The sequence below is a fragment of the Indicator indicator genome, chromosome Z (genome assembly GCF_027791375.1).
Source record: "Indicator indicator isolate 239-I01 chromosome Z, UM_Iind_1.1, whole genome shotgun sequence".
In the NCBI taxonomy this organism is placed as follows: Eukaryota; Metazoa; Chordata; class Aves; order Piciformes; family Indicatoridae; genus Indicator; species Indicator indicator.
In genome coordinates, this window is record NC_072053.1 from 10,389,190 (window position 1) to 10,533,368 (window position 144,179).

The 144,179-nt window shown below is 42.8% G+C and overlaps 2 protein-coding genes across 2 annotated transcripts; one reads left to right on the forward strand and one right to left on the reverse strand.

The window, feature by feature from the left end:
- Window positions 1-12,561: 12,561 nt before the first annotated feature.
- Window positions 12,562-93,363, forward strand: GRIN3A (glutamate ionotropic receptor NMDA type subunit 3A). The gene is made up of 9 exons (XM_054397858.1): window positions 12,562-13,239; window positions 45,121-45,725; window positions 51,815-52,862; window positions 70,642-70,787; window positions 72,136-72,251; window positions 74,606-74,757; window positions 88,258-88,422; window positions 89,153-89,226; window positions 93,027-93,363. Exons 1-9 carry the CDS (start codon window positions 12,625-12,627, stop codon window positions 93,361-93,363), a joined length of 3,258 nt encoding a protein of 1,085 aa, XP_054253833.1. The 5' UTR covers window positions 12,562-12,624.
- A 7,010-nt stretch (window positions 93,364-100,373) lies between these two features.
- Window positions 100,374-113,437, reverse strand: RNF20 (ring finger protein 20). Its single transcript, XM_054397234.1, has 19 exons — window positions 113,260-113,437; window positions 112,962-113,129; window positions 112,699-112,846; window positions 112,363-112,545; window positions 111,394-111,512; window positions 110,459-110,605; window positions 110,197-110,274; window positions 109,873-109,992; window positions 108,852-109,031; window positions 108,533-108,668; window positions 107,767-107,888; window positions 107,046-107,443; window positions 106,302-106,419; window positions 105,322-105,471; window positions 104,246-104,458; window positions 102,637-102,762; window positions 101,611-101,751; window positions 101,163-101,264; window positions 100,374-100,944 (listed from the first exon to the last, which is right to left on the reverse strand). Exons 1-19 carry the CDS (start codon window positions 113,386-113,388, stop codon window positions 100,768-100,770), a joined length of 2,955 nt encoding a protein of 984 aa, XP_054253209.1. The 5' UTR covers window positions 113,389-113,437; the 3' UTR covers window positions 100,374-100,767.
- Between the last annotated feature and the right edge of the window lie 30,742 nt (window positions 113,438-144,179).

Below are 144,179 nucleotides of genomic sequence, written 5' to 3' on the forward strand. Positions count from 1 at the left end.
GGGACATTTAAGTAATCACAGAATCAGCCACGTGGGAAAAGACCTCAGAGATCATCGAGTCCAACCTGTTACCTAATACCTAACACCTCCTGACAACTAAACCATGAATCCAAGTGCCACATCCAATCTTTTCTTGAGCACCTTCAGGGATGGTGACTCCACCACCTTCCTGGGCAGCCCATTCCACTGGCCAATTACTCTTTCTATAAAGAACTTTCTCCTCACCTTGAGCCTAAACTTCCCCTGGTGCAGCCTGAGACTGTGTCCTCTTGTTCTGCTACTGGTTGCCTGGGAGAAGAGACCAAACCCCACCGGTCTACAACCTCCTTTCAGGTAGTTGTAGAGAGCAGTAAGATCTCCCTTGAGCCTCCTATTCTCCACGCTAAACACCCCCAGCTCCCTCAGCCTCTCCTCATAGGGGTCATGCTCGAGACCTCTCACCATCCTCATTGCCCTTCTTTGGATACATTCAAGTATTTCAAAGTCCTTCTTAAATTGAGGAGCCCAGAACTGGACATAGGACTCAAGGTGTGGCCTAACCAGTGCTGAGTACAGGGGCAGAATGAATTCCCTGCTCCTGCTGGCCACACTATTTCTGATGCAGGCCAGGATGCCATTGGCTCTCTTGGCCACCTGGGTACACGGCTGGCTCATGTTCAGCCAGCTGTCAACCAGTACCCCCAGGTCCCTTTCTGCCTGGCTGCTCTCCAGCCACTTTGTCCCAGCCTATAGTGCTGCATGGGGTTGTCGTGGCCGGCAGAAGCCAGCACTTGGACTTGTTAAACACCATCGTGTTGGACTCTGCCCATCTGTCCAGCCTGTCAAGGTCCCTCTGCAGAGCCCTCCTATCCTCCAGTAGATTGACACCTGCTCTCAGCTTGGTGTCATCTGCAAACTTACCAATGGTAGACTCTATCTCCTCATCCAGATCATCAGTAAAGGTATTAAACAGGATTGGGCTCAACACTGATCCCTGGGGAACACCACAAGTCACTGGTTGCCAGTATGTATGGGCCTAAGCTATAATTCTGCTTTCCCCCCTATGTATTTATTCATGTTAGGTTCACAAACCTTTTCCTTTTTATGCAAATAATTCTGTTTTCTATTGAAGATTACCCCTCCATGGCAAAAATTACTGTAAGACCCTAGAATGTCTTTCCCTTTTACACTGAAATTCATCAGCAAAAATACTATCTCCCCAAGTCATGTTCTCAAGGATTTTCCTGATGTCTGCAGAAAAAGTCTGGGGTAGAAGACAATGACCACTTTAAATCTGATCTGCGTTCCAAAAAGCCTTCAATATATTCATTTTTCATCAGCCTTTGTTGTCCATAAAAATACTTCTGCCATTAAGGCTAGGAGCAGCCAATGCCCAGATTGCCAGCTATTAATATCACTGACATACTATCAAAAATCTCTTGTCTTCTCTCATTGCATAGTGCCTAACCCTACCAGTACTGCCACTAAGGTCAATTTGCTTGGGACAAGCAGTGCAGAGATTCAGCAGTCTGGCCTTTAATGCTGGGTCTGATTTTTATTCCAAACAGAACACAATTTTGCTTCTTGAGAATCACCTAATCTCAGGGTGCTCTGTAATTACACTCTAATTTCTTCTGTATTCTTTCTACACCAGATCTCTCTTTCACTGAACAAATAACCACGACAAGACAACTGGAGAAGGACCTGGGAGTCCTGGTAGACAACAAATTATCCATGGGACAGCAATGTGCCCCTGTGGCCAAGAAGGCCAATGGGATCCTGGGGTGCATTAAGAGTGTGTCCAGCAGATTGAAGGAGATTCTCCTCCCCCTCTACTCTGCCGTAGTGAGACCTCACCTGTAATATTGCATCCAGTTTTGGGCTCCCCAATTCAGGAGGGACAGGGATCTACTTGGGAGGGTCCAATGGAGGGCTACAGGGATGATTAAAGGACTGGAGCATGTGCCCTGTGAGGAGAGGCTGAGAGACCTGGGGCTGTTTAGTCTGGAGAAGAGAAGACTGAGAGGGGATCTAATCAATATCTATAAATACCTGAGGGCTGGGTGTCAAGAAGGAAGGGACAACCTCTTCTCACTTATGCCCTGTGATAGGACTAGGGACAATGGATGTAAACCACAGCACAGGAAGTTCCATCTCAACATGAAGAAGAACTTCTTTACTGTAAGGGTCATGCAGCACTGGAACAGGCACCCCAGAGAGGCTGTGGAGTCTCCTTCTCTGGAGACTTTCAAGACCCATCTGGATGTGTCCCTGTGTGACCCGCTCTAGATTCTATGGTCCTGCTCTGTCAGGACAGTTGGACTTGATCTCCAGAAGTGCCTTCCAATCCCTAACATCCTGTGATGGTGTGAAATGCTTTCTTCTGGAGGCCTCCCACCTGAACTGTCATTGGTCATATTAACCCAAACAATTTCTTACATAAAAATCCTTTTAAAATACAAAAATACAAAAGACAAGCTATCTGGGACTGAGATCCCTGGGGGCTATTTAGACTTGAGAAGAGAAGGAGATCTGATCAATGTCTATAAATATCTAAGGGGTGGGTGTCAAGTGGAGGGGGCCAGTCTCTTTTCAGTGGTTCACAGTGATAAGACAAGGAGCAATGGGTTCAAGCTGGAACATAGAAGGTTTCACCTCAACATGAGGAGAAACTTCTTTACTGTGAGGGTGATGGAGCACTGAACAAGCTGCCCAGGGGGGTTGTGGAGTCTAGTTCTCTGGAGACTTTCAAAACCCATCTGGATGCATTCCTATGCAGACTACCCTAGGTGATCCTGCTTTGGCAGGGGGGTTGGACTTGGGCTCTGGAGGTCCTTTCCAACCTTTAACATTCTGTGGTTCTGTGATCTGTAGATCCTTATTTGATAATTTACCTTCCAAATTCCTCAGGCTTCTTTGTCTTTTCAGTTCTGATAAAAAGCAAAACCAGAACTTTTTTCCCCATAGCTCTTTGACAAGGGGTAGGAATGCACAAGGGTTCAGTAAGATGTGAAGAAATACCTAAGTCATGCTCAACATGTTGGAATTATGTCTCCATTTTTGTTGCTTTGCAGTTATTTCTGGAGGCTTAGAGAACACTGGTTAGCCACACCATCTGTAAGAGTTACAGCTGTTATTTGCTCATTCTCTAGGTTTGTAAACAAGAAAGAAAAACTTTGACTTTCTTCCTTCTCATCACAGAGCTCATAGATGTTTAAAGCAGCTTATCAAAAAGATGCTTCAAGAATCTCTGATGCAAAAGTGGTGCTCTGTTTTCCGAGAGATGTTTTCTTCTCAGCAACACCATTCCATCTCCATGTGACAGGCTAGAGCAATGCTGGAGTCTGTATATGACAGCAAGAAATTGAAACTCTGTAAGGACTCTTCAAGTGTAGAACAGAGTTGGAAAGCACACCATAATTTCAAAGCCCAGGATTACATCATAAACCCTGAGCTATCTTTACTCTTCCTTTACTTAGGATATACTTTATCCAGTGCTATCCAGCACCATGTTAAAAATACTTGAGCTTGCTCCAAGGCAGCCCATTTGCACAATAGAAATAATTTAGCATTAGTGCTTGGGAATTTCAGGAGTGTTAAATGGAATTTGTGTTTTTAAAAAAAGCCCTTATAAAGAGCAGATTATGATTTTACTAATCAGATGTGTCAATTTTTCAGTTCTTAGGTTGCTTCTGGAGTTTTTGTTGAACGCACATGTCTGATTTAATTGTCGTTTCTTCTGTACTGCCTTACCAGGAGAGCATCCAGCATCACATTCTTTAAAGGTTCCTGGAACAAACGCCAAAAATTCCAGTTCATCTATTTCCTTCTAAAACCACAACCTTGGGTGAATGCTATTCTCACTTGTACTTTATCTCACGTGTCAGCATTTTACAGACATTTCCCTTCTACCAACGCAATCTTGTATGTGAGCCTAATCTTGCCAAATTTCATCATTATTTAGCCTTATAAGATATTTGCCTGTACCACAGATTTTTTTCTGAAATCATGGTAAAGGCTACTTAGCTGTAATTTAGAATATATTGCAGTTTATACCCCTGTTGAGTAGCCTATTGAGTTCAGATGCACAGACACAAACAGCTGAGTATGTCCTTGACACAGAAGAGTCTTACTTCCATTCATGCACGTGCCCTTATCAGAGTATTTGACTCAGAAAGTGGATAGCACAGCTGACACTGAGGACAGACGTTACTGTAGCAGAGTGAACGAGGTGTGTGATTTCTCCCATGGCTTCCAGGTAACTCAGCACTACGCCTAGGCACAACAGAGTGGTTTTGATTTGTTTTGGTTGGTTGGTTTGTTTGTTTTTATCATTATGTCATCTCTTAAGGGAAATGTCAGCAAGAAGCATCTTTAAAGGAATCTGTTATTTGTTACACGTGCACAGCACACACACACACCTGCCAGTGAGCTAATACTGTGTAGAGAAAGCAAGTTATTGGAGAGATCAGCAGCCTGCTGATCAATCGTACAACCACAGATGGTTCCATAACAGCTGTGGCTACCATGCCTGCCTGGGGGCTAGAAAGGATGCTGCGCAAATACAGACCCCAATGTGTTGTTTCCTTCTGATGAAAGGTAGAAAGGAAGCTCTGCATGAGGTCTGGATCCTCAGAGACACTCACATCTTTTACAAGGAGGCATCCTTGACAAGTTGCACCTTCCAGTGTGCATCTTCAGACAGTGCCCAAAGGTACAAGCAAGCCCATGGACCTTCAGGAATGCAGCTGTTGTGACTGCCACTAGCAAGCCAACTCCTACCCAACTCAATTTTACTTGTACCAGAAGTCAAGTATTAAAGTCAATAATTTAAGTAATTATTAAAAAAAAAAAAAACTCAGCTACTTTGAGTGAGGGTTTGGATTATCAGCTCTTTAAACAGCAAACAGAAGGGTTAAACCCACACTGCCTCTGTGCTTCTTGGAGATAAGACAGTTTGCCAATTTTGCAGCCCTCAGTAAGCTTGACAGAATTGTTTAGCTGGACAAATTTAGTGAATTATCTCTTACACAGATATTGTTGTGGCCTTTCCTTAGTTTGCTTATTCAGACTTTTCTGTTTTTCACACCATCCTTATAATTTAACTTTGATAAGCACCTAAGGTTTGTCACTCTACTTCCTCGCCTTTTACCTCCACCTCTAAGTCAGAGGGAGCAGAAGAGGGAACAAACAGCAAAAAGCATGTCATCTTGCCAGGGTGATGGGGTGTGGGGGTATCCCCTAAACTTGTGGAAATTGAAGACTATGCCTGAAAATTAAAACGTTCTTTATTCATCTTTATTGAGCATTTACTGCAAGAGGTCTTTCGAAGCCAATCAAAACAGTGCAAAGGCTGCACAGACCTTATAGTAATTTTATATTTGCTGCAGCAGCACAGGGGAAATGATATAATGCAGAAGGCCACCACAGTGCCAGCAAAGCAGCAGTGATATTTTTTTTCAAAATGATGGGTTTTGTCTGTGCTTGTCCTACGTCACTACTGAAATGGTGTTTATGTTGGTAACAGTTTTGACTTTTTTTTTTTCTCTTTATTTTCTTCTTTCTTCTCATAAATTGCACAAGTGCTCAACTGTCATCCTGGAAGAAAGAAGCAAAAATATACAGGGGAAAATGCATTAAATCCAGCTTGGTCCTACAAAATGGAATGCCACCCTGTTTTCATGGGAGATGTCCTCAGCAGGGCCACGATAAAGGACATGCTCAGATAGATGCAGCCACAGTAGAGTATTGTACCTTGGAGAAAAACTGGAGAAGGAAGTTCTTGCCTACCTGCTGAAAACAACAACAACAACAAAAACAAAAAGAATCAATGTGCACACAGTAATGACATACAAACACATGCAAACATCACACTGGGAGCCAGCTCCACACTCCCTGCTCAGGACTGACCAGCTCAGGGAAACCTGTCTGCAGCCCAGACCACTTTTCTTCCCCAGCAGGTCCCTGTGCTACTGCAATAACACATTTCTGGCATGTAGCTGATGGGGGGTTTCACCACAGATTAAAGGCCCCTGTGGCCAGACCTCTCCTGTATCTTCAGGTTTTGCATAACCACACAGCTTTTTTCTGTGCAGTTGCCTCCACTAGAATTTGACTCCAAACTCAAGAGGGAGACTTTACGCTCAAACAACCCCTGGATTCCCCAGATAACTATCTGACTAGTCTGAAGGTCTTCTAAAGGCTCTCTAAGCCACCCATTATGATGCTGTGATCAGCACTGGGATCACTCCTATCTACTGGAGTTGTTTTTATCACCATCATATTAAATGGGAAGGAACAACGTGGGAGGAGTGACAACAGAATGGAAAAGATTGTAAAATAATAATAACTACAGGTAGTAGCAGAAACTTCACATAGTTATAGACAGAGGCTTAGTACTCAGCCAAGTCATGGTACTTTTCTACAAGTTGTAGGTCTGTGAAGGATTAATATATCTCAAAAGTGAGAACAATGGGGATCCTTGTAAAAAAACAGCAATGAGATAAACATGACTAAGTGTCAAACTCAAAATACATGGCATGAACAAAATATGTGACAGGTGGGGATCTTATAAAGTTTTATAGCTACTTGTTTTGGAAGACAGAACCACCTAAGACAAGGAGCAATAAAAACAGTTGATCAGATTGGTCACATTAACAGAGAGAACAGTGTTTTCACTTGGAACTAAACTCTTCCTTTTTCATGCTGGCAGTGGAAACAGGTCTCACAGTGAGAGTATATTCATGCCTGCTTCAGGCACCATGGTACAGTTCCAGTGATGGAAAGAAGCTGTGATGAAATACAAATCTCTTTTTCATTTATAGGTTCTTGGAATGTCTTAAGATGTTCCCATGGTAGCATTAGTTTCACAGGGCAGTCTACCAGCTGAACTGCGTGGCACTGGCTGGCAATGTTACAAGATGCCCTGCCTGCCCTACTACCCAAAGGAGACCAAAGATATAAAGTGGTTCACTGCATATTTTTGTCACAGACTCTTTCAGTATCCTTTGACAGTATCAGAGTTTCTTTGGGTTTACATTGCCAGAAGAAACAAAATGGAAGTTTTATTTAGGGAGAAAGAACTTTCTCAGCCTCTTTTCTGAGGCAGTAAAGTAACACATAGCCCACATTGGTGCAAATCAACTTCAAAGTGGCTATTTGGATTCAACAGCAGGCCTGCCTACAGGAGGATATTTGCAGGCATAGGCCTAGAGTAGCCACTGCACTGTCGATTCACACCAGATGAGCACTACAGTGATGTGAAATTTCTCAAACATAATACCCTATTTAACATTCTTAACGCTGTTTTAGATATCTGAAAGTACTTTCAAATGTCTTCTGGCTGGAAAAAATGTATAAGACAGAAAGAAAGGAACACCCAGGTAATTTATAATTTATTTTCAAAAATGACAATTCAAATGAAAAACACAATTTTGAAACGTTTGAGACTGCATTAAGATAAACTGAAGTATCTAGACAGTCTATTCCTAGGAAAAATAGTTTATTCCTAGTGAATGAAAAAACATAATTTTACCTGAATGGTTTTTTTCCCAAATTCTCATTTTCAATGATGATTATGAAAGGAAAAAAATTAATTCTTTCCAGGCTGACCCAAGCTAACTGCCTCACCTTCACTCCCCCACTCTCCAAGGATAAAGAGATAGTATGTGGTACCCTGCGTCTCAGCTAGTGAATCAGGCATTTCGAGAAATGTGAGCACCTGAAAAAAAGGACAGATCAATGTGAGTTTAAGCAATCTTGCTATCACGGTCTGGCAAACCCAAGGAGCTTCTCCCTCAGAGCAAAGGGGGCAAAGAAACACAGACATGAACAGGAGCACAGCAATAACCTACTCACAAATAAGCCAAGTCGCTCAGAGGAAAAAGCCTTGCAGAAGGTTGTAGGGGAAGGTCACTGTGATACACACAAGAAAATTGTTCTGCAATCCAGAAAGCAAACAAACCAACCCTGCTTCAAAGAAATAACAATAAGCCAAGCACTTTTCATTGCTGACAGATTTCCACTGGCTTTAACTGTGATGCTCATCCACTGATCAAGGATGAATAGTTTCCGTGGTCACCATTTCCCAGTAGTCAATGCCACCAGCATTGCTGTACTACTGGTTACCCAAGGTGATAACTGATTCAGAGGGGGTACAACCACTTGCACCTATCTGCCTGGTCTTATTTCAGCTGAATATTTAACAGAAATAAGAGCAGAGAGGACATCCCTACTGCAGCAGCCAGCATGAGAAAAAGGGGAAAGTAAGGAGAAGTGTAGAAGGCAGCTAGTCATTTGGTTAAAGATTAAAAAAGTCAAGAATCTGTCAAAAAGTTGATGCTACCAGCAGCCTTGAAAGAGCGACTGCAGGGTTGCTAAAAAGCAGGATGCATTCTCCAATTCCATTATTAGACTAAAGCAGCTGTGCTCTTTTCTACATGCATATTTATGCAAATAAAGCAGAAAAATTAATGACACAACTTTCCAAATGTTACACGTATGCATTTTAGTGTAGTTTATTTCCTTTTTGAGATTGACTTTCTGAAAATATTCCAGCATCTTAGGGATTTAAATGTCCTCTATTAAAAAAGCCTTTAAAGTGTTTAAGCACTTGGCTATATCAGGGGTATTGTAGAAAACTTCATTAACAGGAATATTTGAACAAACAGCAAAAATAAATACAAACTGCAAAGAACGCTAACTCATAATGTTTTGTTATATATAATTATGCTGAAAAGAGCTAAAGTCATTCAAGTCAAAATTATTACATTACCTGGCGAGTCTGCCTACTCTGTACTCTTCAGGTTTCTGACTGTGACCACTCACTATGACTTGCTGAAAAAACAGCTCCAGGCAAGAATGGTTTACAGCAGTAGTCCCACAACTGGCACTGCATGACCACCAAAGAAAAAGCAGAGATTTCAGTCTGGTCATACATGAACCACAAATTGAAAAAACAGAAGATGGAGGAACTGAATTGTTTCCCTATGTTTATTGATTAGCTTAAGTTGTGCCAGGGGAGGTTTAGATTGGATATTAGGAAAGTTTTCTTTACTGAAAGAGTGATGAGGCACTGGAACAAGCTAACCAGGAAGGTGATGGAGTTGCCATCCCAGGAGGTGTTCAAGAAGTGTGTAGATGTGGTGCTACAGGATGTAGTTTAATGGTCATTGAAGTTGGGTTACAATTAGGCTCAATGATCTTAAAGGTCTTTTCCAACCTTAGTGATTCTGCGGTTTCTTATCTAATTTTCAGAGCTGTTTGAATGGTCTCAGAATCACTGAATTGTCAGGGTTGGAAGGGACATCAAGGATCTAGTTCCAACTCCCCTGCCATGGGCAGAGACATTTTCCAATAGATCAGGTTGCCCAGAGCCACATCCAGTCTGGCCTTAAAAATTTCCAGGATGGGGCTTCCACCACCTCTTTGGGCAACCCATTCCAGCATGTCACTACCCTTATGGGGAAGAACTTCTTCCTGATGTCTAATTTAAATCTACCTTCCTGTAGCTTGGATCCATTCCCCCTAGTCCTATCACTACCTGACACCCTAAAAAGTCCCTCACCAGCTTTTTTGTAGGCCCCCTTCAGATACTGGAAGGCCACAATAAGGTTTCCTTAGAGCATTCTCTTCTCCAAACTGAACAACCTCAACTCTCTCAGCCTGTCCTCACAGGAGAGGTGCTCCAGCCCTCTGGTCATCCTCATGGCCCTTCTCTGCATGAATTTCAGCATGTCCATATCTTTCTTATAATAGGATCTCCAGAACCGGACACACTACTCCAGGTAGCATCTCATAAGAGCGGCATAGAGACTCCTCTGCAGACTTTTTCCTGTGCTACCTGATCTAGGCACACCTGTTTTGCAGGGGGTGGACTAAAGGATCTCCAGAGGTTCCTTCCAACCCCTAGCATTCTATGATTCTATGACAAGTTTGAACAAATTTTCTGAAACACTTGCTTTTTAAAATTAGTGTCATCTCTGCTCTAAAGCCAGTGAAAGACCTGCTTTTATAATAAAGCTTCAAATGAATGACAATTAAGGTCTGTCAAAATATAGAAAAGCATCTGTTTCTTATAGATTCCCCCACAAAAACTAATAATTGCTGAGCTGCACAGCAGAGAGGTTATGTGCTTTCCATTTTTTTTTCAAATCTGACAGAAAGGATGCAAATAGATACAATGCCTGTGGAGTTGTACAGATCTCAAGTGAGCTCATTCTCACAGCCTCAAAGCTAACTCCTGTGGTTCTGAGAAGAAAAAAAATATTGTTTTTTTCCTCTGCACTGTGTGAAATTTATCATATTCTAAGCCAAATCACCCAACCAATAATTCCTTAGTACTGACAAAGCAGACTTTGAATACCTGTTTAAATGTGATCTATTCCTGAAAAAAAAACACCCAAAACATACTGCAAGAGACATGAGGAATTTGGGTTGGTGACAGAAGAAGATACCAAGAAATAAAAATAAAAGACTAGAAGAAAAAGAAAGAAGAAAAGGGGAAACAGTAAACTTATTAACTCCTAAATGCAGCTCAACTTTACACAAAGCAGCTGGCATAGTCAGTCTTCACCACCATTCTGCCATTTGTAGTTTTTCACCTAGGAATCAATTTTGGAATCACATACCAATTCAGAGAGAGTAATATGAAAATATAAGGGAAATACTATCTTTGCAGGTCATTTGGATGATGGTACCAGCAGGCAAGTATGATGAGGTGCTAACATGATGGACATAAAGATCTGAGTAAAAGAAATAACAGTACAGCTGCACAAGACCTTGGTAAGACTTCACTTTGAAGACTGTTCACACCTCTGGTGACCTCCCCTCGAAAAAAAAAATAGAAAATATACAGTTCAGACCTGATGAAGGGTTCGGACCACCTCTTTGATGCAGCATGAGGAAAAGCATATCCTTCTACACAGATTTGGTGCATACCCAATGAAGAAAAAGAAGCTTGAATATATGATGTTTCTTCACAAATAGCTCTGAAGATAAAGAAAAGGGGAAGAAGGTTAACGTTCAGAGGAGAGGAGCTCTTTAAGCTAAAGAATAAGGATAGAACTAGGACAGGGTAATCTGCTTGTGAAGAAGCTACCAAAAGATTTCTAACCACTCCAGGAGTGAAGGTCTCGAGCTGTATTTTCACGTGGGACACCAAACAGCAGGACATAACGCTGCATTCAAACAAGGCTGAATCAGCCAAGGAGAGATGACAGGACTCCCACGGTCAGAAAACACGTTCACGTCTGCGGGCATTTCCTGTGTCAGTAGGCATCCTGCAACTCGCGTGAGCTTTTTCCTCTCTAATGGACACCGTGTCTGTGGGAAAAAGCTCCCTCTGAGCTCCTGAGGAGCGTTCAGCGGCGCTGATGGTGCCGCTGCCCCGATGGGAGTATTGAAACCTGAGAGAGTTAAGAGCGGCTCCCGAATACCCATGATGAAACCCAGTGACCGGCACCGAGGCAAGGAAGGGACATTCAACAGCCCATCAGAGACATATGAACGTCCACCTATGCTCTGACCCGATTTCTCACAGGATACGGGTGTTCCATCATTAAAGCAATTTCAGAGAACCCATGGCTTGCCGAAGAGGGATTTGGGGCCCACGTGTCGAAAAATGATTTGGTTTGAAGTAGCAGCGCCTGAGGAAGGCACCAAACGCGGCCAGCTCTTGTCTTGCCGACAAGCACGCTGCGACGGCGAGGGACACTGCTCCCGGCAGCCGAGGAGAACAGGGGAGACCCCGGCCCGCAGCCCCTCAGAAAACGGAGCAATAAGGGCGGTCTCCCCAGCACCGCTTCTCCGCCGCCGTCAGGCGCGGACAGCCCCGCTACAAGACCCAGGCAGAGGTTCCCATCGGGGCCGTCCCGGGACGCTTCCCCGCGAGAACAAGCAAGACAGCACGGAGAGAGCGGGCGACCCCCCGAGAACCCTCCTTCCCCCTCGGGGCGGTCCGCGGGGGCGGGGGCGGCGACTACAAGTCCCGGCTGCCCGGGGAGGAGCTGGCGCGGGGCCGCTGCTCGCCGTACCTCCCGGTGGGAGCGCAGCGCAGCCCAGCGACCGCCCGCAGCCCCGCCGCGAGCGCCCGCCTCCGCCGCCCGGCAACTTTTCTCGCCTCCGGAGCCGGGGAAAGAGCAGCGCACCGAGGGCAGCGGAGGGGAGCCGGGCTGAAAAAGGGAGCCTCTCACGGGAGCCGGGCCAGGGGCTGCGAAGGGGAGCCTTGTGAGGGAGCTGGGGACGGGAGCGCGGTACAGCAGGCGCTGCGGCGGAAAGCCGGGCACGGCACTCCGGCAGGACACCCCCTCGCTCCGCGTAGGGCAGACGGGCACAGCGAGTGCCCGGTCGGAGGGCTCAGGGGAACCTCGCCGGCGGCTGCGGGGGGCGGCGCAAAGTGCCGCCCCAGGGCCGGGCTTCTCCAGCCCCGGAGGGTCCGTGGGGGGCGGGCCGGGGGCCGAGCCTCCCCCACCCACCCTCCATCCCCGGGGCGTGGGAGCGGTACCGGCGGCCCGATGGGCGGCGAAGGGGGCGGCTCTGCGCGGGGGTCGCCCGCCGCGGCTGAAGCCGCTGCCGGCCGCCCGCGGGGCGGCTGAGGCGGGTGGCGGGGCCGGGGGAGGTGGTGGCGGCGGCGGGCGGCTCCCGGCCATGTGTCGGCTGGGGGTGCGCGGGCTCCTGGGCCGGGCGTGCCTGCTGCTGCTGCCGCCCTGCGCCCTGGTGCTGGCGGCGGTGCCCGGCTCCGCGTCCCACCCGCAGCCCTGCCAGATCCTGCGGCGCATCGGGCACACCGTCAGGGTGGGGGCCACCCACCTGCAGCCCCGCGCCGCCGCTTGGCCCGGGGAGCTTGCGGGCGGCCGGCAGGCGGGCGGCAGCCTCGAGGGGGGCAGCGTGGCAGGGGCCGGCGTGGAGAGGCAGCCGCCCCCCTCGCCCTCGCCGCGGGACGCGCTGCTGCTGGCCGTGGCGAACCTCAACAGCATGGTTGGGCTGCTGCCCTACAACCTGTCCCTGGAGGTGGTGATGGCGATCGAGGCGGGGCTGGGCGACCTGCCCCTCTTCCCCTTCTCTTCCCCCAGCTCCTCCTGGAGCAACGACCCCGTCTCCTTTCTGCAGAGCCTCTGCCACACCGTGGTGGTTCAGGGGGTCTCCGCCATCCTCGCCTTCCCGCAGAGCCGCGGGGAGATGCTGGAGCTGGACTTCATCTCGGCGGCGCTGCGCATCCCCGTGGTCAGCATCGTCCTGGGCGAGTTCCCCCGGCGGAGCCCGGTAAGGCGCCGGCGGGGCTGTTGGGGTGGGAGGCGAGGGACAGTGCCGCCAACGTCAGCGGCACCGGCCTCGCAACCCTCGGGTATCGTGCGGGGAAGGGTCGGGTTCCGGCAGGCTGCCGGCTGGGCACGGCCGTGGGAGTCGAGCGGAGGTCGAAGTAGGGAGACACCCTGCCCAAGTCCTGCCTGGGGATAAGCACTCCGTCGCGGAGGGCAGCCGAAATTCGTATTTCTGGTCTTTTCCTTACTCTTGCCGTCCTCTCCCGTATTCTTATCAGCGCAGGGGTGGAGAGCGATGAGCATGGTCTCTGTGGAAAGGCAGAGCTCGGTGGGAAAGCTAAGTTATGAGCCTGGAGTCATACGGCGCGTTAAGTTTGTAGAGAGTTGAGAGGAGAAAAGGGGGTCCTCACGCTGGTGAGAACCTGAGCTTCGGGAGGTCCTTAGCTTGGCTTTTGGATAAATACTGCTTCACAGACTAAAAGAAGGTTGTTATAAAAAAAAAAAAAAAAAAAAAAAAAAAAAAAAAAAAAAAAAAAAAAAGAGCAAACCGCAACCAAACAAAAAGTTTTTATTTATTAGTGATCCAAATGCTGTGCTGTGTGTGGGCACAGTAGCTGTTCACCAGATGACGTTTTTGCGGGAGGTTGTTCACTCTAATTTGACTTTTCATTTAGCTATCTAAAGCATTAGAATTTCTCTGCTCATAGTTCACGCATCATTGCAGGACCAGAATTTTGCTACATCTAGTTGCCTAGCTAAAGTACTGGAAACACAACCCTTGTGTTTGTTTGCCTAAAATAGTAGAAACTAAATTCAGTGTGCTTGACTGTTGTAGGCACAAATAACAGTAGTATCCAAGGGGGAGCTGAACTTTCTGGCATACAGAGATGGCAAATTAGTGTTTCAGGCTCTGGGGGCAGGGGAAGAAGTGATAGTTCAGTGTTTTGCAAATGTGTGTTTGATGCTAATAATCAGCATCAAGCAAAAGAGGTGGAAAAAAATACTGTATTCTGTGTGGCCCCTACAAGAGAAGTCATGAGTAAAATGGCAGAAGCTGCCATTTAATCAGAAGTAGTTGGTTTATATAAATGGAGCTCAACTTTGTGCTGATAATGTAATCAGAAAAAAAAATATTACTGACAGAATTTGCTATGCAAAAGTAAATAAAAACCCCAGCCTTGATCACTGTTAGATTTCTATGCTAGTTTTTGAGGGTTTTTTGTTAGAAATGGTAGGAAAATAAAGTCTGTGCCAGGCAGCTCCTAGTCTGTAATGGAAGGTGTGAGTGCTTTATGCCAGACTGAACTCAGCTACTTTTCTGTACCTCAGCAAAACCCACACAGCTCAAGTTTCCGTAGACTGATGCAGAATCTCAAGGGTAATTGGTGTCACTGAACACTGTTATTGATACATATTTGGTAGCATCCAAGTTTGCTCTTACGTCTACCAGCCTTTTAGCTACACTTGCTGTTATACTGAAGTCAGCAGCTAAAGCTCCTTGAAGACCAGATCCTGAACCCACTATCACCTTGCTCTGTGTATTAAAATCAGATTTATTTTCTCTTCCATACAAGATGGGTCTAGTTTATCCAGAGCTGCCTGGGGACACAAGATGTGTTAAATGCATATAGCAGAGACTTAGAGTCATTGCTCCTTTCCACGGGCTTCTGCTTAGTTTTCACACTATTCCCAACCAGACCCAACTGGACCAATCTGTGCAAATCCGGACTTTGTTCTAAAGCAGGTATTTAACTGCCATTGTCTTCAGTAACACCAATGCCTGACATTGAACCTATGCTGAATAGGATCTTCTTTTTCATCTGAGCTAAAAACAATCAGTTTTCAAGGCTCTGTGTATTTAAAAACAATTTTGGCCTTTCTCAAAGGCCAGCAGTTAATACAAGCATATCTGCCTCTCAAGCTTGGCGTGAATGTTTCTGAACATTCTTTTTTTTGTACTTTCACACTAGGCCATTTTAAGGCTAACTCTGGAGGCAGTGCTCCAGTAGCCTTTCCTCACACACATCCCAGAGTTACAGGATTTCCAATATCATCTTCGATCTGAGGAATCTCTGAGATCTTTGCCCCAGCAGCCTCCAGTGTCTTACCACTTGCTGCAGGCAGGAATTTTGTGTCACTTGGTGCAGTGCCAGCACTGGCATGAAATGGACATACTATGGACCTCCCACTTTCCTGGCCTAATGGCCCTGGAGCTACAGACTAGGTGTTTCTACTGACTGGCAATTTTAGAGGAGGCAAGTGTAAATGACAACTTTGTAGGTGAGACAGATTTTTCTGATAGGCTCAGCATGAAGTTTTTCCAAGCAGAAAACTCAGGAAAACTGAGATCTAACCCCACTTCTGAAATGTGAAGTAACAGCCTCCTTGGGGTCACCCTTCCCACTGATGCTTTGGCAGACCAATCCTTCCTCCCTTCAACACACCACAACACACCTTGGGGGCAGCTGCCTGCAGTCAGCTTTCTGGCTTTAGCAGGAACAGAAGAAGCAAGCTCAAAACTTTTTTGCCCTTGAAGATTATTTCCTGCTGTCTGCTGTCTGAGGAGCAGTGGGAAGCATGCTAACAAACTCAATGTTTACTAGATGCTGCCTCAAGCTTCTTCTCAGCATTCAGATTTTTTGTTACAATGATTTTAAAGTAGCAATGTCTAACAAGGTCTCTTTTTCTACGTTATGCCAGAGCAGGAATGTACATGTACAATGTTTCTTCTGTTGCTTAACATTAACATTGTTACTGCATATAGAAGTTTATAATGATAGTGATTGTGATCGAAAAACACTATGATCTTTGAATAAAACTTTCCTGGCAGAAAAACTAACATGGCAAAAAGCAATACTTAAAATGAAAAAGGAAAACAGAGATCCAGAATTGAAATATGTTTCAATAATGCCAGCTGTTGCTCCAGTGACATTTCATAATACACTTCAAACATGTAACATGGAGAGGAAATCTAGTGTCACAGCTGGGCAGCTGTAGTCAGACAGCTTCCTAGAATGTCGTAGAAAGTGTGGTTGTTTATCTTTGTAAGTCTGTTTCTCATTAAACTGTACTCTTACAATACAAATACAAACCCAAAAATAAATAAATAAAAGAGCAGTCTTTCCCCCATGGCATTAACTATCACAAGACAACAGCCATGACAAAAGTGTGGTACAGCGTTCATTTTCTCACAATTAATAGCTTTTGCTGGAGTTTCAGCATTGTGTGTGACAAAATGTAGACGTGTTAAAGGTGTGTGTACTCCTTTAACTTTCATTTATATATGTGATTTAATGACTGACATAAGCTGGTAGTAAATCTAGATGCTGTTGTGACTTGAAATACTTTTCCTAGTTTACTGTTTCTCCAGTAAATTTTCACACTCTGGGTAAGCAAAAGTAGCAATTTAACACTATCATTCAGAAAGCCAAAAAACCCCACTGGATTTCATTACTCCTAACACAAATGCACTGAAGCTTTGACAGTTCATTATTTTGGAGACAGCAGCTCACAAGCACTGATGCTACTGAGGCAAGGCTTGTCACATTATCTATGTTTATATGAAGAAACACACCTTAATTTTCATTCCAAGACTGCCAACATCATTAACAATTTTTGCAGGGGTGGAACAGGGAAAAGATACAGGAAATGCGAACCATGAATACAGTGATATCACTTCTATTGCCACAGGTCACAGCCAGGAGTGTGGGAAGAACAGTCTGTAATATCCATTTTTTAAGTGACACTATCAGAAACATCATGTTTGCAGCAGCATTCTCTGAACTTCAGAACTTAGGGAGCATTTTCAGTGTGTTTCAGATAAATCAGTAGCTTTGATATCTTTTAATGTGAAAAGGAATCTTCTCAGAGCAACAAAACAGCATAAAGTAAATCTGAATCATCACTCCTTGCATAGCCAGTCCGTGCTTTATCTGGTTTCCTGAGGAACTGGAATTGCAGCACTGCTGATTATCACTGTGACTTCCGAGAGGGTCATAAGAATAGATGAATCAAGACGGAGTTTTAAGTTAACCAGTGAATTTCGTGGTAAAGTAGCATGCTCAGCCTTGGAACAGATGCTATAAAAAGAAACTGACTAATAACATTTTTTGTTTGTTAGTTTGTTTTTAAAGGAATTCATCTGTCTTTTGAAAACAGCTTTGTAGTTCAAATATACCAAACCACCCTCGATGGGGAATTTCCCTTTCCACTGTGTGTTTAGTATCCTCACAAGTCACATTGACCTGCAAGATGTTGGCTATGCTGAGCACCAATGAGAACAGCCAGAAATTGCAGCAAGGAAATGGAGATGTGAAAAGCTTCTGTCCAACTAAATGCACAAAGACACTTTTTTCCTCCTCTGAGACAGAACTGCATGTTTGCAGAGAAGTAGTTTTGATCAGAAAAAAAACTTTTTTTTTTTTTAAATCTCATTTTCCAAGAGAGGCTGCAAAAAGCATCCTTAGCTGTAGGTTCTGGTAATGCAGACTGTCATTGCTAATCTCATTTAGTCAAAATGTTGAAGTTTGTACTAGTTACTGTGTATATCAGGAATATGTATTCACTCTTTCCTTGAGATCTCCAACCCTCCTCACCTCTCTCTGCATAAATAGGATGGCACATACCTTTTGTACACTTCTAGAGGATTTAGGAGAGTTGCCTTCAGAGAAAGAAGGATGGAAATTGAGAGGATGTGCAAACAAATATTCAGCTGCTTCTCTTTCAGCTAAAGGTCTCTGTGCACTTTTGGTTGGAGTAAGCTTTTGAAAATTGCGCAATTTAGAACACTGATATGCTGTAAAGTGAGAGTCCTTTCAGAGTGACAGCTAATGTAAGAAAGCTTTGGGTAACTAACAGTTTTGCTCTATAGCCTGGCATCCTGTGGAGTCATTAATTGTTCTAAACACAGATTTCAGAGGCATAAATGACATTTTCCTGGCAGCTCTGTGGTCTTAGAGTCATGCAAGAGGTCTCCTCATTGTGAGTCCTCTTAAAAACCAATTATGCTGTACTTGCTGACTCGGCCTATCTCCTGCTCTTGTGTGCTTTCCCCCAGTATTATACATGGTCTTCAGTTTGTTACTTTGAGAACGTTTTTCACTTGTGCTTCTGCTCTGCACTGATCATTGCCAGCTCTGAGAGTATCATAGTTGTCATAGGTCACTTTTGTTGTCTGCTGAGGCCAGTTTACCTCACCTTCAAATTGATAAATGATGTGTGTTGAAGGAAAAGGAGTCCTTGTTTATATTCTTGTCTCTGATCAGAAAGCCTTGAAGTTTTGTGAAAGAGATGTTGGCTTAACATATGGGAGTTGTATTTGCACCTTCTGTATTGTGTGATTTTTCAGCATGTTTAATGCTCAGGGTCTGCCTTCTCTGTGTGTTGCATGCTTGATAATACAAGAAGTCATCCTTGTCCCCTAAACTGTCAGAGTCATTACTATTTAAAACACCACTGAAGGCATCCAGTCATGTAAACCAGAACATTGCAGCCTACCTACCCATGGGGACTTCTTTAAGGATAGTTCTTCTATCAACAAGCTTCATATACTCAGAAGCATGGTGCAATGAAAAGGAAAAAAAATACCCTTCTCTCTTTATGCACAATACAGTGGAAGAATTCAGGTCATCATGGGAAAAAAAAAAAAGGAGAAGAAATCCTTTTTCAGAACGAAGGAAAATGGTAACAGTATTTTTGCTTTCACTTCTCTCCTCTAAATCTAGATCTCCACTAGATCCTAGTTCATCATAAAAATTAAATAATAAAGAAAAAATCCTTTTTGAGAATGAAGGGAAGTGGTGACAGTATTTTTGCTTTCACTTCTCTCCTCTAGATCCATTAAGACAGAAGAAGCCAAAACTCCTCTGGGGTGAATTTCCCTCATGTTTAAGGGAAACCTCCTGTGTTCTAGCTTGTACCCATTGCCCCTTGTCCTATCATTGGGCACCACTGAAAAGTGCCCAGCCCCATCCTCATGACATCCACCCTTTAGATATTAATAAGCATTTATAAGATTCCCCCTAAGTCTTCTCTTTTCCAGGCTAAAGAGCCCCAGATCTCTCTGCCTCAGCTTTCAGTAGTATCTCCAGCCTCCTTTGGAAGAAAGCCCCTCAGAAACACACTGAATTTGCTGTCTTGCTACTGGGCTTCTGAAATTAAGGGATCTTGCAGTTTAGACTATTTTATAATGATATGTAGTAAATGTATATGGCATTTTGAGATATGAAAATTTGTATTGTACCAGGTGTTGTCTTTGCTTATGAAGGAGCACATTTTTGAGGTGAAAAAGTGCTTTCAAGCATACTAATTCAAGACTTGGAAATTGTCTGTAATACCAGAAAGTTATCCAGCATTTCTTACCACCCAGGTCTCAGTGAAATCTTACAGCAGGCTTCTTTTTTCAACACCTCTAAGTTTCTTCAACACTTAGCTTAGACAGCAAGTGTCAACTTAGACAGAAGTGTTCTTACTTTATAATTTTTATAATGTGAATTATGAGGCTTGGTTTGCACAACAGCCATTTACAGGTTTATTCATCATGCACAGTTTTCTGTACATTTTTCTCTTCCTGGCAGTTATTTCAGGGAAATGTTGGACATGCCACAGGTCGAATGTTTGCTTATTTCAAAGTTTGAAATTGGATAGTGCAGCATCATTTGAAATAACATAGACCAGAAATTCTTTGAGTGGCTTCAAGTCAAGAGTGAGCAATCTATCTCAAATAGAGCAAGGAATTGCTGCCCAGATTTAGAATGTGCACTGAGCTTATAATTATTTAAGGTATCTGACTCTGGGAATCCTTAGATAACATTATGCCAATGATCACTTTGTTCTTGAAGTACATCCAGTTCTGTCAAATTTTGTTGTGTTTTCAGTTACATCAATTCCATTTGAAAAGTATGGTGAAGAGTTAATGTTTGGGAAAAGAGTAGAGGTAAAGTGATTCTTGTGATTAAATACTGTACCTGTAGACATTTCCTACATAAACAGAAAACAAGTGCCTATATTGAATTTATATGAAAACTCAAAAGCAGAGATATATGCTTTGTAATTCGATGTGCATTTGTGTGTTAGTTTCCTTTCCTTGCTGTACTTATGATACTGTACTAGACTAGTGACAAGATTTTCCTATTCCTCATCCCTTGCTGCTTAACTGGTGCAGAAAAATCTTAGTTAACATTGATTTCAATACCATATGTGATGTTTTCTTTTGTGTTTTCTTGCTGTTGTGGGTGTTCACAAAACATTGTCTTCCTCGCTGCATAACACAGAAGAAGTCTTTCATAATTCACTGCAAAACTCGTGTTGATAACGAGTCATTAAACTATGGCAGGGTTAAATTGTTGGTTATTACTTTACTGAATGACATGCGTTATCAGAAGAACCCCAAAGAACACTTAGCTTTATTCAGTAAGTAACAACTAAAATTTGGCTAGAGAAGACAATTTGATAGCACCAGACAGATCATTACCAAAGAAAACACTCTTTAGAAATACCTGTTGGGGTGTTAAGTTTAACTCTGATCAAAAATTTGTCCACAAAAGTCAAAAAAAGCAACCCATCTTTCCACTAAAATGGAAGCAGAGCTGTGGAAATTATAAAGCAGACAAGGATCTTGTCATGCCGGGCATTACTCAGGTCAATGATCACAACTTAATTCAAAGGCTCCTTATAGATGTTCTCATCTAAGGTATATTTAATGAGTTACTTACTACTTAAACCCATGAAATATTGAAAATGTAAAGTATTGGAACTTGAGGCTATGCTGGATTTAGTTACAGTTTTAAGCTATCAAATAAAATGTTTATCTCGTGTTCTATTTGTGGCTGAGGGAACTGCGCTTGTTCAGCCTGGAGAAAAGGAGGCTCAAGGGAGACCTTACTGCTCTTCTACAGCTACTTAAAAGGAGTTGTAGTGAGGTGGGAGCTGGTCTCTTCTCCCAAGTAACAAGCAATAGGACAAGAGGAAGTTGTGCCAGGAGAGGCTTAAATTGGACATTATGGAAGATTCATTTCCCAAAAGGGTTGTCAAGCCCTGAAACAGGCTACTCAGGGAAGTAATGGTGTCACCATCACTGGGGATGTGGTTCTTAGAGACATGGTTTAGTGGTGGAATTGGCAGTGTTAAATTAATGGTTGGACTTGATGATCTTAAAGGTCTTTCATCTTAAACAACTCTGTTTTTTGTTTTTTTTTTCAATGTGAAAGAAATCCAGGCATAGCACATAGAATTTGTATGTTTACTGTAATTAGCAGAAATCTGGAAAAAACAGAGTTTCTTTTTTTAAAATTTAAATTTGTCTTTCAAAAAAAAGAATCAGGCTGCAAATCCATGTCTCTGTAGATCTTACTGAGGGGCTTTTAAAGAAGGTAAGGATCATCTTTCACTGTGATTGAACAAGAGAGTACACCGAATCTCACTGCAGTACCAATAGTTATGCATTGCAGAGTTTATTCTGAATAGCTGCAACAGGGCAGAGAAAGAGAGGGAAGAAAATGAAACAAAGAAGCAAGAAAATTACAACCTAAATGTCAGTAACACAGGGAGAGGGAAGAAGAAAATAAACTGAAATGAGAAAGAAGGGAAGAGGTGCCCTTCTTTTGTTTGACTTCTTGTGATTCCAGAAGCATAACAAACAAGGGAACTGAATTCTGTGTGAAAGCACTGTACAAAGAGATAGGGTCACCAAGGACAGGTTTGCCCAAGTCAGGATTGTCTTGATCAATGCTTCCCAGAAGATTAGTGCAGAGTAGAGATTAATCAAAGGTAGATAGCACTTTATTGCTGCTGCTGGCGGGGCTGGTTGCAAAGCGTATGAAGTCTTGGTGTGGGTGTATGGAGTGCAAGCCCTTTTTGCTCCTTGGTGCTGAGAATTACAGGAAGATAGATGCACTTGGAAGTCTCAGGACACAGTCTTACCTGATGCTTGTGCACCTGGTGTCAGACATCTTCTTCTCAGCATTTCAGAGCGCCAAGAGACAGACCAAGGTCATTTGGATACACCCATCATCATACCAATAGGTACCTAAAAGGGATTTTCTTATAAATGGGAGCAAGTTCATGCACAGTGGCTTTGGGATTGCAGCTTTGGGCATCAGCAACTGTTCTTTACTTCTGGTCTGGCATTGAAGGCCTCCAAATTTTGCCCAAACACATTGTCAGTCAGCAAAATTCCTTCTCACCATCATGGGGAGAGGATGTGTAGATGGTGGAAGTAGCAGCAGAACTGAGAGAAAGATTTAAGCTTGAGTAGGCAGCAGTGATAGATGATTCACTTATTAAGCAAGTCACACTCAAGCAAAGCCATTTGTGCAAGGAACTCCTCGTCACTGTGACTAAGTTCACAATCTGGCCCCGAGTGCTTCACAGCTGTCACATCAAGCCACTAACATTGCTTTTGGTAAAATTACAGACAACTGCTGAGAAAGGGACTTGACAGCGTGGCTGAACACAAACCACAGTAATTGTTACATGCCACCTTTGTGGGTCAATGCAATGAAATGTTTATGTGCAGCTAGCCTTGGGACTTGATTTTAGCTGTAGACAGGGTTTCAAAACATATCTCTCTTCAGGCTTGATGTTCACCACTCAGTCTTAAGCTTACACTGTAACTTCCCCACAACATAATATAATACAGCCCATTCATTAGCTGCTTATGTCCCTGTAGCATACATATGTATTTATACCCTGATGGTATAAGCAGAAAGCCCCTGTGTACTGCTATCATGCTAAGCAAACATTGCTGTCTCTGCAAGGAATGCAAGTGCATTGTCAGCAGGTTGAGAGATGTTGATGAACCTCTTGTACGCACCCTGCTGCACAGAGTCTCCTTTGCAATGGATTGTATGCACCCTTGCAGGAGTGGTGAGTTGGAAAAGCCCTCAGGAGCTGACTGGAAGGCTTCCACTTGGCAGCGGTTTGAAAAGCTCTGGTGCGCAGCGTGCTGGCTAATTAACTTTTTTTTCTGAAACGTTTCAGTCACCTGAATCTTCATGGCTGCAGGCAGCAGATGGGGAGGTGAAGAAGGAGGGGGAGAGGAGTGAACGTGAACACAAGTGCACCCTCAGCTGCCACTGAAGCACAGTAAACAAGGAAATTACTGTGATTGTTTGATTATTATTATATTGGAGAAACCAAATGTTAGGGAATTCAGAAGCAGGTACCATTTTTTCCTTTTCTTGCTCTGGTATTTTTATTACTTTTTCTTCACCAGCTTTCATCTGCCGTGATAGTTCCTGTTTTGCAATGTGGAAAGTATTTTAAATGCTTTATGAAAATCCATGAATATGCTGTACAGGCATATTATAAACTCTTAGTATTTCCCTAAAGGCAAGCTATTCCACTTGCAGCTTTTTTTCTTTCTTTTAAGGCTGTGAAGGAAATGGTTGCCCATGCTGTTCATAAGACATTTTACAAGCTGCCTCACTTAAGACACAATTAAAAGACAAGATGGATCTCCAGGCATAAACTGAGATTTTAAAAGTTAAGTTTTGCATTTGTTGCAAGGAAATAACTATTAGGCACAGCAATTAATAACTAGAACAAGCAGCTGTATTATGCAGCAGGCTCTCTCAGTGATGCTACTGATAAAGCAGTTACATTGCACTCATCTTAATAGTGTACTCAGGCCAGCTAAATAGAACATTTTTTTCTTTTTCAAATCAGAAGACAAGTCATCATTATGACTTCAGAGTTTGATAATTTTCCAGTGCTATTTTAGATGAAAACATAATTATTTGTCATGTTCTCAGTGGGTAGGGGGCTCGCTTATATATATCTGTTAAACAGCTCTCTGTTGGAGAACAGTTGTTTTTGAGATTATACTGTACTCAATGTATGCATCAAAACAGGGGAAAATAGATCTAAACTTTATTTGGAGCTGATAGCTGCCCTCTTTCTAGGGTGCACTGGAACTGTGTTAGCTGTGATTTAGATTTTCTTAGTATGCTAATATCACAGAGTTGATTTTATTCCTGCATTGAAAGGGCAACAATATTGAAGAGTTATGTGTCTGGTTTTTCTCTGTTTATATTGTATGTGATGGGTGATAAACTATAGAGCTCTGGCGGGACAAATAACAGCCTTGAGGCAAACATAGGTAAATACTTAGAGCAAAAAACATTGATTATTTTTTAAGCTTTGGAACATGAAAACTTCAGACATCATTGCACCATGCCGCACTTGCCAGACAGGAGTTTCCAGGTGTTTATTCTTATTTCACAGAATCACAGAATTGTTGAGGCTGGAATAAACCTCTGAGATCAAATCCAGCCTGTGACCTAACACAACCACATCGACTAGACTCTGTCACTAAGTGCCACATCCAATCTTTCCTAGAGTACAAAATCAAGCAGTATTATGAAGGAGTGCTCTGCCCATCTGCTGTATCTTCCCCCAGTTATCCAACAAGCACACAGCCTGCACCCATAACATTTAGTGGTGTTTCCTTGCTCCAGGATTGCAGAAAGAGGTGGTGTGCTGCTGTATGATCCCCACATCCCCACTTTGTTGCCAGCGGCACTGATTGGTGCAGCAGGTAAACAATCTGCTGCAGTTACCAGCTGCCTTCCGACTGACTGCACAGAGGGACAATTCATGCCAGACTCCCACTGGCTTCTATAAAATTGTCTACTGCAGAGCTAATGGGGACGAAATGATCAAACAGGCATCAGTGTTTGTTCCTCAGAGATTTGAGGGAGAAAAAAAGCATCTGTTAATCACCTCTTTAAAAGTTGATATCACAATGTATCGGTATAGAAACAGGCTGGTACAGTTAACGATACTCTTGTGGCCTCTGATGAGGAATCTTACATCAGCAGTCAACACAGGGAAGACAAAATGATGATTATTCAGTCACCCTTATGATCACCTTTCCATACACATACATTATTTACATAATACAGGGTACTTACACACTTGTTAATTAAAACTTGGGTTTGTTTTGCACTCAGTTATACTCCTAAGATCTCTAGAGCATGTAATCCTTTTAACAGCATTTATTTCAGTTTCATTATTCCATATTTTCTTTAATGCTATCTTTCATTGTGTAAATAGGAAATCCTCCACTGCAGAATACTTGTGGGAATGGATTCCTTTGCATTGAGAATTTGTTTTGAAAGGAAGAGATGGGTTATCAGTCTGTTTGAAATATTGATGCCCAAAATCCAAGGAATCCTCAACATTTTTTTCATCTGTACTAATTTTTACATACTCTTTCCATTTTAAGTGTGTCATGCTCATTACAGCTTTTCTAAATCTTGTCCTTTGGCCTTTGTTCTGAAGTCCTGTCTTCAACTGTAGGGTAACATAGATACAAAATTAACAGAATCTTGACTCCAGAAAAAGACCTCAAAGCTCTATTGTGATACAAATCATCAGCAACATAAATTACTCATCACTCACTGTTCATCACATTCTCTGAAGAGCACCAAAAATAAGGCACTTATTTATAAATAGCTCAGCCTGCTAGATACCAGTGAAACTCAAATTTTGTATCTTCCCACCATTTTGACAGTGCATATAAATATGTAACATGTAGTTGTGTGGAAGTTAGCAGCACTTGGATGTCCTCCTCGGGTACACCACAACCCTTACCCGCTTTGCAGCAAAAGAACAAATTGCAAATTGAGATGTGGTGGAATGCAGCATACCACATGATTAGCATAAGAAAGAGAGTTTGCTTGATAGAGAATGGGAGCTTGTTGCCCACCTCATACTGCTCTTGTATTCCTCCCCAGAAGTGTACTATAAGAGGAAAAGGGAGTGAGAATTCACGGTGAATAATACATCTGGTAATCGCAGACATATTTTCCTGTCTGAAAACCACCAAACGTTTCTGGAACAAGCACCAACAATATAAGTATTAGGAATAGCTCCATCCCAGAATCTTCCAAAAAATGTATGAAAGTGGTTTCCTTTTTACTTCACTGGCTTTGAACAGGGACCAGCTTAAAAAATACAGTTTTGGTTGTTTGATTAATCCCTGTGATTACTTTTTTTTGTTTCCCATCTGATAAACACAGGAATTGCAGATATACATAGAATCTGGAACTTGCAAATACTGCAAGTGTTCAGTTTTTCTATTCATTTCTGTAAGCATTTATCTTAGTGTAAGTTGATCACTGGAACATTCATGAAAAGCAAATGTTGAGGAGAACATGAACAGCTGAAGCATATAATTTTATTCATGTGAGTATCTGTGTGCTGTTTTTGATGCAATTGCCAATATTTAAAAATATATATATATTCAGATTTCCTGTTCATTTAAGTGTGGTATGGCTTTGCTTAGGATGAGGAACTAGCCCTGCAGGCTCTGCGGCACGTTGTTGCAATATTAAAGCTGTATTTGTAAGTGAACTTAACACTTCCATCAGCTTTAACCTTTAATTTTACCTGACTTTTACGTGTTTTCACTGGAGAGTTCCCTTTAATTAAAAATCTATAGAAAGCCATACACTGGCAAAGATGAAGGATAGCTCAGACAATTCATCCTTTCATGGATCTGTATTATGCCAGCATTATGATAGCAAATGCTTGTCTTCTGAGAGTCATACAAAATTATTAAAATCTTATTAGAGAATAATAAGCAGCAGAATAGCTTATTGTTGTCAGTAAGAGAGAAAGAAATGAGTATGAGTCAGACCATTGAACTGGGGACTCAAATAGGAAATTCAGTCTTATCCAACTTGGTTAAAACCTATGGGAAAATACACTGGGCTGGGTACTGGTGTAGTTACTGGTCTACCATCATGGAGAATTCCAACTGAATTTTCTTTCCTTGTCAGAAATTCCCTCCAGAAACTCAAAAGGTGTCCAAGGCTGTCAAAAACAGCAGCAGTCCATCATCTGTCTATAAGCAGAATGCTGAGGCACATGCACGTGCACTGCTCAATGTAAAGACAATGTGGTTGCCCTTGGAGCTGTTGTGTGGTGCTGCAGCATCCATCCATTTTCTAACAGCACTAGTGGTGAGAGGAAGAAAGGGCCAACCCAGAAAGCAAGTTCCTGGCTATTCACAAAATCTTTTTTTTTTTTTTTCAGAGGGTTTTGTCTGATCTGAGTGGTGTTTCTAGCTGCATGACATGGGCCAGGAGGCCAACGCTGCCCTCTTGGTGGGGTAATTCCCCTTTCCCTCACCGTGATCTTAGAGGCTGTTGTTCCCAGCAGCCTGGTGTGTCCCAGTTTAAGAGTCTACATGTGCGTCAATCAATAAGCTCAAGCATGCATAAAATCTTGCATCATTTTATTGGTGGTCTACGAGTGCTGCTTACCTTTCAGAATAGAAAAGCAAACATTCCACAGATCCTGCTTGCTGCCAGTGTCGCTCTTTCTCTTCTATTAGCACAGCCAGATGGCTGTTTCACTACAATTTATTAATAATACATCCTGGTGTTCTGTGTGGTACCCGGCAATGGATTTTAAGAAGGGCATTTTACAGACTACTTCAGTTCCCTTGCCCAGATAGTGCAGTGCAGCCTCCATATCAATGCAAGATGCCAATGCACTATAGCAACAAAATTCAGAGCTTAGGGATTTTTACTTTCCTTAGATCCATCCCACTGAAATGTATAAAAGTATAATCTTGGAAAACTGACCAAGATTTGCACTCAAGTGCTAACATCATGTAAGGAAACTGAAATGGGGAAAGACAAAAGCCACACACATTTCTATTTCCTCAAGGAATACTCTTTTTCTTGTGTGTGTGATTTTTTTAATTACAAGTCCTTTCTCCCTGAAGCAATACATTTCCTGTAGAGAGCAGCTTTGATTGCATGTTCTTGCCAAACTCATAGGAGTGGTGTGGTCTGTCATCCCTTCCTTTCAGGTTGTCTGGAGGAATCAGATACTCCCCTGCAACACTTCCTCTTATCCAGAGAGTTAAAAAGAATTCACGGCACCAAAAATAGTTGATGTGAATTCCTCATCCCTAGGCTTGTTTCATGAGACTCTGCAGAGTCATCGTGGATTATTTGCATGGAGATGGATAGATGCAAACAGCTTGCTGAGATCACTAAGACATGATGCTTTCATGTTTTATCACAAGCACTTATCCATGTTGAACTCCCAGGGCATGCTTCATTTTCCTTAGTTCTTACCCTTTCTTTCAGGAGGATACAATCGCCCACTCAAGGAGCAGAAATAGTGCATGACTAACTATGTCACAGAACAAATGATTAACACTAAGTAGTTGGTGCTAGCTGTTTGCAAACAATCCACGTGCCAACAATTATGCTGAAGCAATTTTGTGAGTACCTAACTCAATGTATTTTGCATAACTCAAGACTAGCTTCTGCATCATTAAATTCACAACTTCTGTCTTGTTTGTTAAATTCATAAATGTAATTTCTTCTAGTACATAGAACTGGCAGTTGAGTGCTAGACTCAACTGTCTATTAGCATGTAAGGCTGGACTGGCAAAGGCTGTAGGGAGGATGGTGGCTCTGATGAACGAGGTGTGATTCAATACAAGTTACGGATGCTGTGCTTTGAGTTTATAAGCCATGAAGTGCAGAGGAGGGCAGCTGCACTCAGGCAGGTCCATTAATACATCTCATGCCTTTGAGTTTGCTGCTGTGCAAATAAAAATGCTCTTTGCCCCATCTGCATACAGCCTATCCACAGATAGCTTGGTCTGGCTGGCCAAGTGCATCAAAATGCTTGTAAAGTTCATTATCAGGAGCTGAGGGCCTCTTCGTCAGCTGTGGTCTCTTATCAGGTCTTTGCTGGCAGCAGGGTTGAAGAGCTGACCTAAAGAAAGCATAGCCTACCTACATGTCATTACGCAGGCTCAGGTAGGAAGAGCTGAGCTGTGAGGAAGAAAATGTATGTCAGTAGGAAGCTCAAGCACAGACAAAAGTAATGGTCAATGACTTGATGTCCAGATAGAAATAGTGTCCCTCAAGGGTCTATTGAGACCACTGCAGTTCCCTATCTTCATCAATAATATAGAAAGTGAGAGTGAGTGCACCCTCAGGGAGTTTGCTGATGATACCACACTGAGTGGTGTGGTTTATAAGACTGAAGGACAGGACACCATCCAGAGGGACCTGAACAGTGTGGAGAAGGGGGCTGAATTGAATCTCATAACGTTCAGTAAGGAAAAAATCAAGGTCCTGCCCCTAAGTCTGGGCAATCCTTGTTATCAATATGTGCTGGGGGGGGATGAAATTGAGAGCAGACCTGCAGAAAAGGAATTGGAAGTGCTGGTGAATGCGAAGCTGGACATGAGCCAACAATGTGCACTTGCAACCCAGAAGGCAAATTGCAGCCTGGCTGGCATCAAAAGAAGCGTGGCCAGCAGATAGTGATGATTCTGCTGCTTTTCTCTGCTCTGGTGAGACATCACCTGCAGTGCTGTGTCTATCTATGGTACTCCCAACACGAGGCACATAGAGCTGCTGGAGCAGCTCCAGAGGAAGGCTGTGAAGATGGATCAGAGGGCTGGAGCACCCCTCCTATGAAGACACGCTGAAAGAATTTGGACTGTTCAGCCTGGAGAAGAGAAGGCTGCAGGGAGACCTTGTAACTACATTTCAATATCTGAAGGGTACCTGCAGGAAAGCTGGGGAAGGACTGTTTAGAAAGGTTTGTAGTGATAGAATGAGGGAGCAATGGTTTGAAACTGGAGCAGGGTAGATTTAGGTTGGACATAAGGAGGAAGTTCTTTACAATGAGAGTAGTGAAACACTGGAACAGGTTGCCCTGGGATGTGGTGAAGGCCCTGTCCCTGGAGACATTAAAGATCAGATCTGGTGTGGCCCTGGGCAGCCTGGTCTAGTTGGAGATGTCCCTGCTGGCTTCAACAGGATTCAACAAGATGACCCCTGAGGGTCCCTTCCAACCTGATACAGTCTGTGAATTTATGAAGAGTTAATGCTTTCATTTGGTTCAGAGTATTTGAGAGCCTTTCAGACCACAGAAATGTGAAGCCCCAGCAGATCCTAAAACACAAAGCCCTTAAAAAACAAATTAAATACCCAGTGTACTTGGGTTATTGGTGTTTTGCAATCAGTGTAGTTTGTTGCAAACCCTACATAACTTTAAGCAGGAGATATATATTTTATGAGAGGGGGATACGGAGAAAGTAGAAATTTAAAGGAAGAAACAGAGAATGTAGAGCCAGTGTCTGAAAGAAAACTATATTAGTAAAGGCCTTTCCCCTCATTTCCATGCTGCAGATCATTCTCCCCATCAGTAACATCCAGCCTGTTAAATTGTTGCTGTTATTTTCATTACTTTCTCATAAATGAAGCCAACCCCTGTTAACCTGCCACAACAGTTTTTTTCCCTTTCTCCCTCCAGAAACAAAAGGTAGCAGTATGAGTAAGTTTTTGCATAAACAGGTAGAATAAAGAACTTTATACACAGTGACATAAATTTGATGTTTAGTTCCATCACAGTAGTTTGTCCAGCTACTCCTAACTAGTTTTATCTACAAGGGTAAAAAGTATATTAAAACAGCCCCCACCCAAGTGCTTTGCTAGTATGAGCAGTATGCTGTTTTGTCTGTCTATGTAACAGAATCATAGAATCCCAGGTTGGAAGGACCTCAAGGATCATCTGGCCCAGCCTTTCTAGGTGGTAGTGTAGTTTAAATGAGCTGTCCCAGCACCGTGTCAAGCTGAGTCTCAAAATTGTCCAATGAGGAATATGCTCCTTCCATTTGGAGATTATTCCAAAATCTAGCTGTTCTCATGGTGAAAATTTTTCTTCTGGAGTCCAATTGTAATCTCCCCAGGAGTAACTTTTACCCATTACCCCTTGTCTTTTCCATGTGATTCCTTCTGAAAAGGGACTCTCCATCTTCTTGGTAGCCATCCTTGATGTAGTGGTACATGGTAACAAGGTCTCCCCTAAACCTTCTCTTTTCAAGACTGAACAAAACCAGTTCTCTCAATCTTTCCTCATATGGCATGTCTTCCAGTTCTCTGATCATTCTCATGGTCCTTCTCTGGACACTTTCCAGTCTGACCACGTCTTTTTGTTATAGCAGGAACCAAAACTGCATGCTGTGCTCCAGGTGTGGTCTGACAAGCGCTACTGAGTAGAGTGGGAATGCTATTGAGTTTCTCATTAACAAGACCTTGTATTACTTGGGTGCAGTATGGATTTTCAATTTTTTTTCAGCAGTCCATGCAGGTCTCCAGCCTGACCAATGGTGCGGTGCCATCCCCTGCTGCAGAGCTGGCCTCTGGGCTGTGCAGCAAGCACCAGCAGCACAATTAAAAAAAAAAAAAAAGAGAGAAGGCTGTGAGCCACAAAGATCTCATTTTATAGTACAGCTGCTGTACCTGGCCGGTTGTGGAGGTCCCTTGCCACCAGCTAGAGGTTTGTCCATAATGGTGCTTTTATGCAGTTGCATCAGGAAAGGGATCTACAGGGTATGGCTGATGAGTTTCTCCTAACTGTGATAGTGGGATGATCTGCATGTGCCACAAGCAGAGCTGAAGGAAAAGAGAATTGTATTTATTTGTCCAGGGCCAGTGTTGTTTGATTAAGCCTAGCTCCTGGTGGGTGATGGTGTCAGGCAGTGATACAAACCTTCCATACAGCCAGATGGGCCTGTTCAGCATGACATGCTGCTTTTCCCAGCGTGCATGGTCACATACTTACATTCAGTCTGTGCCCAGTATCACATATTACATACATATGGATGGACACATTGCTTAAAGCCTGTGAAGTACCAGTTACTACTGGTCCAATGAGTCCAGGGTCAGCACAAAGGAGAGATTGGTAAATTTCATTTGTATTTGATAGTGATTTGCAAGCTCTGTGCAGTCACTTTATTGCTGGCCCAAATGTCCATGCAAGGTGCAGAGAGAGTAAGAGCAAACCTGGTAGCAGTAATCTATGCAAATGTTTGTGCATAGTAGAGAGGTGATGGCATTGTGGTTTTCTGTCAAGCCTTTAGGTGAAAGCAGGAGACTGGGTTGCAACTAGGAGCTGGAGATGTTCATCTTGCACATTGTACATCAAAGGGTGAAACAGGCATTGTTAGTGACATCCTCCCAGCTCTCACCACAATATTTGCTGTAAACCACTTTCTGCTCTGGGAAATACCTACTACAACAAGCCCTCATTTCAGCACTGTGTAGCCAGAACTCTTTTGGAATACAATGGATAATTAATAAGTTGCTTATGCACTTCAGACTAATGAGGAAATCACAGTATGCTTGCAGACATGTGGTACTGATGCAACATCAGTAGGATAGGTAACACTAGCCTGGGAACTAGATGGGAAATGCTATCATCCACACACTGGGAAGGCAGACCAGTGTACTGTGAGTAGTGTAGGGATACAAATGCCCAAATTATTTATCAATGGCCCATAGAATAAATGGCTGTTTGTTACTTTCCACTTTAATTTAGCTATTGAGGCAGCTCTGTCTAGCACAGGAAGGAACAGGAGATTCGAGCCCTAGATTCTGCTAGCACAATCTTGGTATATTCTCCAAGATATGTGACTTAACATCTCTTTTTTTTTTTTTTTTGGTCACTTTTTACCTTCTGTTCACTCCCTGTGTAAAGAGACTGGAATATTTATTTTGCTATAAGCCTTAAGCTGGACAGAGAGTTGTTTCACAAAGGGGCAAGAAGCCTGGCCACTGGTGGTGATCTGTACCCCCTGGGACACCATTTTTACAGAGCAAGGTTTGCCCCCAAAAGGAGCACAAGAGGAGGCAGAGATTTCAAACTGAATCACTTGGTTTCTATATTTGACAGCCAGCCAAGGCCCCTTCCTCCTCCTCCTCCTCCTGTCCCTGTGTGCCTTGGTAACAGGCTCTGTGCAGTCACACACTTTTGTGGGTAGCTGATACATGCTTTAATGGAAACTCAAATGTTTCTGTCATTAGGGATGGGGAGTGGGCACCCCCTGATTACAGGATCGTGCCTTATTTTGTGTTTTGAATGTCCAGAAAAGCAATTGCAAATACTGTTAAAAAGACTTCTCACCTTTGCAATTGTCTTTTGGGGGTTTTGTTTGGTTGGGTTTTTTTTTAACAACAGTGTATTCACTCAAGATTGGGAAGGAAAAACAGGGAGCAGCAAATAAAGAATTTATAGTGGGTATTAGTCACTAGGCTTTGATGCATTTTCAAAATCAGATTCTTCTGTTAAAAAACAGGAGCTCTGCAGGTGATGGGCTAACAAACATCAGACCTCCTATTTTATTGTTTTTTTCTTCCTGAAGCAACAGTTGATGCTGAGTGGCACTTACTCTTGACCTGCTCCTTTTGCAAACAAACTTCCACCCCCTGAGGAGAGTAGCTCCACTACCTGTGGTTAGTGAAAGGTTTGTAGTGAGGCAAGGATATCCATACAGGGTGAAACCTTCCTGCCCCAGCTGTGCAGGAGGAGACCCTTCTACTCTAGCCATGCAGAACAAGACCCCGCTACCCAAGCTGTGCAGTATGAGACCCTCCTACTTTAGCTGTTGGAGCAGCATTGTCGACTTTGGGCAGGCAGCGAGTGGCATTTTGTGACCATTCAGCACGGTGTGTCCTGATGGCTGGTTGCCTCTGTCAGCTCCCTCCCCCCCCTGCATGCAGAGTGTGTTTGTTTTCAGAAAAGGTGTTTGATTTTTCAATCTTATTTTCCCCTGCTTGCCCCCTGCTCTGTGAGCCAATTATAACTCTTCTTTCTAATTTCCCATCTTTCTAATTAAATCCTTGGTGTATTAAATAGGAAAACTCAAGCGGGGATGTTTAAATTCACTTTCTGATTTTAAGTCAAGCAAGTGCACACAAAAATTTACTTCAGAGCCATGATTTAAACATCTAGCCTCAGAAATGTGAACTACTAACTTAATCTATCCTAGTGTCATTTAGTAGAGTTAAAAGATTAGTCTTTGCAAGCTTAATTTTCAGCTTGCTTTCACATAAAAAATCAATATAAATCAAAATGCACCTGTAGGTAAAATTAAGCCTGTGGAATATGCCCAGAGCAAGGCCCAATAGAAGATAATGGTGCAAAAGCCAGGTGGTTCTGGCTTTTTGAAGACTGAGACATGGTTCAGCATTAATTTGTCCCACTGTGTGTTGCCATATATAGCTATCATTTTAGTGACCTCTCCCTGAATAACTTCTTTCAGCACAACCTGTATTTCTCTGACAGGCAGGGACCCACAGAGATGAGGAAGCTGGCTTGATCACTGGTCATTGTCCTTGAGGAGCAGCAGCCAGTGCCCTGAAAGGAGTGTGGTAAGACCCACAGCATCCAAGGCTGTCCTGTGCCTGGAGGTGCTGTCTTCAGAAGGGCAGCCCTGCACTCCACATGTGAATGTTGGTTTACAGCATTGGCAAAGGATGGACGAGGAAGGTGCCTCTGTTGAATTGCCACCTCCTTCCCTGTTTGTCTCCAAGACCACAGGATCACAGGATCAGGATCACACAGGATCTTAGGGGTTGGAAGGGACCTCTGAAGATCATCAAGTCAAACCCCACTGCCAGAGCAGGACCATAGAATCTAGCACAGCTTGCACAGGAACACATCCAGATGGGTCTGGAAAATCTCCAAAGAAGGAGACTCCACAACCCCTCTGGGGAGCCTGTTCCAGTGCTCTGTGACTCTCACAGTGAAGAAGTTTCTCCTCATGTTGAGCTGAAATCTTCTATTGTGCCCATTGTTCCTTGTCTCAGTATTGTGCACCACCAAAAAGAGCCTGGCCTCCTCCACTTGACTCCCGCCCCTCACATATTTATACACTCTGATCAGATCCCCTCTCAGTCTTCCCTTCTCCAGACTAATTAGCCCCAGGGATCTCAGTCTCTCTTCATAGGGGAGATGCTCAAGTCCCCTCATCATCCTCGTGGCTCTCCCTTGGATTCTCTCCGGCAGGTCTCTGTCTCTCTTGAACTGGGGAGCCCAAAACTGGACACAGTATTCCAGCAGTGGTCTCACCAGGGTGGAGTAGAGGGGGAGAAGAACCTCTCTAGACCTGATGAACACACTTTTCTTTGATATACACCAGGATACCATTGGCTGTCTTGGCCACAAAGGCACATTGCTGTCCCATGGAGAATGTTCTGTCCACCAGCACTCCAAGGTCTTTCTCTGTGGAGCTGCTTTCCAGCAGGGCAGCTCCTAACCCGTACTGGTACCTGTTGCTATTCCTCCCAAGGTGCAGGACCCTGCACTTGTCCTTATTGAATTTCATGAGGTTTGCCTTCAGCCTGCTCTCCAGGCTGTCCAGAAAGGACAATAGCTGCCTTTGTAAAATGGGATCCAACTTCTTTTACCTCCATAACATGAATGATTCTTCTCCATAGCCTCCTCTTCTTATATTCTACATTTTCTTTCCAGAATTAATTTCTTTTTCTTCAGCCAGAACTTTGCTCATGCCTAAAAACCTAGGTAACATAGAAAGTGTACTCATAGCTTTTGAAAAAATAAAAAAGAGGCATTTTCTAATGATGTACAGCAACATGTTCATCCTGCTGATGGGAAAACGGAAGCTGCTGTAACAGAGCAAGGATGTGAATGCTGTCACAAAAGCCCTTTGCACTGAGGAGCTTGGCAAGAGTGACATGCTAAGGGGCCTGGTGTGGAGTATGCTTGGCAGTTTGCATTGTAATTACAAGCTTGGCTGCCAAATCCTCTATCAACTCTTGCACTGTGTTAAGAGTAGTCCTCAAGAGCAAGGCATCAGAGCAAACACCACATGCAGTTAATCTCAGCTTTACAAACCCTTTCTATGTGTAAAGCCAAGAATTTATTGTTAGTCTAATTAAGGTCCTAGCAGTCTTGTCAAAGTAGTGTTACTGGTCTTAGTGATGCTAATGCAGTCATATTATCCAAATACTACAGCTCATTTTTTCATGTGGTTCAAATTCTCACATCTCTTTTCTCAAATGTTGGGCTTACTGTTCTGTGCACATCTGGGCCCCAAGGTCTGCATCACACATCTTCTGTACTAGACAAATAACATGTGTGCGTGTTTCCAAGGGGTAGAGATTGTTAGTGGCAAGTCATCTGTGTCCCAAGATCACTAAAGGGAGGAGTATTATGTTGATGGTGGGAGTTTCTTCTTCCTGGGTTTGCTTTTCAACAGGTTTTTATGTTTAGTAATTCTGTGTGTATCTCTTCTGTACTTATGTGCCCATTCCTCATTTATCTGCAGTTCCACATTATGTCTCTGTTTGTGGTATCTGATACATATTACATATTGGATACCTTTTCTTTGCTCTCCCTAAACCAAATTTTACTCAGCTCCCAAGGTTGCAGTCTCCTAGTGACCACTGTTAAGCTGTGAGTTTTAGCCCTGGCACCTCTGCTGCCATTCTTTGCTTGCAGTCCTAAGGCTTCTTCTGTCATCTTGTGATAGCGCTTCTGGGGATCCTGTGTGGTTCTTGTTACAACCCTGTGTAGCCAGAGAACACCTATATCCTTAATCTAGGGTAGTTAGCAATCACTGTAAAAAGACTATTAAGAGTTCTTGCATTTGCAGTCAAACATATAGAATGCTCTGGTAGCTACTATAACAATTTTAATCATGTTACTAACACTGGTGTGTTACCATAATTTCTTTACAACAACAGGGTATTCCTGGATCACATCTCAGAAGTTACCAGGACCAAGGAGATAGATCTCAGCAAGCCCAAAGTGCATGTCCTGTTCCCAGTTGCTGTCACAGTTTTGGCTCTGCTGTTGTCAAAAGCTGAACTGTTACTTGCCCTCATTAACTAAAAACTGGGAGGAAATAGTCCTTACCTGTGAATTGTCAAAATAACACAGGTGGGTAAACTCACGCTGACTATTTTGGAGTTGCTTTGAAATACAGCTCTTCTCACTGGTGGCCAGGATGTGAAAAGCACTGATGTTGTGAGGTGCTTCTCAACAGAAGAGCACACAGACAGTCTGCTGAAGAGATTGGAGTTAATTGAATGCCATGTCTTCTTAAGGGAGGAAATAGATTCAGCTAAAGGCTGTTTTCCAACGATTCAGGCTTATAGTGACATTACAAAGAATCCCAGAATGTTATACCTTTGTGGAATAGCATCTTCTACAAGTGTGGGAAGACTTGTAATGGCATAGCTGCAGCACGAATGCCAAATGAGAAATCCTGCTCACAAACATGACAGTCTTGATGAGGCCAGCTGTAAGGAAATATGTTACTGGGAAATGGCATTAGAGAGAAAGCCTGGGGTAGAGCTAGCCGGGATCTCCTTGCTCTTGCTGGCAAGTGTTCACTTCCTTGTGACAACCTGATTCCATAACAGTGTTCAGCTTCTAGAAAATAATACCATGCAGTGACAAACTGTCTATCATGGCTAATGTCCACACTCAGTATCTCCTGGCATCTTTTACCCAAACGTTTGCCAGGGCTTTGCAGACATTGATTACAGTGCTGTAGCACTGGGAAGCAACAGTCACAGACATGGACCTGGACACCTCTTATTCCCACTGGAGCAGAGGTGGTTCTCCAGAGTTTTGCATTGCTGTTTTAATGATGGAGAAAAGGCTGTGGTGGAGAATTAATGCAGCTCTCCCTGAACTGTTTTGATTAGCAACCATCTGTCTTTTTGTTTTTAACTGTAATGATAAATTTTAGGGATGGAAAAACTACTTTGGCTCTTAGCATCTGTGTGAATTAGTCTTTGTCAAACTTTAAATGCTGGAATTTTTTTTCCTCTTGAAGCAAAGAACACCTTGACATTTTTGAGGCAGTATTACTTATGATAATTTATAAGTGACTATGAACATAAATAATGGATCTCACTTTCCAAAATCAGCTGAAAATTCCTATTTTACATTGCTTCTTTGACCTCGTAGAGAACTGTGCATATTCAGAAAAGTTTGGAGTATTTGTATGTAGACAGTAGAGGTGCTAAGCAACCTCAAGTTGTGACAGTCTGAACTAAGACAAGACTTAATCTAACCCCTGTGGTTTTGTGGTTCTTAAAATCAACGTTCAGTGCCTTTTTAGATTCTGCTTATAAGCACTGCCTGGACAGATGCCAGGCTTCTTTTGCTGCAGGAATCAGAACTAAGTCTAAGCTAATTTTTTTCTCTCAGAAGCTTTTAAACCACCTGCAAAAAACAGCCTTTAGCCTAAGGTTTTACATTACAGTCTTGTTCTAACAGGTGTGTATGTGAAGGCTGATAGGCAAGACAAGAAAAATATAAATCAGTTAAAAAAATATAAATTTATAAAAAAAAAAATTATAAAAAATATAAATATAAAAAACATAAATCAGCTTCTCATCTTGGGCCAGAGCAAGTCTGGGATTTTCTTCTCCAGAGAACCAAACGACTAAATACATAAAAACCTACTGCTGGTAGTTTTAATCATACTGATGATACCGTTTAAACAGATGCTTAAGTGTTTTTCTGGATGAAGTTCTAGGAGCCAAATCTAATGCTTACCAACATCCATAGCAAGGCTCTGCGGTTTTAACTGGGACCAGGAGAGAGCCCCAAAGCAGCACAACATCTGGGCTCAGCTGCTGGCACTCTTCACTGGGGAAGGGAGGGATTTGTGCCTGCCTTGCACACTGTCTGTATCTCTGCAGAAGCCATAGAATGAGTCTAAGAAAACCTGGATGTTTCCCCCTCTCCTTTGGGAAGCTATGGGTATGTAGTCTTTTGGCCACAGTTTTCTCTGCAGGCAGAGTAAGTTTCTCACTGTAACCAGGAGGTGGATGTGCTGGAGCACACCTTCCTTCTGCTGCTGCTGGGCACACCACTCAGCAGCTGGGATGCAGTATTTTGGGCAGCTCAGCAGCAGGTTGGCAGAGTGGCAGAACCTTTTCCTCCAAAGTTCTTCCATGGTCTGTCAGCTGCCAACCCAAAATCATCCTTGAAGCATTTCCGTTTCAGCAGTAAGGCAGGTATTACAAATGTGGAGTAACATTTCATTGCATCTTCTTTCACCACATGAAAGAAAGAAGCAATAGCTGTGCTTGTAGATTTAGGGAACTGGGGGTTTGAGCCTAATTTTAGTTATTTCAACCATAGAAGAGCTTCCCAGTTTCTGAAGTTGTGGCATCAGCTTGCTCACAGCTGCCATATTGCTGTGTTCGTAAAGCTGTGAGTCTCCACGGTCACACTGTAAGCCAAAAGGCTTTTTTTTTTCCCCTTCAGTGGAGCTCTCACTGGTATAATTATATAGCCTGATTCTCTTCTGTGTTTCTTACCCTAAATATATGTGTAAGCACTGGCTTTGTCCTCAAGAGTCAGAGAGCAATAGCATTTTCTGTGTACTATTTACTTTTACATAGTTAGCAAAAGAATTCACATATATGCTTTTGAATCTGCTAATGAAGTTATCATAATGTCACATAAAATATCACTTGGACCATGCCTAATTAGCATTACAAATTTGGCTGAAGAGATAAATGGCCAAATCCTTCAGGATATAAGTCAGTCCAGCTCTAGGCATTTGTTCTCGCAAGATTTACAGGGATTGTGGATGGGTCTACAGAATGATGAAATGGAGGCTTGCAAAACACTGCGTTAACGAAATGCAGATCATGTTTCAGTTGTTAAATGAAGCTGCTTCATTCAGGTGTCTCAGGTAATGAAACCACAAAACCGTTCTGGTTGGGATACAAAAAGCAAATAAGTCGTTACAGTCTCTGCTGATGTGCGAGCGTGAAACACATCAGACCATGTAAAGCCTAATATTCCATGAATGGCTTGGTCCAAAGCCCACTGAAAGTCAGTGGAAAGACTGCTAGTATATGATGCAAAGGTGATTAGTCAGAAATTACGGATTCTAGGCTTGTTCTTTACCCAGTAAATACAGAAATCAATTGATCATGGCTGGTTTATAAAACAGGAGCTAGTGACATGCAATAAAACTTTAAGCTCTCATAGGCATGGAAAATGTTTGCGCTATAGTGACACTATGTAAATTCAAACAGACTATTAAAAATAGTTCACAATTAACATTCAAATGACATTTAATTCTCTGTTTGTGTAATTTAAAAAAGAGAAACAAAAACAACTTGATGCAAGTCATACCTTCCTTAATGACAGTTTAAACAAAGCAACAAAATTTCCATATGAAATTTAATTGACAGTTTAGCTGAAATAGTCAACCTTTACTAATTTCCAGAGTCAGGTAATGAACGAGTTTGCATAAGAGCTTTAATAAGGATGGATGGGCACAGTTCAGCACATTGATGCTATCTCATAAATCTTCTGTTCCATGATAAGTAGAAAGCTATGCACATCTAGACTGTAAGTTGGCTGAAGCCTTTGCTGTGAAATTGCACTGTCTCAGTGACTGCTGCTGAATGACTGAATATGAAGTTTGGGGAAGTTCCTCATTTAAAAGCACAAATTGTCTCTTTAGAAAAAAGAAGATAAATCAATAGAAATATGTAAAAGCATTAAGAATGCTGTAATATCAATGACTGCAGTCAAACTTACACGTAACTTCTGTCTAATTTTGGGAGTGGCTGTATGTTGAACTGCATGGAAATCTTAGAGTTGTTCAGGTTCAAGAGGACTTTTAAAATCAGGCCCAACCATTTACCCAGCACTGCAAAGTCCACCACTAAACATGTCACTGAATGCCTCTTTGACGCATCTTTTATATATCTCCAGGGATGGTGACTCCACTACTTCCATGGAAAGCCTGTTCCAGTTCTTGACAATGCTTTTGGTGAAGAATTTTTTCTTAATATTCAACCTGAACCTCTCCTAGCACAAGCAGAGGCTATGTCTTCTTGTTCTATCATCCTGCACGTAGCAAACCTTTCAAAATACAGAAAAAACTTATTAAAACCAAACATCTCCACATCCTTTCCTAAAAGAATCATCTTCTGCATATAAAACTGGTGAAGTCATCAAGCTGTTCACTAGATGAGGCCAGAGGGAGTTCCTGGTTGAAACGTGGAACAACATGGCCCATCAAGCATCCCCTTCCCTGAATCCCAGTACAAAGCAGACATTAATTGCTTTTCCTCCCTAATGTCTACAGCAATGTTTGCACAGAGGGCTGAGAATCACTTGAAAATAAAGCAGAAGACAAATGGCTAGCGACTAAACTTTACGTGTATTACTATATGAAAAAAATTCGGAAGACCAGCTCCAGTGCACTTAATAAAAGAAGAGGCTGTGATTGCTGCTGTTTCAGGGCAGAACATTTACCTTTCAAGCACATTAATTTAACAGCTAATAAACACAGTGGTGATAAGTGCTCACACAGATGCACCTGTGGGTTTTTGAAAACGACAGCTGAAGCAGAGATGGTTGCACAACAAAAAGCACTTTTAAATGCTGGTTCATTGCCAGATCATCCCAAATCCTTCTCTATTCAGTGAGGAGCAGCATCTCAGTACCAGAACAGTCTGCTGGCCCATATTGACACAACCAAATATGTTGCACATAAGATAGGACCAAAGCTAGAACTGCTGAGGACTAAGCCTGTAGCTGCAGTGCTATAGGAGGGTCCAGCCCTGCACCTGAGAATACCACATCAGATGTCAACTGCTTTCACCTGAGTAAAATTATGTCAAATTTTCGAGCCCTGAGGCCTGATTCACTTTCTGCAGACTGTATGTGCTTGGTGCTATGTTTGCTCTGAGCCCACTGTAGTGCACAGTGACCCTAAGATGTAACTTCTACCTTTTGTGTATCATTATCACTTCGGAGCCTTCTAATACTGGAAGAACTGTGCAGCAGACAAGCAAAAGCTGTCTTGCATATGTGAAACTGTGCATATGCCCTGGGTTAGCATGATGACACAGAAGTCTTCAAAGGTCTAAACCTGCTGGGTAAGATGGAGAGCCAGTTTACATGCATTCTAACCCATACTGCCTACTGGGAGTGATCCCCGAAATGTGCTAGGACCTAAACTGCCAGTGCATGGTATAAGAAAACTAGAGTGGCATGTGCCAAAACCAGACCAGAGACAAACTAAGCAGTACAAATGCTCCAGTTTGTGTCTTGGGGTTGTTTTATTCAAGAATATGGACAAAACTGCTATCTGCTCTCATTCATCAGCAGATGTTTGTTTCACTGCATCCAAATGATTTTGTTTTATCCCTGAACCTTATCTGTAATAGTTATGGTACTGTGCTTGATGTATTATGCTTCTGAATATACTGAAGATGTTTGGTCTTCCTCATATGGGTATGCTCATGTTGCATGCTATCATTTACACATGCAAAATGTTCTGTGTATAGTGAATAACTCATTTCTTCTCTAATACCGAAATTGTCCAAGCCAGTAAACTTGCAGTGTTTTGCTGATTGTAGGTAGAACATTGTGTAAAAAGTGTTCATAGTTTTATTTGATCTTGTCCAGAGAGGATACAAGGAAAATTCATTCTACTCTGTTTGCAGTGAGAGCCAAACTAGAGTTAATTTACCTGATCTTCTCATAACCTCAGAAAAAAAGTTTGTTGCGATTCAGATGACAGACTAATTTATTCAAATCAGCTTCCAAACCCCAGATATTGTGAATAATGTCGTGGTTGTTTGTTTTATCTTTTCTGAATTAATCATGTATTTTAATTAGTTGGCAGTATTTCCCAGCATAAAACTCACAGAATCTGCATAGCTTAGCTTGTGCATTCAGTAACTTGTGCTTTATTGAAGAATCGGTGCTTTTACATCTTATTGGCAGTACATGGTGTCATTGATTGTGGACAGTGATGTATTTTATTAGCTTATTCATGTGTCTGTTTGAAAAAAGACCCCAGGTACCAAACTAAGAGATAACAGAAAGAGCTGAGAGCATCCTCAGTAACGGTATTCTCTATATCAAACTCTGAATTTAAATCATCTGCTCTGGAAAACAGATGGAGAGTTCATTTAACTGCAAGTTAACACAATGAAAGCTTGCTGCTTATAAGTGGTGTTTAGCTCTCCAGTTGTCTGGTTTTTTTTTCTCATTCTACCCCTTTCATATCTGATAGAGAGCCCAGGGTTTTGTTTCAGTAAAACTACTGTAAATCAACTTATTATCAAGTTATTCCCAATTCAGAATGACATTTCTAAGATCCATACATAATGAACAGTAAAATACTACTAAAATCAAATTGATAGCACATTATACCAATGTTAAACACAGTAAAGGGTCAACCTTTCTTATGAAAGAGACCCCACCTGGAGTACTGCATCCAGTTCTGGAGCCCCTGTTACAAGAGGGATCTGGACATGCTGGAAGGTGTCCAGAGAAGGGCCACCAGGATGATCAGAGGGCTGGAGCACCTCTCCTATGAGGATAGACTTAAAGAGTTGGGGCTGTTCAGTCTGGGGGAAGAGAAGGCTCCGAGGTGACCTTATTGTGGCCTTCCAGTATCTGAAGGGGGCCTACAAGAAAGCTGGGGAGGGACTTTTTAGGCTATTAGGTAGTGATAGGACTAGGGGGAATGGAATAAAGCTGGGAGTGGGGAGATTCAGACTGGACGTGAGGAAGAAGTTCTTCCCCATGAGAGTGGTGAGAGCCTGGAATGGGTTGTGCAGGGAGGTGGTTGAGGTCCCATCCCTGGAGGTGTTTGCAGCCAGGCTGGATGAGGCTCTGGCCAGCCTGCTGTAGTGTGAGGTGTCCCTGCCCATGGCAGGGGGGTTAGAACTAGATGATCCTTGTGGTCCCTTCCAACCCTGACTGATTCTATGATCCTATGATTCTATGATATCTGATACATATTAACTACTACAAATATAAGACAGTAAAGAATGGATCCTAGGTGTGTAGTAAGGTAATCGATAGATAAAATTCAGGTTCCTGTGTAGGATAAGATAATTTGAGGGGGGCATGAGTATAGACAAAAGGTCGTAACAAAGATCTCACAATCCAAAAGATGCACTGAAACAGGCATCATAATTCGCATGTTTTTTAACAGTCTTGTGGCTGAAATCAAGTATCAGTGTAAAGTAAAATAATTTTTTTTTTTAGCAAAACTATGCTAAAGACTGTCAATTTCTCAGCTGGAAAAAGTGAGAACAGTACATGATGTGCTAGCTGAAGATATGATAGAAATATTTAGGTAGAGCAAAGAATAATGTTATGGAAAAATGCCAGAAATTGCTTGTCTTTGGTTTTGGTTTTTGGGGTGTGCTTGTTTGTTTGTTGGGTTTTTCTCTTCTTCCTTACTAAGTCTGGGACCACAGAATGGAGAAGGTACAAGAGAGAGGGAAAACTGTTTATGAATCAAATAATACGAAAAGAAGTACTTACCAAGGGCAGTGCTGTTGGTAAACATAGTAAATTCTATCACCAATGGTGTAGAAAAAAATGTTATGGAATGCTTATTTATCAAATATTTTCCAGCTAAGAAATCACACTCTGCATATCCTAGACTCTTGTGTATTCAGTGACTTGCACTTTGCCAAAGAAGGAATCTTTTCATGGGTTATTGGCAGCCCACGATGTGCATCGATTGCAGACTGTGATCTATTTAATTAGGTTACTCATGCGTCTGTCTAAAAAAAGCTCCCAACTAGAAAAACAAACAAACATAAATAAATAAATAGAAACAAACAAATTAAAGAACTGAGAGCTCTTCTTTATTTTTCTTATTGTTTACCAAAGAACTTGTCAGTATCCATTGAATTTGAACACTAACACCAGGGCTGAATGAGGGCCTGACCAATGAGGGCATATATTCTCATACCTCTGTTAGAAGAGCAGGGAAATCTTTGTTTGAGAATACCAAGAAATACAAAAGTACAAATGGACTGAAAGAAATACAAAGACTTGGAAACAGCCTCATTAGTGACTACTGAAGTTAACTCAAATGCTAGATGAGGAAGCTCATAAATGAATGTTCATTTAAACTGTGTGAGTGTAAGCTTCCCTGTTTCGCACACAGTTCTCTTAGTTGACAGGTGATTACTTTGAAATGAGTGAATAAAAATCAAGCAAAATCATTATCTTTGGGTGTAGGATTTTTCTGATCAGTTGTCTTTCACGTTTTTACCTGCAGAATCCCCTTCACCTGCAGATGAGTTTAGAAAACTCACTGAGTTCTGATGCTGACGTCACTTTCTCAATTCTTGCAATGAACAACTGGTATAATTTCAGCCTGATGCTATGCCAGGAGGAGTGGAACATCACAGATTTTCTCTTCCTCACACAACAGAGCTCCAAGTTTCACCTGGGATCCATTATAAACATTACAGCTAACCTCACTTCAGCCAGTGACCTTCTGAACTACTTACAGTTTCACCTGGATAGCATCAAAGACACAACATCTACCATGGTCATGTTTGGATGTGACATGGAAAAAACACGGAGGATTTTTGAAATAACCACCCAGTTTGGTGTGATGCCTCCAGAACTTCACTGGATTATTGGGGATTCACAGAATGTGGAAGAACTGAGGACAGAAGGTTTGCCACTTGGTCTCATTGCTCATGGCAAGACAACACAGTCAGTCTTTGAGCATTATGTACAAGATGCAATGGAGCTGGTAGCAAGAGCTGTAGCAGCAGCCACAATGATTCAACCTGAACTAGCTCTTATTCCAAGTACAATGAATTGCATGGACACAGATGAAAGGAATATCACTTCAGGGCAGTATTTGTCAAAGTAAGTTTTTCTCTTATTTTTGTTCTTTTTTTTTTCCTCTAGGTAATATTCATGATAAACAAGAAAAATACTTTGTCTTCCCTTTCCTTCCGTTCTCAGTGGTTTACCTATCACACTGTTAATCCTTTGTAATACATGTTTGTTTCAGTATTTCCTTCTGCTTTGCTACTTCTGGGCAAATAATGAAACTTAAGCTTGGTTACAGAAGGAGATTAAAAATTGTAGAAGACATAGTTCCATGGAAGTAGAGTTCATATAGTAAATGTAGGCTACATTGGTTGCAAACTGTGTGCTTAAAGTATCTTGTATTTATGCACTAAGGAGTGAAGTGACAGGACTGTGTCAAATTCTCTGAGGTTTTGAGATACATTAGTGAACATAAAACAAGGTAAGAATACTTGCATCACCAAAGCAGCAAGAGAGCATAAAAGCAAATGTCTAACCCTTGCTAGAATGCTTCCATGGAAAAGAAGCAAAATAGTTGCACCTTGACCACCTGAGAGGCTTCTGCTGCCAATGGGAGCACTCAGAAATACAAGGTACTCTCTCTGTTGCTTGGTGTGGGAGGCTTCTGTTTCAGCTTCTCCTAAAACTATTCCTGTAGACTACTGCAGATCCCTGTTGTGAAGTTATTCCCAAAACTGCTTGGGGATTCACATCTAGAAATCATCTAGTTTTAAATATATGAGAGGAAAATTTGCATGGTTCTTTTTGAAAACAAACAAAAAAGTCTTTGCCAAGTCATGGTTTAAGCCCAGCCAGCCAACAAAAACACACCACTTGCTCACACCTACACACCGTGGTGGGATGTGGAGAAGAAAACAGAACAAAAGTTTCAAGGGTTGAGAAGAACGACAGAGAGGTCTCACTCACCAATTGTTTGCATGGGCAAAAGGCAGACTCAAGTTGGAGAAACAAAATAATTTAAGATAAACAAAACTACCACTTGAGTCACAGTAGAATAGTGATAAATACAACTGCATCTGAAAAACAGCTTCTCACCACTTTATTCTTCTTGGGCCTGGTTCTGCTATCTCTTCCCTTCCAGCAGCACGAGGGTGCAAGGAATGGGCGCTGCGGTCAGTCCCTGTCTGTCTGCTGTTGTTCCTGCCGCTTCTTCCCCCTCAGGCGGAAAAATCCTGAGAGTCTTCCCCTGTGGCAGTGTGGCACAGGAGAAATTCCTTCATGAATTTCTCCCACCAGTGTGGGTCCCTTCCACAAGCTGCGATCCTCCCAGTAACAAACCACTCCAGCATGGGTTCCCCTCAGAGTCACAGACCTCCTTGGGATTAGTGCCCTGCTCCAATGTGGGATCCTCCACAGGCTGCAGACAGGATTTTTCTCCACCTTTGATCTCTAAGGACTGCAAACCCTCAGCCTGCTATCTCACCACTGACCAAAGGGGAGTGGCTGCTCCAGTGTGCCCCTCACATTCTTTCTCACTGACTTTAATGTTCACATAGTTGTTTCTCTCCTGTCCTCCTCCCCTTTTAAACAAAAGAGCTCCCAAAATAAAAAAAAAAACAGCCTAACATCTTCTTCTCCACTCTTAATTGTGTTATCTCAGAGGCAGTGATTGCTCAGCCTTATCCAGAGGTTGGTTCAACTCTGGAAACTGATAAAGCTTCTTAGAGGAGCTGCTCCAGAAGCCCTCTTCCCCAGGATGAAAACCCAGCCAGACACAACCCCAAGACACCAAGGGTGTGAATTCATCAGCTAGTTTTCCCAAAACTTTGCCTGTTTTCAGCCTACATATTTTGTTGAATGAAGTTAGGATAAAAGTTCTTGAAGCTTTTTGTATGCTTGCAGATTTTTTAGAATTATTTCTGAGACGTGCCTTAACAACACCGCTCAAAACACAACTATTTGAGACAGTAACAGTTTGTTAGTCTTCCATAACTTAGGGGCAAAACCCTCTTGTTTCCAAAGGGTGAAGCAGGGCTCCAGAATAAACATTGCACTGGGTTGTAGTATCCACACTGACATGTGATTTTAATTTCATGTTATGGGCATTTTACTAGATCGTATCTAAGTCCCTGAAAAGTAAAACTCAGCAAGAGGCTTTTTGAAATAACAAATATTTGAGGGCAGTAGTTTTATGAGCAGAGTTTTTGAGTGTTAAGGAGGGGACAAATTAAAAGGGAAACAAAATTACAGCCCTTGAAAGGATTCCTGAAAAATACGCCTACATCATTGCTTTCTACAGAAAACTATGAATTCTCTCCTGAACTGCTGTAATTTCTACTGTGGAAGACAATCTACAGTCTCACATCTTTGAAATTTCTTGTCCCTTTATGTCAGTAAAGGTTTTGTGGAAAAGAAAAAAATACCACATAATTAACAATTTTATCCCTGGTCATCTGCTTATAGACAAAACAACATGTTAGATAAACCCTTGTCCTGAATCACTGCAGCTATTTTTGCAGTGTGTGAGACAGACACCTGATGGCCAGTACTGATTAATTTTGAGTTAACAGCATAACTGTTGAGTCTGAACGATACCAGTAATTTCTGAGGCATGAAGCGCTGATGAGTCGCTTAACTTTGAACAACCTTGTGGATTACATGAATGCTTTAGGAAAGTGGTGCACCTCCAAATAGGAAACTTTTATTGGATGATGCCTAGTGTTGATTAATGTGAGCATTTTTCTGTCTGAATGAACCCATCTGTCTTGATAGCTAGCTTCAGAGATATGGTGGGTGGGGATGAAGAAGGCACTGTGGCACAGACCTTTGCCTCCCTTAACTGCAGCGTGTAGTTAAAGAGCAGTCTCACAAGCTGGCACAGCTGACACCTGAGCTTTCATTGCCAACACTGAAAACATTTAAATACCTCCCAGGTGCAGAATAATGATTGTGAGCTAGACCAAGATCTGGTCCATGACAACCTGAAGAATATACAGTTGTAAGTCTCCATCCTTCATTCCTCTTAGGATGAGAGCAATTCCCTGATCTCTTCCTGTCTGCCTATGGAAGCACCTTGTTGATGGAGGAAGCCATTAAAATCCCACAGCCTCATCTTGTCCTAAAGCTTTCGCTAGTCTTGCAGATTTAACTCTGCTTCTTAGGTAATTTCAGCAGCATGCTGTTTTGCTTGCCCATTCTGTTTCTTGCTTCCAGTAAATTTTCCATGAAAGATGTGAAACGACCAAGTCATCTAGCTTGAAAGAAATGGAAATCCTTTAATTAAATCATTCTTAAAGGTACTACAAAGACATGACTGCTGGAGTGTGCTACTAAAAAGACATGACTGCTAGAGTATGGTAGTACTGCTAAAGCTCTAATGACCAGTCCTTACAACAAATCACATGAGAAACAAAGTTGAAATGAGCAAATTACACACTTTGGACTCATCAGTTAAATGGAAGTGACACTAGTAAAGCTTTGATACCCCTATTGAAACCTATTGTTATGATCATCAGCTCCCATGTATTGACATAGCATCAAGAAAATTCATTCAGTCAGTTCCTTTTGTCTCTTTCCTGAAGTTGGAGTAAAAGTGTTTTAGGTGAAGTCCCTGGCACGAGTTTCACTAGTGCTGCGTATAGCATTTACAAATGATTAACAGCCATAGCCACTTGCATATAAAACAAAGTGCTGTTAAAATGTATCTCCCACATGGTTCCCCTCATTTATTTTGATTAATGTTCTGTCACAACTGAAAATATAGAACATGCAAATCAGTTGCAAAACTAAGCCACTAACTTCATAAGTTAGTGAAGTCATACATTTAAATGCTACAAAATCTCTCAGGTAACTGCTTCTAACACAATTCAACCACAGAACAGGTACAGAGGGCTTGATCCACCTTCATGGGCATAGTTATTTCTACAGTGAAAGTTAGAGAACTGCATTAAATTCCACTGTTCTCATTTTCCCAGCAGAAAACAGATCCAATGCATTCATAGCTTCATTTGAATGTTGCTGGTCTGTTTCACCTGAATGCTGTTGATCTGCAGCATTTTGATATCCAGGTCCTGCTGTAGTAGCAATGTGAGGCCAACATCATTAGAACTTTGGTAGCTTATTCCATCTTAGGACTTGTAGCCATGAATTCTGGCATTTTATGAACTGTTAACCCTATTTTCTGTACTTAAATAATCCTTTCAAAAGTTTACATACAGCCCCATCTATACATGCAATGGTTTCACTGTTAGTGTCATAGTGATGGCTTCAGCATATAAACCTGGCATGGCTTGTAAGGAAGAAGTTGCATGATTTTTCACAAAGACTGAGGAGGAGACCAGGTAAGTTTGTGGGCACATAAACTTTTCTTTAAATGTTTAAGATTGCCTTCCCCTACAATCTTTGTCTTGATAGTATTTACATACACAAAGATCCAAGTACACCATCAAATATGAAACACAAAGTAGGAGGAAAGGATTAGTCAAACAGTGGTTGACAACACTGATTAGCAAAGTAATGGTATCTTTAGCTAAAACTAGACTAAGTGTAAAGTATTTTAAAAATGAGAACCACATTTCTATGTCTGTCCCATTTATAAACACCTGTGTATGGTTTTAGGCATTGTTTTTAGGACCAAGTTAACAGATGTATAGATAAACTGCATTTGTCAGTGTTGGCTGTATCAGCCTCCTCCAGATACAACCTGCTCAAAATAGACTGCATAAGAAGAATTTTGAAGCCATCTCAGAGAAGGTTGTCACACACACAACCACACTCAAAACCATATTATTTGTTTTTGTTAATTTACCCTTTGCTGAGGACAAAAAGTGGTGGATCTTGAGACATGCATAGTGAAGAGTTTTAACTGCTGACACTCTATCAAGAAGTATCAGAAGTCATCAAAACAGAGGGTACAGACTGGGCAGAGGTATGCATGCACACACATTTTCTGTGGATTCATCCTTTTCAAATCAATTAAGGTTATTTTTTATCTACCCTAACTATTGATAAACAAGGAGCACTACTTGAGGCTTGTGTCTTGCTTATCGAGGCTGGAATGATAACAATAGCCTTTATACTTCTTTCAGTACTTGTTTTCATCCATTTCCCAGGGCTAATATAAGGCATTACATTCTACTATGATAGTGAAATAGTTTGTATTCTGAATGCCTGATGCTGAAAAATACATGCCTGACATACCTCACACCATATTAGCACCAATTTAAATGAGTTGTTTGCAATAGAATCACTATACTAACACTTGGAAATTCTTGTAAGTTGCCTTCTACAGTCTCTGCAAAATACATAGCAGCTTGATTATTAACAGAGAGCAGTGCAGCTGGTCATGATATTTACACTAAAGAGGATTTTATCCTTAGATAACACTTGCTTGCTGCTCAATTTCTTGCTCCTTTATCCATGTCATTTTAGCCTCCTTGTTAATGATTTACCAGAAGCTGAATTTAACATATCAGGGAGAAGACAACTACCAGCAAACACTGCCACCCAATACACGGGAAATACTTTGTTGTGAATATCTGGAATAGCAAAAGCCCAGAAATTTATTTATTTTTTTCCTTTTAAAAGAATTTAAATTGATGGAGCACTTGCAAAATCTAGTACCTAGGGCAAGCATCTTTCACTGAGTTCCTTTCTTCATGCAGAAGTGGCTAATGGTGATTTACTAATGCAAAATTTGCATTTTTCAAATCCAGATTGGTTCACTTCAAAATGCTTGAAAGCTGTTGACAGCACTTCAGTAGCCTCTCTTACATAAGCTAGATCTTACTGAAATTGCAGGATTTTTCTTGGAAGGACATTTCATACATAAATTCCATTCTTCCCCTTTCATATATTTTTTTGCCTAGGACACTGACTGTGGATTTTATGAGGTAGATGTAGCTGAAAATTTAGTGTTCTCTCACTCATTTTTTTTTCCAGTAAACATAAAGAAGTCTCTGCAGGAGTTTTCATTTACATAAGATATGCAGGAGAGCATTCCCAAGTACTTTAGTCATAAATTAAGTGGCGTGTTCATCGTGCTGTAGGAAAGCTATTAATGATCCAGATGTTCAAAATCCCAAATCTATTCTCTTAAACTTAAACTCATGGTGTTTACATAAGCTTTAGCGTGATGACTTCAGTTATCTGCCTCTGATTACCCTGCTTTCTCCCTGCAACAGGTTTTTAGCCAACACAACCTTTGACGGTCTGAGTGGCCACATCAAGGTGAAAGGTTCTTCCATTATCAGCTCAGAAAACAACTTCTTCATCTGGAATCTGCAACATGACCCTGTTGGGAACCCAATGTGGACTCGTCTTGGAAGCTGGCAAGAAGGAAAGGTAATCATGGACTATGGGATATGGCCAGAACAGGCCCAGAGACATAAAAATCACATGCAACACCCCACCCGGCTGCACCTCAGAGTGGTAACTCTCATTGAGCATCCATTCGTCTTTACAAGAGATGTAGATGATGAAGGTCTTTGCCCAGCAGGGCAGCTCTGTCTGGATCCTTTGACCAATGATTCAGCCATGCTAGATAACCTGTTTGAAACCCTTCAAGGAGGGAATGACACTGTTCCCATTGAGCTGAAGAAGTGCTGCTATGGCTACTGCATTGACCTGCTGGAGAAACTAGCCGAGGATATGAATTTTGATTTTGACTTGTACATTGTTGGCGATGGAAAATATGGAGCCTGGAAGAATGGCCACTGGACAGGGCTGGTGGGAGATCTTCTTGCTGGCACGGCTCACATGGCAGTAACATCATTTAGCATTAACACTGCCCGCAGCCAAGTGATTGATTTCACTAGCCCTTTCTTTTCAACCAGCTTGGGCATCCTGGTGAGGACCAAAGACACAGCAGCTCCTATTGGAGCCTTTATGTGGCCACTTCACTGGACTATGTGGCTGGGGATATTTGTTGCTCTACACATCACAGCTATATTCCTCACCTTATATGAGTGGAAAAGTCCTTTTGGGATGACCCCCAAGGGAAGGAATAGGAACAAAGTCTTCTCTTTCTCCTCTGCCCTGAATGTCTGCTATGCGATCTTGTTTGGAAGAACAGCTGCTATCAAACCTCCCAAGTGCTGGACTGGAAGGTTTTTAATGAATCTCTGGGCTATTTTCTGTCTGTTTTGTTTGTCGACATACACAGCCAATCTAGCTGCTGTCATGGTAGGAGAGAAGATCTATGAAGAGCTTTCTGGAATACATGACCCAAAGGTAAAGCCTGTCTGCTGCTATTAACTCAGCTTTTTTCTACTTCCCAGTCAAAACTCACTGCTGCATAATTTAAGGTTTCCTAAAAAAAAAAAAAAAAATAATCAGAAAGCAACCTGTGCACAAAACAATTGCAGTACAATTCATTACCGTACCTGACAGTACTTTAGTACAAAAGTTCAGGGAGAGAGGATCTTCAAACATCCATAGAAGTCTAGAGGGGATTTCAAAGACCGAAGGTGAGAAGGAAGGTGAAGGATTTTAGTGTACCCCACTGGAGGGAAGAAAAGTGGCTTCTACATGCAGATTAAAGGTTTGATTTCAGTTCAGCTGTAGCTGTTTTGATCAGTTGGAGTGTTTGCATCATCCTGAGATCTACTCAAACAAACTAACCACACAGCACAATGAGAAAAACATTGATGTTCTGTGTAGGATTCTGGAAGTGTTTCACAGGCCATAATGGTGCTTACAAAGTCACTGCTGACAAAATGATAAATCAAATGGAGCAGAACTGAAATACTGAGAAAGATCTTAGTTTCTGCATCAAAACAGTGGAATTCACTTTGCAAGTAGTCAGTTTCTGCTGGGGAACTGCCATGGGAGAAGATGAATTATGTTGTAGACAACCCATCTTCAAGTAGCTCAGACTTCCTGGTAATTTTGGCAAGGCAAGGTAAAAGGTAGAAGCAGGAATGCCTCCAGCCACTGTCTCCCCTACTCCCAAGATGGGGGCAAGGGGATTCAGTTGAAATTTTGAGTCATTTTATAAGGCTATTCTGTTTGCTGCTAAATAACAATCAGAAAAATGTGTGTGCACAATAGTTTTACATGGCTTCAGGTGAAACAAAAGCAGGAGTCCTCAGCACCTGACAGTTGCTCTAGAGGTCAGGGTGCCACAAGCAAATGTCCTGTGTTTGGAACTTTGACCAGTGAAGGTGTGATTGTAGTGTCCACAGCTTTTCACTCAAGACCTAACTGCTGATAACTAGCTCTGAAATCATCCACCATTAATTTGTCTCAGATTAACTGAGAATTGATGCAACATTTTGGCTCTGGAAAAAGTAATTTTAATAATTCAAGAAATGAGTGTTTATTTTGGCTTTCACAAATTGTGTAAATAAAGTTTACATGTGTCCCTCCAGACAGCAGAGGCCAGGCTCCATCTGTTACATTAACAAAACCTTGCATTGACATAATGACCATACAGTTTTGGCTTGGTGAGTGTGACTTCTGACTCACTTCCACCAATGTTACCTCAATTGTTTCTACCAAGATAATTTAAACAAAGAACAATACTTTTTATCATGCCCTGAGGGCACTCTACATTGATTCATGGCTTAAAGCTAACTGCAAATAATACTACTACTACTAATACTAATAATACTAATACTAATACTATTACTAATAATAATAATAATAATATGCCCTTCCCCTCCCAGAAAAAAATGCCATAAACACTACATCAGTAGCTTCATCAATTTAAACTGTAGAAGTCCAGGAATCATGTATTTTGTTTTATTCTAAGCATTTTGAATAAGCAAATGGGAGCTTTCAGCTGAATTCCCCAGCTCCAGGCATAGCTCTGGCACAGTCATTGTTTATAAGAGCCTTAACCCTGGCTTGAAAATGAGGTTAGTCCTCCACTCTTTGCATGGGTATCACTTAATCCATCAAATCAAATCACACCAGATTAGATTCTGGTTTTCTGCGTCATTATTGTGACCACACATATGGAGATCATAAGACAAACACTGAAACAATTTTGCAATTGCAAGAAAATGATATTATTCTAAAGATGCACTATAAATCTTGGCTGTTGGGTTACAAAATTGAGCACAGAGTACTGAAGCGTATAGGTGCTGCAAACACAAGTCTTCGTCTTGGACAGAAACATCGAAGACTGATGGTTAGTACCCTCATTGATGCCATTAAATCAGTGTCATTACAAGCCTTTCCTAGACCAGGCTCTTCTCTGCTTCCTAGACTAGATCTAAGCTTCTGAGTAGTTAGTAGTTTTCAATGTGGTAATAAGACAAGGTGGATTTTATGGAAGAAGATTGCCTGCCATTTCATGAATGACAAAATAGTTTAATGTTTTTCATTCATGAATTTGTCTCCAAAATCTTCGTCTGTAGGAGTATAACAGAAAGCACACTTATTTAACCTTTTCTCACACAAAGCCTGAACTGCACCCATTCGAAGCTCTCTCTAAAACTTAAACTAATTTTAGGAGGTGTTTGTGCCACAACAGTTGCAGAGGTAAATGCAACACTTTTTAGTTAGTTGTTTAAAGCATTTTTTTGCTTGATTTGAACATTTTATGTTTGTTTGCCTTTTTTGTCCCCCCAGATCTGCTTACCTCTTTTTTTTTTATTTTTTAGTGGTGGAGACTCATTTCAAAAAGAAAACAGCAGGATGCACATATAATCTTTTTCATTTTAATGTACTTTTAAAACATTCTTCTGATGCTTCAAGGATACATAATCCTTTGCACTATGCTTTTGGAATGCATTTAAAACACAGAGTCCAAAGCAGAGGGCCAACCTTCTTGAGGTGGCGTAAGATGTAACTTCTTCAGGCTGTGAGCCACAATCAGTAAATCCAATCTGAGACTGAAAGCAGACAGGAAGGAAGATGAGTTGGGAAATCAAAAGGGTTTTTTCAAGATTAGAAACCTGGAGTCTAAAGTTAGTATTGCCAGGAATAACTATGCTCTCTCTTCTGGTTAAAAAAAGACGAGGTTAAATATTGCCTGAATAAATAGCATCTGCCTTTCTACAAAAATTCATGTTGCAACAGTGATTTTAATTGGCTGAGCAACACAGTGTTTTAGCAGTTGTTCCTTCAAGCTTAGCAAAGGAAACGTGATCCTCCCATGCTGCTGAAATCTCAAAGGTACAGAGAAATATATATATATATTTATATATTTATATTTTTTCTCTATATCAGAAATATATACTGTCAGTAATACATTAATATTATATGCATCAGAAACACAAATAAAATTAGTTGCATTACAACCACTAATCACAAGACAAAGTGGAATACAGGATTGGAGATAGTTCAAGTGAGCCTTTAAATGCATTAATGATATAGAAGTAGAAGTAAGCAAATATAAAAATATCAAGCTGCTGAAAGAAGGAGTGGCCAGTGAGGCAAGGCAGACCAGAGCAGAAGGCAAACCGTGGGAGGCAGGAGAATTAAGTTCCTGGAATATGTCTTGAAACTGGAGCACTTAATATGTATTTTCCATGTAAGAATCCTAACAAGGACAAGTCACTAAAGCCAAGCTTCTCAGTGTGTCAGAGTTTGCTGCTACTTTTACTAGGTGACTTTCAGGTGACTTTTTACAGTATGAACTACAACACAGCCAGTAAATTACACCAATACTAAAGCAATGTCCTGCTACCTTAAAGTCATGCTCTTCTAAGAGAATGGGAAATTTTGGACCACAGCTGCCCCCTCTCTCCCTATTTTTCTAATCTTACACATTTCAGGGCATCATCTCTTGGTAGTGGGAACTAGCAAATACAGTTTTTGGAGAAGTAACTCACCTGAAAATGTTCAGTCTGCAGTTTGAGCACAAGAGGGTAGCTGCAGAATGAATACACTGGTTGCTAGGGTTGCAGCACTGTCCTCATTCCCTCTTAGGAAGCTCCCTACAATACAAAGGAAAGATACAAAGGAAAAACATTGTATTTGGATCATTTTATACTGCTTTTATCCCTTCCATCATCTGAACTGTAGAGGTTCATTTCAGTTTTTCCCTTAATGTCATGTCTTCAGATGCACAAAACATTACAATGTTCTCCCTTGTCAGAGTTCCTGGCAAACCAGCTATGCTGTTGTATGAACTGACTTCTCTACAAGGTCATTTATTCAGCCTACAGGTATGCAAACCGGCAGCTGGTCTGCTTGTTTGTCCTACAGCCCTGTAATGGCTGTTGGCATTATTCCTGGTATCTGCCAAACCTGCTTATCATCTTGTTTCCTGTATGCTCCTTAGCACCTGGGTGGTGGCATTATACTTAATAACAGAACCACATCCCAGGGTTTAGTTTCCTTTGCTGGGGCAAATGTACATTTTCACAGTAGCAAGAAAAGGTTGCAATAGGTAACTCCTTAAACCAGAGATGGTACTAAAGGAGCATATCAGGACACAAATGGGGACACAGAAGTCCAGTACAGCTGGCCCCTATTTCCTGATTGAAGAAGGCCTACAGGATACATGAAGAGGGACCTTTTACAAAGAAATGTAGTGATAGGAAGAGGGATAGTAGGTTCAAACTGAAGAAGCTAGGTTTGGGTTGGAGATTAGGAAGAAACTCTTCACCATGAGGGTGGTGAGGCAGTGGAGCAGGTTGCCTAGAAAAGCTGCGGATGCCCCATCCCTGTAACTGTTTAAATCCAAGCTGGATGGGACTTTGAGCAACTTGGTCTAATAGAAGGTGTCCTTTCTCATGGTGGGGAACTTGGAACTAGATGATCTTTAAGATTCCTTCCAACCCAAACATTCAACGATTCTGTGATTGACTGGTGGTAGCTGCATTACAGATCTACAGAAGCCTCAGTGTGTGCAGCCTCACAGGCATGGATTAGGTAGAGAAGGGGCACATTGCAAAGCATGGGAGTCTGGGTACAAAAAAGAACATTTGCTACTGTTCTGTATCAGAAGCATGTATCTTTATGGCTGATGTGCCTTTTAGCCAGTCTTCTGACAAATCCAGGTATTTTATACTTCAGTTTCCGTTCTGATTTCCATAAAGCAGTGCTATCTGCTGTCTAATCTAGGTCTCAGTGACACAGACAGGGAGGAGAAGAAAAATTATCTGTAAGCACATAGCAGTTTCATTGACTGCCTTTGCCCAGCAGGCCTGAAACTAATGCCCAAATCCAGTAAAACTCATCATTACTAAATAAATAATTTTTAAAAAAAAGGGTTCTTATATTACAAGACCTCATCAGGGAGTGGTGGGTTTTATGGGCAAGAAGCTTGAAACAGGGACTTTGCTTTCAGGCTTCCAATGCTAGAAACCATGTTGGACATTCCTGTGTTCCTGTGTAATCTAGTATAGGTGATCCTGCTCTGCAGGAGGGTTGGCCTAGGTGATCTTTCGAGATCCCTTCCGACCCCTAATATTCTGCGATTCTATGATTCACCACAGTCTAAAGCATGTTGTGTAGATCAGATTATCTGAGACAAAATAATTGTGGAAGCCCAGAGGACAGAAAAAAACATTTCAAACATGCCAACTAGAAGGCATACAACAGCAGAGGATGAAGAGCTAGGCAAATTTTCCTTAAGGTGGTCCAATGCTTGGACTTTCTTTCTGTTAAAAGTGGTGTTATTTCAACAATATAATGAGCTTTTCAGATGCTTTCCAACCACTGTCACTGCTGTGGCAGCTGTCAGCTGCTCTTTGCCATCTTTAGGATGCACTTGAGTAGCTATACTTGTGAATTTACTACAGTTATATTTTGACATCTGTGCATCAATTTCCCTTCAAAATAACCTTTGACAATGGTGAAGTTCCTTTCCACGTTGTAATTTGACAGGAAATATCAAACCCATTGACAATCATTTAACAAAGAGGGCTACACCTGTGAGTCCTACTTTCAGCAATTTCATTGTGTTATCTCACCACACTTTACATGTCTGCAGTGGAGACATTACACAAGATTTGCTCAGTCTAATATGCTTTTACAGATATCTGGGAGAGGTAGGCACAATGGGCTGCTGTTGCAGACACTTCAGGATGAGATTACCCAAGCCATTCCCTGAAAGCATCTACTTCTCTCCATTGTGCATGGTGGTATACTAGCATGGCCAGTACTGATGTCTCACAAAAAATGTAGGTGCCCCAAGGAATACACTTGCACACACCTGCAATCACTCTGACAAGCCCCATCCAGCAAGGCATTTCAACAGCCTTGTTGTGCTTTGGCATTAGCCCTCAGAAGTCTCTGCTTCTTTTCCAGTCTGTTGTCTGAACAGTTGCTTTTAAGAGGTGTCCATCTTTTATTTACAAAACTAAAAATCTTCAAGTAATCGAAGCAATGCCAAATTTCAGGCATTTTGTTACTCAGGAAGTCAATGTGATTTTTGTTTCAGTTATGGCCTCAGTATAAGGATTGCTGAACCTGAGGGAAAATATCATTAAATGCAGGTTTTGTGAGGTTGCAAGATCTCATTTCTGATTTATGAAAATCTCAGTTAATTTAGAGGCCTTGTGGCCCTCATTATATTTGCTAAAAGCTTCCTGATATGTGTATTAAAGTAGTGAAGAAATACTAACTGGTAAGTAACTGCAGATGAGCTTTAGGAATGCCAAACCACAACAAAGGAAAGGTCCAGCCTCTTCATAGGCCTTTTTCATCATTAAGAGGTGTGATTCAGATAGCCCTGCATTTAATGACATTTTCCCTCAAGTTCAGCAAGCTTTAGGCTGAGGCCATAACTGCTCTGTGTTTATTGATAAATTTTCTTTCTGAAAAAATAAAGTCTTGTAAAAATCACACTGAAGAAAATGCTCTTAAAGGCCACCATGGTCTTTCACTGCAGCAACGTAAGATGAATCATTATAAGAAGTGCTACTTGCAGTGCTAAGTATTAAATAAATAATGAAATAGCTTGTATTTAAATATGCATTAAATGCATTAAATTGCATAGCAAAAAACCAAGCAACAAACTCAGTGGAGTTAACAGAAATCTTATTGCTCCCATGGGATTTAGTCTCTGTGCTGGACTGCAGGGTTCTTTTCTTTTACAACTAAAAAAGTTGGCTGCAAAAATCTATAGAGCATGCATTTCTGTGTAGGAAGTCGTTGGACACAGGAAGGTCATGACTTACAGCGTCACAGCCTGCTAATTAGTACATAGTGCTTTTCTGAGTATTAATGACTCAGTGAATGACCTGAACTCAAGAGGACTTTACGTGTCACGAAGACCAGAGTGAAAAAATCACAAAGGAGAAATTAAGCATCAGACTCCAGTCAGAATGAAGAACAGGTGTTGCAGGGCAATCTCATACAGGAATGAAAGACACCTGAAATTAATTGAGGTGAGATCTTGGCTTCTTCAGCTTCCCCGTGCAATTTATGGTGCCTAGCACATCACTTGTTTGGCTTCCTCTTCACCTTCTTAGAACTTTCTTGTGAAGTTACAGCTTTGGCTATCTAGGCTGTCTACTTTGGATTTTTATCATTCTGATACCTAGTTTATTAGAAAACACACTGCAGTCTTCTCCAAATCAAGTTTCCTTTCCCACTGAGACCAGCCCTTCTTTATGCCTTCTTGTCAACAATTATCTTTTTGGTATCTTTGCATTTTAATAACTTCTGCTCCATTTTTTCAACAATGTAGAATGCCTGGTCCTGTAACCTACTGTCTTGGCCACTCTTGTACCTCACCAGATGAATTATTTGATCCAAAGAATGCAGGGGTATGGGTGGAAGTGGGGAGGTATTGCTGTCATCATTGCACATGGTTCAGGTCATGAAGGTTGTTCTTTCAACATCAGAATGAATTAATGTTATGTAGCATTGTCCCAGCTATATCCACATCAGTTTCTTACTCTCAAGCTGCAGTATACCTATGAGCCATGTCATTTTTAAAAGAGAAAAAAAAAGCAAGCCCACAACCAGAAATAAAAACTGCATCATAGATGGAGCTCAGACTCTTGGAAGAAATAATCCAAGCCAAGAAATATGAAGAGGTGTTACTGAAATAATTGTCAGAGAGAAGCAGAGAAACAGTGAAGATATATAAGGTTAATCTTACTATGTGATGGTGGTAGATCATCGTACAATTGACTTAGCAGCAGTGAGGATTTTTTTTTTTTAATTATTATTATCATGATCTTTATCATCATTATCATTATTACCATCATCATTATGGTCTATAAAGAGAGATCTGGCTAGCCTTGCTTATCTTCCTAGTGACAAAAGTCCTCAGTCAGCTCCCACACTGAAACCCTGGATTTCAAGGATGCCAAGGGCTCAAGCATTCTAGAAAAAAAAAAAAAAAAAAAACCACAACCAATCCTGATTTACCTTCATTTGATGCTTTTGAACCAAAAGCCAGTAGCAAGTAATGTATTTAAGAAATTAGAGCTGTGCTGGTAGACACTTCCATGACATCCTGGCCCATTTGCAACACAATGCCATTGTTCCTTTTCTGAAAACCACAGAGCACTAACCTTACCTTACAAGTTCAGACTGTGTCACCACAGACGACCACCTTCAGCCCTGGTACCTGGGGGACAACTGGCACATGGAAAGGCGCAGGAGGACTTACAGTGTTGCTCTGATCAACCAACAACAGCTGAAGCAGTCATAATTTGTAGGGAAAAGGATTTGAAAGATGGTTGTTTTGAAGTCAAGAAAGCTACCTACGCTTTACATTACTGTCACAATAGATTTCACCCTTCAGCCCCCACTTATTGTAGAGAATTATGATGGCTTTTCATCGACAGACTTGAGATGTGGGATAGAAGGAGAAGAGGGATTACTTAGCCAGAAATCTCCCATGTGTGTTGGGTAATTTGAGCATGTATTCAGCTCTCCTTCTTTCGCTTCTTATTTGAAAAAAGACTTCACCTGCCTTACAGCACAGGAACATGGTCAATGAATTGGCTCACCCTGGAGCATTTTTACAGCTGTTTTGTGCTGCTGAAGCATAGCTGGAAACAGAGATCTGTTGCCTCTTGTGAATTAGATCCTGTTCTCCTTCAGTCTATCCATTTTTCCTACAATAATTTACACTTACTGCCTTACAGTTCTCAGCTCTCCTGGAATAAATCCCAGCTCAAAGATCCCTCTGTCCAGAAAACTCCTTAAGTGCTATTAATAAACAGGGATAAACACACCAAAGTTCTTTCCTTATGGAGCTTTTTGCACTAAAACACTGCCCAGAAATTCAATCAGTGTGGCACACTTCAGAAATTAAACTACCTACCACAGACTTAGAGTCCCCAGTCTCAACCCTTAGATGTACAGCTTCTGCAGCACAGAAAGGAGCAGAGCAAATCTTATAATTATTTTTTAGCATTCACACAGGGAGGGTCAATACAGAGGCTCTGCATCTTTAAACAGTGACCTAAATCACAATTTTTTCTGTGTATGCTCTTGTTGCGGTGCAGAAGAATAAACTGTCAGCACCAGACTGAGCATTTGTTCCTAGATTGAAACTGCTTATTGACTTCAATGCAGCTGTAAAGATTTATGCCAGCTAATGACTTGGCTGAGTTGGATTCAAGCTGACAGGATTTTAACTAAATTTGACATTATCCTGGCAAGCAAAAACCAGCACCACTAACACTTTTTGCAACAGGGAAGGGAAAGTGAGCTTTCAAATGTATTCTGCATACACCACCTCCTGGAGGCCCTAGGAACATCTCCACTTCCCAAGCCTGAACTCAGGGGATAGTTCATGAGCAAAACCTGCACTTCCATAAGTTCACATGTGAATTCTCATCTGCTAGAATTTGAAATTCATATGCTTCACAATGAATAATTTTATTTCATCTCCCTCTGCACCCCATAAATATTCACTAGTTAGTTTTCAAAAACTCAAAAGCCCATTAACCAAGTTATGCATTGTTTTGATATTTTCAATTCTGTTTGTTTTGTTCTGTTTTCCACTGAAACTTTGCTTAGCACTACCAATTGCATTTCTTTTATTAGTGGGTCATGAAAAATCTGTTGGCAGCTAGAAGACCACTTATATGTATTGGTTACATAAGGGAAAATAAAATTCTGTATACTGATATGCAAAAGACAGAGGACTGCACAACAGCAGATCTCTAAAAGCATGTCAGTTCTTCACAGCAGAGCAGGCCTACTCCTCTCCAGAGATTAGCAACTGAAACTCAACAGTTTTTCAAGATTCTGCAGCAGTTCCCTGGCAGAGACTGTGCTGACACTAACAGCCATTCTGCTGATATACAAGTTGTCCATTAAACACCTCACTTGGTGTTATACCAAGTAACCAGCACTATTGTGGGGCTGAGCTACTGAAACCTGCTCATTTTCCTTCAGAAGTTGATGTAAAAGCTAGGAAAATATTTTCAGCTGTGTTTGCCCTATCTATACTCTATTAAAATTAAAAAGCAGTAGTACTACAAGTGGTGGTAAAAGCTGAATCCATGTTAAATCTGCATCTGTCACTGCAGGGTGCAGTTGCTGGCAGTGCACTCCACTCTACAGTGGGTTGCCCTTTTTGCATTTCCTTCAAAGAATAATTCATGGAGTTGAATTTTGGAGAGGAAAGGCTAACTGAATGCATGGTGAAATCATTTTGATGATCTGAGATGCCAATTAGAAATTGAGTTCCTGAAGCATTTTTCCCCCAGCCAGCTATCAAGATCCACAGAACAGTTCTGAATCGGATTCAGTGAGGCTGTTAGTGCCAGTCAAGTACTGGGAGAGCACTTCTGTGCCAGTTCAGGCTGGGAGCCTCCTGTTACTGCCATATAACTACACCTCCAGTGTCCCAAGTGTCCAACTCAATAAGGTGGACACAGGAAGCAGCATATTTCTACCCATAAATCCTGCACCCTATAAATTCACCTGCAAAGTCATTCTCTTCCTCTTTCTTCCCTCTCTGCTCCCTTGGGAGATGCTCCCTTTTGGGTAATGGTGGGGGAGTATCTCAAGGCCTCTCAGGCCTCTGTAAGCCTAATGCCAGGAGGAAAAGTCCGGGGGCGAGAGGGTGGGGGGGGGCAGTCTCAGACCTGGCCAGCCTGAGACTAGCCTAGCAGTGGAAAGAAAGAGTTCTGAGGGTTTTGGGTAGACCCTTACATGGAGAGAAGGGAAGAGTTGGGACTGTTGGGGATCTTTGGGTGCTGTAGAAGGGACTCTGTATGCTTTGGGATATCTTTGCCACTATGATTTGTAGTTTCTGTAAAACACTTAATTGTTTTTCCATTTAACTTTCTGTCACTCTCCAGTCCATTTGTGTGAGTGTCATTCTTTTGCCCCTCTCAAGGCAATAGAGGATCTGTCCAGCTCTAAACCAGGACAATTTCCTAGATTTAAGTCACGTCATTGCTTATAGAAAATAGCCATAATTTCACTTCTCAACAGTTGTTCTGTTTAGACCTTCCTTGTTTCTTCACAGCTCCTGGCAAGCTCAGACTCCATGGGATCAGAAGGCAATATCTTATTGCCTGCTTTTTTTGGAGCAGAGACCATCTTTTCACTATATTTATATTCTGAACACCTGGGATTCTTACTGCAGAAGTACATAACAACCAAGTGTGATGCAAACCTCAAAATGATAGTAGACATAACAATCAGGCAAAAAGTCTTGGAGGAAGATCTTCTAGCTGTGCAGCCGAGAAAGATCATACAGAATCCACAACCCGCTAGAAAGATCTCAAAATCCAACAGCACTGTTTTGAGTATGTCAAGATTAACCGCTGGCAGCACCTCATACATTTTCAGTTTTAAATTCCAACTTGCATAAGATATTTCTGAGTGTTTTCAAGTCTGAGTCTAGGTGTTCTCAGCCTAACTGATGGCACTGAATGCAGTAGTACTGTATTATATAAACTGGAATGTGCCAAATAATGCAAAACCCCTGATGTTCAAGATTGTACTTTCCTGTTTCTGCTCCTGTGGTTTTATCACATCGATATTTTCATGCATAATTGACACCCCAAGCCATAGATGTATGCAGATGCTCAATTCTTGTCGACATCTTCCCAAATAAAACAAGTTCTTCACTTCCCACTCAGCAGATGTTTTAACAACAGAAGTCAGAAATCAAGAAGTTCTAGAAGGTGCCAAGGCAAGGGAAGTGATAGCTGCAGTATTTGCTTTTGGCAGTAAGCAGCACTAACATCACTTGCCTAGGAGCACAATGCTCTACAAGGAATAGAAGAGTAGCAGTCGTAAAGCTTTTCCTGGTGCTGTCAGAAAAGCTGGATGAATATTCTGTGGAGTTCTTGATTTTCCTTAAACACTTACATGACCTTCCTGTCTCAGTGACCCAACATCCATTTCATCTCCTCAGCACTGGGAGGCATTCACATAACCCCTTGTTTTCTTACATAGTGTGATGAAACGTTACCTCTTGTTTGTTTTCTTAAACAGTGAGACTTGGAAATACTGACACTTGAATCCCACAGAAGGTATTATCCTTAGAGGTCTCAGGGACAGCATTAGTACCCCAATTCTAGAAAGGATACTCCTTTTAAAAGCTCTTTAGCCTTTCTCATGCAACTTCATCCTTCACTTCCTAGCTACGTTTCCTAGTCCTCCTTCCAAAGATCTTAGAGGTCTTTTCCAACCAAAACAATCCTGTGATTGCACAATTTTTTGAAGGGGGGTCATCTTCCCAAACCATCTGTCCCTGACATTTGCATCAAGATCCTCTGTTCTTGGCATTCCACGGCCCTGAACCTCATTCCACACTCATCTGAACCTCTTAAGTCAGAGTACTGATTCCAGAGTCAGAGTACTGATTCCAGATGAGTGGTGCTTAGCCTCCTCTGGCACTACATCCCTCTCCTGCAAGGGATCTCATAACCACCTCTTGAACTTGTCCCAGGTACTGACACAGATCCAAACAGTAGGAGGCCATGTGTCTTACAACTTGATGTGCAACAGATTTTTCACTGCAGACTGGGGAGATGGTTCTAAAAATTGGTGTCGTGCCTAAATAGTATGACCGTTCATGGTATACAACATTGTTTCACACAAAACTGAGTTTACTAGTATGATACCCTGAGTCTCCAGTACTTGAACTGCAAAAATTATGTTGTTAGCTGCTAGAGCCTTCACCTTTCTTGGAGAGCCACTAACAAGCAATGCTAAGTAATTTCAACCCCTGAAAAGCACTGATATATCCATAGTTACACTGCTCAGACCCTTGGCATTGCCCTGCTTCTCCCACTTGCAGCTTGACTGGCACAGTTTGCAGTTTTTTGTGGTAGCGTTGCTAGCTAGCATTCAAGGAGCTAGTTGCAGGCTAAACATCAGTAAGTCCCACATGCAACAGCAGTGCTTAGCTTCCATGCCCTGTATGGTAGAGGAAGCCTGGGAGTACAGAGGTACTGGCTGAGGAGCAAGTATAATCAGAAACAATGACCCTTTTGAAAAAGCAAGTGATTTCCTTCAAAAAGGAGGTCTGGCATCTAAACAGAAGAAGAATGAGGGGTATATCATCTGTACCCATAACTATCCTTACATCTTGTTCAATGAATTGTCAAGCTGGGACTTCACTGTCTCTAGCTCAAAACAAACCTGTTCTTTTGACTACTTACAGCCTTAGATATTTGACTTCGGAGGGACCTTGTCAGCCTCACACCTTGAGTGCAAAGAAAACTCTTGCCTGGAGATGGATCAGCAGCTATTGCATTCATTTATTTTTAATCATACTTGCATCACCAGCAAATCTCCAGGTACTCTACAGATACAAAAAATATCTACACTTCCTAGTGCCCATTACCTGCTTTGTGATGGTTATTTGGCTTTGACACTGATTGAGCTTTGAATGAAAAAGCCACAGTATACACAGAAGTGTAGTTCCCACATACCAGAAATGCCTTTCATTTGTATAGCTCTTTCTTCTCAATAAGATACCTATATATATTTGTGTGATGAATATGGTTAATAATTTATGATTTATGAAAATATAAAATAAGAAAAACAGTATTTAGTAATAATAAAAATTATTAATAGCCTTTTATCAATATTTATATGCATATTTTAGTGCATGGTCATTAAATATATCCCACAAAATGGTACAGTATAACAATTTTGAACCCAATTAGAAAAATACAAAACAGTTATTCAAGAACTGAGGTTGCAATTCCACAGCTTGTCCACCAGATGGCCACTCAACAAGATACTTGCTACTGCTAAACAGCTAGAAGAGACAGAATGTCAGGGCATACAATCATAGGAACCTTTCAGAGACTTAAATCCATTTATGATCACAAATTGTGGCTCCAGGCTTAGCTGGGGAGGGCTGCTTATGAATCACAAATTACAATACCATCCTGGCTAGCGTGAGGATTTTAAACAGAACTGCAACTGGTGTTAAACACGTGAACACTGGAAAGGTACAGTTTCCCTTGTTGCTAAGTTACTGCTGGCTGCCCAGGCTTGCAGGGACGCCTGGGGACTGTGTCTACTGTGGCTGGCTCCCAGGGGCAGTCGCTTCTGGACACAGTGGAGGCGAGCCTTCTCCCACGGCTGTGGGGGTGCAGCGTAAACTTCTACCGACAGCCAAGTTCACCTAGACGGGCTCTCAAGTGGCTCCCTCAGTGCTGCAGTCCTGCAGAGTTGGCAGGGCGCGGTGGGGGAGCAGTTCCCTTTCTGAGGCTGCTGGAGAGTGCGGTGGAGGTGGCACAGCTTTTCCCCAGCTCGGGTCAGAAATGACCAAACATCCAGGACACTCACAGGCAGTTCCGGCAAAGCATAGGCAGTGCTCTGAGTCACCCTAGGTCAGCTTTGACTTACAGGCCTGTGGAGCAGTAGGAGGCAGCTACCTCTCTCTTGCAGCTGAGCCCAGCACACAGGGGCTCCTAGACATTGTCCTTACTTTGCAAGCAGACACACAAAGGCTTTGGCTCGCAGGTCTGCGGCTTGTGCACGTGGCAGACACTGTTAGATCTGCCAAAAGGTTCAGGCTAGTTGTCCCCCCAACTGGGTAAGCTTACCAACAGGGTCTCAGTCCCTTTAAGACACAGTGTCTGCTTCTTCCTACCAGCAGGACTGGAGATACTTTGCAAGACTGTCTCTAGTTGCAGTGCAGCTTGCAAATGACTCTACAGGCTCAGGTAAACTGAGGCATGACAGCACTTCCTGGGTAGCAGGTTTCTCTCTGGACTGGAAACAAAGAGCGTGCACGAGGGCAGAGCACATGCAATGGAGCAGAACAGCACAAAAGAGCTTAGTAGCAAAAGAGCAAAGAGCAACTTGTTTAAAATTTGGGGTAATATTTATAATATGCTCAAGGCTTGGATTTAGCCAGTGGTCGATCTTGGTAAACACCTTCAGCCAATGACAAAGCATATGGTTGGAATTATGCCCAAATTTGGAAGAAGCACACACATCCCAGAAGCATCCCATAAGGTGGATGCATGATCTTGTTTACCCCAAAGAAGGCAGGTTGGGTTATTTACTCTGGCTTGGTGATGCCTGTCCCTTTGTTTCCTCAGCTCCAGGCGGAGTGCCCCTCCAAAAGGAGGGGGAAGGGGGAATTTGAGCAAAACAGGTTGGGATAAGTTTTGACAGTATTTGGGCCATAATTCTGGGCATAGGCACATTTACCACAATATGATATTACAGATTTTTAAAAGCAAGTTACTGTCTCCCACAAATCATCAGTTTAAAAAAAAATAATAAAAATAATTCATTCTTGATTCTTAAAAATTATTCTTCAAATTCTAATTCTCCACAGTTGATGATTTTTCAGAAGCCCCTAGGCGCTAGGATTCCATTACAGATTTAAAGAAAACAAATATTCTTTTAATATAGGACTTTTTAAATATAAGAAAACTCACATGAAATAGAGCATGAGAAATAGAAAATCTATTTGAAAAAAATAAGGCAGGATTCACAGGAAGACTGTGATATTTACCTGTTCTGTAAGGACACAGATAGCTGTGTTTCCATCTTTTCACAGAATCCTTCCAGGAGAGAACTACAGAAAGTGAGAAAGCAACAGTCACAACTGATGAGTCTTGTTGCCATCCTGAAGTTTTTAACCCTTACCAGTCTTAGTAGATTGACAGTGAAGGTAGTGAAGCTAGTCCATTATCTGCTTTTGGTAACATTTTGTGTTGTTAATTCACAGTTCACAGAACTGGAAGCAAACCTTTTCCTCATAAATAAGCAGCAGTAAGGAGGAAATAGAAGTCCCACAAGATATAGAGGTTTGAAACTCTATAAAGATTTGTCCTTTGTAAAAGGAGTCAAGAGTCATCAAATGCAAAGCTGCAGATATAATTATGCTTAAGAAAAAGCATAATTACCAGAAGCAGGTAGAGCATAGGATGGAAAGGATCACTTCCTTACATATATTTCCCAAGGCTTCCCACCAGACATATGGTCTTGCTAGAGACAGGATATTAAGCCAGATGGACTTTTAATCTAATGCACATTCCAGTGTTGTCATCCTTTGTGGGAAATTTGACAATGTACCAAACACAATGTAAAGAATGAGCAGTCCTCAGTAAAGGATTTGGGACAGAAAATTGCAGGAAGGTGCAGATTACCCTCTCTCTTTTGTACCAGCCTATCTCATAGAGGCTAAAATATTTGTATAGATGTAGATGTTGGTGGCAGTTTGAGTGAGGGATACTTTCCAGTGTAGTCAAGCATCTGCAGACTTGGATGTTGCACTGCAATTGGCAGCACTAAGTGGGCCACAAATATCACAACAAACACCTAACTTGCCTTGGAAACTGGCTGTGTGGTTCAGTGAGTTTTTCAGACTTCACTGAAACTGCCAAGAAATAAACCCTAAAAAAAATAATACTGTGACACAGAGGGACATAAAGTGCAGGGACCCCATTCCAAACTCATCCTTTTTAAGCAGGGCGTCTTCAATGTCTTGACACTAGACCCAGGTTTGAGTTGACAGCATTGTGCTGGAAATCTCCATGATGTATTGTCGTAGCACAAATCTGTTATTTATGTCTTCTGGCACTTGAATGCTGCTTCCATACTTCCAAGCAAGAACATTTCCCTCTACACCCACAGTTCTTATGGCACAGCATGCACTATGACCAGCTCCTTATGGAGGCACTACATTGCTTGTCCCAGTTGTCATTCAGGCCAGAACACCTCAAAAAAGTATGCAAAGACTCCCACCATGCCCACATTCTTGTATTTACCTGCATGGCTCATTTCCAGGGTTGCAATACAGGGATCAGATCAGCAGAGGACATTGTTAAAGCACCTGCCCACCTTCCAGATAAAAATTACCAAAATACAGTGTATTCAAACCTTTCAGGACATCAAAATACCATCCAAAATACCTTTTTCCATTCTGTTTCAGACTAGATGACTCTGTGTTGACATCATACCTGTGTTATTCCTGAAGAAGCTAGGACTGATATTTTGTCTGTAAGATCATTGATGAGAAGAGAGGGAAGGGTCTTCTGTATGGCTTTGTGTTGCCTTACATTCTGTTCTACACAGATGATAATGCTGTGAGCCAGATGGACCAGCAGAATGCCTCTTTTCTTTGTCTTTGCAAATCAGAGCACGGCCATGAAGTGAGATCATCATTCAAGCTGCTGTTCGTGGTGTGCACAACACTACAATCTTTAGTTTCTCTGTGGACAGTGGCAGGAAAGACAGCAGTGGTCTGCGGTATGCTGTCTAGACATCTAGAAATTAAATAGTGGTGCTACCTTTCTGCAGAATCCAAATCTCATCCTTAAAGAGTCAGTGAAAGACATTCTACCAAAACAAATCCGGACTGCGGGGTCATTCACTGACTTCCTGAAGCCCCAGAAAGTAGTTAGGAAACCTAAACAACACAATAAATAACCCAACTAAACACCTAGATTTGGAGGTTCAGGATGTCTCAAGGGAAGTGTTTGTCACATTGAAGAAAATCCTGATGGTACACAAACAGGCTAATCAGTCTCCTGGCAAATCTTTTCGAGCTTTTTCTGTATATGGGAAAGCTGACTGCAGGAAAACATCAGAGGGAGGTCTCTGAATGCTGAGCATGTTGGACAAACTGTTCATACAAGACCAAGGTACCAAATGTGAAGGAGGCAAATGATTCTGCTAACCTGCAATTTCATCTCCTCAGCTCCACCACCCATCCCAAGGGTTTCGGTTTGGAACCGTGCGAGAAAGCAGCGCAGAAGACTATGTGAGGCAAAGCTTCCCAGAGATGCATGAGTACATGAGACGCTACAATGTCCCTGCAACCCCGGACGGAGTGGCGTATCTAAAGTGAGCCTCTGCACACAGCAGCACAGCTGATTCCCCAACCAGAATGCACAGCAATGAGATGGTGATGGGTTTCCCACTTTCGTTGTCACTTATCCCACAAAACATTAACTGAAGGGAGTGTGGCAGACAGAGAAGAAAACACATAAACACCTGGAGGGAGTGATACTTTGAGAACAAGCTAGTATAGTACCCATTGGAGTGTTTTCAGGGGAAGCAGAGTGTCACAGTGACTGTTGGGGTGTCACCAACTGTGGGCAACATATAAATCCTGGCAGGTTTCTGTGCTTAGGAGCACTTCATTGAGCAATGGAATGCATTCATTAAAAAACATCTCAGGCTAATCAAAAGTTGCAAGTGAGGCTCCTCAGCATCTTCAGCATGCTGGGAGGAGAGAAGGTTCTCAGAGAGAAACTTCAAAGCATTTATCATTAAAATTAATAAAAGAAACATTGTACTGGCAAAAAGTAATGGACATCAGGCTTTCTTGTTTTAGGGAATCATGGTATCACTGCATTTCAGAAAAAATTGTGCCAAATATCTAGGGTCACACAGTTGATTCACTCTGCCAGGAAACAGGAGAGGTGATAATAAGCCTGAAATAAGTCATTCATTTTACACATAGAAGTTGTATAACAGATGGCCTGAGAATTTTTCAGCAGAAGTTGCTTCCCATTTATGTATTTTTCCTGGACCCATTCTAATCATAATTAAGATGCATGGCAGTTTCTTTGGGTTAAACTGGAATCAATCCATTGAAATCCATGAAGTAACGGAACCATATCTGGAGGACACCTGGATCTTTGAGGTTAAAAGAGTAGAAGGGACAGTCCCTGGATCAGGTGAGATTAGGCACTGCAGCTGTCCTTCTATATGATCATTTTATGCAAGTATGCTATTCATAAACTGTTACTGAAATTCAGTCCTCTGTTCAGGTCATGAAGACTGAACAGAGACAAAAGCTGCATTTTTGCTCTAAATGACTAACATAAAAACAAACAAACAAGACAGCACTAACATTTTAGCACTTTTATGTGTTCCAATGAAGTTTTCTACCTTCAATTGAGTCAAAGTCTAATAAGTTGTAGTCTATTCCATCTTTCAGATCAGTAGTGTTTTGTGGGAGCAAAGTAAGTCCTACACCTGCTGTCCTGCTCTAGATGTACAAAGTTTGTATTTCATGCATAATTCTCTTCTTCAAAATATAAATCAGTTTTATATTTAAAATAGCAGTCCTCAGTAATCTGTTTTCAGTCGTTTTCCAGGGAGCTGCATATATAAATGTTCAGTGAGCATCACTGAGTCTTAGACTGTGATGAGATTCTGTTTGTGACTTTGATGTTAAACACAGGCATGATCCAGAGAAACTTGATGCCTTCATCATGGATAAAGCACTCTTAGATTATGAAGTGTCAATAGATGCTGACTGCAAGCTTCTAACTGTGGGAAAACCCTTTGCCATTGAAGGTAATGCTCAGTTTTATAACATAGTGCTCTGTTTTCCATGTGTTACATTTTCTTTCTTGTGATTTGGTATTCTCAGTGGTAAAATTCTCAGTGACTAAGCAAAACAAAAGCTTCACCCCTTTTTGCAGTTTTTGAGCTTTTAGATCCCTTGTATCATTTGTTGCCATGCTCTGTATAGGAGCTATTCAAAATGGTCAGACAGTCCCTCTCTAAATAAGTAGAAGGCACAGTTCATTTCACTGCTTGCAGTGAAGTGAGGTAGCATTTAAAAAGAGTCGTGCTTGTTGTAGGCTCACTTTCATTACATGTGTTCAAGACTCAGTAAAATAATGTTCGAAATGGTGTTCTACAGTTTCATTCTCATCTGAAGCAGATAAACATTGTTCCCATTTAGAAGGTCAGCTTAAGTTTCTCACTGACTCTGTAGTTAATTGAAGATAAGGGAGCCTGCCTTGGTATGTGGCCTCCTTCAGCCCTAGTGTATTGGCAAGGACAGATTGGAAGGCAGCATGGAAGCGAGGCTTATCTGAAGCTGCCTCTAGCATGGGAGAGGACATCACCAGCTATTAGACTTCAGGAATGACTTTAGTGATAGATGGCCAATGAAAATGATTGAAGCTCTCTCTTTCTTTCCCTCCAAGGGCAATCACTCTGGATGCTCCCTTCACATATTAAAACTGCCTTCTTCAGAAATGTTCAAACCTAATTGAGGAAGGCAATATCCTAAATGAAGGCCAGAGGAAGCTGGGCAGTTTAATCATTTCAGCTACAAGTCACCAGCACTAGGCATTTTGTAGAACACTCCTTTTTGTTATACCTCATCAGTGTCTCCCATTTGAATTCACACCAGCGACCTGAAAGCAATCTATTTTCTTCTTTTCCTTTTGTTGTGGGGGAGGATAGATGCTCAGAGGACTGATCAGGCTGTAGCAGGGTTTCTGTGTGTGCAGACGCATATTATTTCACCATGTGTATGCAACTTGATAAACCTCCCATTTCAGAAAGGTCAGCTCAGCTGAAGCTTCCACGACTTTGAATCAAGTAAAGCAAATTGCAATACAGAAAAAACAACACAAACTGTATGTTTTTGCACAACTGGACTTCATGTCACTTAATTTTGAAGCACCCAAATACATGTGCAGTACTCATGAACCCTAGCTATGCTGTCTGTGAAACCATTCCTTCAATGTTAGCAAATATTATATTAGCAAATATGTTAGCAAATATACATTTCAGGGGGAAATACAGGCACAACCTACAAAAATCATCAGCAAGGGGGACTATTGTGTTGTAGGTATGTGTATCACCACATCACTCTGCATCATTGCAACGCAAGACACTGTATTGGCAAATTTACCACTTGTACGTGTACAGGGTTGGTTGGTTTGTTTGTTTGCTTTCTTCCTGTGTTTTAGTGTTGTGCTTTTTTTTGCCTTTTTCTTTTTCTTTTTTTTTTTTTTTTTAAAGGAGACAGTCTGAAATTCTGAGTTCTGAGCTGATAAAAACCCAAAAATTGACAGTGGACTAGAAAGCAATTTCTGCATAACAGTTGGCAGGCATCTCTGCATGCAAGTGCATGTCTTTCAGGCATGAATTGTATTTGGCTTTTTAAAGTCAAAACCTGGATTCTGTAAATGAAAGACCATATTTGCAATTACTGAATCTGTTTCCATTTATGCTAAATTCTTTACCAGCATTTTAATGTGGTAAAAGACAACACAGTGGCTAAAATACATATTTATTACTATCCGATAGTCCATGTCACTGCCAGAGCAGAACTACAGAAATGGAAGGTATACCCTGGGCTTTAAATTGCTGTGTGAAAACAATACAGGCTGCTCCCATATACATTTACATGCACACAGCTCATCATCAGAAAATATATGGGAAGAAAATGTCACATCTGACACCACAGTCACATCCACTGACCTAAATGTGTAAAGAGATCAGAATGGCTTACTTGACATTAAAGCCATTTTGTTGTTAAAACAAAGGCAAAAAGAAGAACTCCTAGCAAGGGTATGCAACATGCTGTGTTTCTAGGGTTAGGACAGATTTATTCATCTGTACCAACATCTTAAGTAAAATATGTCCCAGTTTTACCTATTTCTTTTGTGGCATTAATAATTTTAAATTTGCATATCCTGTTTCATTTGTGTTCTTTATTTTCCACATCAAAAAGTCTCATCTCAACATTCTCAGGCCTCAGTAAGCCAGCATCAGGGTTTTAACTGCCTTGCTGAAACAGAATGCCAACTTGATCTGCCACTCTGGCAGCTGGTAGTTGAAATTAACATATTTTAACAAAAAGTAAACAAGTCAAAGAGAGATGATTGTGTTGTTTTTCCTTCTAGGATACGGTATTGGTCTTCCCCCCAACTCTCCGCTCACCTCAAACATCTCTGAACTGATAAGCCAGTACAAGTCACACGGTTTCATGGATGTTCTGCATGACAAATGGTACAAGGTTGTTCCATGTGGGAAAAGAAGCTTTGCTGTCACAGAGGTAAGCAATGACCTTGGGTCACATGAATGAGGATTTGCTCAAGTTGTCAGTTACAATGTGCAGTAGACATGCACATATGACAGAAATGGGCTGCAGCTGAAGGAAAACATTACTCTTCAAAAGGAAGAGATGCTAATCCCAGCAGCTCTCAGATCAGAGTACAAGGAGAACATCAGCAAGGCTGTGCTGCTAAGTTAGCCATGCAGTGCACACATCAGAGAGCACTTCTGGAAACAAACAGGCATGTAACCTAGCAGTAAAAAAGTGATCTGGCACACTGCACAACAAATCTATCCAATTCCACTCAGTTATGTGTATCACCATCTACAGGATCTGTCAGTGATTCTGGACCATCTCACATGGGAGTGATAGCTGAAATAGTTATCAGAGAGAACAGAAGAGCAACAGAAGAGAGTGGGAATTCGATACATGCCAAATGTCTAATATAACCCTGATTCCGTTCTAGCATGGTGGCAGCTGCTTGTAACAAAGGCAGGACTTCAGCCTAGGACAGGACTTCATCCATGTTAAGTACAGAAGAGAAGCAGGTCTTAGGTCTTAAGTAGATCCTCAGGAAATGGAAATAAATCTGATACCGAATCAGTGGAGTTATGCTAGGTCATGGCAGCTGAATATGTAGGCCATTATTTATGAGAAAAAGACCCTTATCAGAATAGCAGTCTTTCATCAAGTTCCCTAGGCTGTCAAGTTAAAAAAGATAAAGTACTGAGGAATCAAAAGATCCAGCATTCCTGAAGCTTAAAGCTGAACATGAGCCAGCAGAGTGCCCAGGCAGCCAGGAGAGCCAATGGCATCCTGGCCTGTATCAGGAATAGAGTGGCCAGCAGGACAAGGGAGGTTATTCTGCCCCTGTACACAGCACTGGTCAGGCCACACCTTGAGTACTGTGTCCACTTCTGGGCTCTTCAATTCAAGAGAGATGTTGAGGTACTGGAATGTGTCCAGAGAAGGGCAACGAAGCTGGTGAGGTGCCTGGAACACAAACCCTATGAGGAAAGGCTGAGGGAGCTGGGGGTGTTTAGCCTGGAGAAGAGGAGGCTCAGGGGTGACCTCATTGCTGTCTACAACTACCTGAAGGGAGGTTATAGCCAGGTGGGGGTTGGTCTCTTCTCCCAGGCAACCAGCACCAGAACAAGAGGACACAGTCTCAAGTTGTGCCAGGGGAGGTTTAGGCTGAATATTCGGAGGAAGTTCTTCACAGAGAGAGTAATTGCCCATTGGAATGGGCTGCCCAGGGAGGTGGTGGAGTTGCCATTACTGGAGACGTTCAAGAGAAGACTGGATGAGGCACTTAGTGCCATGGTCTAGTTGATTGGATAGGGCTGGGTGATCAGTTGGACTAGATGATCTTGGAGGTCTCTTCCAACATGGATGATTCCATGATTCTGTGATTCTATATTTAGCTCAAGATCTTCAAAAATACATATTATATTCTCACTAGTACAGAACACATAGCTGGAGGTATGATATCTCCTCCTCAGAGATTTCAGCCAAATATCAAATCAGTTCTCCAAGGAAGTAGTAGCATGGCCATTTTCCCTGGAAAAGCAGCACAGTTTCTTAGGGCTCTGACTCACATTCCTCAATGATCACCTTAGCATCTTGCCTACAAACTGTAGACTGACTAAATCACTAGAAAACCAACAGCTTTTACAGATAAAACAAAGAAAGTGTCTGGTTTTTTTCATATGTAGATTGTTGGGGCATTTCTACCTCTCTTACTAAATTTTAATATGTCATTGTTTTGATTGGGATTTAATTAACGAGGTGGGAATTATAAAAATATACTTACCTTTATTTTTTCAAAAACCCTGCCCCAAAATTATGAACAAAACTGATTAAGTTTATTTACAGGTTCTATTCGGTCAGGAATTCTACCAGGATGCTTATGGGCAACTTTAACAAAATTTAGAGAATTCAGGAAATGGAAAAGACTAAGCTACAAAATAGCTTCCCCCCACTTATAAATCAGAGGCAAGCCATGACTCTTAGGGAAAGCCAAGAATGCTGGTTTTACTCACAAGGATGGAGCAGGAATTTGGAGGTGGTCCCTAGGTCTCTCTTCAGTCGCAGGCTCCAGAACTGCAAGTTTTATAATCCGATTTGTGGGTAACGGAGCACGAATCCAAAGGAAAAGGGACCCACCAAAATCAAAGTGTCCCTAGACACTGCTGCCATGAGGAAAAACTCGTGCAGCAGCACTGTCTGAGCACTGCAAGACAAGCCGCACTGCCGGCGTGTTCCAGTGAACGGACGCAGTTTAGGGCAGGCAGGGTCACTCCAGCACGGGGCAGGGAGCAGAGAGCAGGACTGCAGGGCAGTCTCCTTCTGAGGAGAAGCCAGGTCCAAGTGCTGATTTCTCCAATTTCACCACAAATCCAGAGCGAGAGCAGAGCAAGTCCAAAGTGGGTGCCAAAATGAGAGAGCCCAGTCTGCTTCCTCTAACTCTATTTTAATACCTTCCTAGATAATGTGTCCAGGGCCAATATATACTGGGTGCAAAGAACCAAGCTAATCACAGTTCCAAATCCCAGCACGGGCTTCCCCCACAAGTGAATACATGTGAGGGACCTCAGCTCCCAGCAGGAAGAATGGGCACCTTTTTACCTGTCCCCTGGTGGGGGGGAAGGCAATTTCGTGCCTTTTCCTTCCCCCATTCAAACCTCCACTGATGGAGGTGGAGGAAGTAGGGGTTTGGAGCACCACCTGACAGCCGTAAATGAAATAAATATTTTTGTATCAGTCATAGAAGAAAATACAATTTGTTTCTATTCAGCGTACTCTATTTTTCCTGTTATTTAGCTCCATGCAGTCAGTCACACTAACATTGAGCAGATTCACTGAAGCATAGACAATGTTCAGCACAGAAGCAGATAATTCATTTTCAGAACAGTCTCAGCCTCTAAGTGGGTATTCATTCACATTGATTGCATACAAAACTAGGACCCAGCAATTGCCTTTGGATAGCTAGAGTAAGGCTTTGTACTTTTCCAGTCTTTTTGATAAATTTGATCTGTGACACAGCATTCCTGTTGACCAAGAGTAATGACCCCAAAGTGGGAATATATGTAGGTGAAATATTGATCAGGGTAGCCTCTAAATGGCAGAAATATCTATCTGCCTTTTTTCTCATTACCTCTTTAGGTGGCACCTGATTCTTATGCACCTACCACTCCTGCCCATTAATTTTTCTGTAAATTTGTTTTGAGATTCATCTTCTTACTCACCAATTTTTTTTTCTAGTCTTACTCTGGGAAATTGTATTTCCTGTGGCAGACCTCACTGCTAGCCCTTTCCATCTCTCTCAACAGCACTTCACTCATTCTAAATTGTGTTTGAAAACAAAGTTGTCTTGGAAAGGTATGTCTTGGTAAGGTTGAGAGACTGAGATCCCTGGGGCTGTTCAGTCTGGAGAAGAGAACACTGAGAGGGGATCTAACCGATGTGTATAAATATCTGAGCAGCAGGTGTCAAGTGGAGGGGCCCAGGCTCTTTTCAGTGGTTCACAGTGATAAGACAAGGAGCAATGGGTTCAAACTTGAACATAGGAGATTTCACCTCAACATGAGGAGAAACTTCTTGACAGTGAGGATAACAGAGCACTGGAACAGGCTACCCAGGGGGATTGTGGAGTCTACTTCTCTGGAGAGTTTCAAAACCCACCTGGATGCATTGCTGTGCAGACTACCCTAAGTGATCCTGCTCTGGCAGGAGGGTTGGACCTGATGATCTCTTGAGGTCCCTTTCAACCTCTGTGATACTGTGATACTGTGATACTGTATGATCCAGACTAGGGCTGGAAATTTTGCAGTGACTTGTCAAGCTGAGAAACCAAATAAAGATGAGTTTGAAAAGTACAGAGGTCAATAGGGCTTGACTCCACTGTTTTATATGAACCTCTTCAGCAAAAGCAGTTGGCCAAGGCATCTTACTCGGGCCAGCATTCATTCAGTCATTCATGAAGGATGCAGCCAATTCAAACTTGGAATGAATTGCTGCAGTGAATTGCTGCAGGGAATTGTATCTTAGCCTCTCCACCATAAGTAATTGCTGGTAGCAGTAGTTGTTTCTGCTGATTGCTAGTCTCTAGCAATATCACTTGAGTACTCTTGATTTAGAATTGTCATAGTCTGGTCTCAAAGGAACATCTTCAATGTAAATTTGCTAAGTCCCTACTTAGGGCAGAGCATAGTACAGGAGGGAAGTGGAGTTGGCAAGGTTATATTTGCACATATAAAGTCTGGACGTATAACATCTGTGCATAATCAATTTCATTTGTTTTCAGTTTGCGTACAATACACTTGGCCCTTACTCTACCCTATTGTTATTCTCGTTAATTCCACTTCAGCAGGAGCCAGGTTCCTAGGACTTCTCAGGACTTTTAGGTCCCCCCAAGCTTGGGAGAGTCTCAAAATTCTTTCTGCTGAATTTTTGGGAATCAAAACACAGGGAACTGGCAGCTTTTCAACTTCCTGCTCATGGTGATGCAACAGGTACAACATTGAGCCACTAAGACAGCAAGCAGGTTGGATGGCTTGAACAGGCAAGTTGCCTGTCACTTTGCAGTGGTTTTGACTTTTCAGACCAGGCAGTTTCATTTAAACATAAGGAAGAACTTTCCTTTGAGGGTGACAGAGTATAGAACAGGCTGCCTGGAGAGGCTTTGGAGTCTTCTTTTTTGGAGGCTTTCCAAACCCTTCTGGATGCATTCCTGTGCAACCTGATCTAGGCATACCTCCTTTAGCAGTGAGCTTGGACTAGATATCTCCAGAGATCCCTTCCAACCTACCATTCTGTGATGATCAGGACAGGTTGTAGAGGAGATGAGCTGGCACACTGGTTTCTCAAGACAGTATGAAAAATAAGGGCCACTCCTCTTCCAGGGAGCAGTCAGGCTTTGCAAAAGGGTAACTGCGTATAGAGTGCATCATAGCTTTTGATCTACACTTTAAAAAATGCTATTGTTGAAACGGGATCTCGTATTTCACTTGAGAGCTTTATATATTCTCCACTCACAACTGTCACAAGACAAGAGAAGCTCTAGAACTTTAAGACTGATTTGCACATATTTGGGCCATTCAGTCAGTTAACAACCAATAGATGGAATAAAAAAAAATTACGTATTGTTATATCACAATATCCCAACTATTAATATCAAGAACTTATTGATACTTCACAACAACAGTATCCAGCCTGACATCTGCAACAACAATATTTGCAAACACACAAACAACACCAGCCCAAAATTACTCTTACTGCAGACTTTCTGTACTTTCTACCACAGCTGGTGACACTAGAGAAGGCACAGTGCGATGCACCACCTGACAGAGCCTAATCAAGAGATCCATGTTGCTAGTGATGGGGATTGATCATTGACCACATGCTTCCATCTGATCCAGATCTGACACACAACAAAGACAAAGTCCTTTTTTATGCAGTTATCATCTAGCAAGTTGCGCCTTTCTGCTCTGAGTATTTCCTAGCCTCCTTAAAGGTCAAAAGTTAGTTTCTTCTTTTGTTATTATAATCACCTGACCACACAAAAGTCAGATTTTTAGCCATTACCTTGAAGCTCTGATTTATATGCTTCTCTCTGGGGCACTGCAGGTGTCAAGGGAAGGCCACTCCACACAGGGAAGAAATGGCCCTGTGCTTTATAAATAAAGACTGCCCATCAGTCACCTTTTATTGTACCTTGTTACCAGTACATGAAAAACAAACACAAAGAACAAGAAAAAAGATTTTGCTGCCAAGACAATTTGCTAAGCCTGTATGTATGCTGCTTGAGAAGACCTGGTCCTTGCTTACTGGAGGACTGGGAGCGTTATGAAGGGTATTACAGAATGACAGACATTGCCTTCTAAAGGAGTTGTCTCTATGTTGAAAGAGACAGTGGCATCTGGGTTTGTTTTAGGGAAAAAATTACTTCCCATGATGGCCCTGAAGAAAAGACTGTGTGAAATTTGAGTCTGACAACAGAGTCAGTAGAAGCATGTCTTGAGTCTCCTGGAAATGAGTAACAGGTTTAGATTGACCTGTCGAAACTGGAATTAAAAAAACAACAGTTCACTGTCTGAGGAGACAAAGTTGTTATTCCCACTTCACCAGCCTGGAATATCACAGAAGCAAACATCTTCTCAGTACCTAATTCAGGCAATACATGTGTTGTTTTTCTGCCCACTACAGACAAAGGCTTGGAAGATGGATGAGTTTAAAGAAAAAGATTTATTACAAAAGGGAGGATTTTTCACACCTGTGCAGAAAACTTCACAACAAGAAGGGAAAGAACTTGTCATGCTAATATAAGACAATGATTTACAGTATCTTAAAGTTCAGTACTTGAAACCCTAAAACCATGTTCACCAGTCTTTGCTAAGGATAATCTCCCTAAAGACATTAAATATGTATTACTTCAATGCTGCTGCTTCCTTGAGAACACAGAAAGCCATGGGAACAAATAATAAATAAATAGAATAAATAAGCAAAGTAAATAAATAACAGTTTCTGCAGCAAGAACAAGTGCCACAGTCTGGAGACAGGGACAGGTTTTAATACTCCTTAGTTAACCAAATAGAATCATTCATCATCAGTTGCACTTTGCAAACCTACTGAGATGCCCAAATGAGTTTAGAAAGCTGCCTTTCATATCCATTTATCCCTAGTAAAGCTGGAAATAAGTCTTCTTCAGAGAGGTAGTACAAAATTTAAATTCTTGATCTCAACAAAGCTTTTTAAAATCCTCACAGGAGGAATTCTATCAAAAAGTCTCAATTACTATTAGAGCTAATACACACATGATATTCCTGTTTAATGCTTGGGTTCAGCAGTGTGTAACTAATAACTGTGCTGGGCTTGCCCGCCTACAAAGTATCCACAAAAATCTTTAGCAGCTTCTAATTAGTCAAAGCTGGACCACAGGTGTGTTTGATGGCTTATTCATTACTCTCAGTACAAAGAGGGAGAGTAATAGTTTTACAGTCACAGTATCACAGTATATCAGAGGTTAGAAGGGACCTCAAGAGATCATCAGGTCCAACCTCCCTGCCAAAGCAGGATCGCTTAGGCTAGTCCGCACAGGAACGCATCCAGGTGGGTTTTGAAACTCTCCAGAGAAGGAGGCTCCACAATCCCCCTGGGCAGCCTGTTCCAGTGCTCTGTCACCCTCACTGTAAAGAAGTGAAGTGAAATCTTCTATGTTCAAGTTTGAACCCATTATTCCTTCTCTTATCACTGTGAACTATCAGAAAGAGCCTGGCCCCCTCCACTTGACACCCACACCCAGTGATGCATTCCTGTACAAACTACCCTAAGTGATCCTGCTCTGGCAGGGGGGTTGGACCTTATGATCTCTCGAGGTCCCTTCCAACCTCTGATATACTGTGATACTGTAAAGAAGTTTCTCCTCATGTTGTGAAGTGAAATCTTCTATGTTCAAGTTTGAACCCATTGTTCCTTGTCTTATCACTGTGAACCACCAAAAAGAGCCTAGCCCCCTCCACTTGACACCCACTCCTCAGATACTTATACACATTTATGAGATCCTCTCTCAGTCGTCTCTTCTCCAGACTAAACAGCCCCAGGGATCTCAGTCTCTCTTCATAGGGGATATGCTCAAGTTCCCTCATCATCCTCGTGGCTCTCTCTCAGTCTGTTGTAGTAGGGAGTAAAGCAGGAAGTTTGTCCATGAAATCCAGTAATGAAATCACTAAATGCTGGGGTTTGTTTCTGCTCCCTCATTCAAAGAGAACACAAGTATCAAATTCTCTTCTCTGCTTTCCCTTCCTTCAATTCAGGGTCCAAGCAAGATGCCTCTTACTGCAAAGGAGACAGCAGGAAATGTTTAGATAGCAGATATGGGTTGTTAAATCAGAAAAGTCTCTCCAAGGATATATAAAAAAAGTAGATACCTCCACCTCTATTCTTCTATTTGTTGCTTTTCAAAACCTGCAAATTTCCCAATTTGCAAATGGCAGATAACTCAGACACTGTTGCCAATGTAGTACTTAGCACCCCGTACCTGTAACTGTCACAGGACTGACTGGTTGCTTATTGATTCAGACTCACTACATGGGCATAATTGAGTTCCTTCTCTTAAAATGCAGGGAGCTGCCTCTTGAATCTATGATTTCAAAGTGGGATCAAAGTCTGTGCTTTTATCCTGGGTTAAGAGAGAATACACCACTTTTTGAGGGAAAGGGAAAAGTGGAAAGGGAAAACTGAATGGGTGTAATGGTTAATGTACCCCTGCATAACCTGCCTGCTCCCCCAATGCAGAAGTGAGGGAAAGTAACACACAAAACTCATAGTTGAGATAAAGAGATAAGAGTTTAATATAACATAAGATATCATGACCACAATGCACAATTACTGTAGCTTAGCCTACTTGCAGGGGGGGAAAAAAGGCAGTGAAATCCAGGAAAGCAAAAAACCAGCATAGAACAGAAACCCAAAACCAGTCAGCTACCCAACTCCCACCTATCTCACCACCATGCCTACAGAAGGAGACACCTGTTGTGAAGAACAGGTTATTAATTTATGAATTATGAAATATTATGAAAGTATTGTTTATTAATTTTAAAAATTACTAATAACCAATTAACCACTTTTATATATTGATTCTAATGCATGGTTGTGAAAACATATTCCATAAATGGTTTAGTATATACAATTTGACCCAATTAGAATATTTACACAGAATTAACTCCTAAGGGAATGAAGGGTGCAGTTCCACTTCTTGTCCACCAGATGGTGACTCGACAAGACGCTTGGCAGCTGCAACTATGTACACAGAAATTTACAATGCTATCAAGAGGAAATTCAATCTGGAATATCACACGGCTAGACACGGGTGCTTTGAACTGAAAATTACTGGGTGTTGCACACGTGAAAAGATACGCTGTGTCTTTCTTTGTAGCAAAGCAAGTCACTGGATCACTCTGGCCACTCACTGGCTTACTGTCTGCCCGGGGCTGGTCCGTTCCAGGGGGTGACTTTCAGTCGCCCCTCCCGCAGCCGTGGGAGAGGCAATTTTCCTTGGCAGAGTGGTGCGTCTCCCTGAACAGAGTCAGCCCGCAGGGCTGGTCCAGGGGAGTGGTCCTACGCGGTGGGGCCAGGTCCTTCGGGGTCAGCCCTTGTGATTGAGGTGACGGTTCCCAGTAGGCGGCGGTGGCCATCTCCGATCCCAGAGACGGGCTTCAGGGAAGGGGTGCAGCACTTCCCCTCGGCTCCAAGTAGAGCTGACAATGCCAAATCTCTCGGCGACTGCATCCCATTAAGGTGACAATGCAGTCCTTGGCTTGATCTCAAAGAGGAGGATGTGTCTCTCTCTCGGGAAATCCCAGGTTACTTTACCCTGATGGCACAGAGCTGTGGAACGGTAACAGTACCTCTGCTTATCTCCTGCGAACAGCGGGGGTCACGCAAGGCGTGTTGCTGCTTGGTCAGCTGCTTATGGCTCCAGCAGATGTGCTGGACTGCCAGGCTTGGGCTAGTCCCTGCCTCTCTGGGGTAAAGCTTACCCTCTGGGTTCCAGTCCTTGTTGAGACGTGACTGGGCTTACGACGCTGGCTTTCGTAGCTTCAGCAAAGGGATCTCCTTTGAGGGCTGGCTTCTTTCCGTATTGCAAAGGCCTCTGGTATGCTTGTATGTGGGAGTGAGAAGACTTACAGGCGCTGCGAGCTTACCTAGCTCGAGCAAACCTAGACAAAGCAAAAGGAGAGAGAGCAAACTAGTAAACAACAAGGGGTGATACTTACAGATTTCTTGAGGCCGGATCTGGCCAATGGGCACTCTTGCCAATAACCTGCTTTAGCCTATAGAAAGGGTGAAGCTAGAATTATGCCCTTAGATGGAAAGAGCATGAGCATGCCATGCGATGGGTGCATGTAGTTGTTTGTCCCTTAGGAGACAGGTTGGTGCCTCGGCCTTTGTCCCCCTCTCCTGAAAGGAGGGTGGAAGTGGGGACTTAGCAAAACATGTTGGGACAAGTTTGCTGGTGTTTGGGGGCATAATTCTGGGCACAGGGTGCCTTCACCACAACACCCAAGGACCCAGAAGCAGCAACCAGAACAGGAAGCCTCTCATGTTGCAGTCCGAACCTTCAGCCCCATAATACTTAGTTAGCACTTTCATTTTTGAAGCTGGCATGACTGAAGGATGATATGAATGACAGCTTCAGATTCAACTCAGCCCATGACAAAAGGGAAAACAAAAAGGGGGAAAAAAGTAGATAAAAGCTATCAGTTGGTTCTTCCTTGCCATCGAAGATCTGATGCACTCACCAGACCCCTACCACTTCAGCAGAAAGGAAAACAGTGATACAGAGAGTCCAGTTTATCACTGCTTTTTCGAAATATATGTATGTACCTACAAATACATATATAAACTACAAAATCAGCAGTAGGACTTGCTGCTCTAATACTAATTTGCATGAAGCTGTGAAAATGAGATGTGCCTCTGTTAGTTTCTTTTGTTATTTCACGTGTATGTCTACAGTAACAACGAACAGTTGATAAACTGCCTTTTTATAATAGTATGTAAATGTGCTGATAGTGCTATAAATAATCACTCTACACACTGTAAGAAACACTCTGCTAATTATTTCTCCCCTACCTCATTTCCCCACTTAAGGTAGTCTCAAAAATTTCCCTCTACTGTGCAGCCTTTATCAGGCAGCTATTTCAATGCATTATCTTCTTTATTACTAGATGAAATATTATTAATGCTTTGTTTTGGCATTTCCTTTCTTAGGAAAAGGTGTCTTGTTTGGGACAGTTTCAAAAGCTATCCATTACAAGTGAAAAACACATCTGAGATGCCAGTGCTGGAATTTCTTTCACCTGGTTCCAGGGTAGAAAACTATTCTGCAGAGCTGACATGACAGTGAGTCAGACCCTCATCAGCATAAATCAGAGCAACTTTACTGAAGACAAGGGAGTTATTTTCCTTGTACGGGGCTGGCCAGGTGTTCTCTCTGCAGCAGTTCTGGAGTGGCACCAAACACCCTCCTGCTGCAGGCTGCAGTAGATATCTCATGCACGCATGCAGGAATCCCCACTGCAATTGCCACTGCCTCTTTTTTAATTATTATTTTGAATGTGTAGAATTTTATCAATTCATTAAATCTAATTCCTATTCTCAGAGCAATGCAAATATTCCCTACATACAGCAATCTAGCGCTGGTGGATTGTGTCTCCTTACTGATCTCCACTTCCCTTCTGCTTTACTTCTCAAGTAGCTAAGCAAAATTCATCTAAGCTGATTCACTGGTTCCTTCCACTAAGGCAGTTTATGGCAATGCCTACTCAGGGGCTGTTATTCTGTTTGGCACCAAACAGCAGTTGCAGCATATATATTTACAGATGTGTTCTTCACAGAATCACAGAATCATTCAGATTAGAAAAGGCCCTGGGATCACCAAGTCCAACCATTAACACTACTCTACAAATTTCACCCATAAACCATATCCCCAAGCCTCTAAACAACTTTTACACACATCCAGGTGTGGCAGTTTAGGCTGGGTGCCTCCTGTTACTGCTACATAAGTTACACCTCCGGTGTGCCGAGTGTCCAACCCAACAAGGTGGACACAGGAATCAGTGTATTTCTACCCATAAATCCTGTGCCCTATAAATCCATCAGCAAAGTCATTCTCTGCCTCTTTCTTTCTTCTCTGCTCCTGTGGGAGATGCTTCTCTATCGATTAATGGTGGGGAGTATCTCAAGGCCTCTTAGGTCTGTCTAGGCCTAATGCCAGGAGGAGAAGTTAGGGGGGAAGAAAGAGCCCTGGGGGTTTTGGGCATACCCTCAGGTGGGGAGAAATGAAGAGTTAGGAGGTCTTTGGGTGTTGTGTAAGGGACTCTGTACGCTTTGGGATATTCTTTACCACTATGCTTGTATGCTTTTTTTGTAGTTTCACCAATGGCTTTTCCATTTAAACTTTCCATCACTCTCCAATCCGTTTGTGTGAGTGTCATTCTTTTGTCCCTCCTGGGGCAAGAGAGGATCTTCTGGCCTCAAACCAGCACACCAGGGTTGGTGACTCAACCATCTCCCTGGGCAGCTCATTCCAAGGCCTGACCATTCCTTCTGTGAAAAAATGTTTCCTAATGCCCAGTCTAAACCTACCCAGTCACAGCTTGAGGCCATTCCCTCTTGTTCTATCACTAATTACTTGTGAGAAGAGACCAGCACCAGCTTCTCCACAACATCTTTTCAGGTAGTTGAAGGGTGTGATGAGATCTCTCCTTAGCCTCCTCGTTCTCAAACTAAACAGCCCCTGCTCCTCAGTCACTCTCCAGGCACTTCACCAGCTTCAGGTGACTGAGAAAATCTGTTCAATGCATTCTTGTATTTACTGTTTACATCTCAAAGGAAGTTGCTTCCTACTTGCCCTTGAACATTCTTTTTGGGAAGCACATGATGTGCATTAGTGCATCTTGCAGAATTGCCAAAAGCCCCTTTTAACCAGTATGTCCACCTAGTACAGCTAGCAGTCTTTTTGCTTCTTACAAATTCTTAATGTATGCTGAATTCAGAGATGGGCCATACTGAGGTCTTGGCTCTAAAGACCTCTGAGAAAAAAAGTCAGACAGGTCAGTTATCCAGGGTGAAAGAATCTCAGGTATCATCTCCTGATACACAGCTGTACTCAAGCAATTTTTTTTTTTCCTGACATGGAATAGCATTCTTTAATAGAAAGGCAAAAACAGAACTTGTATTCTTGGAAATATTTCCAAAGTAGTCTGTGGATAGTAATTATTGTTAGCAAGACATTTTAGTTCTTGATAAACTCACGAGTTTTGGATGTATGAAGAATAAAGGTACTAAGATTATACACAACATGCAAATCTAACCCATCCACATTGAAGGGTTCGTAGTAGAGATTGCTGTTGTTTGTGGTTTCATTAGTCTTCAGACATGGTTAATGCCAATAAGAGACTGAAAGGCTTTCTACCCTACATGAAAAGGTGATTTGGCAGAACAAGGTGAGAGTATTCCCGTTGTGGACAGGTGCCATCTTTTTTGCTACAGATTTTCTCTATGAACTTTCATCAAGAATAGAGCACAAAACTAGGTAATGATAGTTCCCAGAAAATATGAGCTATCTGTCTTAGCTCACTGATGGTGAGGGACTTGCTCTAAAGTTCATTGATGATATTCTGTCAAGCAGTATTTGCTTTTACAAATGCGAAGACACCACAAATACTGGATTCTCATACATATTCAACACTTACTCTCATTAGAGACACAGCACAAGAGAAAAAAATTCCCTGGTCTTTGGCTGATTCTCATTCCCATGACCGATTGAACACCAAGCTTTCCGCAGCACAGAAGGGCTTTGTTGTGAACAGTATCCAGAGTGCTCTGCAGTGTTTCGCTACTCAGAGCACATTTCCAAATGACAAAACAGAAGTATCAGTTAAAATACACTAACAGCTTGCTTACTTCATTAACTTGCTCTTTCCATTTTATTCACAGACACTGCAAATGGGCATCAAGCATTTTTCTGGGCTCTTTGTGATGTTGTGCATTGGCTTTGGCTTGTCCATTCTCACTACCATTGGGGAACACATTGTGTACAGACTGGTCCTACCACGAATCAAGAAGAAGTCCAAGATGAAGTACTGGCTCCATACAAGTCAGGTAAGTATTCAGGAGGAACCCCATGAAAGTCATGTGGCTGATTCATAAGAAAGTCTGAACAAGAAAAAAGGTGTAAAAGGCTGTAGGAGCATGGATGGTTGGTATTTTTAGTGTGACACCAGCTCCTGGAATTTCAAAAGGCTTACTTAATGATGAAATGAGAAGCACAGAGGAAACAGTTCAAATACTCACAAGCACATAGCCTACAGAAGAGACCTTCCTGTTTGCACTTGTAACTTTTGTTACAAGAGTTGTTGTCCAACTCTTTTGGACAACAGTGTTACTACTCTGCATGAGCCAAAACACTTTATCTCACTGCTAGAGTTTCTTCATTATTCTAGCAGAAATAATGGAAAAAATTACTCTAGGTGCTCATTCTAAAGGAAAAGGTTACTTGGCAGCAAAAGGCACAAAAAGGAAGATTTTCTGCATGGTGAAAGAGATGTTTTAGAAAACAATGAAGTTTGCCAAGATGCACTTTTTTTCCTGAGCTAATTCTAGCACCTGGCATTGCCTGCAAGCTATTCATCAACCTTTCAGACTGCCCTTCCTTGGGAAACTAAGGGAAAATAAATCTGTTGTAATGACAAAGCACAGACATTGCTTATATCCTTGAATGTGCAGAATAATTTATGCTCAGGTCCATCACGCAAAGCCCAAATTGTCTACCTATTTATGGAGCTATTCTTAATATTGCTTTTACCAATTTATTTTCTTCTTTTGCCTCTAGAGATTACATCGTGCTCTGAACAGCTCATTTATTGAGGACAAATGCCAGCCTAAGACAAAACGAATAGAAAAGAGGTAGGTAGTTTTGCATGGCTTAAAAACACAAACTACAGAAATTGCTTTGAAATTATACATGTTGTGTTTGGATATCTACTTATGGATCTAATACACCCCAAAAGAAAGTAAAAAGATGGAAGTGACAAGAGAGGCAGGAATGTACTACATGTTTCCAAGAGAATGTATTAAATCTAGCCATTTTGTTCTTTCACGATTTTGCATACAGCTAGTAAAAGTACTGCTATTCTGAAGACAGGCTTTGAAGTTTTTAAAGTTCCCAGCCCTTGTTTTTACATAATTCATTACTCACATACTACAGAGTGACAGGTCAGGCAGTATATGTGTTAGAAACTTTTCCAGCTTTCTTATTTTTCAGAATGAGAAATAAGAAAGCTGAAAACAACATACAGTCCTTTCAGAAACCTTTGTCTAAAAAACCTCTGTCTGGAGAAAAAAAGTAGGTAACAACCTTGCCTTATTTTCATACCCTTTGTCTCCTGAAGATGAGATTATCTTACCTGTAGCTACCAGGAACACAAGGCATTTTATTAAAACTTCATATTTGCTCAGTAACTGAAAACTCTTAGTGTCTTTTTAAGGACACAGCAGTATTCTTTTGTATGGCTATACTCAGCCACAGATTATAGAAAAAAGAAGTATCTTCCTGGTTGTCGTTAGATATTTGGCAGGACTGAAACCCACATGTGTAAATATATATAGAATAGAATAGAATCATAGAATAGAATCAAGAAGGCTGGAAGAGACCTCAAGGATCATCGAGTCCAACCTGTCACCCTACACCTCATGACTATCTAAACCATGGCACCAAGTGCCACGTCCAATCCCCTCTTGAACACCTCCAGGGATGCTGACTCCACCACCTCCCTGGGCAGCCCATTCCAATGGCCAACCACTCTCTCTGTGAAGAACTTTCTCCTCACCTCCAGCCTAAACCTCCCCTGGCGCAGCTTGAGACTGTGTCCTCTTGTTCTGGTGCTGGTTGCCTGGGAGAAGAGACCAACCCCCTCCTGGCTACAACCTCCCTTCAGGTAGTTGTAGACAGCAATGAGGTCTCCCCTGAGCCTCCTCTTCTCCAGGCTAAACAGTCCCAGCTCCCTCTCTGCACTAATGCAATGAGTAAACAGCTATAAGTTTCTGGATTGCCTATATACAAACAAATGCATAAAAGTGCATGCAACTTATTTCCTCTGTTCATTCCTTTATCTGCTGTCCCACATAATCCCATAGTGTGACACCTCCTTGCACACAGCAGCTCCTCACTTTTGGTCTTGAACAGCAGTAGTAGGAACTGACTGGTGCAAAACACTTCCTCCTCCTACACCCTCAGCTACATCCTCCTCACTGGGTGGCAGCATCCACATTTCCACAACCTGAGGTACTAACTCAGCAGGAAGAAAAGCCTTCCTGAGGAGGAGGCTCTCTATCTTTGATAGTACAAAGAGCACCAGCTGAACTATTGGCTAGATACTGAGCAGTGCAAAAATTTCGTAGTGCAAGGAGATGCCTATAACCCCCCCAGAGAATGGCTTAGAAAAAGACCTACACAAGTATTTTTCAGTCTTGAGAGTGAACATGTGCTCCTGCCAAAAAAACTTTTGCCCACACAACATCCAGCCCATATGTGTATGTATGCACACCCACCCACCATCTTTCGTCTTCTCATGGTCTGAGCTGCTATTTGCAAAGAATTACAGCAAATTTAACTGAAGACACCTAGTAACATGATGTACACCTTCTCATGTGGCAAGGTAGAACTCAGGGCTCTCAAATAAGATTATATTGTTTGCACTTTCTTTTATTCCTATTTGGGGACTGTGGGATTATTAAAAATACCAAGATATGAAAAAGAGATAGAAAGAATTTCTATTATGCCACTGCTGCTCTCCTCAGGGAAGAAAAGCTCCACTGTTTGGTTTGTTTTTTTCAGGTCATACCTTTCCAAAAACTAGGAGAGCTGCTCAGCATCTGCAGTCAAATTGTAAAGGGGTTTACTTACTTGCTCAAACCTGAGTGTTATCTCTGGGCTCTGGCCTTTGTTAAAACAGCCTACCCAGATCCCCAAGCAAAAGTACCACCCCAGCAGAACCCATGTCAGTTACTTTTTATCAAAAAGCTGTGTTTTGATTTACAAGAGGAAATAAAATGTACCAGAAATTAAGGAGTAATGTTATGACTAAGAAATATTTACAAAGCAATGGGCTAAATCTTCTCTGATAAATGTACTTCTGCACCAAGGCAAGCTGGTTTCACTGGTTGTCCAGGACCATGGGTTCTCCAGAGCTATATGGCTGAGAGAGAGCTCCGTGTCAGTAGTTCCATTCTTTGTCAGGTGGCCTTTTTTGCCTAAATCACTGTGTGGATATACAGCATGGTAGATTTGTGCTCATGGCCCTGGAAATGATTTGCCAGTTTCTTCTTGCTCATCCTAGGCTAATCCTATTCCCTTCCTGAAACATACTCAAGCAGTACTGATTTTTTCATCTCTTCAGGGGATTTACAGAATTGTATTACAAAACACACAGTTCAGCACAAGGCTTGAGAGTCTGCCTGTCCTTCATTTTGAAGTATGAAAAAAATGATCTGCACAAAAACTAAAATGCTGCCAACACATGCCCTCTAGGGTTTCCCTGAGCCCTCCAAAGCGTGACTCATGCTGGAGCTGATGCTCCTGCCTAAAGCCTCCCCTCTTCCCTCTCTGCCATCCCACCTCTTTGAAAACAGTCTTGATCACCACCTCCTCTACAGAAATTTCCACTTTCTAACTTCCTTCTCTGCAGGCAGATGAGAAAAGTATCTAGTTCTAGCTCCAGACTCTTCCTGAAACCAACTGTTTTCAGCAATCCCAATACTGAAATATTAATCCTCTTCCTTAACCTGCTGATTGGTAGCTCACACTAATAGGCATTCTGCCCACAGGAGACCTCTGTAATGAAGAGTTTCATCCTCACTTTATAAAATGAATGCACACAGATTTATCCTAAAGGTAGGAAATCCAAGCTCCTCTGTCACAACAGGAAACTGTGCTTCCTTGTGTTCCAGATGGAGAAGGGGACCACAGGGTGCTCCTCTATTTGGGAAGAAACCCTAGGAAATGTGCTGATTTGGGAGGGCTGCAGAGTGAACTTCCCAAGAAAAGAGGGAAAAGATACTTTGGAATCAAAGTGTCTTGGAAAGATTTTTCTACAGGGAAACAGGAAATGCCTTAAAAAGTTCCAAAACAAGAATTTAACCCCCAACACAGAAACTCCAAGTTTTGTTTGTTCTGCCAGGAAACTTAGGTCTGTACTTGCATGGTCTTGCACGGTCTTGCACCACCTCATCATGTCCAATTCCCAAAGCACAAACGGCTACTCATTCCCCTTCATCTCTGCACACCAACTCTAGGCAGCCTCTTTCCTCCGCCATGGGAGCAAATGCTGAAGCTATCATTGAGAGCACAGAAAGGACTGTAATGCTGTAGTTAACTAAGGTTAACTAAGCAACCACAAAAGCTTTCAAAAAGCTTTGAAGGAGGACTCACTTTCCTGAACTGGGGTTGGGAGGACAAATTTCATAATAAAAAGGAAGTTTTGGGAACATGAATTTTAGGGTTTTGTTCTGCTCTCTGCCATGGTTAATCACAAAAATGTGGCCATTTATGTACATGATTTGTGCTACTGCAGAAAAAATATTCTGATGCTAAAGGAATATTTCTATGCAATTCGTAACAGCAGCAGTAGGATGGATGACTGGCAGGGGAGTGGTGCATACACACAAGGACAGGCTCCAATTTTATATCAACTCACATCTCTGTTCAGGTCCCACGTAGGCAACAGCCAGCATGCTGTATGGAATACAGCCCATCTGGGCAACTGTCACCGGAAAAAATACATCTGCACCGATGAAGGGCAAAATGAAGTGACGATCCGACAGCACCAGGACATCCCCCTGCCACAGGTGAAGAGAGAGGCTCCAGCTGCTTTAACAACCAACGGGAAAGCAGAGTCCCTCCATACTGCTAGGACCTCGGTGATGCAAGAGCTTACCGAGCTGGAGAAGCAGATCGAAATCATCAAGAAGGAGCTGCAGCTTGCCATGGACAGGAAATCAGAGCTGGAAGAGTATCAGAGGACAAACAGGACTGCAGAGCCCTAGGCCAGCACACCCAGGCCCTTTCCTGTATTTTCCCTTTTTCCCCTTCCTCTGTAAAATTTCTAACACACTTTTTGTAATGCCAGAAAGAGGTGCAAAAAGAAAGTAAGCAATATGCTCTTCATGAGAGCAGAATTGCAGCAGCCCTCAACCACTGCCACCCTCCTGATCCTCTCTCATTCTCCTGACAAACATTCGCCGTTCCTAAAGGACCTGAGAAACAAGGAGCATCCAAACATTGCGAGTTCCTGGTTTCTCCAGTTCACATTACAGTGAGATTCCCACCATCTTATCCCTTTCTGTGCATTAATTCAAAAAAACAACAAAAAAAAGGGGATATGTAAAAAAACAGACATTTAAACTGCTCATTGGAAGCATGTTCTTTGTTGGTACGTTTTTGTTGTGATATCTATGGGTCTAGTCTCTGTTCATGCTAAGGCTCCTTATGGTTGCCTCATTACACCAGGTGCTAGTTCTGTGTTGGCAACCCCCTTCCCTCCTGGCACAGGCTGTGGTTTCACAAGACAAATTCTTGGTGGCAATCCCAGTACACAGCATTCTCTCAGCTCTGTCAGCAAAAGTGCAGATGTGGCTGCTCTGTGACAGTGATGAAGGAACTAACCCAGCTTAAAAATAACTTGTCAAAAAACCAAAGCACCACCTTTGTCTGCTTCTGAGCCCCAGTTTGGTTTCCACTCCCACCCAGAGAGAAGCCATGCAAACAGCTGCACTGGCAGATGTGAGGGGATGGGTTTGCAGAGCAAGGAGGGGAGAGGTGGCAGTACTGTAAATCGGTATTTACCAGTGTGAATCTGCTTCCCTAATATTATCTATCTTCAGTTGGTAAGGTTCTTTTTCACAGCCCAAATAATAGAGGGGCTCTGGTCCATTATTTATTTGGACACCAAGCTCCATTCAGAGTCAAATGGAGTCACCAAAGCCTCCTTGTGGACCAGGGCTCAGAATGAAAGTTGTGGTTTCAAAGGCAATGTACTGAATGGAGCTCCCTCCCACCTGGATAATGAGGGGAAAGAAGGGTAAGCTGTTCAGCATCTGAATAAATACTGCATCAACCCAACTGACTCTGTTATTTAAACAGGATTTCTATGTTGTTTTTTTTTTAATACTTCCCAACACATCCCATATTACAAAGAGAAAAAGATTATTTGTGACACTATTGACTCTGGTCCCCCAGCTACTTCACTAAAGTAATTTTTATTCTCCCTCTATCTTCAGTCATCTGTGTGAATGTTGCTAGGGGCCATGTTCTCACCAGGCATAGTTTAAAAGGTTACAGTAAGATCTGAAACTGTATTTAGGGGTCTGATAAAGGCATTCTACTTTTTTGCACCTTTAACCTTTGGGGAAAGAAAACAAAACACTTCCAAATTAAAAGCTCTGCCTGGACCAATAAAAGGTGGTAGCAGTGGTACCCACACTAATTAGCCTCATCAAGAGGATATTGTAATTTTATTCCCTCTGCTTTTGAGCAGCATTTCTGCTTCTTTCAATAGTCAGGTGTGGTGGGTTGAAAACTCCCCCCAATATCAGGATAATTCAAACATAAACCAGAAAGGTAGGAGCCAGAGCCCTGCACATCAGATAGGTCTGAAAGGCCTAGGAGGTCCCTTCTCTCCTTCCTAGATGAGCTAGATGAGGTAAGTAACTTTGGTTGCTTTTGTTACCTTCCCTTACCCTCCCTCACTTAGATACTCATTTGTGCAGCAGCCAGTACCTTACAACCTCCAACATAAATTGGTCAGATGTACACTTAGACAAACACTAAGAAATATTTCAGGCCAATTGTATCAGTGTGTTTATCAACCGTTTATGTTGTTATCTCCCCATGCATGAGTTCAGAAGATCTTTTTAAAAGAAGCACCTGAAAAATGCTAATGTCTTAAAAGTTTTAGTTCAAAATCCCAATCCAAACACTCAGTCTTTGAAACAAATCACACGCACACAGAAAAAAAGAAGAACAAAGCAAAACAAAAAAAAAGTAAACTACCAAATCATTAATGTTAAGCCAAAATCTAATTCTGATGAGTGCCTTGGAGGCAATTCCTATGTCAAATGCAGAACAGGGTTTGCTTCAAATCACTGCAGCACCAACTAGATAGATGCCTTTTGGGAGAAGGCCCAACATACTGTTGCCAAACAGAGACATATTTTGGCAATGTTACTTTCTTATTTAACTCCTGCTCCAGCCTGATACCATAGGAGACCAAAAAAAAAGCCCTGCTGTATCTTTCCAAGTGATGTGGAATATCCCAGATCTGCCAATGCCTGCACACTGCATAAGCAGGAGGATTGGATGTGACAAGGAGATGCACTGGAGACTTCAGATGAGGCTTTTTCATTTACATTTAATTTCTCTGGCTTTGACATTACATTTCAACAGATTTCTTTTTTTAATGAAGAACACTTGTCACACCCATTCTTTTATCCCCAAATATTTGTGTTCTTGATAAACTTTTAAGTATTTCCACTCATTCTGGCAAGTCAAAACAGATCATCAAAAATTTTCACTGTTTCTCAATGTTTAATTTATAAGCACAGAAAGAAATGCAGATACTTCCACAATGAGCTTCAAGGACTTTAAACTGAAACAAAAATATTATTTTACAATAAGAAAATACTTTTCTTGGTGAGGAAAAAAAAATAAGTTTCCAAACCTCAACTGTGAAACTAATCCAAGCTGTTTCAAGTCTTTGTTTCCTATCATGTCCCAACACTGCCAGCATACACACAAAAGCTTGATTTTCAAACTGGGAAAGGATAAAAGAGCTTTGTCCTTCAGCAAGGCCTGTTTAATTTTAGTTGCAGCTCACAAATACTAAAGGAAGTCTTCTGTTAAGAGTAAAGCTTGTTTGAAGATCAAGACAATGGTTATTGGTGACCCATGTCCTGGTTTTAATGAACAAAGATTCGTATCACAACATCTACCATCAGCATTAGTATTCCTAACACACACCACTCTTTGTCCAACTTGACATCATAAACTGTAATCCCAAGAGCAATGTCCAGTGAAAGCTATAGGGGTTCTGCTTTAATATCTTCCACTCACACTGTAACTGAACTGAAGTCACACCACAAACTCCCAGCGTCCCAGCTTGCCCTTGCAAAGATGGGATCACAGATTCCTTCTCACTTTTCACAATTCATAGTAATTTAGAAAGTTTAATTCCTTTATCTGAATGCTTTCAAAAAGATAAAGCATACTATAAGACAGTCTACTAATGTTTCTATTACTTCCTACAGTGGCTGAGCTGAAAGCGGAGGTAGGAAGGTTCAGGACCATACGAGAATGTGAAAGGGAGTTGGATATGTGGGAACAGGCTTTGAAACCCTCTCCGGTTGAGGGGAGCAGTGGAGGATGGATACAGGTCGCTGTCAGGGGAAGCAAAGGGAATGCACCCCGACCCTCTTCCCCTCCCCCGCTGCCCTTGAGCAATAACTATGAGACTCTGCAGGCTGAGGGCAATGTGGATGAGAGTATTGTAGAGGAACCAATCAAGGAGATGCCAAAGACGAAGCAGCCCCCCCAAACCTTAAGGACCAGTGCTACAAAGAAAAAGAGAAAGGCTATAGTTATTGGAGACTCTCTCTTGAGGGGAACAGAGGGACCCATATGTCATCCCGACCCATCCCATAGGGAGGTGTGCTGCCTACCTGGGGCCCGGGTGAGGGACATCACCCAAAGGTTACCTAAACTAATCCAGCCCTCTGACTATTACCCATTGCTGGTAATCCAGGCTGGAAGTGAAGAAATTGAAAAGAGCAGTACCAGGAAGATTAAAAAGGAATTTAAGGCCCTTGGGAAATCGATTGACAGGGCAGGAGCTCAAGTGGTGTTCTGCTCAGTTCCCTCAGCAGCTGTGGTGTACACTGAGAGGAACAGGAAAACCCACACCATCAACAGTTGGCTTAGGAGATGGTGCCAGCAGCGGAATTTTGGCTTCTTTGATCACGGGGCAACTCTTACTGCACCTGACCTGCTGGACCAAGATGGGTTGAATTTATCTAGAAAGGGTAAGAGGGTGCTGGCACTGGGGTTGGCAGGACTCATTGGGAGGGCTTTAAACTAGGTCTGAAGGGGGTGGGTGTGGAAACCAGTCTCCCTGGAGAGGAGGGAGGACCACATAAACTGGTGAAATCAGCAGCCCAGCTGAAGTGCATGTACACCAATGCACACAGTATGGGCAACAAAGAAGATGAACTGGAACTCTTGTTTCACCAGGAGAACTATGATGTAGTTGCCATTACAGAAATGTGGTGGGACAATTCTCACAATTGGAGTACCGCACTGGGGGGTTATAAGCTCTTTAGGAGAGACAGGCAAGGGAGAAGAGGAGGAGGGGTGGCCCTGTATAGTAGGGAATCCTTTGATGCCTCAGAACTTGAGGTTGCAGATGAAAAAGGGTTGAATGCTTGTGGGTTAAAATCAGAGGGAGGCCGCACAAAACTGACATCCTGGTTGGAGTCTGTTATAGACCACCCAACCAGGATGAGGAGGCCGATGAGATATTCTATAAGCAGCTGGAAGCTGTCTCAAGATCATCAGACCTTGTCCTTGTGGGGGACTTTAACCTACCAGACATCTGCTGGGAACTTAACTCAGCAGAAAGGAGACAGTCCAGAAGGTTCCTAGAGTGCATGGATGACAACTTCCTGATGCAGCTCTTAAGTGAACCTACCAGGGGCAAGGCTCTGCTTGATCTGCTGTTCTCAAATAGAGAAGGGCTGGTGGGAGATGTGATGGTTGGAGGCTGTCTAGGGTGCAGCGACCATGAGAGAGTGGAGTTTTCAATATGCAGGGAAATAGGGAGGAGCAGTAACAGAACCCTCACTTTGGACTTTTGGAGGGCAAACTTCAGGTTGTTCAGGCAACTTATTCGGAAAGTTCCCTGGGTAACAGCCCTTAAGAAGAAAGGGATCCAGGATGGTTGGACCTACTTCAAACAGGAGCTCCTAAAGGCACAGGAACTGGCAGTTCCCACATGCCGTAAGACGAGCCGGCGGGGAAGACGACCGGCCCGGATGAGCAAGCAGCTCCTGAAGGATTTAAGGGAAAAAAAGAGGGTTTATCGCCTTTGGAAAGGGGGGGAGGCAACTAGTGATATGTTTAAGGATGTTGCTAGATCATGTAGAAGAAAAATTAGACAGGCAAAAGCACAGTTAGAAATTAAACTGGCCGCTTCCGTGAAGGACAACAAAAAGCATTTTTATAAATATATTAATGCTAAAAAGAGGGGCAAGAGGAGCCTCCACTCTTTATTGGACGTGGAGGGTAACATTGTAACTAAGGATGAGGAGAAGGCTGAGATTCTAAATACCTTCTTTGCCTCCATTTTCAACAGTAAGGCAGGAGGACTTCAGGATAACTGGCCTCCTGAACTGGTTGATGGGGTCAAGGAGCAGTGTTGCACTCCTGAAATCCATGTGGAATTAGTTCGAGACTTGTTGAGTCACTTGGATATTCACAACTCCATGGGACCTGATGGGATTCATCCTAGGGTGCTAAAAGAGCTGGCAAATGAGCTGGCCAAGCCTCTCTCCATCATTTTCCACCAGTCCTGGCTCACTGGAGAGGTCCCAGAAGACTGGAAACTGGCCAATGTGACACCCATCCACAAGAAGGGACGGACAGAAGAACCTGGGAACTACAGGCCTGTCAGCCTGACCTCAGTGCCAGGGAAAATCATGGAGCAGATTGTCTTGGGGGCAATCACTGTGTACCTGAAGGATGGCCAAGGAATCAGGCCCAGCCAACATGGATTTAGGAAGGGCAGGTCCTGCCTCACCAACCTGATCTCCTTCTATGATCAGGTAACCAGCCTGGTGGACGTGGGAAAGGCTGTGGATGTAGTCTACCTGGACTTCAGCAAGGCCTTTGACACTGTCCCCCACAGCAAACTCCTGGCCAAGCTGTCAGCTTGTGGCTTGGACAGCAGCACTCTGCGCTGGGTTAGGAACTGGCTGGAGGGCCGAGCCCAGAGAGTGGTGGTGAATGGTGCCACATCCAGCTGGCAGCCTGTCACTAGTGGTGTGCCCCAGGGATCAGTGCTGGGCCCCACCCTGTTCAATATCTTCATTGATGATCTGGATGAGGGGATTGAGTCCATCATCAGCAAATTTGCAGATGACACCAAGCTGGGAGCAGGTGTTGATCTGTTAGAAGGTAGAAGGGCTCTGCAGAGGGACCTTGACAGACTGGACAGATGGGCAGAGTCCAACAGGATGGCATTCAACAAGTCCAAGTGCTGGGTGCTGCACTTTGGCCACAACAACCCCATGCAGAGCTACAGGCTGGGGTCGGAGTGGCTGGAGAGCAGCCAGGCAGAAAGGGACCTGGGGGTACTGGTTGACAGGCGCCTGAACATGAGCCAGCAGTGTGCCCAGGTGGCCAAGAGAGCCAATGGCATCCTGGCCTGCATCAGGCATAGTGTGGCCAGCAGGAGCAGGGAGGTCATTGTACCCCTGTACACGGCACTGGTTAGGCCACACCTTGAGTACTGTGTCCAGTTCTGGGCCCCTCAGTTTGGGAAAGATGTTGAATTGCTGGAGCATGTCCAGAGAAGGGCAACGAGGCTGGGGAGAGGCCCTATGAGGAGAGGCTGAGGGAGCTGGGACTCTTTAGCCTGGAGGAGGCTCGAGGGAGACCTCATTGCTGTCTACAACTACCTGAAGGGAGGTTGTAGCCAGGAGGGGGTTGGTCTCTTCTCCCAGGCAACCAGCACCAGAACAAGAGGACACAGTCTCAAGCTGTGCCAGGGGAGGTTTAGGCTGGAGGTGAGGAAAAAGTTCTTCACAGAGAGAGTGGTTGGCCATTGGAATGGGCTGCCCAGGGAGGTGGTAGAGTCAGCATCCCTGGAGGTGTTCAAGAGGGGATTGGACGTGGCACTTGGTGCCATGGTTTAGATAGTCATGAGGTGTAGGGTGACAGGTTGGACTCGATGATCTTTGAGGTCTCTTCCAGCCTTCTTGATTCTATGATTCTACTCACTCTCAGAAACACTACCCTACCTTGATGGGATTTAATAAGCACTACCCAAAACAAACTCCTCAGATAACACACTCATTTACCTCTGCTGCACCACAGACAGCTTCCATCCCAGCAAATTAGGACTTCAGTTAGGTGTTCCCAACTCGGTAGTGCTGAAGTGACAGATGGGAAATGTCCTTTCAGGCACAAAGAATCCACAAAAACTGAGTAAAACAGTAAAAGAAAAAGGACAAGAAAGGAACCAAGAATCCAGACTCGTTTGCACCCTAACCACACTACCAGAAGAGACTGAAGCTCAGCTTACAGAAGCACTGACTAACCCCTAAAGAGACAGCCACACAAGTGAGGGAGGTTGGGGGGTCAGTGTAAGCAGCAACTTTCCATCGCTCCAGTGGAAAGACTCAACCGATGTAGATCCTGTGGAAGTCGTTGGCACCGAAGGCGGCGTTGCACTTGGGGCACTTGCGCTGCCGGGTGTCGTAGCGCGTTTTCACGCACTCGAAGCAGAAGACATGGAAGCACTTGGTGAGCACCGCGTCCTTCTTGCGCATGTTACAGCATGGGCAGGTCAGACGGGCCTGCAAGGCAGGAACGTTACAGTGAGGGCCGAAGGCACTGCAACAGGTGTGCTAAAAGGTGATGGAAGGTGAAGTGGTTTCTTAAGTGGGTGGCTTCTTCAATGCAAGATAGGGCTACAACGCCAAAGTACTGACAATAGATGCCAAACACTGAAAATGTGACTACAGAGCCCTTTGACTAAAGGAGAGTTAAAGCTGAGAGAAAGACAGCTACTCACCTTATAATCCTTGATTTCCTCCATCAGTATCTCATCACAGTTGGGAACCATGTCAGGTTTCTTAGTGGTCTCCAGCTTCCTGCGTAACCTTGAAATATCTTCCTGCACAAAAACAAGAGACCAAATGAATGAGCAGTATGTTCTCTGTCACAGCTTCTTTGGGAACAAAAAGAAGTAGCACCTGGCCAACAGCGCACTTGGCATACTTTCATCCCCAACCGTCCAACAGACTTATAACAGATTACACATTATCATCTGGTACCACATGTATTGGCAGTTATCAGTGAATAAAACCTGAAAAAGCCAAATCCTGATGAAGTTGCAATCAAAGTGAAAGGAAATAAACCCCAAAAAAGTCTATGCAGTTGGAACCCACTCCACACTCAATGTATAAGGAGACAGACACCAAAGCAGGCAGATAGCGAAGAACTGGACATAAGGTATATACCTCAGCTCTTTTGAAGTTGAACATCTCTTTCTCTCTAGTTACTCTGTTTTCCACAATCTCCTCCTGGAAGTCGTGTAACTTCTTCTGAGCCACCTCTAGCTGGGCTTTCAGGTCATCTGCAAGCTGTGCTGCATCCATGGCCTGAAAAAGAAAGCCAGTGTAGAAGCATCAAACAGGGAAAAAAAAGCTCTAACCATTTCTAGTTTCTCTGTTTGGCAATCCTAAACTGCTCACAGAATGCTCCAGGCTGCTGGGGGTCTATTTTTTCAATTTAATTTTGATACTTGCAAATGTAATAACTGAAATTACTCCCTAAACATTACTTCAACAGCAAAATATCTTACTAGTAACAAGTTCTAATCATTTAGTTTCAACACTCCTCTTCAGTAGAGACAGTACTGTGACACTGCCATGTATGTCACTTAGACACTGCTGCCTACAATGTTCTCTTCTTGTTACAGAGTCACAGAAGACATCAGCTTGGAAGGGACTCTCAATGGTCATCTTGTCCAGCCCCTCTGCAGTCAGCAGGGATATGTTGTAACTATTTTCTGCCATCTTTTATCTTTTTTTCAATTCAGTTGCTTGGAGGCAGTTCTATAGCTGAACTAGACATAACTGCAAGGTGTTTATTTTGTCTCTCACCACCCCAGATGAAGTTAACTGGGATCAAAGGTTTATATTAAAATATGCCTGGAGAGTGCTGAGGCCTGGCCCTGGAAAAGAACAAACGGCCTGTTCTGTCACAATAGGTTTCTTTTTAAAGGCAATTACTTCGCCTCCCTAATTAGACTTTCACAAAAACTTCTATGACCTGCCCCTCCTTATCAGAGGAAACATCAGTCTACAATGCTTTTAATCAGAACTCTCTTCAGGATGCCTCAGCCTGTAGGGAATATCAAGTTCTGTAATACCAACAACAGCTGCGAGCCCTCTGTGCTTCTCACAAGACAACAACTCTGTTTTACAATCCAAGAGAAAATACAGCAATTATTCAATCCAAAATGAAAAAAAGCAGTTACTTACCTTGCGTTTGTTCATTTCCAGGGCCTGTGTTCGGAGACCCAGTTCTTTCTCACCTGTCCCAATACTGCTTTGCAGCAAGTGTTCCTTCTCTTCCAGCTTACGTACAACCTGCAGCTGGGCATCCACCTTGGAGAGAGATACAAGAAGTACAGAAGGACTGAAATGAACGTTCTACAGGTCTTCAGAGTTGTCATTAAAAAAGCTGCAGGCTGCCTGATTCCTCACCACCACGGAAACTTTGTTGACTTGCCTTTTTCTTCTTGAACCTGTGCACACTGGCAGCCTAACAGCTATATCCAGCCCTCTCCAGTGAACACTTTAAAACTCAGATATACTCACAACCAAGAGGTCTTCTCTTCTGGGAGATGGCTTACAGATATGCTGTAAAGCAGGGAACAGTTTCACCTTGGTTCTAAGATGGTAGAATATATATGTAGAAGTACCATAACAACAGGAAAATTACTTCCCACTTTCATTCTTCCTCCTGCTCTCTATAGCAATCAACTCGTGGTGATCTTACACTCATACAGCAGTCTCTGTTTCTTACTAAGATAGGTCCCTTTGAAGTCTGATGCAGCACATGTAGATTCATTAGGGGAACATTCCCTTCTGTACTCACTTTAGCAGGGAATACAGTGAATTCTCTTCACAGAAGCTCTTATGGTGCTAGATTTTGGATTAAAGACCAAAACAGTGTCAGTATCACACCTCTGTTTTAGCTATTGCTAAACAGTATTTGCACAGCATGGAGACCTTCTGTGTCTCATGCTCCCTGACAGTAAGTAGGATGAGGGTGCACAAGAGGCTGGGATGGGACAGAGCTGGGACAGCTAATCACACAGAATCACAGGATGCTGGGATTGGAAGAGACACCTCTGGACATCAAGTCCAACGCCCCTGCCAGAGCAGGAGCATATGATCTAGCATAGGTTGCACAGGAACGCAACCAGATGGGTCTTAAAGGTCTCCAGAGAAGGAGACTCCACAACCTCTCTCAGCAGCCTGTTCCACTGCTCTGTGACCCTTACAATAAAGAAGTTCTTCCTCACGCTAAGGTGGAACTTCCTGCACTGTAGTTACATATATTGCCCATTGTCTATCACAGGAAACAAGCCTCCAAGTTTAATGCTGTCAGCAAACTTGCTGAGAAGACACTCTGTCCTGTCATCAATGTCACTGATAAAGATGTCAACTGACCAAAGGGATATTCCATACCATATGATGCTGTGAGCAGCAACAAAAGCTGAGGGAAAGCAGGAAGTGAGATGATGTTGAGTGTTTATGGAGTTTGTATTCCCAAGTAACAATTATGCTTGATGAAGCCCTCCTTTCCTGGAGATGGCTGAACACCTGCCTGCCACTGGAAGCAGCTAATTCATTCCTTGTTTTGCTTTGCTTGTGCACAAAACTTTCCTTTAACTAATGAACTGCCTCCCTCTCAACCTACTAGTTCTCTCACTTTTGCCCTTCTGATTCTCTCCCCTATCCCACTGTGGGGAAGCAAGCAAGCAGCAGCACGTACCTTAGCTGTGTACTAGAGAGCTAACTCACCACACCCCTCCACCTTCTCCCATCAGTTCTGCTCTCCTCTCTCCTTGTCCCAAGTTACCTGAGTCTTCAGTGTCAAAACTTGGTCTGCCAACTCTTCCTTCTCTTCTTTCAGGAGCTTGTGGATCTGGTTGGACTTGATACGCTCTGACATCAGCTTGAAATTAGCATCATCCTTCTCCCGCAGCTGCTGCATCAGGCGGATGTTCTGTTCCTGCATGTCTTCAAAGGCTTGTCCTGTGACATCCATTTCTGACAGCAGGGCCTCCTCCTCCTGCAAAGGAAATCACAGACTCTGGTTTAAACTGCCTCCTGTAGCCCTTGAAATGACCCTAAACATTTCACTCACTGACACCAAACCTAGCAGAGATGAAGGAAGATATCTCAGTATCAGAGAACAGTATCTTCCCAGCAACCAGGAAAAAAGTATTCCCTACAAGTATGCACCATAGCAGAGATGCCCTGAGTTAGAAGGTATAGAAAAGAAATGCTGATCTTCACAAGGACTCACAGATGGTGGCTTGTCTGCTGGCAGAATAAGCTGTGACATAATTGTTTGCCAGAGCTGGACAGGAACCAACTCCCCGCCTCAGGCAGCTAACCAAATCACTGTCATAAACCAGGCCAAGAACACTGCCCGTGGACTACAAAACTGCTTCCAGGTAACAGGTTGCTAAGGCCTTTAAACTCACTCAGGCCACTTCAGAGTGGCAAGACAGAACAGTTCTGTTCTGTGAAGAAAAGCATCTGAATTTTAAAAATGTAACTGTCAACAGTTTGCTTTTTGCTACTGAGTTGGTTCTCACCTCTTATCATTGGATTAAGCCCTTTTTAAACTTCCACCCCTAAAGGCTGATCTAGGAACCTCCTCTCTGTGCTCTTCACACAGGCCACAACCAATCAAGCATTCCCCACCACTCCCTGCTATGGGCTTTGTGACACTGGTGTTGTGAGGATTTTTTTGATAAATGATTTCTGGCTGGTTAGGGTCTTCCCCCTTCAATAAACAGGGACAAAATTCACATCTCTGCCACACAACAGAAATTCCTTCTTTCAAGTAATCTTCCTGGCTGTAATCTGAGGGCAATTCCTTCCCAGATGCATCATCCAGGACACTACTCATCAGAAATTTCTCACCTGCTTAGCCATGGCTAGTTTCTTCTGCAAATACTCAATTTGTTCTTCCACTGCTCGAATCTTGCGGAGGGCATCCTCATCAGCCATCTTTTTACTCTCCTTTTTCTCTTTGTCTTCCAGTTCTTTCACCCTCTGCCTCAGTTCTTCCAGCTACAGCAATGACAAAACAGAACTTGTAGAATCATTTTAGTTGGAAGAGACCCTTAAGAAATTACACTGAACACAAAAATATGGCCTGAACATCTTAAGAGCCTGTTTTCACAATTCTTTGGAACACTGGAGAAACTGTCTTCAGAGGATGTGCAAGGAGGTAGGAAAGAAGGCTATCATAAGCACAATACACAGAGACACAAACCCAACCATACATGGAGACAAAGACATGAAAAACACCTCCCTCGTCACAACGGCTGATAGGCTACCAAGACACAACAGGCACCACTTCCAGGAGGATCAGCCTTGTCTTTGCAACTGTTAAGACCAGAAACCAGGGATGGATCCTGGATTGGGAGGGCTGTAGAAATCAAGAGAGCTATACAAACTTGAATGATCTGCAAATATGTCTCTGCTTGTGAACCTAGGGACTATTGCACATGTACATGTGCTGGTGATGTTCTCTTTACTAGTTCAAAAGGAGTAAGAGGACTTGTCTACCTATGCTTATATTTTCCGAGTCCTATATCCACATGCTGTGTGTGTGTGTGTGTGTGTGTGTGTGTGTGTGTGTGTGTGTGTGTGTGTGTGTGTGTATGTCTCTGGGACATGTGCTGAGCCTCAATACTGGTTGAATCTGCAACTGAGAAAGCAGGAGCAAATCACCCTGTTCATCTACAGACTGTTCCAGTCCCTCTGTAAGTGACAACAATGAGAAGAGTAACAATCTTGTTTCAAAGACAAAACCAATACAGTTCAGGTGCAGAGTATCTGAAAGGACCTTTCAAGTAACATACTGAATTAAAAAATGGAAAATAAAAGAGATCTACCTCAGCTTTTGCCTTCTTCTCAGCTGCCATTAGCTGTACTTTGTCTCTCTGCTCTTTGGGGGCAGAGCGGTACATGTCTAGCAACAGCTTCATCTCTTTCTGGCTCTCCTGGGCCTTCCTGGAGAGAGGAAGACAGGCAACTGTGAGAACACAGCAGGAAAGCTACACTGTTAACATATCCAGCATGAGAGTTAGAGCAGTATTTTCTCCATCTTCCACACGATATGCATATGGAGTCATCCTTGGCTCATCTTATCCTAGTTTAATGTGAAATAGTAAAGAAGTACAGGGTGGAGGCTGAGGAGATGTTCAGGAACATGGGCCGAAAAGCCAAGAGAAGGAGGGTGAGGATGAAACATGTACCAAATGAATTACCCCTCTCTCTGCTTCAGGACTGATCCAAGACAGAGAAGACTACTGTGCCCTTTATTAACAACCTGGTGCATTACAGAGTTTGTTATGGCAGCAACAGCTAAAGATTACTTGAACCACACCACAGAATCAAAGAATCATTAGGTTGGAAAAGTTAACATAGCATAACCAAGTCCACAAGTATCTGGTTTGGTTAATTCATGCTTTAGACCTTCATGGGAGAGATGTTACTATACTGTCCAAATTACAGCTAGATATAAAGGATGCCAAGAACCTTCACATCACTGAAGCTAATCTCTACAAGTCATTTCACACAGACACTTCAGCTTGGTCACTATTCAAACTGGAAAGGGAGGGGGCAACAACTCTTACTTGAGCTCAGCCTTCAGTTGCTTGATCACTTCAGCCTCCTTCTTTCTTCCATCTTCATGCTTCCCTTTCTCCTTCTCTTTAGACTCCCTCTCCTTTTCAGATTCTTTCTGCTTCTGCTTCTCCCGCTCTCGCTCCTTTTCCTTTTCTTTTTCTTTCTCTCGCTCTCTCTCTTTCTCCTTTTCCTTCTCTCGTTCCCTCTCCCTCTCCCGTCTCTCTCGCTCCCGTTCCTCCTCATCTCGCCTAGCCTTCATTTCATTAACATCTTCAGAAGCAGCCTTGGGGACAGACACTTGGACAGAAGGATCATCAGGTTCCTGCTTGATCTCTGGAGGTTCCTCCTTTGTGTCTTCAGTGCTGGACTGAGATTGTAAGACAGCACTACCACTGCGAGAGCGGATCTGTTGTGAAACAGTAAGAAAGAGTCACAGAAGAAAACAAACCATTGAGTTCTTAGCCAGAAGTCTACTTTCCCTGGTCTCCCCAAATCCACTCTTGCATGTTCCCTCCATAATTGCTACTGCTTTTGTAAAGCACTAGACAGCCACACAGGAAAACCATCCTTTTGTTAAGTGGAAGCAGAAGAGTGTAGAACTCCATCAAAAATTGCATTACATCCTTCATGCCATATCAGACAAGTTGATACTGCAAGCAACGGTAACAGCATTCCCCCTTTTCCTAAGCACTCCCTGTTCTTTCCTGGCATCCGCTGCACTCTCGATACCTTGCTTAAATCAGATTGGGCCTCTCTCAATTTGCGCTTGTATCGTAACACCTCTCCCTTCAGCTGGTGGTTGTGATTTTGGAGGCTGCTGATGAGATGACGCATCTCCCGATTAATTGGGCCTACAAAAACAAAAACACAACTGTAACAAACCATATGTTCATAACGTGGGTATTCTGTAACAACTTCCATGGAGGTGCAGAACAAGGTAAGTAACAAAGAACCGAAGTAAGATTGTTTCTATTCTGCCACACAACACATTTGCATAAAAGTCATGTCTGTTTTGCAAGCAACTGTAAATCCTTGAAAATTCCTAGTCCTAATTTACCCTCAACATCACTTTTTCTCACCTTCTGAGGGAAATGTGTCATGCTACAAAAAAAACCAACAAAATTTAAATGCTACTTTAGAAATAACTTATTTTCTCCCATGAGATTTGAAAAGTACTCATTTCCTATCCAAGGGGTCATTCCAGGTGTGTAAATGAATCCTCCAAATTAATTAATAATGCAAAATACTCTGTCATGAAACAAATTATTAGCAAAATGTATGCATTTTGCAGCATTTAAAAGGAAGTCAGGTAATATGAAACCAGCCTCCCATAAAATAAGTGAAGAGTTTTGGTTTTTTGAGACAGACCTACCAGAACAAATATTAAACAGTAACAAAGACTCAAACCAGATGTTTTACTCCAATGCAGCCTCTCACGGAGATTAGGAAGGAGGGAGCATTGTTTGTTTTTAGTAAAAGCAGAAAATTTCCATACCTGCTTGTTCATTGGCAGCAAGCGTCTGCTCAAACTCTATCCTCAGCATCTCATACTCTTTGCGGACTTGTGCAAGGGTGTCCTCTAGCTGAATCACCTCTGTGCGCAGTTTCTTGTGAAGACTGACCTCATCCCTCTGAAGAGTAAGAAGGGGACAGAATTTGGTGCTGTGACCTGGAGTATCTCTCATCTCATCAACATGGAGGTACCAGAACAGATGACTTATTGCCAGGAAGATAAATTTCCTGAGCATTCCCAGAGCCATCCAGACTTAGCAGGGATGACAACGTACCCCAGTCTGATGGAGCAGAGGTATTACCTCAATTAGTTCCACTTGGCGCTGGTGTGTGGTGCGGGTGCCATGAAGCAGAGTACGGGCCTCATCAAGATGTGCCTTCAGCTGGAGGCTCTCATTATACAGAACAGAAAACTGGGACTGCATGCAGCGATATTCTGGGGTCTCCTTCACAGCCTCTTCCACTGCTCGTCGCAGCTCAACCTAGGTAGGACATGAGAAAATGCCACAGAAAAAATATAAAATTTCCTTCTCTTTGGTGCCATTTCTGCAAGACAGGAAAAGAGTGAGTGCAGCCACCAGAAGCAAAAGCAGAACCTCAATAGCACTGCTGTGAAATAAATGTAAGTGATATGCATCAGTATCAGTTTAAAATGCCTGTGCTTTCTCTGTATGCACTAAGCCTTTTCTCTTGCATAGTCATATCATGAGGTTTTGATGCTCAGGTTCTGCAGTAGCTTGTCCCAAAGGTCTGAGCTTGAAAAACATTATTTAGCTTTACAGTTTACTGTAAAACCATAATCACATAAATCAGTAAGGATGAACACATAGAACTATATGACAGAAAAATAGAGAAAATACATATGCAAGGAGGCATTAGCTTTCTAACAGTAAGAGACATAGTGACTGAAATTAAGAGAAATGAGATAAAGTAGAAGTACAGAATTTGAATTTTCTTTACAAAATAAGGGCAGCAAATGCTTGTGACTAACTGCAGTGAAACAGACCAGGGTGAAGCTGTAAGATGGATCAACAGTTGTAAAGAGGTGAAATTTAACTAGACATCATCAAAATATACTGAACGGATCAGCACAGAAAATAGGAGGTAAGAAACCACAGTAAGTTCCAATGGTGACCACATGGTGTCACCAATACACTAAATCATGTAAACTTGCTAAATTGTACCTCCTACAAAACACCACCCAGCTGAAGAGCAAGCACAGAACACCGTATCATAAGTTTTTCCAGACACACAATATAGCAAGACAAAGGACAACAGACCACACAAAAAGCTTTCATCCTCAAACAGATACAGACACCTCACCTTCAGTTTTTCATTCTGTGCTGTTACTTCTGCAAGATCCCGGCGTAGTTCCTCCAGCTCATTGAGGCGATTCCCAGCAAGCTCTTTATTCTCTTCCAGCTCTGCATTCATCTCCTCAAACTGTTGGGGATAAATTGTTTGTAAATTCTGCTGCTAATATATTAGCTGTCAGTACTAATTAAGTAACTGTTTATACAGTACCAGAAATTACAGTTTTAACATCACAAAGTGATGGAGAGCCTACTTCTATCAGGTCCACTTCCTAAGAAACTCATGCACAGCCTTTCTTCTTCCCACTGCCCACAGCCGAGCCCCTGACATTACCTTGCGGGCATTAATGGTGATTGTGCCTCCATAGAGGCTGCTCCCAGCTCCATAGACCTTGTAGCCTTTGGAATTTACCTGCAAAAAAAGGCAAGAGATTTCATCAATAGCCCATTAAATACCATGATTACCAATATAGCATGTTCAGGACCAAAGATGGCACACTATCTCATTTCTCACAGCAAAGTACCATAAGATGATGTCAAACATCTCTAAACTACACCTATTTCTGTGGTTTGCTGGTGAAGGGGATGGTGCTTACTCGTTCGAGAACATCTGCTAAGTGTCGGTTGAGCCTCTGCTCCCTCTTACGTATCTTGTCAATATCCCACTGAAGGTCATCAATCATAGTCTCCAGAACAGACACTCGAGATTCTGCTGTCTCCACTCTCTCCTGCAGCTTGGAGAACTGCAATTAAAAGAATGTTTCAGCCAGCATCTTGAATAAAATCAACATTTTTCTGAGTCTGCTCAGTATTAATTTTTTTCTTATTTGTCATACCCTGGACACGTGTCTTCCACCCAATTTCTGCTGTGGCAACAAACTACTCAGTGAACTGCTGTGAATTTTACACTAGCTGAATCCCAACACAATCATGATAATAAGACAAAACTGAAAATGGAGAAAGTGCAAAGCTGGCAATATCTGGATAGAGGCAACTACCTCAACTTTTTTTTTTTTTTTTTAAAAAAATCTTCCATATGTTCTTCTACTCCAGAGACCACTACTGCCTTGAGTAAGGCCAGCATTAATAAGGTTGCTAAAGGAACTGAAACCTCTGAAACAAATACTTCCAGTAATGTGAAACCTTTAATGACTCCGATCACCTTATAACTGATGTCATGACACTTTCACACCTGACACAGAGACACCAAGGAATTTGAAATTACAAAGATGTCACATCAAGCGTCTCAGCTCTTACACAAGCATCTTAGCATTCCTTACAACTTCCTCTGCTCTGTTTTAAAATCAACTCAACTCACTGGTTTGGTTATATTGTTTCATTCAGTGATGCAACCACACAGAAAATCTACGTACAGTTCTTTACAACAACCGTTTCCGTAACCTTTGTTCAAAAGGCAACTTTCAAACCATATTGCTCATCTTCCAAGGCAATAACCTGCTTTCCAAACTATGGCAAACAATTATTCTAAGCAGGACCCCAAAGCAGATTTCTTTCTCTCTCCTTTTTATACCTCCTGAGACATGATTCGCTGCTTCTCCTGAAGAACATCAGCCAACTCCTGCAGCCGTCCATTCTCATGTGACAGGTAGGTATTAAGCTCCACGACTGCTTCTTCCATCAATGAAATATCTGAGAGATGCACATAAATAAGGAAATTTATAGAAATGAAGGAAGACTGGTTTCAATTATTTAACAGCATAGAGACAAAAAAAAAAAAACTGGGAAACTTCTGGGTTTAGCTATTTACTGTATATTTCCAGCAGGTGGTTCCCAAGGGTCTCATCTCCAGCCACGGAGATCTTTGACTTGCATCCAGTAAGCAAATGCTCTGCAGTTTAAGGTACTACACATTTCTGACTGTCCGTTTCCACCTCTTAGTGTCAGGTATCATTACAGCTGTAAAAGGTCATGAGTATAAACTGAATCTTCTACATCAATTTTCAGAAACTAGTCATTTGGCTTTCTTCTGCAGAACTCTTAGTTTTCAAAACTGACAGGTAAGCCAACACATTACACGGCTACCACCTTGCTCAAAACTCAGTGGAAACTGCAGAGCTGGTTATTCCTACACCTTTTGTTAAACTGTAAACATGAAGGAGTCCACCATCAGCTTGCAACACTGCTTCCACTTTTTCACTTATAAGCATGAAGCCTTTTTATGCAGTGGCTAACAGCTGGGCACTAAGATTCAACTGTAATCTGTAATTTCTCAGGTGCACTGCACACTAATGGCAGAAACATCACTTTTCTCAGCCCAACACACTGGGCAGAGCTCTCAGCATTCAAATTCAGAGGCAGTTATAATATACTTCTGGTGTGTAACACAAGTTGTTTTTGGAGGCCTTGCTTATTGAGAGCTTGGAAAGATAAGCCAATTCATTTTGAAAAATAAAGGAGCAGGAGACGGATTAGGCCTTAACACCTACAATGCAGAATTATGTCATGGAGTTTGTTTGAGTATAAGCCACCTTAGTCATACCTCCACTGTTGACCTTGTGGGACAGCACATCCACTTTTTCCTGCAGCTTGTCGTACATTGTCACGATCTGGGCAACAGCACGGCGGGAAGACTCTACACGCTCCTGCAGCTGAGATTCTATCTCCTCACTCGTGCTGCTGGCTAGAGTGGCTAAGAAAGAGAACGCTGGCTCCAGTCCTTCACCTGGGTACAGAAAGAGGTGTAAAAAATGTGCTCTGGTAGGCAACGTATCACTAGTCTTCATCATCAAACAGCCTCTGTAACCCTTTAGAAAGGGCCAACATTGTCCACAGCTGAAATCCATCTTTTGCACTGTCCCCAGCCAGGACAACTCACCTCGTTCCCTCTCATCTTTGCGCTCCTGATTACTGTCTGAGTCTGGCTCAGGTTCTGGTACCACCAGTGCTTTTCTTTCAGTCAGAAGATCTCCAAGACTTTGGTCCAGGTCGAAGCGTTTAAGGATGATACGTATGTTTTCATCAAACTGAATGAGGGGACAGGCAAGGCAAGACAAGACAAAGAATGGACAAGAATAAAAAGGAGTGCAGTGGACCAGGAAGAAAGGAGAACGATGTATACAAAATAAGAGAGTTACTAACCTGATTCCAGTATCGGTTGATAATCAGCAGAGAGGCATCATCAGTGGCCTGCCGACGCTCCAGCTTTTCAATGTGCTCACGCAGCTCATCTTCAATGGCTTGTCGCTGGTCCAGCATCTCTGCTAGTTTCCGGTTCTTGGTCTGTAGGGTCCGGATGTCCATCTCCTCCTGCACAGATGCACAAGTCAGAGCACAATGCACTCCACCCAGATCATTGGGCTCATATGAAGGCAGAGAGGTATTTTTATTTTCACATCTCAAAACCCCAAAAGGTTCAGAGGCCACAAGGAAGACATACCGTTGAGGAAACGCCACCAAGCTTAATGGTCTCCACTGTGGTCCCTGAATCTTCAAGCCCTGCCTTCTTCTCTGGGGGTGCAGAAGGGCCAGGCTCTCCAGCTGCCCGTTTATTGCCAATTCCAGACATGGTGGCCAAACCATACAGACTGCCTTCACAAAGTTCTTCCTGAAGATTAAAGACCACTATTAAAAAAAAAAAAAAAGAAAAGAAACACACATCCACGAAATCAATCCAGTTTTGGGTTCTTAATACAGTGATCCAGCATAGTAACAAGATGCCCACAGTACAGACCATGTAATTCAAAAGGTCAAACATTCAGTCTTAAAAGACACTACTAGGATTAGAATTCCTAACAGCAAGCTGATGGGAAAAAAAAATCCACTGCTCTGTAACATTAAAATAGAAGCTCTGTACCTTATCGAGCTCTTAAAAATAAAATCTTTATGAAGGTCTAGTCTCTGCTTTTTGATGTCTCCCTGTATTGACAAAAATTATCTGCGTTAGACTTCAATGAGCAATTAAGTCTGTATATCTGGCACCAGTTCACTCCATGCTAGCCAAACTGTTCCTATCATATCAAGTTAAAGCCAGTTAAAGTACAGGGCAACAACATCTGGAGAGCTGCAATAGCTTACACAGAGATCTTACAAATCCTATGAAACTGAGCAGCAATTCCAAGCCAAAGTTTATGATAACCCCTTTCAAGAGTTTTCCTGTTTATCAGGAGAGACACAGATTCATAGAATGGTCTGGGTTGGAAGGAACCTTGAAGATCATTCGGTTCCAACTCCCCTGCCACAGGCAGGGACACATTCCAGTAGACCAGATTGCTCAAGGCCTCATCCAATGTGGCCTTCAACACCTTCAGGGAGGGGGCATCCATAGCCTCCCTGGACAACCTGTTCTAGTGTCTCACCACCCACACTGTAAACAATTGCTTTCTATACTTAGTCTAAATATACCCTCCTCAAGCTTCAATCCATTTGCTCTTGTCCTATCACAGCAAGCCCTTGAAAAAAAGTCCCTTCCTAGCTTTCTTGTAGGCCCTTTCAGGTATTGGAAGGCCACTACAAGGTCTCCCTGGAACTTTCCCTTCTCCAGGAAGAAGATGTTTGAAGAGTACTTATCTCCAAGTTAAAGCAACCTGAAAAGCTCTGGACTACTAGCTACAGAATCACAGACAAGTTGAGGCTGGAAGAGATTGTCTGGAGATAACTGCCCAGTACTTCTAAGAAAGCAGGGCAAGCCAGCGCAGGCTGCCAAGGGCCTCATTCTGGCAGCTTCACAGTATTTCCAGAGATAGAAACTCGGCGATATCGACAGGCAACCTGTCCCAATACTTGTCAATCATCTGCACTACAGCATTTTTTCCCTATGTTTGAAGAGCATGTTTTCCAGTTCCCTAGAAGATTATTTAGAAAAATAACAAATACTTCCCTAAAGGGTTTCCAAAACAAATATAGCAGCTCGTTAAGAAAAATTAAATTGCCTAGATCTTCATGAGCCATGAGCAGCACTCCTCTTCCATTTTCAACTGATGCTGTGCCAACCCAATACAGAGACTTCTATCTCTAAACTAAATGAAACGCTGAAGTAAATGCAGACCATACAGTGCTCCTGTAACCTTTCAACACCAGTATTAAATACATGTCAAAATGTAAAAATAAACAAAGACAACCTCCACTTAACCACTTCTATCCTTTTTAGCAATAGAATTTAGTGACCACTGATTTTAGATAGAACAACTAGGTCTTTGGAGGTGGTGGGGGACAACTGTAACTACCTATCAAGCCATTAGTTAATACTGCCTTTCATATTTTCTGTCCCCAGACAAAATATTTATTACCCTGTCTCCTGCCACTATCCCTCACAGCTTTAGCTCCCTCTCTCCTTACTACTCACAGCAGGGCCTGACCCACTAAGTTTTCATGACTACACACCCTCTTCCCTTCAAGAACTCAACCTCATCCTCACTCCACATCTATTCACATTTTTCTCTCTGCAGACAGATCACACTGATTCATCAAGGACTCTCCTATCAAGAACTGGGCTTCATCTTAATCCTCCTCTTATAGTAAAACTGCTCCTACACAGAAACTGAAATACACCTCTAGCTGGCACTCCCCACAGCTCCCACTGGCCAAAAATAATCTACTCCAACTACCACCAATCACCTGCAGAGAGCAAACTTCCACATGCCCAGTACTTAGCCACTGACCTGCAACTTATGCCCACCAACTGTGCCTGAACCTCTTCACATGTTTGTGACGCCCACAGTCAAGAAATATGTCAATTCTCACCATGCAACTCCCTACACACACCAGCCACTCCATACTTCAGCCTCGAGCTGCTGGAGCTTCCCAAACATGTGTCATGGCCACCCATACAAATCTCAGTGATGTACCCTAGAAACATTATCTCACAGAGAATACAACAGAGCTCTGAATCACCCACCGGAGACTCTTCATATAGAGCAACAAATATACCCCAAACCACCACTAACTCCCCAGCTATACATAGGGAGCCACTTCTCTGATCCCACAAGCACCCAGAGACGTGTTCCAACACCCGTCTCTGTCTTCTACGTCGAGTAAGGATCCCCACACTCCTGCCACTGACCCCACGCAGACCTGGGAGCCTCCGACACCACCAACCACCGCCCGCACCCACAGCCAGATCTCCGGGCACTCCGGCACTGCTTCCCGGGCATCGAGAGCCCGGCACCCGCAGCTGCCGCGCATACCTCTGGCCTACCCCTCACGGAACGCCGCTCCTCAAGGAACCCCCACACGTACAGTCCGTTAGGCCTACACCTTCTTTCAGAAACGTACAGTGCCTCCGCTCCCCCACCTCCCGGTCCACCCTTCCCCAAACACCTGGCCCGGCCCGACCCGCCCGCAGACCCTCACAAGCTCCCTAAAAACAGCTGCCGCCTGCGGCCCACCTGCCTGCGGGCCACGGGAAGCCGCTTCCGCTGCCAGCGGTCCAATCCCGTGTGCGCCTAGGATAACGTCACGCAGCAGCGCCCGTCGGCCACGCCCCCTTTCCGGCGGCCATTTCGCCCTCAGCCGTCATGGATGCTACTCGCCCAGTCGCTTGCCCTGGCTCGACATGGCCGCCGTTGCCATAGTGCCCCTGAGGCGCCTGATGCCAGCGCCCTTACCCGCACAAAAGATGGCTGGCGATGCTACCGTGCTACATGTTCTTCCGGCCGTCAGGAGGAGGCCGTGAGTTGGGCCTGCTGCCGAGGGCGGCCAGCAGGCAGGGGCTCGCCCAACGGCTGTGGTGGCAATTCGGGCCCCCAGAGGAGGTGTCCCCTACCGGGACTTGCCAGTCTGCGCTCCCGTGTGGTGAACCCTGGGTATACATGATGTGTATAGAAACTTTGGTAAGGCAGGTAACGTTTACGTATGTAAAATACGTAAAAATAAATACGCTGCGCAGGCCTAGCTCCAAATAAGACTGAACTATTTTTTTTTTAATTATACAAGTTTAAAGTAAAATTTTAGTATTTTAGGTTTAATATCTTCATCTCTGCCCATCTTTATAGAAAGGCATGAGAACACCCACTAACATCATTAGAATGACAGGGCTGCTGCTTTATTTATCTGCCTGAAGTCGGTTTTCATCTGCCAAGCAGATGCAAGGTTTTTTTGTGCAGATGCTGGTGTTCTCTTTCCCCCAGTTCCACAGCACTGGCCTCTGGGAAATGCCAAAAAAGGTCCAGCCTTCGTGCTGCGCATCACAATGAAACCAGGTACTGTGACTGAGAGCAATCACTAACCTTTTCACTACATGACTTCAGGATGAGTGAACATCTGTGTTTCTGAAAGGAAAACAATTTTTTTCCCATTTTATTTTATTTAATATTTTTTTTTATTTTACTTCCCCTACAGCTCCCAGAAAGAGCTTGGCAAACCGGTGAGCTGCTGCAGTTTTGTGAGCAAATACGACAGCAGCTGGGATGGGGAAGTTAACCAACTTGGTTGATGTCTATCTACGCAGTGCTGTGGCATAGAGTAACAGAACTGGAAAGGTATTTCTAGGAGGGTTTTCAAAACTAGCATTCAAACCTCTCGTAGTTTAAAAAAAAAAATTGCTAATACGTTTTAAGTCCACCTTAGCTAAGTAAAAAATGGTTGGTACATCACTGATTTTCAGTGTAGCCAGTCCGTGACCAACTATCTGAAACTAAAAGGAGCATTATTGATGAATTTACTCTAAATCAGCTTTCAGTCCTTTTGTTTCCCCTACACTTGTTTTTTCTCCTATCTGCACTAAAACATTTGCTTCCTCCAGCAGAAGGATCATGCCATTCCCCTTAGTGGTGTTTCTAGGTTAACTGTCATGGACTTGCGAATTGTTATGCACGGACAATACAACAGATGTAAGGGAAAAATACAAGAATAAATATGAGTGCTAAGGAGAGGAAAAGGAGTATTAATAATAAAGATACTTTTGTGAAGAAACTGGGCTCTCCTACTACTGTCAGTGAAAAGGAACTGCAGAGGATGTCCTGCAACAATTTGCAATTATTTAGAGTGTGCTTAGGAATGTGACCTGTAGGGTTGCTGCTTCTTGAAACTGGCAGGCTCAGCCACAGTCCTTCAATTGCAATTGCTGCAAGAGTTAAGCACATACTTCATTTAAAACTACAGCTAGTCAAGAAATTGACTGAAGCAAAGAATTTCTTGGAATAGGATATGCACTTATTTTAGCTTGAGCAGAAAGAGACTGATATGAAGAAATCAATTGAGTGAATAAAGGTGTGTAAGGAACAGCCTACGGAGGAGACTATTTTGAGCTTGTAGTGTTGGTATGCTAGGCTGTGACCACAAAATCTGAATGATTGACTGATTCTCCTTGTCTAAAGAAGACTTGCAGTCTTGTATAAGATTATGCTGAGCATTACCCATTACCAGTTAATCTCTGTTCCAAATCAAAAGAACCTACAAAAACTCAAATATTGTCTCTTCCTCAAGTTGTAAGGGTACTACAACATACCAAAGTTTGTTATGAAAGCCCAACACGTTGGCTTGAAATGCATCCTCTTCAGCAAGGCAGGATGAGATGCAGTGCTGGGAACTCTTCACACTATACCCACTTTTACTACACACTTTACCTGACAAGCAGCATGCAGATATGCAATTAAATTAGGAAGTCTGGCACACCCAGAATGTAAAATGATCTTTCATCCAGCAGAACTGTGCTGCTTCCAAGAGGAAAGGCCATGTACAAGACAGTGTGTTAACCAATTTAAATTAAACCGTTAGTGAAACCAACTCTAAGATCACGGCTAACAAAAGGCTTTGCTCTTCCAGACAAACAGAAAGGTTTGCCAGAAAGGTTATGTGCCCTGGAGTCTGCTGAGGAAATACCAGAACACAGATTGATCCCAAAGATGGGATAAAGACACAAGGAAAGAGGTCAGACAAATGGACCTGAGGATTTGGACCTCAAAAGAACAAGCTAGGTTTAGAAAAAGATAGGAAAATTACATCTTTAGATAAACACCATGAATGAGAAATACAAAACGGTATCCACAACAGTCAAGCTAACCAGAACCAAATTAAATGGAGCAAATCCCTTGTCATAAATAATTATTTTCATTTTGGTACACAAGTCAGCCTTTCATTTACTAGATTGTAAACTAGAACCACAGCGGTTACTCTGTGAACACCTAGTGCCTGTTACCACAAGAGAACAGGTATGAAACACAGCCCTTGGTGTGCTCTGTGGGAGCTTGCACATATGTTCAGGATCTTCTGTATCAGATCATGTAGTTGACAGGAAAGATAGAGAAAATCTCAAAAAGGAAAATGCATGTTAGTGGAACATACTTCCAGATAAAAATGCCCTGTCATACCTAGTCTGGCTTCAAAGCAAATTTATCTCTTTCCTTGGAAAAAAACAACTACAGTAAATAAATAAATAGAATGAAGGACTTAGCCTGAACTTCCTAATCCCCTTAATTTCCTCATATGCTCATATCCTTATACAGGCTCCAACATGATTCTATATTATTCTGCTGTTTTGATCATTGGTGCTTTGAAGCAAAACTAGAAACACTAGTATCATAAGAGACATCCCTTTTCAACTGGCTGATTTGTGTCAGAGGCTCTTCTGTGTTATCAGTGTGATAAACAATAAGCACAAAGCTTCAGTCCTTGATCAAAATCTAGTTCCTTAAGATTTGTTCTCACATCCCATCCTCTTGACATGACTTTGTCTTTGCCCCGTTGTGACTAAGGATGTGCCATAAAAATAGGATAATTGTTGTTCTTCTCTTACAAATGTTGTGAAGTAGTTAATGTTGTTGCTGTGGGCATGAAATAGAATGAAAAGGTGATGCTGGCAGTGTGCTCTGTCAGGTGTATATTTATTAGGGACACCAGTGGAACTATTTAATGATATCAAGGTATTATACCTAGTAATACTCAATCACAGCACACAGAAATCCACACAGCATCCTTGATCTATCCAACAATTGCTGTTTATATTACCTACAATGATATCATTGTCCTGGCAGACAAGCTGACTAACGAAAGTGAACACAACATAAAAATGTAGCCAGTGCACTTGGGCTAAGTGGGTTCTTGCTTTACTATGCAAATAAATTGTGCTACTATTTAAAAAACAAAAAATAGGTAATTATTGCTCATCTAAGTTCATCCTGAAGCATACTAGCTTACTTGTAACACACCTGGGAGATACCAACTGTATTTTACTCAGGAGTAGGAATGAAATTCCAATGCAATCTGACAAGAACTGACTTGGATTGAAATGTTTAAGTGTTTTTTATATTTTGCATAGAGTTCTTACTTACTTTTGCTCTGTCATGTTACCCCTCTATGTCTTCCTCTTGTAGAGAAACACTTGATGCCATAAGCTAAATGAAGAATACAGGTCTGAATGCAAAACATGATTAAGTGATTTATTTTTATGGAAATAGTAAGGTCTGTAAAACATGTCTGTCTTACTTCCCCTTCCTCTTTGGTAACTCACAAGGATGTGCCCTCCTACCTTTTTGCAGATGATGTAACAATGTAGTTAAAACAGTAGCATTTGTACAGCTCAGTAAATCATAAATATGATATCCTCTAATAAGCCAAAGACTGTTTGTTCACACCACAAATGTTGGAAGTGCCTGAAAAACCAAACAGCCCTGGAGACACAAAAACAAAAATCCTGGAAGCAACTCAATTAAAAGTCAAGGCCATGAAGAAGTGCTTTCTTACTCTATTGCTTGCTCTCAACACTCAGAAAACATCCTGGCAGGCAATCTAAAGAAAGAAGGAAAGAAAGACTCCAGTCAGTTAGTAACTCAGACTAAGAAGTCTCAACAGGGATTACTTGCTATTGCCATGCTGCCTCACCACCCAGTTGCAATAATTCTCATGAGAAATAAAAAGCCCAACACACAGAGTAGAAGCTTGAGTCTATTTTTGTTGCTGGGCAGCATTTGCTGTCTGTGAATGGATAATTCCTTTGTACAAATTATTCTGGAAACTGCTGTGAAGAGTTTCCTATGTCCACTATCCATATGAGTAGATGCCTTTAAGTTTTGAAGAGCAGCTCTTCAGAAATTGCACTTTATCTTGGTAAGCTCTATACTGTTGCACTAAGTCTGGAAAAAGAATATGAGATTTATCTGAAAATATTGATTACTCAACAGCAGTGAAAATTACAGAATTTACAAAATAAACTCTAGCAAAATCACTTGCATCTTTATGCTAGTAGTTTTAGCAGGTTATCCTTCTAGATTTTGGACTAGTCATAGATTGTACATCCGTCTCCACGTAAGACCAGTGGCCCAGTTGACCTCCCAGGACTTGTCTAAGCTTAAACATTAAAAAAAACCCCAATTCTGAATAAATTAAAAATATGAACTAAAAGTGTATTCTAGTCTCTGTTACATCCTGTACAGACACGGTTAGCATTTCTTTTACTTCTTTAACTTCCAAAGACTATTCAGCTAAACTGAATTTAAATGTCTTAAAAATTTAAAATAGTGCTGTCCCTTAGAGATTTGAATGGTTTAAAAACATCATAATTAGGTAAAATTTTCCTGATAGTCTTTGTGTAGTAGAAATCTTGTTACCCAAAAGTTCCAGCTAGGCAAGCCATTTCTCTCATGCCAGTAGCAAACTTTGAAATTCCAATGAGTGTATATTCAAAATTTGCAGTAAAAGAGAGCAGAGAATTCACTAATGCTCTGTGCTTCTCACACAGACACAGAATTTGTTAGTCAACTATTGGGATACTGTGACAGGCTGAGAGCACTGGGCTTGTTCAGTTTGGAGAAAAGAAAGCTCCCAGGAGACCTTCTTGTGGCCTTCCAGCATCTGGAGGGGGCCTACAGGAAAGCTGCTGAGGGACCTTTTAGGGTGTCAGGCAGGGCTAGGACTAGGGGGAATGGATCCAAGTTAGAGGAGGGGCAAGGTAGATTAGATATCAGGAAGAAGTTCTTCACCATGAGGGTGGTGAGACACTGGAACAGGTTGCCCAGGGAAGCGGTTGGAAGCCCCACCTCTGGATGTTTTTAAGGCCAGGCTGGATGTGGCTCTGGGCAACCTGATCTAGTGGCAAGTGTCCCTGCCCATGGCAGGGTGGTTGGAACTAGATGATCCTTGAGCCCTCTTCCAGCCCTAGCAATTCTGTGACCCACTGCTGAGCTCTGAGGGACACCAGCAGGCACTGGCCTCTCACTAGACCTGGTGCCACTGAGCAGTGCCCCCAGGGCCCTGCTGTTCATCCCAGCTTGGGCTGAAAGCTGCAGAGAAGCAAACAGTCCATCAGCGACTTACCGAAGGCCAGCACTGTTTTTTTTTCAGTCACTGCACAGGGGCACTGGGACTCTGCTGCTGCTGCCTCTGCCAGCCCTGCCACAGGGGGCTGCTTCATGCCACCAGCCCTGGCAGCAGAGCCGCTCTCCTTCGTGTCTTCTGTGAAGCTCAACACCGTGTTCCTGCCCACAGAGAGGTGCAAAGTCTGTCAGCTTGTCTGGCTGCCAGGGGGGCAACTCAGGCCTACCACAGGATGCATGATGAGGAGCAAAAGTGGTGGAGGCGTGGCCTCACAAAGCTGGCCTCCTCCCAGCTGCCCAGGCAAGTGGGACAGCAGTTCTCCAGGTCCATGGCCATGCTGCCCAGCTGCTGCAGCATCCAGGCCTCTCTGAAGGTCTCTCTAAGCTCCTGCTGGCCACAGGCAGCACTGGGAGAGGAGGGACAGGATGGGCTACGGGTGCTAGGCCTCTTCTGAGCTAGCTGCCGAATCACCTCAGGCTCCTCGAGCTCCCGAGGCTCCCGAACAGCTGGGCTGTGCAGATTGCAGGTGTGCTGTAGGGGGCTCAGGCAGCTTCCTCAGGCAGCTCCCCACTTGAGGGGATGCTGCCTCTGATTGGCTGTGGGGGCTGTCACTCTGCCCCAGGCTGGGGCTGGACCCCCTTTGCAGTTGGCCTTGCTGAGCTGTGCTGGAACATGACTGGAGAAGGGCCATGGGGATCATCAGAGGGCTGGAGGTCGTCTGCTATGGGTACGGGGTGAGAGCTTGTGGAGGCTCCTTCTCTGGAGACTTTTAAAACCCACCTGAATTCATTCCTGTGCAGACTACCCTAAGTGCTCCTGCTTTGGTGGGGGGTTGGACTCGATGATGTCTTGAGGTCCCTTCCAACCTCTAATGTACTGTGATACTGTGAAATCTGCCCAGCAACCATAAAAAATAACTTTACTCCATTCTGCAAGGAAAAATTAAAAGCCTTCCAGCAGTCTCTGGAGAATAATTCCTGTCTGACCCTTAGTTTGGAGCTCTTGTATTTTGCCTCTTTACCCCATTCTCTTTTTTAATATCAGCAAAAAGTACACTGTTCTAGAATATTCCACTATGTTGCAATACAGAGTGAGCAGCTGAAAGCTAATGTATTTCAGCAGATAGCCTGGGGAGGCACTTGACTGTTTCTAAATTAAGCCATTTGGCCCTCTGCTGGGATTAGGAGTAGGTAGTGTCTTTACAAAGAAAGAATTGTCTAAGAAGGAGTTGGAAGAGAAAGGGAAGAACCAGACGGTTTACTCTATGTGTGTGTTAACAACAAAGGGGGCCTTGGTACCTTCTCTTGAACCTTGCTGTAAATCAGTAGGGTCTGTCAGAAGACGACAGACACTGAACACAGCCTGAACTTCTGAACTTTAAGGACAGAGCACAGGCTTAATAGACTACTGAATATTACCTTCTCCACTCAGAGAAGTGAAGAACTTAATTTAAATGAACATACAATGTATGAAGCAGGGGGATTGCATGTGAAGGGGGACATGTAGTAGGCGTTCCGGGAAAGACTGTAAATCCTGAGTACCTTAGCCAATGGGGAAAGGGAGGGGGAAGTTTGCGTCCCGGAATTTAGGATAAAAGGGGAGCTGTGTCTCCCAGCAGTTTGAGAGACCCCACAAGGAACTGTCCTGTGGACTCTCCCTTTATTTGAATAAAGTTTTAAAAGACTCCTCTGTCTCCATTGTGAACAGGACCTTCTAAATCAGATTAATTTTTCCTTACAACTGGGTGCTTCATCCGGGAATATTCCACACCTTTCAGGGCTGGCAGTCGTAGACAGGATTGATGGAGCGCCTCACCAAAATTCGGTGATCAATTCCCTTCATTGGCTGCCAGCACTGAAAGATTGATTGGAGACCCGAGACCGTTCAGGAGACAGACGAGTAACAGACCAGAGGGGTCTGCAGGGCGGCTGTAGGACACACCAATGGGGTCTGTTAAGAGGTCCAGAGGGAAAGGACCTCAGGAAATCTCACTGGTGAGTATTACGGGAACTTTGGGATGATACAAATTGGAAAGGATGCCCAGGGAGGGCATAAGAAAGGCTGGGGTGATGACCCTGGATATACCCAAAAAGCTCCTAGGGGAGGATGTTGAGATCCTGGGATAATCTACATATTCCTCCAGAGGAAATTAATGAAATAATGGTTTGCAGGAGCTGGGGCCTGCAGCTCTCCTTGCTGGTGGCAGGGAGCAGGGAGTGCAGGGCTTGCTTGAGGGCACAGGGAAACAGAAGCAGGGGCAGGGTTGGAGGATCTGTGTTTGTAATTGTCTTACCATCCAGGACATAAGGTAGAGTGGGGAACACCCTACAGGATCAGGGACGCAAATATTTGTAAGGGTGGTAATTTGTGGCAGTAATAAGTGTCAGTCGTGTTAAATGTGCCAGTTCTTAACAGGAGGGTAAGAGCTGTCTTGTGGGGGTGTAAACTTTGCAGGTAATTAGACAAAGGTCCTTGCTCAGGCACTTTAGCCTGAAAAGTCTGAAGCTGGCAGCTTTGTTGTTTTAGACTTCTTCAATAGTTTTGGCGAAACAGAGGCTGCAGCTTCTCCTCGTGTTGGGGGAGGAAGTTAAAAACTGAAGCTGCTCTCAGTCTGGACTTGAGAAGAATTTGGGAAAATTAGCATATATGCATATATAGTGCTGGTAGAGTTGTAATGAGGATTTACAGTCCTAGCTGGGGAAATACACAGGCTCTGCTGGAATTTGTTTCTGGAATAAGGCAGCAGAGAAAGTAGCATTAAGTTATATCTCCCCAGAAAGGATATGAAAGGAAATTCTGATAAAGCTGATAAATCGGAGTGTCTAAAGGAGTATCAAAATTTAATTTTGTATGAAATGTAAATTGATATGGAAAAATAAAATTTTGCTTAAGTTGTATGGAGACAGGCATTCTTTTGGTTCTGGGGTTGGAGGCCCCTTTTGGTTCTGAGAATCTGGATCTTTGATATCTTGCATTTTGTTTATTGAAAAATTATTATTGTCTGAGCATATTAATTTAATGTTGAGGTTAAAGTTATAACTATATGGAATTGGACATCACTCAGAATCTAAGCCCAGCTCCTCTGATACCTGAGGGTAAGCTGGAACACAAGGCAGTTTATTTTCTGCCAAATTGGTTAATGATTGGATTTGATTCAAATGGGGGCAGGTCAATCTTGAGGAGATACCTTGATAAAGTGCCCCTTAGTCTGTATTTTAGAACACTGGAAACAGCTAGGGTAAAGTGTTTGTGAAAGTTTGAGGGACAGAGTTCATGTGGAAATGTTGATTGAATTTACTGTAGAAAAGGTGGAGGGGGAGCATTGGAAAAGAGAACGCTGGTGATGTGTTTGGTGACAAGGAAAGAGAATGAAGGAAACAGCTGGAATGAAATTGTGTTACACTGAAAGGGACTAGAGGAATTTCTCTGCCTCTAGCTAAGCTGGGGAAGGAAATGTTAATTGATAGAGCTAATAACAAATAGTGTTAAGAGACCTATGGGAGGGTACAAGATTTAAGAATAAATGAGATTGTTATGCCAAGGCATGTCATGGTCCCATATTATACCACTGTAAACCAAATTCCCTCCTCACACCATTATTATTCGGTACTTGATTTAAAGCCTGCCTGCTTACAGAGGGGAGCAAACAGCAGTTTGCCTTTGAATGGGAGCAGGAGGGAAAAGGAAAAACAGTGAAGCAAGAGCTGGTGTGATCTGAAACCTTATAGCATGCATGTTTTAAGTTTTCTTGCTGAGGACATTCCTGGGCTTTCTGTTTGCCTTAGAGCTGTTCCAGGCACTTCACAGTGCAAGACAATACCTGCTCCAGCCTAGAAAGCTTTCTGAGGTGGCTTTGCTGAGGTTTGATGGACAAGTAGCAAGCACTTCCTGCTGTAGGCTAATGTTAGATGAAGCCCTGGAGCTAGGGAAGCTTATGAAGACCTGTCTGGAGTTGTTTGTGGTTGTTCTTCAATGAATTGGCTAGGTGGGCTCCTGGTGGTCTTGAGTTGATGATTGGGTCTTAGAGGCCCTTTCCAACCAACACAATTCTGTGATTCTGTGAAAGCTTTGCAAGGGATATTGGGGGAATTTGCTTCATCCCCAGGGATCAGGTTAATGCAGTATGGGGATGATTTGCTACCACACAGGAATGGGAGGAGGTGGTAGAAGAAGCCACAGTGGAATTGCTTAATTTTCTTGCAAAAAAAAAAAAAAAAAAAAAAAAGGGACTTAGGGTATCAGAGAAAAAAAAACAAAAGGGTGGAAAGGAAGGTTAAATATCTGGGACATACTCTGGCTGAAGGTTTGCATCCAGAAAGAGCCCGAGGAGTTTTAGAAATACCATTACCTAAGGAAAAAAAAAATAATTGTGACAGTTTTTAGGGCTAGTAGGGTATTGCAGGACCTGGACTGAGGATTTTTCAATTCTAGCCAGACCCCTGTACGCCCTTTTGACACAAGATAACCCCAAGGTTATATTTTGGACACCAGAAGGGAGGCAGGGCTATAAAAGATTAAAAAGCAGGCTAACTGAAGCTCCAGCCCTAGCCCTTCCAGAACAAGAGAAAGAATTTGAATTATATGTGGATGTTAAACAAGGCCATGCTAAAGGAATTCTAATGTGAGAACACGGTGGGAGTCTGAGACCGGTGGCTTACTTTTCCAAACTATTGGATCCGGTGGCTAGAGGATGGCCTCACTGTCTGCGAAATTGTGCAGCTACAGCTTTAATTGTAACTGAGGCCCGAAGGCTGCCAGCAGGGGGATCTCTCATTGTTAAGGTCTCACATCAAATTAAGGTGGTGTTAACTGAAAGGGCTTCTAAATGGATGACCAGCGCTAGGCTGTTACAGTATGAAATTTGTTAATGGAACGGGAGGATTTAGAATTAAGAAGTGGAGAAGGGGGGTAACCCAGCCTCCTGTTTAACTGGTCCTGAGGGGAGGGATTTTGGGGGGAAATCCATGACTGTATTCAAGTAACAGACCTTCAAACCTGAGCTAGGGAGGGTCTACGAGATACGCCTTGGCCGGGTGCGGAAAATGTGTTTATTGATGGATCTTCTAGAGTGATAGGAGGAAAAAGAGTTACAGGGTATGCTATAATAAAGGGAAGGGAATTGCAAGAGGGAAGAAAGTTACCCTCCATGTGGTCAGCACAGACTGCAGAATTGTATGCATTAATTACAGCCTGTGAATTGCATCGAAGAAAAATAGTAAACACATTTACAGATTCAAAATATGCATATGGGGTGGTTTATGCATTTGGGAAACTGTGGGAGGAAAGAGGATTGTTTAGCTGTAGGGAAAAACTTTAGTTCATGAGGATTTAATTATTCACCTATCGAAGGTGGTGAATTTGCCAGAGGCAGTGGCAATAAGACGTGTCAAAGGACATCAGGCAGGACGATCAGAGGGGACAATAGAGAATCAATTGGCAGATGAAGAAGTTTGGAAAGCAGCACTTCTGACAGAAGTATCTAAGACCCTCCCTTTACTCTTAGTGGTCCAGCCACTGAAGGAAGTGTCTTTTCTGCCAGAGGTGTTGGAAATAATTAAAAATAGTGGGGCAGAAGAAAGGGAATACTTGGTAAACAATGTGTGAAAGAAAGAGGGGGTAATGGGTAAACAATGTGTGCCAAAGGCTTTGGCTCTACAAATATTGAAGCAAATCAATTGAGGGAGCCACTGGGGTCTTGAGGACTGGCAGAAGCCTTCCTCTAGGTGTATGCTGCTTTGGGTCTTTTTGGGCTAGTCAAAAGAGCTGATGAAGGCTGCTTGATTTGCTCTGAAATTAATAACTGAGTTACAAGGGAAATGGTCAGGGAAGGTCGACCTTGGGCTGTACGCCCATTCCAACGGTGTCAGGTGGGAAGGCTTAGTTATCTTTTGGTAATAGTATGCCAGGATGGGATAGAAGGATGGCCAGAGGCTTTCCCAGTTGCCTCAGCAACCACTGGATCAGTTATTAAAGTATTTTTGGAACAAATAGTTCCAAGGTATGGAATAGTGGAGGCGATAGACTCGGATAGAGGAACTTATGTGACAGGAAAAATTCTTCAAGGGATTATGGCAGCCTTAGGAATACAATGGGACCTGCACACTCCATGGCACCCTCAGAGTTCAGGCCAGGTAGAGAAAATGAATGGGGAAATCAAGAAACATCTTTTGAAGCTAGTTTTAGAAACCAAAATGCCATGGGCATGGCTTTTACCATTAGCTTTGGCTAGGATATGAGCCAGACCCAGAGGGGATATACAGCTATCCCCCTTTGAATTAATGTTTGGATTTCCTTATCCTGCAAACTCTCAGCCCAGTGGGGAAGAGGAAATCAGTGATGTGTATTTAAAATATTATGTGTCCAGGATACTGTCTCTTGTGAAATCTCTCCGACAGGAAGCTCAGCTGGCACAGACCCTGCCTTTGGATTTTGCTGTTCATAACATCCAACCAGGAGATTGGGTCTTAATTAAAGAGTGGAAGGAAGCACCATTGGTAGCAAAGTGGTGTGGACTATATCAACTGTTGCTAACCACAGAAACAGCAGTCAAAACAGCTGAGCACGGTTGGACTCATCACACACGAGTCAAGACCTCCAAGGCCCCAGAGAACTGGACTTCTAAACTGGAGGAAAAAGACAGGAAATTGAGGTTAACTTTCCACAGAAGTGGATCAGACCAGTGATCAGTAGGTCAATGTTGGGAGGATTGCCAGGTGCTTAAATTAGTCTGGAAAAAGCCTTCCAGGTTAGCTGTATAGGATACATTACTATTCTGTGAAAAAGCTGGAATATTTTTATCTCCTTTTCATATCAGTCTGTGCCTTTGGTTATTTACTTAGGACTCAACTAACCTGGCATATATACATCCTATTTGGAGTTGTATTGCATCTTACTACAGTTGTCAAAAATCAGATACAGTAGCCCAGACATCTGAACTCACCATGTCTCCAGTAGCAAAAAAAGGGACTTGGAAGACTTTTTGTCCCCAATGATTAGTGCCAAGTTTAAAAGGAAAAAGGGAAAGCCACTGTATGTCATTTGGTTATCATCAATATTGTATTCCTGTTCAAACTTGACATCAAAATTCTTGAAGAGCAAAATGTAAGCAGGAAATACTTACTGATTTATTCTGTGGATTTCTTTTCATATCAATATGTAGCAAGGGAAGAAAAATATTTTAGAAGTAGCTTTTTAAGTGAACAGCAGGCATCTACAAGAAGATATCTGTTGTGCAGCTTATGGTAGAGGAATAACCAGATAATTACTATCATCTCGTAGCTGAATGTAAGGGATTAATACTGCCACTGCACTAGAGAACTTCTCAGACTGTTGTAGAAAAGGCACAGCCTTCAACAACTGACCAGGTTATACACATCCTAGTATATGTTATCCTGAACAGAATATTCATTCCTCCTACTAGAATGCAATTGCTTTGAATTTTTTCCTAAGGACACCAGACTTACAGCATGTAGCTCAAAATCGGCTTGAGTGTGCACACCCTCGTGCCCTTGTCTTCTGGTAAAACAATGAAGCAGTAGGACCACCATCTGGGAGGAAATATGGAAGCAATATGGACAGTGGGATTGAGTGCACCCTCAGCAGATTTGCAGATGACACCAAACTGTGTGGTCCAGTTGACATGCTGGAGGGAAGGGTGTGGCAGTTTAGGCTGCCACTGCTGCATGAGATACACCTCTGGTGTCCCAGGTACTCGCCCATTGGGGGTGGACACAGGAAACGGCGTATTTCTACCCATAAATCCTGTGCCCTGTAAAGCCATCTGCAGGGTCATCCTCTTGTCTCTTTCTTCCCTCACCGCTCCCATGGGAGATGTCCTCTCTTATCGGGTAATGCTGGGGGAGTATCTCAGGCCTCTTAGGCCTGACTAGGCCTAATGCCAGGAGGAGAATGGAGGGGGGGGGCAGTCTCAGACCTGGCCAGCCTGAGACTTGCCTAGCAGTCGGGGGGAGGGGGGGGGGGAAAGGAAGAGCCCTGAGGGATTGGGTAGACCCTCAGGTGGGAGGAGGGAAGGATTGGGAAGCTTTTTGGGAATTCTGTGAGGGGGTTCTGTATGCCTTACGATGTTCTTTTCCACTATGCTTTGTAGTTTGTAGTTTTTCTGTAGCTTCACCAATTTGCTTTTCCATTTAAACTTTTCCATCACTCCCCAATCCCTTTGCATGTGTCATTCTTTTGTCCCTTCCTGGGCAAGAGATGTTCTGGCTGGCCTCAAACCAGCACAAAGGGATACCATCCAGAGGGGTTTGGACATGCTTGGGAGGCAGGCCCAAGCCAACCTCATTAAGTTCAACAGGCCAATAACAAGGTCGTACACACCTGGGTTGGGGCTTTCCCAAGCACAAATTTAAGCTGGGCAAGGAGTGGCTCAAGAGCGGTCTTGAGAAGAAGGATTTAGGGGTGTCAGCTGATGAAAAACTCAACAGGAACAGGCAGTGTGCATTTGCATCCCAGAAGGCCAACTGTGTCCTGGGCTGTATCAAAAGAAGAGTGGCCAGCAGGATGAGGGAGGTGATTGTTCCCCTCTACTCTGCTCTCATGGGACTCCACTTGGAGTATTGTGTAGAGTTCTGGTACTCCCAGCATAAGAAGAACATCAAACTGTTGGAGCAGGTCCTGAGGAAGGCCATGAAGAGAATCAGAGGGCTGAAGCACCTCCTCTATGGGGACAGACTGAGGACTGGGGCTGTTCAGCCTGCGAAGGCTCTGGGGAGACCTTAAGGTGGCCTTCCAGTCCCTGAAAGAGGCCTACAAGAAAGTTGGGAAGGGACTTTTTACAAGGGCTTGTAGTGATGAGAGGGAAATGGATTGAAGCTTGAGGAGGGCAGATTTAGACTAGACATTAGAAAGAAAATGCTTTGCAGTGAGGGTGTTGAGAAACTGGAACAGGTTGCCTAGAGAGGTCATGGATGCCCCCCTCCCTGGAGGTGTTCAAGGCAATGTTGGATGAAGCCTTGAGCGATCTAGTCTAGCGGAGGGTGTCCCTGCTCATGGCAGGAAGGCTGCAACCAGATGATCTTTAAGGTCCTTCCAACCTAAACCATTCCATGATTCTGTGAAAGCTGAGGAATGGGGAGGAGGCAAGGACCGTGAGGCAGGTGCTAAGGATATTTTGACAGTGATACATAGGGCACAAATGACCCAACTCTGTAAGACACCAGCCACATCAATTCAGCAGACTTCAGGACCATGAATTTCTGCTTTGCTGCTTTCCACACTGCAAGCATCTAAATGTCACCTCCCTAGCTTGTCCTACCTCTAACACACATATTTATGAAAAGGAAGACCTGCAAAACAAAAGAAAACATTTATCTTCATCCCCTTGTACAAATGCTTGGTGCTATGATAGCTCTTACAGTGGATGGCAGAGTTGAAGGCTGCATTGACTCAGATCTGAATGGCTGGGCTGAACCTCTCCTGCTTGGATACAATTGTCACCACAGGACTTTTTTTCCCCCTAATTTTAAAGTATTGTTCTGTTACTGTACTGGCTGAATAACTTCAGAACTATTTCTTCTGATCATTTTGGGTTGCAGTTTGGTTAGTGCATGCACAGTCTTGTCTCCAGATGTTCATCTTTGCCTTCAGACCCCTCTCTGCTATACTGACATAGCCATTTGGTGTGGATAGCTGAAGAGATGAAGTGATCCAGGCAAGAAACAATCCATCATAACTCAGGGTTTATTTTTCAGCCAGATCAGTCTCCCTTATGCTAGCACACAGCAGGAGACAGAACTAAGAATGGGAGGTTAGAGATGACAGGCTGTTTAAACTGTGCCACTGCCCCAGAATCACTTGTGAGTTTTCTCCCTCTGTCTTCTTGGCCTTAACAGAAACTGTTTTAAAGAAGTAAGTGTTTAAGGATGAAAGCTGAAAAGCAGAAAAGACTGTACAGAAAGGCTCCTCATGAAATAACAATTATCTAAATATTTATTCCCAAAGAAAAGGCCTTCTGGCCCACTTTTAAAAATTTACCACCAAATGGCTTGGCTCACTGAAACTCCATCTGAAATGTAATACTGGGTGCAATATGGCATGTGTTTCTGCTGATGTCACTCAGTAGTCATTCTCCCATACTGATACAGAAGCAGGTTAATAAAAATGGTTGTGGTTTCTCACAAATTCTGCAACTCTGGAACAGAGTTCCTGGAGAGAACACACTAATGGATCTCTCAGGAATGTATAATCTCTTTCACACCTCCAGCACCCTCATATGCCCTTTTGCTTCTGTTCTCTTCCAGGGTCTGTTGTGTTCCCAATGCATCAATATTTGCAGGTGTGAGAACATTTAAGTGAAAGGCAGTCTTGTCCTGAATCCAGGTTCTTTAGTTCGTGTGCAAGGAGCTAATTGACACACAGAGTTGATATATTTGTTTTACTCTAGTTCTGCCCAGAAAAGGGTGCTAAGTGGTAATTTCACAAAGCCAGCATACCAATCATTGAGATAGTAATTAGTTTGCACAATCATAGTTAGCATATTCATTGTTTATCATATTTTTACTGGTGATTCTAACACTTATCTTAAAGCTGATTGGTATATAGCTTCTTCACCTTCATTTAAAGGTACAATAGTTTTTAAATCCACTGTGCAAGCTCAGCGAATAAGGATCTTCCAGAGGTAGGTGTGGTTTTCATATAATGTATTACAGTATCACAGTATCACAGTGTATCAGAGGTTGGAAGGGACCTCAAGAGATCATCAGGTCCAACCCCCCTGCCAGAGCAGGCTCACCTAGGGTAGTCCACACAGGAACACATCCAGATGGGTTTTGAAAGTCTTCAGAGAAGTAGGCTCTACAACCCCCTGGGGAGCCTTTTCCAGTGCTCTGTCACCCTCACTGTAAAGAAGTTTCTCCTCATGTTGAGCTGAAATCTTCTATGTTCTCGTTTGAACCCATTGTTTCTTGTCTTATCACTGTGAACCACCAAAAAGAGCCTGGCCCCCTCCACTTGACACCCACCTCTCAGATATTTATAGACATTGATCAGATCCCCTCTCAGTCTTCTCTTCTCCAGACTAAACAGCCCCAGGGATCTCAGTCTCTCTTCATAGGGGAGGTGCTCAAGTCCCCTCATCATCCTCGTGGCTCTCCCTTGGATTCTCTCCAGCAGATCTCTGTCTCTCTGGAACTGGGGAACCCAAAACTGGACACAGTACTCCAGGTGTGGTCTCACCAGGGCAGAGTAGAGAGGGAGAAGAACTTCCCTAGACCTGCTGGACACCTTTCTTGATTCATCCCAGGATCCCATTGGCTCTCTTGGCCACAAGAGCACATTGTTGTTCCATGGAGAACTTGCTGTCCACCAGCACTCCAAGGTCTTTGTGGAGCTGCTTTCCATCAGGGCAGCCCCTAACCTGTCCTGGTGCCTGTTGTTATTTCTCCCCAGCTGTAGGACCTTGCACTTGTCCTTATTAAACTTCATGAGGTTTGCCTGCACCCAGCTCTCCAGCCTGTCCAGGTCACGTTGGATGGCTGCACAGCCTGTCAGCTGTCAGCCAACTCCCCCAGTTTTGTATCATCAGCGAACTTGCTGAGGGTACTCTCAATGCCCTCATCCAGGTCGTTGATAAAATATTGAACAAAACAGGACCCAGTACTGATCCCTGGGGGGCACCACTTGCCACAGGCCTCCAAGTTGACTCTGTGCCGCTGATGACAACCCTCTGAACTCTCTTGTGGAGACAGTTTTCAATACAAATTCTAATTGGCTAAGGTAACTAGAAGCTATTTCCCCATCCTATCAGCCACTACCAAGTTTTTGTTTATCTTCATGTCCAGCTACAGTTCCTATTTGAATCTGTTTTGAACAGTAGCTTGACCATGCAATGGATACTACAACATGCTGGGTTTGAGGACTCTCCATTCCTGTTACAGTGGTCTCAGAACAGGCACATCATGGTTGCCTAATTTTTGGTAAATTTTTAATTCCCCTTAACATCAGTATGAATCATTGTCATTAAAATCTGATAGAAAAAGAGGTAGTCAGCAAAAAAGGATGATTTTGGAAAGCAAATCACCTGAGAAACTAGGCTTGCTTATTATTTTCTACTACTGTCTTACTGTTTTCAGAGAGTAACATGCATCAATTTAAAACTGTGGACCTCTCAGAGTGCCTCACCTTTTCCTGGGAGAGCAAGTCACTATAAGAACCCAGCTGTGATGCTGGATTGTGTTACTGTTAGGAACATTACTGTTTCTCTGGCTTTTTCCCTGCTTCATCCACGTTTTCTCTGCAATAAGGAGACTTAGCTGAGGGATAGCTCCTGCCAATTATAAGAAGCAAGGATCCCAGGCATGCGTAACTGAGCTGTCATAGTCCTTATTAGAGGGAATGGTATATACTGGTATGTTAAAAATAAAAACCAAAACCCTGCATAATTCTAGAAACTTCCGATGACAGGACAAGGCTCTAGCAAAATTCTAACAATGCTTAGCAGAACGTAATCTTTTACTGAAACTGTATAAAAAAAAAATTTTTTCCCCTTTTCTCGTTTGGTTGGTTGCTTAGATTTTTGAGTTTCTTGTTTTGTTGTTTGGTTTGGGGGTTTTGGTGGTTGATTTATTTTTTTTTCCAGATTTTTCAAAGAAAAAGAAGTCAAAGCCTGAAAATAATTTAGTGCAAATATATGTCTTTTTCTTTTCCCCCTGGAGCTTTTCTGGAGCTGCAGGCACAAAACTTAGAGGAGTTTTTACAATGAAAGACAGAAAACTTCTTTGGAGGCATATTTCTGATAACTGTAGTTAGAAACTATTTCTATTAATTGAGTATTATGGTCACAGTGTTGCAAGGTAAGTGCAGAATAAGGAAATGAATCACAGAGAAAAAAAGGGAGGGGAAATCATTAGGCTGGAGGCACTCTTCGCTCAGTTTTAAAAGATTTTTGGATCGTGAACAATCTGATACAAAATTTTTTGTAGCTGGTGAGCCTCCCCATTTCAACAAATACGTCTGTAATGAATCCATTAATACAGTGAATGCATTTCTGTGCATCATGGTTGACATGCACATAAAACAACCTGCTGGCAACTCTGAAGCACTGATTTTCCACTTGAGCATGGAGAGAGCGATCTTTCTCTCCGCGAAGACATTGTGATATGGACAGCTGGCAAAGGCTTGGCGAGAGGCGCGGGGCTGGGGTCGAGAACAAACCAGCTACCGACGAGGGAGGGAGGGAGCCACGCAAGTGCAAGACGGGGCAGTGCCGCAAAGCCGTGGGCGTGGGGAGCCGATAAAAGCACTCTGTAAATGCCTGGAGTACATGTGAAATCCCGGCCAGGGGAGGGCTCCAGGGCTTTGTACAGCCGTAGAATACCGCAGGGCTCTGCAGCAGCGCCCGGGCTGGCGTTTCCCTGCTCCCACTGGAGCATTTGGGGACCACAAAGAATGGCGTTCGGAAACTCCTGCTGCGCTACAGTTTCTGCCCCAGGCGTCCTTCTAGGGCTCGGGCACTTCGCCTTATGCGTCTTAACCTGCTTTCACACACCTTACTCCCTCCTCCCCTTTCTCTCGTTTTTGATTTCTCACTCTTGTCAGCTCCCCTTCCCCTCCATCCGAGCCTCTCTGTGCTGGCGTAAGCACACGTTGATGCTTCTAATCCCACCCTCACGACCCGGCAGGGAGGAGAACAATTTGCGAGAAAGAAGTGACCAACAAGCAGAGCGGCAAGACAAAGCCGAAAGCAGGGCTGCATGCGCACCCCCACAGCATCGTCCTCCCCCCGCCCCGGGGGGGCGGAGAGCCCGCGCTGCCGGCGGCGGTGCTGCAAGGGCAGCCGCCTCGCTCTCCCTCCCGCAGGCTGCAGGCGCTGCCCGGGCTGCGGGCCGAGGCTGCTAGCCAAGAAAGGGTAAACCTCTCCGCGTGTCTCGGGCTGTCCCGGGGGGGCTGGTTCTGGCTTCTGCCGGAGAAGCGCTGTCCACCCGCGGCGTGGCTGCGAGCACCGCCTGGGGAAGGGACAGCGGCGGGCGGCGGGGGCGTTTCTGTCCTGCTGGCAGTACCGAGCCGGGGGGCAGCTGGGCGAGGAGGGGCACGAAAGTTACTGACTGCGGGGCGGGGAAGAAAGGACTGCTTCCCGGGAACTAGCCGGGCTTTAGCTGCGGTAGCTTAGGCAGCCAAGCGAGCGGGCAAGTGGAAAGCCTCCAGGGAAGGAGGAAATGTTTTGTGCTTGCGCTGAGGATGTGACCGTACGTGGTGACAAACAGAAGAGGCGGTGGCCAGAACCTGTCTGGGCCTAAAGAATCAGCCCTTCCATTAGGTAAGGTCACTGAAACTCCTCTGGGGAAAGAAGGAAAAAGCCCAGCCAGCTTGCACCTTGTACTGGGTGCCACCCAAAGGAGCCCTCGGCCCGGATGAAAGCATGGTCAGAGTTTCTGTGGTCAAAAGTCCCATCTGAGCACACTGAAACACCATCTATGTCTCTGATGCTTTGCAAGGAGGGCAGAGGGGGGAATCAGCTTATCTAACGCCCTCTCCTCTTTGACCATCATCACTAAGGTAACTGCTATTAATCCCAGTGCTTTAAGGGTCACCTTGTGCTACCTGGCAGCTCTCCCATAGGGAAAGGCACTGGCATTTAAAATCATAGGCTGTGGGGGAAATTTGCAGCTGTGCTGACAGTGCATCAAAACATGAAATTATACTAGTATGTACTAGAAGTTCATAGGCTGCTGTGCTCTCATACAGTTGCTGAGAAAATAATTTCATGTACAACCACTGGGATGCCATACAGGCATACCAGATTCAGCAGGCGTTTGCCAGCACAAAAAAACTGGTAGAAATACCCCCCTGCACATGTGAAATCTGCTGCTTTCTTGTCTGTCCAACAAAGGCAGTATGAGTTATATAACGGACTGCTTTTCAGCTACTGTATTTATCCCTTTTTTTTTTTCCCCTTTGGGGCTTAAACAGATCACCAGTATCCCCCACAACCAGGGCATACCATTTTCTATGCCTTTCTGTGCAAGGTGAATAGTCTGCCTCATGTGTTGGGGAGGGAAGGGAGGAAGGCTGTGTATTCCTCAGAGACAAGTGGTAAATACAGAGAAAAAGTAGCACTGTTTGACATTAGCAGACCATGTCTTTTAAAAGAGAAATGTTCCTTATCAACATGACTAAACATTTTTTTGTTTCAGAGATTAGAAACACAATATTCAGTTTGCCACCTGGTACAGTTTTGCATTTTTATTGTTAATAGACCTGTCCCAATTGGAAACTTTCAGCCTTATCATCAAGGCCTTTGCTCACAAAAAGAACAACATATTTCCTTATTACTGTGTTTTATTCTTTATAGTCATAAATGAACATCAGTAAAGCTGCAACATTTTCTGCATTAGCAGCCATCACCACATCGGCTTCCTTTCTTTCCCTTTTCCTCCATTCAAATACCCACACCCACAGCCTTAGTGTGACAGGTGGATTGTTAACAGAAGTCATAATATTGGGGTTAACTAAAAGGTTCTAGTAATGATTAAATGATGATCAAGTTGTGATTATGCAATAATTTAATGATAATTAAAATTATTTAAAATTGATTTAACGATAATTAGTTGATAATTAAGCTGTAATGAAACGGTAATTGAACAATGACCTAATTGATGATTTCAGCAATGATTTAAATTATTAGATGGCAAACTCTCTGCTATTTACTACTGAAGCTGGATATATGTGTTGCTAGCATGCAATGTACTTTTAGGCCAAATACAAAGTGGTGCTTACCCCACAGCTAACAGGTGCACAGCCTGCAGCCATAAGGGAGAGCTCAGAGGGCTCAGGAGTGGATGGGAGGCTGCAGATACCTGTAGTGTGAAGTTACTGACTTGTAGTTAACCCTGCTCTGGTGTATGCGCAGGAGTGCAGCCATAGCAGTTTTGCCTAGTTCTGGCTCAGGCTGGTACTGTTACCTCCTGATAAGATGTGGCCTCAACTACTAGGTCACTGAGAAGATAGGGCCTAGCACAGTTCTTATGGTTTGCGTGGTGGGGTTGGTTTGGTGGTGGTGCTTGAACCACAGTGCTGTGCTCTCAGTCAAGGCAGGCTCACCTGTCACACCTCCCTGAATCACTGTGGGAACTGATTTAGTCTGCACATTGCCCCATCAGAGGCTGTGAAATGGCTGGTTTCCAGCCCTGAGGGCACAAATAGTTAAGAAATCCAACAGAAGGAGCTATTCCACTATGGCTGCGCTGGGATACCTCATTTGTGCTGCTCTGGAGTAGCCACTTCTGGACAGACCTCTCCAAAACCAAGAATTCTTCTTGCTCGTCTGCTCAGATTGCTTTAATCTGCAAAGAGGTGTTAGTACTTGAGTATGCCACATTTAGTAGCTGGCTTTTTTCACTAGCTATTCTAGATAATTTACCTGTATGGATTATCAATATGGATATTAGTGTGGATTATCAAAGTATAAAATGTCAGTTGTACATGACAACAAAGCTGAGCTGATACGACACATAATTGGGAAAAACAGATTCCATCCTTTTATATTCCTAAGCTGAATTTCCTCTAAGTTAGAAATTGCCTCTTGCTATATTTACATACAGTATCCTGTATTGCAGAGATTCTGGTCATATTTTAATGAAAGACTGTGACACAAGGAGATAAAACCCAAATTATCTACACCATCTCTGAGGCATGTTTAGCTCTGAGATTCCACAATCAGATACCAAAACGTATCCATTATTAGCAGCAGCTTTGTCTTAACAGAATTTTTCTTTTAACAAATAGGAGTGTAAATTTTATATTAAAGCATAAGTAGGTTCACACCAAAAGCTGCATTTAAGATTTCTGGAGGGAAAATATGCAGCGGTTTTTATACAGATCATTATAAAACTTCTAACAACTTTTTATCTCTGGCACAAAAGAAAATGTAAATTCAGACAGATACGTTTTGCATAATTGATTTTAAAGCCACATAAACCTTTGATGTCATCTTACAAAAGATGGCTCCTCACAAGACTCCTTGCCTTAAGTCTCTATGTTAAGCTATTATCTTGCAGTACCATCTTCTCTAGGCTGCTTTCCACCCCACTTGATGAATTCTTATTGCTTGATAGCAACAGGGAAGAGCATCACTTTCCCATAGTATTGCATAGCAGGGAGGCAGCCAGGAGAAGGTCAGCAAGTGTTGAGAAAGGACTCCTTCAGATTTATATGGCAGAGCAAAATTAATACACATGATAAGCAAGGCAGAATTTGGGGAAATTACTTGTGAATATATATTCAGTTCACAGCTTGTTTCACTAGTGTCATAGTTTTCTCTTCTTAATTCAAGGAAAATGGAGAAAGTACCTTCCAGCTGCCACATCCATGTACCTTGTTTCTTAGTTCAGTAGCTTTCAAACTGTACTCACAGGATTTCTAAGCATTTATGAACAGCAAGCTGTAAAAGTTAACTCCAGTTAAATGAGAAAAATGAGAAGCAGGGTGATTTTCAGTAAATTTACATTCAAGATGCAATTCTAAATGGACAGGGTTACTTTTCTAAAGGTGGTAGAATTTCATCTCCTTGGACAGAATGAGTTTATACGTTCATTCACAGGCTCTGAGGAATGGCAGGTCAAAATACATGTCTCTGCCATTGATTTCTCTCTCTCACATCCTGCAAGTGGTCTTGCAAACAGTCAAGTCCAAACTTTCTCCACCTCCATAGACACTTCTCTCGCTCTTCAAACGACAGCTAACCTCTTAAACTGTAGCAGTCTTACAGCTTTAGTACATAGACCATAAGAAACAAAAGTGAGGTTGTAAGGGAACTGAGAGATCACGTGCATCACCAGCAGCCCAGGTCTTTGTCGTAACAGGAAGCACTCGAGGTGACAGTTAAATGAAATAGCCTGGGTGATTTTATGTTCATTGTCTAGAAACAGTGTAATAACAATTTCTTTAAGCACTACATGAAGTATAAAAGGTAACATATACTTGGTACCTGCTAGTAAAATACAGTCAAAGAAGAACTGACGAGCCCTTACCTTTAAGATTGTGCTGAATGCTTTTAGGAACACAACTCTTGCCAGGATGGTTTGTATTTTAGGGAGCCCAGTTCACAGTTTGGCATACAAGTGTAATGGTCAGATCTGTGAATGCTTGGCTTCTACTGGGCATTGCTGTTTCCAAGGCAAGCCTGAACACATTGCAGAAATATTATCTGGCACCTGACCTACTAAAAGCTGTCAGAAAACACAAGGAATTGCAGATGAGAAAAGCTGGCCATCTGGTCTAGTAATAGGGATCAGCTCATGGTAGGGACCTCAGGTTTCTGAAGCTGATGATATCTGTACACAACAGTCAGCTGTCAGCATAAATATATGAAACAGAAGGAGATCTATGTGGCTACAACTTTGTGTTTCTTGCATCAGTTTGCTTTGATTGAGGCAAGAACATTCACTGGTGTGGTAACAGTATAATAGCTAAGACAAAGCTCTTGGCTCTGCCAGAGAGAAGAGCTTGAACTTGAGCTTGCAGCTTGTCTGCCAAATGTTAGATTGGGGTGTAGGTGTATCTTGCACAAAGGTTTGAAGTTAAGGTGCCACTGTAGGATCAGACAAGTTGAAACTACAACTTGTGTGAACACTGTTACAACTACCACCATTCTATGGCTTAGGTGGGGACTGCAAAAGCTGGCTTCTCCAAGAGAGTCTACTTTTATTTCCTACAGAGATGACTTCTGACTAAAAGACTTCATCCAGCTGTTTTTATATTAAGAAAGGAGTGGGTTTTTTCCCAGTGACACGGAATAGAAGTGTAGTTGGGCAAAAAGGAATCATTTAATATTGTAATCAAAATGGAATAGGATGGGCAGTAGAAGACAGATACCCTGTCTTACAGGAGCCTTCTAAAATTTTGCAGTTTTGAAACATGCAGGATGCTTTGTTCTGGAATGCCTCCAGGAAGACCTCCGTGGAGAGGAGTTTGACAGAAATAATCTTTCTGTTTTAAAACAATACCCTGCACTCTAAAGAGGACATATTTTTCTACTCTTCCTCAGTTTGTGCAAAGAGAACTGTTTCCTGAGGAATATAATTCAGCCCAGTAATTAGGGGACTAACAAAGATGAGGATGTAGAATTGGAACCAGGTGAACCAGCTGTTTCTGGAAGGAATCTTTATTATGAGGATCTAGGAAAAGAAAGAAGATGAATATATAGCTTTATATGGCCACAGCTTCTAAATGTGTTTAAGCAACGGCTCAGTTCCACACAGAACATACCCAGGAGCAACCTCCACTGAAAGTATTTATTTGCATGGTTGCAAAGTGCTTACTGTTCAGGATTCATACAGAGTTTTCTTAAAGCACTGTAAAATCTAATTCTGATTCTTGCCTTTCTCCTCAAACTTAGTTTTTCCATCAGAAATGCCACTTAAATACTTAAACACAAGATATTTATCCCCCCCCCCCCAAAAGGGCAAAAAAGACAAAGTGACAGTACCAACAGCTGCTGAAAACAGAATAGCTTCTGTAAATCCAGAACCATCCTAATGGCTAGAAAACAGCCTGACCAGAAATTCTGGATTCAGGTGCTGCAGGTACTTAAACCAAACTTCACCTTTGCAGAAGCAAGAAATTTCTACCTAGATTTGAAACTCTCAGGTTCCCAGTGTTATGGTCAAAAAGTTGTGAGGAGGTAAGTCTCCCCTCTTTTCTAGATCCTTCAGCATGTTTTTAGCATGAACTGGAGTATCTGACCCATTTTAATATGCTCCTGACCATTTTTAGCCTCTGTAGTTATTCCACTACCCAGTGAAAACAGCCATTTCCTCTGCAAGTAAACTGATGAAGAATGTGGCAGTCAATGTGAGTGCCAACAGCCCAAGATGCAGAGACAGATTTGAAGAGAGGCAGAAGTGCCTGAGTGTTGTTTTCCTTGAGGTGTTCTGAGCTGCAATACCAGAATAAGAGCTTTGAGATCTTGTGTTACTGATGAGGTGAATCCAGGTAAGTGAGAAACGCTTGGGAACGTGACACTAGGACCTGCCTGGCCGGCTTCCAGTCCTGCGTGTTCTTTCAGAGGCAGCTACTTCCTTGTGTGAACCAGGAGATAACTTTCTGAGAGGGTGGTGCTTCCCTACACCTCTTTACCTACCGTACAGTGTGCCAGCAGCGGGGACACCAGCAGATGGAGTGCCAGCGCAACTTTCCCAGCAGGCAGGGCCGGTGAGGAACTGACCGGCAGGCTGCAGGCTTCCAGAGTCCACCCCCAGGGACCTGGCAAGTACGTTCTCGTAGTGCAGAGGAGCCTGAGCTTTCAACCTCAAGGGTTACGGAAGACCTCGGGCAAGCTTCCCTTTGATTCATCCCTTGAGGACGAATCGCCCACAGTTCAGCTGGCTGGCTGCCCTGCTGCTGCCGGGCTGATGTGACACAGATTTTCCCCTTTTCAGTAGAAGACTGAGGGATGAGGCCTCCTGCTTAGGTGGAGATTATTAGTGTTTCAATGCATATGCCAAGAGGTCCAAAGCTCACTGCAGGCTCATTTTTGCAGCTCAGATCTCCAGCACAGTGGCAGATAGAAAGTAGGTTTCTTTACTCCCTGAGAAATAAATCACCTTCTAGCTTTTCTTTATCTCCTCTTCCACTGTGGTCCTTGCTTTCAAGTTTGGAGGCTGGGTCAGTGACAGTGCCAACAATGATGGTCACATCAAGAGGAGGCTCCAAAGGATGCCAGTGTGAGTTGTAGAACATGACTCCGCATTTGTGTGTTCTCTTAATGTTTGTGACTGGATAGAATAAAGTGAGAAAAGAAAACCTTGGATTTAGGATGAACAAACACATTTAAATGCCAGGTCTTTGCATCTGATGGATTTCAGGTCTTCAGACCTTGAATTACCTTAGCTTGGATCTGGCAGCTGAAGTGCAGCTATCACCTTTAAAGCCTTTACAGGGTCCACTGATGCCATCCATTGTAGTGTCTGTGGAAAAGGATTGTGTAATCAGTAAAGAAAAAAAATCTTTGAAGCCTTATGTTTTCATGAATCATAAGATTCACAGTCTATTCAGGGATAGTCTGGGATCTCACAGCATGAAGTGCCTGGTCTCTAACAAATATTTGGAATAACTAGTGTATTTTCCATTAATCTTAGTAACAGGCCTTTCCTATAAAATTTTCAGATTCCCATATGGCAGTGGGAAGCAATTTTTTTAATGGTAAATTACTGTGGTAATGAAGGCAGTTTTGAAGTAGGCCCAGAATTAGATCCTGCTCAGTGCGCTCAGAGTCATTTCTTCTACACAGTCCACTCCTTTGAGATGGAGAAGAAAAGCCACAGCCCTGGTTTATTTGCATCCAGATATTGCTTAGGTTGTTTCAGACAGCAGTGCAAAGAAGGAAAAAGAGTAACATTTTGATCAGAACTTGGTGGAGACAGAAGATTTAAAATGGGAGAAATTATGCACCAAACAGTGCACAGTCAGCTGTGGGGGGCATGAAATAACTGAGTTCATAACAAGAGGGAATGGAATGTAAAAGGAAGAGTCCAAAAAAACCAGATTATAAAGGGAAATTGCTGGCACGAGAGAATACATCTGAGCAGCCTTAACTGCCCTGATGTTGTGTAAACTGCTAACAGCCAGGCTATTAGGTGTTCATGGCAGTCCACAGAAGCAGAGCAAAAAACCCCATAATGGCAAAATTTAATGTTTTGTTTGGATGTTTCCTTAAAGTATGTATACAAAAAAAGAAAAAAATCAAAACCCTCACCACACTTATATAAATGTTTCAGTTTTAAATCAAAGGCAGATGATGTTAAATTACAAACATTTAAATAACAAATACAAGTCAGTGTCTCGATTGCAACTCACTAGCCTTGTTGTGGCTGTGTATTTCACAGGGTCTAGAGAGAAGGCGACATCTGAGACACATTACATGTAGTGGATACATGGCCTTAGTGAAGTAAATAGGTAGCTTTGTTATCTTGCTTCACACTTTTGAGGGCTAAAGTAAAAAAGCATGTTTGCAAGAATGAGCAATAGAAGCAATACATGTGTCATTCAAGAGGCAAAAGGCAAAAGTTTGTCTCTCAAATATGTGCCAGGCAAAGATACATGAGCTCCAGCTTTGGTTCCTGGCCACGATCCAAGTCTTACTATGTCACTGTGACC

Coding starts and splice junctions, on each gene's coding strand:
- GRIN3A (XM_054397858.1), top strand. CDS start 12,625: ATGTGTCGGCTGGGGGTGCGCGGGCTCCTGGGCCGGGCGTGCCTGCTG. Junction 74,758..88,257: donor GAAGCTTTGCTGTCACAGAG/GTAAGCAATGAC, acceptor TTTTATTCACAG/ACACTGCAAATGGGCATCAA. Junction 88,423..89,152: donor ACTGGCTCCATACAAGTCAG/GTAAGTATTCAG, acceptor TTTTGCCTCTAG/AGATTACATCGTGCTCTGAA.
- RNF20 (XM_054397234.1), bottom strand. CDS start 113,388: ATGTCTGGAATTGGCAATAAACGGGCAGCTGGAGAGCCTGGCCCTTCT. Junction 109,993..110,196: donor TCACCATTAATGCCCGCAAG/GTAATGTCAGGG, acceptor TATCCCCAACAG/TTTGAGGAGATGAATGCAGA. Junction 102,763..104,245: donor TTTTGACACTGAAGACTCAG/GTAACTTGGGAC, acceptor TCTCTCTCCAAG/GTGGATGCCCAGCTGCAGGT.